Source organism: Blennius ocellaris (genome assembly GCF_963422515.1).
Source record: "Blennius ocellaris genome assembly, chromosome: 9".
In the NCBI taxonomy this organism is placed as follows: Eukaryota; Metazoa; Chordata; class Actinopteri; order Blenniiformes; family Blenniidae; genus Blennius; species Blennius ocellaris.
The window spans coordinates 13,819,336-13,942,726 of NC_137658.1; the positions used below are offsets into that span (position 1 = coordinate 13,819,336).

A 123,391-nucleotide genomic window follows, 5' to 3' on the forward strand; every position below is an offset into this window, starting at 1 on the left:
AATCACATTTTGTTTGGCAGCATCTCTCGTAGCAGCGTGACAGTCACAGAAGAATATATTAAAATGTTAAATAGTTACATGCATAATAAATAATAAAGTGCAGTCAGTAAAAGGTGAAAAGGTTCAAATGTTCCATAAATAATAGAGCACAGTCACAGGGAATCATGATTTCTGTATCAGTGTCTTCACAGCCATGGGAAAGAAGCTGTTTTTTGGTCTGTTAGCTCTCATGACTCTGACTCTGCCAGAGGGGAGGCTGGTGAATACAGAGTGTCCTGGGTGGGCGGGGTCATCCCAGAGCTCTGTGGCCTGTTGGAAAAGACGGCTACAGGAGATCTCCTCAAGGCGTGGGAGTTGGGAGATGACGATCCACTGAGCCATCTTGACAACCCAGATTTTTATTTATTTTTTTCTCATATGGAGTGCAGCTCTCATACCACACTGTACACCAATAGGTCAGGACAAGCATTGCCACACCTTTGAATCCTCCAGAAGATTTTGGTACCTTTTCATCGGTATATATGCTATTAATATACATAATGTTGTGGATGTAGGTGAAACATACTGCCCGTAGAAGATGTTACACATGTGTACAAATTGTATGGATGCTATGGAGCCACATTGTCAGACACACGCATGATTCCCATGAAATATCAAATTCTGATGTATGCAACCCCAGGGCTCTGTACTTGGCCCCATCCTCTTCGTCATTTTGACTGTGTATTATATAAACATAATATTCAATTTCACTGCTATGTGGCCGCTCTACATATCCACTAAAATTCTAGGCCCTCCATAACCTCGCTTCTCCTTACCGATACACTCTTCTTCTTCTTCTTCTTCTTCTTCTTCTTCTTCTTCTTCTTCTTCTTCTTCTTCTTCTTCTTCTTCTTCTTCTTCTTCTTCTTCTTCTTCTTCTTCTTCTTCTTCTTCTTCTTCTTCTTCTTCTTCTTTTTAAAACTTCATTAATTCTTGGAATGGGTGTATCTTCCCACAAAGTAGGTAATGATCACATGAGTGACGTGAATATGCAACACAGATGTGATTTCAAATAACTATGGCAGGACTAAAGTGGAGAGTCAGTTTTACATTATGATGATTGGATTGAACCCAACGTTCACAAAGGAATTAATAACAAGAAAAATGAAGTTCTATGAAAAGAAAAATAACTTAGATCCCCCCCCCCCCCCCCCCCCCCCCCCCCCGTAAATTACCTTTAATTACCTTCTTTTGCACAAACTGTGCTCCCCCCTGAATACGACTGCTATATTCACCTGGCACCCTTCACTGCTGCACAACCCCAAAAACCACCGTAAGTTGCTCTGTTTACACATTGTTCACATTCAAGAAGCTGCTACTGTATTTTAGGTTTCATCGTCACTGGAGAAGTCTGAGAACATTAGTTGTCATTATTTTATTTTTTTCTGGTTAAGGTTAATGGAGGGCAACAATCTCATCATCTGTTTCTTTATATTAAGAGCTTTGATGTTTTATGGATGTGATGATAAAGTTGGTTACATTTTTTTTATTTTATCTGGGTTTTTTTTTAGTACAAATAGGTGTTGTTATATACTCCGATTTGTTATATTATTTAGCTGTTGGGGAGTTTTGCTGTTATTTGTTTTATTTTACATTTTTGCAAAAACTTTAATCAACCATTACTTGGTACTTTTCCCTTTTTGGATTTTCATTTTGAGCGCATCACTCATTATGTCTGTAAATGTATGTGGGTAGTTGTGTGTCTAATATATCCCTCTTATTTCCAGATCACAACAGAGAAAATAGCATTTAACAATGTTTCATGATTTACTTTTATGCAGTGTCCAAACAAGGCAGCATGAGCTGGAGCTAAGATAGCACAGTTTTCCCTTGGATGGATTTAAGTACGATGGTTGTTAGACTGATTTTCATTTGAAAATGTGTTTTGCCACAGGTGGTTTTTATTTTTTAGTCTCTTGGCTTTTGGCTTGATATTTTGACAGAAGAAATCGTTTATGCGTTCCAACATTATTGTGGAAGTAATCAAAGCTAAATGAGAATGAATAGGAGTGTTTGCATGGCCATCAGCTGTAGAAAACCTTGTCAAGCCATCCAGGAACCGGTGGAGCTAGTGTGTCATCTGTGAGGAATCATTTATTTATGCACAGTTTCTATTTTCTCATACTTGTTATTGCACTCTGGGTCAGTTCTGTGTTGACAATAATAACAAAACAGTAATTCAGTTGCTTACTCTACGTGTGTGTGTGTGTGTGTGTGTGTGTGTGTGTGTGTGTGTGTGTGTGTGTGTGTGTGTGTGTGTGTGTGTGTGTGTGTGTGTGTGTGTGTGTGTGTGTGTGTGTGTGTGTGTGTGTGTGTGTGTGTGTGTGTGTGTGTGTGTGTATGTTTGCGCGTGTTGGCTCCTGATGTGCTCCTGCTGTCAGATCAGCAGAAGTCGGTCAAAGATTAATTGACGGCACCTGTGATGGGAAGACGACACGCTGCGTTCTTGTTCTGTGCGGCAACATGACAAGGAAATGAAAGAGCGACGCCTGATTTGAAACAGGAAATATTAACATAAATTTAGCAGAGGAGCAGCTGCACTGAGTTATACTGGGGGGAACAAAAGAAAAGCTGGAAAAGCTGGAAAAGCATGTATTAGACAAAGTGTGAAATAAAATGGATGGATGATAGGAGGGGACGAAACAGGATTCTCATTCCATGTGGTCAACCTGTGATTTTGTACGATGACAAGCCCGTGTTGCTGTGCTATAAAGTCATTACTGTGATAATGACCTCTAATTTGCCTCATCCTGTTGGCTTCTCCCATCCCTCTTGGATCAGGATTACAGATTGCAATAGAAAAACAGCTCAGCTGCAGTTATCTCCGTTGAATGAGTTTTGTTGGCCGCTCAACAATATTCTCAAAGACCGTCCATGTGGGCTGACCTGAAAAGTCAGCGTCACAGTGTGAACTCGTGCATGCTTTCCTCTCCCTCGTGGCATTTTGCTTCAGTTCATCATTGCATCTGTTTAAGTCGGCGCCGCAGAGAGAATATCAAGACGTCATTCTCATTTCAATTAGTAGAACAAACACAGTGAGATGCACAAACGGTGACAGCAGATGCCATCTCAGTATGAGAATGCATGTTGAGGGATGATCAAACATCTGGCCACTCAGCTGGTTTTACCATCTTGATGTGATCCCCTAAATGAAATCCATACCCAGAGGAAATAACGCTCAGAAAACAGAAAGTGACTTTCGCACTGCTCACCAGTCAATAGGGTGCACAGCCTTAATCGTGTTAAAAAAAACCCAGCCACAAAGTACTGTCAGTTTCACACTTTGTTGCCAGTGTTAACCTCTGCTCACCCTTCGCACAGCAAAGTGGACTGCCTGGTCGTGTGACTATGTCCTGTCAATAGCTGGATTTTAATATGTATTACAAACATTGATCTTGCATCACAGTGAAAAACTGAGCAGTATTTGAGGGAAAACGAGTTTCCTGGAAAAGCTGACATCCCTGATTGAAACCCTTGTATATGTATTGATATTCTCGGTTGCTATCTGCAGCCATGAATACTATTTAATCAAAGTCTCATTTACAGTATTGCCGTGTAATAGTCTGCTCATGCACTAACCATCTGCGCACCATATTAAAATGATTATGTGAAAATAAATTCTGTAAAAGTGGGAATGCATAAACTTGAACTAGATTACTGTGATGGCCAGTTGTGGGTTATTTATTGACTGTCAGGTACAAATAAATTGCCTGCAAGTATATAAATCTAGTTATAATAAAATACCCTTATTGAATGTGTGACCTCCTTACCTTCCTCAAGGCTCAATATGTAATTTAATCTCAATTAAATTCATAAGATCCTCAAATATCATTCCTCTTAACATCATTGCACAACATACGTCACATAACGTGGCATCACAAAAACATTTATAAAGCGGTACAGCTGCACATATTTCCAAACAGAAATATAAAATCACATTTCCTATGTTAAAAAAAGTGTTTTTATTTTGTCACATTACTGAGAAAGACAATGATATTGGTATGAGCACACACTCACACACATACACACACACTTGTCAATAGTTTTTCAATACAAATGACTCAAAGAGAAATCCAGAAAACCCTTCTGGCATCGCACAGCAGTTTAATTCCGCCAATAGCAAGCCAAAAGCCAACATTCACAAATCTGATGTGAGCTGTTAATGTGCACTAATTTTACCAAATTAGAATTAAAGTGCAGTCCAAGTTATACCACATTCTTTGTGAAAGGATATTGTTTCAGTTAAAGTTTGAACCAAAGTTGACTCCCTGCCTTTTACACACGCCTCCCAAAACCCTTCAAAAACCTTCCCGGACTTCGATCACAAAATCTGCTCTTAAATAAACAGAACACTATAGATTTGATTTTGCACTGGTTCATGTACCTCATCTGCAGGGAAGCAAACAAACCTTTTGCTTTTTAATGTCCCGAACCACCTGTTAATGCACATAATCACACAGTATAGCCTCAGAGGATATACGGTAGTTCTGTTAGAATTTTCTTCTTTTTTTTTAACTTAAGTAAAAGCGCCTTGTTCATCATATACAATTCATCAATCATATAATTCCCCAGCTTGGTGATGGCTGTACACAGTTTAATTATCTTTAAGGCTCGATGATGTTTGTGCTGAGTAGCTCTCGTTATCACAGACGGGCAGCTCTTCACTTCTACTCAACCCGTTGAGTTGAATGTTCAGCAAACTCTGACGGGGAGAATAACAAGTTATGAAGGAAGACATCCAACAGTGCGTGTATGTCTGCAGGCCAGCCTTATATGAAATTCTTGCCAATTTTATGTGCACGTGTTTATCAGATTGTGTGTGTCAACGCTCAGATAGATTTGAAACTATTTATCCTCAAAGGCAAGTGGCGGCTCATTATACAGTTAGTGAGTCCTTGATGGCAACCAGACATGTAATCCAGACAGAGCAGACCAAAGAACTTGACAGAAATAGAGTCTGAAAGGCTGAAAGAGACAGAAATTATGGCTCATGAATGCTCTACATATGCAGGCAAACAGATATATGTCTGCAAATGGTCTAAACATTGCTGCTGTCATACTTCTATCTGTAATGTTGATTGGCTATAGTGCAACAACTGAGGGCCATTTTAATGAGCTAGATATGGAGCCAACATTTCGTATTCTTGGTCTTTCCCATGAAAGCCTCACAAATAGCTGTTTAATGTACTAATATATTACAGGGAAAACTATTCTGCTGTCCTTAAAACTCTACCAAGAATTATGATGCATGTTCCTCATATGTATGTTGAACTGTATGACTTCCATTATATTTTGGATCAATATTTCCAGTACATTGGCCCTGAAGATAACTTTAATTGAGCGATATAGCAAATTTTGACACAATTGAATTGCTATTGTTTGTTCTATATTTACTCTTGTTTTGAAAGTTGTGATACTGGATAACAGAGATACTTACAAAGTGTACACAAAGTTCCAACAGTGGGAAGCAACTTGATGTGCCATTTTCACGTCATAAACAGTGTTACACTACCTCCTCTGAACCTGCATTTGCTTATATGGTGCAATTCTGATCAGTGTGTCTGTGTTTAATCTGATTACTTAAGGCCCCCCAAAAAAACCACAGCTAGGGACAACAGAAGAGGAAGTAACACTAAAGTTGTTAGTGTGAAGAAATCACAGTTGGAGGCAGCTTTCAAACAACTGTGATCTGTGAGGCTGTTCAAAAGCCGGCTGGTACTGCAACATTTGGTCCCCCTTCCCATGCGTCCAGTAGACATAGAGAAAATATAAATGTGCAACTGACGAGACAAGAAGGGATAACAAGGTACAGCTGACAACAAGGTTAGATACAGAGAACAACAATACACCTGAGGAGGGAAACGATGGAGCAAATACACAACATACAAGACACAAGAACCAAATGATGGTTTGATATAAACAGAGAGATGAGGCAAAAAACATGTCAACGCAATAGAAAAAAAAAACGACAATGATAAAATTGGTGCTATGAATAAAAATGCTTAGTTGTTAAAACACTGAAGAAGCAAATGACATGGCAACACATAAAATGCTTGGGAACGTCAGACTTTGAGAAACACGCTGTGAAAACAAACCATGAATGCAGAACTAACACACACGTTAGACTGCGTTTGGGTCTGTGCTCGTGTTCGTACATTTTGTTTCCAGCAGAGGGTCTCTGTAGGTTTTCAATCTTCAGCGGAATCCATTTGCATGATTTCCTGGTGTGTTTTCCAACTGTTGTTCCATCGCAAATGGTGCTTCACTGCGGCAGTAAAACACCGGAAGAGAGAAACACTTCCTTGTCATATGACTAAACTCTGACCGGAAAGAGAAAATAACATATGCATGCTCGACGATTTACACAGTGAATTATACCAGTCACGCCATAAACATCAATCCAATAACATTCAAAAAAATTCAAGAACAGATTTTCACCCTTCAGAATGGAAAAACAATACATACTGTTGTTTTTCTTCACGCCGAACTCAGTGTATATAATTTATATGAACTCATGTTAGCACTCGATTCTTTGATATATTACCAAACAATGCCTCGGGGTAGTAAATATTATATGGCAGTCTTTTCTTTCTTTATATTGAAAGAATTAAATTATCTGTTCTTTCACGCAACAGCTGAAAATTTGATTAGTAAATTCAATTCAGATGGTGGATTTTGGGTCAGTCCCTACACTGAGACGCGGCCGATCCAGAGGCAGCTGCATTCACATGTGCAAAGGGGCCTCAACCGGAGTTGAATTAATCTGATTAGAAGATATAGGATGAGAGCAGCTGGGTGGCAACAGTGGCTCAGTGTTTTAACACCTCAAAGCAAGAAGAGTCTGGATTCATACCTGCTGTCTGCCTCTCTCTGGGCGCTCCAGATTCCTCCCACGGTTCAAAGACACACATGTTAGGCCAACTGGCTCCACTTTAAGTAGCTTGTAGGTGTGAGTGTGTGTGTGCATGGCTGTCAGTCTGTCTGGAGGCCCGGCTCCTGTTCTCTGTGGGCCTCGGGGATAAGCAGGTATGATAGATTATCAAGGGGTTAAATAGCAGGTAAGTCTCAAACCAATCAATTCAAATGTGTCTTTCCTCCTTTGCATAAATGTCGCATTCCATGGATTATGTAAAAATATAATATATGTCCAAAGCCAATGATTCACGTAGAATACTTTGTCAGTTTGATCAATGACTTAATTACTCTCATTATATATTTATTTTATTGAATAATTTCCTATTTAATTCTATTACTGTCCAATTTGTAATGTATTTCATGCATCTTTTGACACATTCATCTTCATTTGAATGAATTGAGTGTAGTACCTGCCCTCTGTGGCCAATTTCACACTTCACTGCAAGATATTGCAAAAAAAAAAAAAAAAACCCCACTGCAAAAAAAGAATACATTCAATGCTTCTGGAAGATTGCAATAAAATGCATGTAATTTGTGCAACATCTTATTTTTCTATTTTTTATTACCACGTTGGGCAGGAAAATCCCCAACTCTCCTCATGAGCCTGTGAATCCAAAACTACAAAAAAGTTTACAGGCACATTCTAACTTTTTTTTTTTTTTCAAGGATTGCTTCAATCCAGTTTCCATCTGGTCTTTGTGTTAGAGCAAAAATGTACTTCCACCACGCTGTAATTGTTTCCAGATAAGTTGAACAGAGCAATAAAAAAAGAGGCCTACTGTGGATCACATTTTTAAAATGCTGGCAAAAATAAATCAGTTTGATAACCAAATATCTTCATACCCAATGTGCATTTTTGGTGCATAGCTCTCAGGTTCTTCAGTTTTCTTGCACTACATTTTTGTTTTCCCACACTTCAGAATTAGCCAGCTTCACTTTAGCTTATGACTGTGATTTCGACTTGGCATCAGATGGCCTTTAATTATCGCACAATTAAAGCGAATATTAAAAAAATAAACAAAATAGTGCTATTCATCTGTGTAAAGTGATAAAGTGTTCACAACACTATTAGATGTATATAGCTTGTACTTGCCAGAAACATCCACATATTTTATGTTGTTATTTCTGCTATAATTTTAATGCAGTAGCAGGAAAAAAGTTAATTAGTCTGTTAAACTCAAACTTTTTCTCAAGGGAACATCATGAACCGATGATGGATAAAACACATTCCAAGACATTTGATTTCAGTTAACCTGAATTTGTTGTGAGATGCCTCCTACTTGGACAAATGAGGGAGAAACACATTAAAACATATGTAGTATTACAGTATTAAAGTTGCTGTGAAGTCTATTAAAGGTCACCTATGAAACTAAAACAAATCCAACAAAAGTCCAAAGCAGTCTAAAAGAGTATAGACAACCTGTAAAAAAGCAGAATTTTAGCAACCAATAACGAAGCAACCATTTTAAATGTGATGAAGCTATTGATGTAATAACAAAATGATATCATTGAGACAGAGTGATGCATAAGTATGTATCCTGTATGTTTCTATGGCAGACACGGCACTGTTGCAAGCAGAGTTGCAACATGAGCAGGGTGTCCATTGAGCCTGAAAGGGATTGATCTAGATTAGGATTATGGTCCTGATTACTTGAATCTCTAATGACATGCTGAACGAGCTTCAGTCCAACATAAGCTGTTATATTTTCTGTCAAATGCACATAAAGAAGATGTGTATTACAGTTGCCCATGCACATTTATTTTACCTTGAAATGCAGGTGAACCTGAGATATCTGAAATAAGAATGCCTTGCAGCCCCATTCAGTGTAACGTCTCTGGGACAATAATTTTGACATGTATAGATGATATTCAACCTTGAACAAAGGTTACAGATATTTTAAAACAACTGGATTGGGAGAAGCTTCTGCTGTTCAATACTTCATAATGTTACAACCAAAACAGTCTTTTTTTTTTTTTTTTTTTTAAATCATACAGCACATTTTGGTCACTTCAACAGCCTCAAAGGACTTTGCCCAATCCATCACATTCACACATGAATAGTGGCCGCTGCCACACAAAGAGCTATCCCCCCCATTATTAAGAAGTCAGGGTTCACTGTTTTCCCAAGGACACTTTTACTGACATTTTCTCAGAACACATTATGTGGATTTAATTTGGTCTGTCACTGTGATCCAGTTTTAATGATTGCAGGGAATAAAAGAATGGCATGATAGGAATGGTAGATGGTGGCGTCTTAGTTCATTAGCAAACAAGAAATGTCAGTCCTCGGCATGTGTGGGTGATTGCTGGAGTCCAACAGATGGACGGTGTGTTCCAACAGAGTGATTAATTAGTGACAGATCTTTGTGCTTGTGTCATTTCATTCAATTATTTGGATTATTCAAGCTGCCAAAAGGACGGGTAAAAAAAAAATGCTCATTTTCATTAATACTATCTATGACACGTAAAGAAAACAGCACAGCTGGTGTTTTCTATCTATCCTTGTGTCACAGTAACGCCATCTTGAATACTTCCATCGTGTTGCTTCAGCAGGGAGAAACCTCAGACACCGTGGCTATTTTTACAAGTTGGATATCGTCCAAATTTACAGTGTGAAACAAAGCCAGAGATACTGTACTATATCACATGGCTTTCTCACTTGGCCTGGCACAGGTCAAAAGTTGACTGTTTTCTCCAGTTAATGAGTGCAACGAAGGTTTGGACGTGGGGAAGAATAGGCAGGGAGCAGTTTGAGGATGGAGCTGCTTCCTTAAGCGGCAAAAGGAAATAAACTTGCCAGCAGTCTGTTTATTTGAACAATTATTCATTGTGGACGCCAGAAAAGCAAAAGACTAATTCCATGGGTGAGCCTGACTTTTTCCAGTTGTCTCTGTGTTGTACATCTTGTAGGTTGGGAGGACTCTTACGAGAGTGATAATGTCTGCTAATGAAAAGATGCAAATGGAGGCTCACATAAGAAATCTATTTGCATGATATATTCTATATCATGCAAATGAGAAAGATGAAGAAAAGCAGTGGGAATGTGGAAGAAGGCTGCCTTTAACTTTGCTCTGGCAAAAGGAGAAAATGGCGTGCATCCATATTTCAGTTCTATGAATACTAATTCACATCAAAATTCACATGGATAGTGAATATTGTTTTCAGCCTCAACCTTTTATGGAGACAGCTTTTCCATTCAGATTGTTGGGGAAACAAAATTGTTGCTGTTAATTTATTCATATGTCTATTTACTTTCATAACTCAAGTACCAGCAAAAGCTCAGAGTAAAAGAAGTTCAAGTATTCAACTTGAGGGATAAAAGAGGATTAGGATTGAGTTCCTTTATATTAATAGTCAAGTCAAGAATGTGTTGAGATCTTAATGTGTCATCAACCAAAACCACTTTAGGGAATAACACATTATAGAGCAGCATTGGTACTGTAAAGCAACATATTTTATTTGAAAGAAATGCATGTTTAAAAAAAAAAAAAATGTTTTTAACTTGAGAGTGTATTCATGAACAACCGTTCACTTTTACTTCCTGAACCTACATTTCTGGTCTTTCTATGCTCTCAAATTCTTACTGAAGCAATACAAGCTGATAAATATACGTGTGATCAACTTCTAAACATAATGGTTGAATGCAAAACACATTGTGCTTTGAAATACAATTAGTAGTGTTTCATATAAAGTACTGTCAAGTTATTGCCTGTATTTGTCTATGGAGAAAATAATGTAGTTTCTAAAGGATGATACACACTTAATCTCGATCTGTGTCATTGCTAAAGATTAAGCTGCTGTATCCACGGTAACAGATTATTACACTAACAAGTTACACAGTGTGTGAACACATGGCTGAGGAGAGCGCTCTTCTCCCATTTGGAAGGCTGCAGGTGTGCTTTTCTTTCAAAAGTTTATTTAAAAAAATATAATTCTATCTACTTAAGTGACAAATACTTGTGCCAACACTGCTAATGTCTATTATATGTTAATAATGTTACAAATACTGCCGCTTCCTTGTGCTTGTTACTTTTGTTCATGAAAACAGTTGGTGTTGCTGTCACTCTGTCCTGCTCCTGCTTGAGTGTTAGACCGTTCTTCTTAACATTTTAAACCTCCTGTTTAATGGAGCAGTGCTAACTCAGACTTCCTGACAGCAACATGAAAGATGTGCAACGATAAGCAGAATCTTCTCAGAAACAGTAGGTGTCTTCAAAAGCAGCGGCGTATTTTATGTTTAATGACTTTGTTCGTAGAGCAGGCCGGACCAGGCAAACATGACTCCTCAGTTCTGCAGCCTTTCACAGAGAATAGGTCTGAGGTAGGGGTATTCATATGATTGCAATATGCCCCCTCACTACTAGTTACGCCGAAGGCCCCTCAGGAAACATTTTATCAACTGGACCATAATCAAGTCTGCACACTGTGCTGAATTTATTTTTGTTGTTGATTATTTCCAGATAATGATGCTGTAGTATAATTTATTTTATGATTATAATTATGCACTCAGTCGTTGCCACTTTTCTGTTGATTTTCTTTAACATCCACTTTGTTTAACATGCCTCTTTCCATGAAACAATAAAGTAAGAGACAATAGAGATGACATCATTAAAACACACTTTTATTTAGTTAATTGTTATGTGATTATAGTGATGACATCTACAATCCCAAAATGTTTTCTTTTGCTTGAAAAATAGAAGTGATTTCAGTATTTAACCAAAAATGACAAGCCTACTTGTTTTAAGACAAAGCATGTGTGGTGTGAGATAACAAATTGCTGCCCCTGTATAAGATTGGCAACCGTGCCATGTTTATAGTTTCAAAAGCAGTTGTTCAATGTGGAATGTGAAGTAAATTGTATTTGCCCAGTGACAGACTTGCAACCTGTCCAATGTGTATCCTTCCTTCCCACTTTGTCGGCTGAGATCAGCTTCAGCACCCCTCAACCCTGAGTTTGATAAAAGCATGGAGAAGATGGATGGGTGGGCCGGTCTACTAGTGAAGTAGCTTTTAATCACTTTGCAAGGGAAAGATTTAATCCCACCCTGGGATAATAAATAATTAAATGGCAGATGGGGTATAAACACCCCCCCACACACACACACACACACACACCTCGTTGGATGGCACCCTATGCGTGGCCAATGAAAACAGTCGAGAAAAGGTTCAACCACAATCAAGTCCTCAACACCGACATTACAATTGTTTCCAAAACTTAATTGGTGAAAAGGTCTCAGCGGTTTAAGGAAGACGGTAATAAAATCCGCAAAAGGGTAGCAATGCATGACCTTTCTTCTTTTACAGTGGAACTCCAGTAGTAATTCTCTTCATCCTTGCTGTGCTTAATTTACATTTAACCTTATGGCATGATTCCTGTCGTCCAAGAGGACACTCCAGTAACCCAATAGGTCATTTGATATTTCCCAGCAGTCAGCCTTTAACCTGCTGTTGCTCTGTGAACGCCCAGATCAATAAGACAGACAAAAAAAAAGTGACTCCCACGAGACGGACCATTTCTCTGGCAAACAGTCGAAGGATGACTCTGTCCTCTGTCAGTGTATGCTGTGGTGTACACTCTACCTTGGCAGGGATCTTATTTTCACTAGCATCAGTCTCCCATGCAGGGAAGTGGTTCCTAATTTATCTCTCCTCCTTGGAAAAGTCAAAATGATTGAATGAAACTGAACCGTCATACATTCACAAGGTCTCCAACATTGCAATTCGTTCGGCATGCACACTAAAGCGAAGACAATATCCTGTAATATACAGACTTTGTTACATTGATCAGACCCCCATGAGGACATTTTTATTTATCTTTCGGATATGCTCGGCTCTTTCTGGAAGGCGCAGGTCAAACCTTGTTGAATAGTACATTAAAGTGTTTTTACAACCTCTTCCTCCGTCTGAACTTTATCAGAGCCAAACCGGGTGAACAATGACTTGTATACGCAGTCGGTAGCTGCTTAGTCCATACATGGTCTGGCCCATTCAAAATATACAAAATAGTTTTGTCTTGGTGTTTCTATTTATCTGAACCAAATGTAATACTGGCTTGGACACTTTCCACTTGCAACAGCACTCTATGGAAGTGCATGGAATTTTCATGGAAGTGCAAAGAGTGTTGAACTTCTGGTCTTTCATGGCCGTACACCCAGTTGTTGTTGGGTGGAACTCGACCACAGATCCCCGGGGGCCTTTACCACAGAACCAATTAGTGGTCTGTGCTTTGGATTAATCCCAAGGGGAATGTCTTCGTTCCATTGAATTAAGTAGGGGCATAATTGACCTGGACAATAATTCTTGGAATCTGACATAGATTGAAAGGATTAAATGTGACAGAACAGTCTGAGAATTTTTTTTCTTCTCCATGATCGCAGCTATGCAGAAAATCAGTGTCCATTTTTAAATTACTTCCTTTGGAGTCCTCAGGAAAATATAAATACGGGGATCAATTTAAATCAGATAGGTATAGTATCAACTGTCTCCTTTCATTTGTATTATTTGCAATGAATTACATATAATAGCAGTCAAGCAATTTGTCATTCAGAGAACAAGTGAATATGAGAATTTAGGCTCTCTCATTTCCTCCTATATTCATGAAATCTTTTCCCAGAGGAACAATGGCTCCAGGTATTGTTCCTCGCAGATTACAGGGAAAATGTAGTGGAAGGAGGTGGGAGAGGCTGCTCAGGTCATCGGGTCAACATCACAACTTTCTATGAAGAACAAAAAAAAAAGTTGGGAGCCGGGCGAGGAGGGGAGATAGATTTATTGCGACAGTGTTTGACTAAACAGAGCAAAGTGTAAGATCTGAGTGTTGACAGTATCTGAGACAGTAAAAAGAAAAAAAAAAAGGTTATCCAAATGTGAAAACAGCAATGCCTGGGATGGACAGGATACAGGAAGACAGATGTCACAGACTGAGGAAACTGGTAATGATTAATTGAACGTACAGACTTGCACTTTCCAAAACAGGACGCTGGACAGAAATTATACATTTGAATAGCTCTTGCCAAATACATTTCTGAAAAAGAAGAGTAAATCAAACTGAAAAGGAGCATGTGTAGTAGCTGAGATGTATGCCAAGAGCACAAAATACAGGAGCTTATGGCTTGAAGCCAACACTCCCGGACAACACTGAATGTATTCATCATATGAAACACAATGAAGTATATGTTTGGATCAAAATGCTATGTTTTTAAATGGTGTTTTATGAAAAATACAAACACATGCCAAATTCCCTTCAGATGGCAACAACAGGACAACAAAGACAGCATTCAAGGTCTGTGGAGTTGAATATGCCCACAGTGCTACTGTAAGCGCCGTAAGATGCTGATAACCTCCTGATGACATACTGATTTATCAGCAGTGAAGCTGAAAATGCTGGGTTTGTCCCGTATGTTGTATAAGAGATGAGACCAAGAAGTTCTCTTAAAATCACGAGTACATGCAATTGAGTCATTCGTGTTCTCAGATTAGTTCATGACATTAGATAAAAATTTTTACTGATTGATGCTAGAGGGGAGGTTAGAAAATATTTAGAATAGAAAAGCTCTGAGCAGTATATTCCCTATTTCAGAGCAATACAGCGTTGAATGCGGCTTTTGAGCTTACTTGGACACAAGTGGCAATTTCAGCAAAAGAGGATGGGTCAAAAGGTGACCATGAATATTTATGTTCACAGAAACCTGCCAATACAATAGACGTTGTCATTGAACAATGTGCTAAACAACATGAAAGGTCACTGAAATCAATAGAAATCCTCCTGTAAGTATCATAAATACTTATAACACATTTTGTAGTAATCTCTCCGATAGGTTAAAATTGTACCCACAGTCATGGAGAGGTGGTATTCGACTTTGGCTGTCAGACGATATTACCAGCAAAGAATTTCATGGAGAGAAATCTATAACATCTGTATCAATATCGAGTTGTGAGATCATATGGATTTACTGGTTGGATTTGTTCTTGTGTCACAAGTCATATGGACTTTGTAAGAGCTCATTGTAGTGAACATGGAAGAGCCTGTGGCGTCTGCATTCGTTGAAGATCAGTGCTCTGGAAACTATCATCCCTTCCCTCAGTGAGCTTAGCATAGATCTTCACACACAAGTACTCCTGCAAGCACCCACAGAGGACCGAAATCCACCGGCCTGAAGGGCCTGTTTATAATCCATTGGTCATCATAATGAATGTGTTATTCAGAAAGCCTGATTTGACCTGCCTCTGGGCTTTATTCCACTGAAACAGCCATGACGTGGAGTTAAAATAAGAAAACGACAACAGAATGATTACACAATGAGGGTATGGATGAAAATGTGCTCATCCTCTGATGCATCAAAGTCTGAAAGAACATTGATAGGTTTTCTGCAACAGCATGAATGTAACATGGACTAAAAGTAACTCGTTTTAAACAAATGATAAACAACATATCTACAATATATGCATTTGGCTTTTACTGACTTGTGCAAATGGTGAAATATGCATTTTTATAGCAGGTTATCTTTAAATTGAGAAGGAGAATATCTCATTTTGTGTGGGTTGCCTTTATTTGTGTAGAGTTTGCACTTTGCCCATGTGCATGTGTGTTTTCTACAGGTACTGCTGTCTACATTCATGCATTATGAGGTTAATCAGTGACTCTAAATGACCAAATGTGATTGTGAGTGCGTGACTCTGTTGTCACCATGTATTTGGCCTGAGATGGGCTCCTGACGTGGTCAGGCTACACCCTGCCTTCACCCATAGATCAGCCCTATGACTCTTTGTTGGATGAAGCTGTACAGATGATGAGCGGATGGACACGCATAATGCAAAGCATTTAGACGGGAGAAGTCCTCATGACAAGCAGGGGCAGAGGCAGAAACCACAGAAACACAAACATCGCACAATGGTTTATTTGTTTCTGTTTTTTCTGCCTTTGTCACCCTTTAGTGAATCAATCTTTGTTCTTCCTCAGAGCTTTAGCTCATTTATCACTGATTAAGTGGATTGTGTGCAACAGGTTGGACTATAATTCATAGAAATACACAAACTTTGATGACCGTAAAAGCATAAAACAAGCAAGCCCTTTTTAATGTATTTTATCATGCAGCTTGTAGAGCAATTGTGCTGAATTCTCCCTGTTTGAGTTATTTAACTATAATACACCATCACATCCTCCTTTCTTGTGCAGCAACTCTTCCTTTATGTATTGAAACCTGCACACACATTTCTCATGAGTGAAATTGAAAGTATCTACAATGATTCAGGCACTCTTGTTTTCAGTGTCCACTCTGCACACTTTTTATCATTTTTATGTAAAGCAAGTAAAACTTTATCACGCCTACCCTCCAAGGTTTTGTCAGGACAAAAACGAAGTGATAAGAGTCAAACCTCACTATGAATTATAGTTCACACACCATGGCTGGTTTAACTTGTCAGCTGGATAAATTCAGAATACAACCTTACCAGAAAAAAAGTCACCTGTTTGTAATGTGATCCAGAGTAACAGGTAGGAGCTGTAAATAGTTCCTTCTCCCGGCCTGAACTGGACGAGTTGGTGGATTTTTTTGAGTTCACTTATAATGCAATAAACTGTAATTGAGCAGAATTGTATAACGATAAAAAAGTAGAACTGAATGAGAAGGCTTTCCTTTGCAGCGTCTCTGCAGCCTTGCAGCACTGACTGCAGGGACAATGTGTTCAAACTCTGGAGAGCTCTCAGCACCCTTCGCAGACGGGCCGTCTGATTGGCTGTGGACCGGCCGTGATGTCATCACTGCTTCTATAAGGGCTCTGACAAATAGCCTGGGAGACACATTAGGAGAAACACAGCTCAACTGAAGGGCTGAGTGAATGAGACACACAGAGATCCAGGGAAACACAAAGTAGAGAAAAGGACATGTGATACTCAATACTTTGTGGGGATTATCTCAACACTGAATTTTTTTTTTTTAAACTTTGTATGGGAGGCAGGAAAAAAGAGGACTACCTGTTGGAGGTTTGTACTTTTATTCTTTGAAATACGACTGGCTTGTAGCTGTAATGCGTGTTGCAGTCTATTGAATGTAATTGATTAGTTCTGTGAGGTTGTTGATATGAATGTTTTAGTTTTCCTTTTTGGCATTGCATGTTTTAACTGCATTTGTTTTCTTCAAAATACTTTAAAAAAATAGAAGACAGTTTCTCTCTTTAAGTTTAGTTAAACATTTTTGTTTGTGTGTTCTTTTCAGATGGGAAGTACAACCCCCCCTACGTTCCTCAATGTGAGTGCAGAGATAATCAACTCGTCATCCCACCCTTCTAAGAATGAGGAGGGCTACAGCGAGGTGACAATGATCCTGCTGGGCATGATCATGTCCTTGCTGGTCCTCTGCATCGTGTTTGGAAACATCCTGGTCATAATGGCGATTGCTCGATTTCAGCGTCTCCAAAACGTCACCAACTGCTTCATCACATCCCTGGCCTGTGCCGACCTGGTCATGGGTCTCATTGTGGTTCCCTTTGGTGCCTGTTACATTATCTTCAAGACGTGGCACTTTGGTAGCTTCTGGTGTGAGTTCTGGACAGCGACGGATGTCCTCTGTGTGACGGCAAGTATTGAGACACTGTGTGTCATAGCCATCGACCGTTATTTGGCCATCACCTCTCCGTTTCGTTACCAGTCCATGCTGACCAAGTGCAAAGCTCGCATTGTCGTGGTACTAGTGTGGGTGATTGCTGCCTTAATATCGTTCCTGCCCATCCACATGAAGTGGTGGATATCTGACGATAAAGAAGCTAAAGAGTGCATCGAGAACAGTAACTGCTGCGAGTTTTACACCAACATGGCCTATGCCATCACCTCCTCTATCATCTCCTTCTACATCCCCTTGATTATTATGGTTTTTGTCTATAGCCGTGTTTTCCAAGAGGCCAAGCGTCAACTGAAGAAGATCGACCAAAGCGTTGGACGTTTCCACAATAGCGAAAACAGTAACTTAAAAACTCTGGAAGCCAACAACGGGCGTGGCCAAAAAAAGGCAAAGTTTTGCTTACGGGAGCACAAAGCTCTCAAGACATTGGGTATCATCATGGGCATCTTCACTCTGTCCTGGCTCCCTTTCTTCCTGCTCAATGTCGTGGTGGCTATATGGAAGGTGGAGGGAATCGACCTCACCTTCAGGATACTCAACTGGATAGGTTATGCAAATTCTGCCTTCAACCCGCTCATTTACTGCCGAAGTCCTGAATTCAGGTATGCCTTCAAGGAAATCCTCTGCATGAAGAGGAACCGTCTCAGCAACTCAGGACCGGTGAATGGATACATCTACAGCAGGCACAGCTGGCAGAGTGAGCAGCAGGGGAGGAGTAAAGGCAGCACAGAAGACAGCGATGCCAATGAGGGCTGTCCGGGGAAGGGGGCCGGAGTCTGTGCTGTTGAGGACAGAGCAGTGGACCCGAATGGGAACTGCCGAAAAAGCCTGTCGACCGCCACGACTGCCCTGTAAACTTGGAGCTAGGAGATCAAGATGTGTTTACGTTTCTTTCATAAACTCTTTTTTTCCAATTGACTGATGAAGGTAAGGCCAGTTAAAGTCACTGGCAACAGTCTCTGGAGACTGCTTTAAAGAACCTTTAATATGCTCAACAGGGGAAAGTACTTTTTCCTCTTCAAACACAGTGGCTAAAACACTCCAGACAGTATGCTTTTACTTTTGTTAGATTTGATCACAGTGGTTTTATATCTACCTCATTATATGTTTTCAACATCTGTATCTTACATGACTGTCTTTCACATTAACTGTGAGCAGAGTAAAACTAGGGCAGCATCTCAGATGTATATTTAGTCAACCAACTAGTCTGTGGATTATATGATCATCTAGTGTCCACTGCATTTGTGGGCATGTTGTTCATCTCCTGATTTTTGGAGAAAGAGCCCACTTTTCTATTACCATAACATTTTAATTTTTAAATTTCAAAAGTAAATGTTGGAGGTTGTTAGTTCCATTTTACAGTGCCAATTTTTCATGAATAGTTAGATATTTCCATCGGTGAAGGTGCAGGGAGGGGAGCAGTGGGATACATTTTTGGTGCTTCATTTGAAATAATGCATTCCAAATCAATCAAGATTATAGTCTGACATTTTCTAATTTGTGTTTCCTTGATTGTCTGGGGCTGATGACAAGCAACAGGTGTGACAAAACCTGCCCTTTTCTTTTACTTTCTCACACACGCACTGCTCAGCAATGTGGTGGGGGTGGTGGGGCCCACCCCTCCTGACTCAAACATTTTACAGGTCTTAGAATTTCTGTTGCAAGCAGATTGCTGCAGAGATGCGAACGTTCACAGTAATCATCATTTGTGGTGCAGGCTGAGAAATGCTCAGTGCCATCCTCATGTGTGGAAACTTGCATTTCTGTGTACAAATTGAATTTTTCTATCTTTTTGCTGTTTTTTTCTTGTTCTTTTTTCTTTTTAAAACTCTAAAATCTGTTAAAATATTTCATTTATTGTTGACCTTTACAACTGTGATTATACATATATATATATATATTTTTTTTTTTAAGTCTGGTGCAGCCCAAACCAATTATATTCTGCTGAACCACTGATTCTAGGACGTTCTACAGTTGTTAAACAAGTGTAACGAAACCTATTAGTCCTTTGTATTTGTGCCTACTATGGGACACTTGCTCCTTTTGTTGCACAAGCCCTGTTTGTTTATTAAATGTTGTGGTTGCTGTGTTTCAGCATGTACAGTGTTTACTGAAACCCGAGAAGCTGTTTCCTTAGTCATGGCACCAGGGTACAAACCACACAAAATAATAATAAACAGTGCATCAAAATAGCCAAGTGATAACAAAGTTCCAGGACCCAGACGTGCTGGTGGTGGCGGCGACGCTGGTCAATAAACAGAGATAAGGAAAACAGCCCATAGTTCTGGATGGTGCATTGTCACAACTCTCTGACATTTCCCAGAGTTTCATCTGTGTACAACATGGATGTCTGTGTCTCAGCAGGCAAAACCTGTCCCAGCACTTCCAGCTGTTTCATTCCATCTCACTCAGATGGTTCTTGATGTGCAGCCTTGAGCGGAGGAAACACTCCAACCAGCTGGGCCCAGCCCGCAATATAAATACACCCAAGCTGTTAATGGGAAAATCTGATGATAACACCATGACAGCAATTACTATAATCTAAATCTTTCAACTTGTAGGGTGTGTGTGATGAGAGCCAGACAACCTGAAACACACCCCTCTTTCATTTTTTTTTTTTTTTTACAAATGCAAACATTAATTGAAGATGCATGCTGCGCATGCAGGACTCTGCTTGGTGAATTGCTCCAGTTTTCCTACACTAGTGTAGAGCGCGATAGGAACCGAATGTGGTGAGAGATGTGACCTCTTGCTCTCCCCCGTCAGCTTGGCAGGTTGGCTCTGATCAAAGTGACAGCACGCTAAATGTAGCTCCTGGAGACCGGAAGAGTGGTGGTGGGGGGTGTTGGGGATCAGAGATCCGCTGTCAGTCTAAATCGGTGTGAGTGACCTGTGTTTTGGTGCATGTTGCACTGCCTTTGCGTGGAAGGGAGGTCAGCTGACATCATCTAAACTGTGAACTTTGTTCCCTCAGAGGAATCTCCACGTACTGCGTGGCTCCGTTCAGTTGTCACAGACCTTAGGAATAGACGCAAATATGGTGTCATCATACGTCACAGTGTGCCATGTGAAAAACAAGCTTTCCACTATGTTGTTTTTGTTATGTTTTTCTTTTTTTTTAAGGACTTACAGCAAAGTAAATGCAGGGGTTGAATGTCATAATATTTTCCAGTATTTTATTTTCTTCATTTCATCATTTTCACTGTACAGTACATGCAAAGCACAAAACAGATCAAGTTTTTGATATGTTGTATTTATTCACTCACAATTACCTGAAGCATTGGCACTTAATGTATGAGCCTGTTGGTTAAAAAAACAAAACAAAAAAAAAGAAACAAAAAACAATGCCTGTCTTTAAAACGTGTTGTTTTTCAAAGCACTGTGCAAGTGATTGTTTGCATGTTTACTTTGTATGTGTGGTGATGTGTTGGTGGACTTTTGTGCCATTTCCTTTTCAAAGTGATCGGTTTTTAGCCCGGGTGGAGAAGGTTGTGAACTGTACGTACACACTGCTCCCTCCTGGCAGTGGCTTATCCTTGCACCTCGGCTGTCTCGAGGAATTATTGGGGGTTACTGTTTTATCGATACGGCTGTATAATGAGGAATGCAGCTCATGCTTTCACCTCCCGAATGCTGGAGGACACATCACTGTTATGTGAAATGGGTCTTGAATGATTAGCCGAAACACTATGACATTCCACGCACAGCTTATGGATTGAAACCATACACGGTGCTTACTGATGCATTCAATGAACATTCAGTTCTCGCACATAGTGCAGCCGCTGATTTTACTCGATTTATCCATGGGTGTGGTTACACTCACGCAGCTACAACAAAACTTAAAGGGTTCTAAAGTGCGGGGCCGGAGTCTCTTGGGGGCCATCAGACAGCGAAGGTCTTTCCATGTTTTTGTAAAGAAATCATAATGTGAAATAATTGAAGGCAAGATCTGTTAATTATTTCATTGGTTAACTCATTGCAAGTCTACTGAATAGCCATTGTAACTTGTGGCTGAAGATCTGAAGGGGAACCTCCCACACTTTAAAAACCCCAGCCTCCCAAGATTATTAACTTCGTGGTGTGCTTATAATGACACGTGTAAAAGGATACATTGCACGTTGTGGATGGATGCATTTTTAACACAATCGAAGCGTCGGTGGACTCATCCTAACACTGTGCTCACTGATTCACTAGCGCTGAATGAATTTCGCCTGAATGAACTTATGATTCGAATATGGTCATTTGCTAACTTAAAGGTAGCACTGTACGGCACTTTTGTGAAACATTGGTAGATATTTTAAAAAGCATTTAGTTCACAAGCTCGCAACACTTTTGCCTCTTCATCTGTGTCAAATCTGAGAAACAAATGTGAGCTAATGTGAATTTTCTAGGAAATTCAAATTTTGCTTCATAACATAGCCTGTCATATGTGAACTTTTCCTTTTTTTTCGTGACCTGAGTGAAAAATAAAAAAATCACTCAGAATAAATGTTTACTAAATGTTCACATGCTATTTTCGCACAAGTTATTGAAGGTAATGAAGCCTGTTGCAAAATGTGGTGTTTTGTGGTATTTATTTAATAAATGGAAAAAAAGAAAGTGTACTTGATGTAAGATTTACATTGGAATAAATTATGTAAGTGTCACATGTAATGCTCTCATTGATGTCTTCTTTGTGGTGAAAGTAAGGAATAGAGTCAAACTCCTCAACTCAAAGAAACTGGAGAATACTGCAAGTTGTCATCGGATAATCTGATGAACAAGGGGGAGATCAGAATACTCAGAAAATGGTTCAACTCCCCTTTTAAACACTATATGTCTGAGTAATGCTTTGTAGATTAGACAGAGCCCCCAATTCTTCTCCAGGCATCCCAAAAGGGGAGGACAGTCGAGATATAAGCCATAAAAATGTCTTGGCATGTGGCCAGTGTAAAGCGTTTGTGTTTATCAATCAAAACAATGTCTTCAGCTTTTGAATGAAGTTTATTAACATTGACGGTTGTCACACAAATTCAGATGCATGGAAAAAGCAGTGTGAAACCAATGTTGGGTTTACACATTTAGTGCAAAAGATGCACTGTGGAACTATTGTTAGTGTGATTTACATGTTACACATATTATCATTCTGCACTGAGGAGGCACTATTGCTAATTTTGATTTTGTGACTCCCTGGTGAGCCTTTTTAAGCTGTCTTACCTCCTACAGTACAAGCCCAGAGAGAACTTCATGCAGCATTAGCTTCTGAGTCTGTAGGTTGCAACCTCTGTCCACACAGGACATATTACGGGGTATTTCCCTGCTGCGTGGGTGGTCTTGGATTACATATGAGTAGAGGCTAACCTTTGGAAGTCTGCTTCTGAGGTGGAATAATCCAACAAAAACACCCTGTCGACTGCATAGGGAAAATAACAAAAAAAAAATTTCATAAAAATATGATTTGTCTCACAATATTTTTAAGGTGCTGATTTTATTACAAGTTAATAATAATGTCGAGACAGTCATGACAAGGTGCAGTCTTCTTCAATACTGCTTTATCCAGCTCAATGTCACAGGATCGTGGACAAAGGGTGAAGGCAGAGAACACAATGGACAAGTTGATTGTACAAATGCAGGGAAGTCCCACACTCATATTAACATAGATGTGCAATTTAGGGCAACCATTTAGCATCAAATGCTGGTTTTTACACTGTAGAAGAAAAGCTAAGTACATGCAAACACCCTGAAGCCCAACATATTTCTACTGGGGGCTCCCCGGGCGATATCTGCGTTCTCCAATCTGCCTCTGAGAAGCCACCAGACATGTTTCAGATGCTTCAGCACACCTGCTGCAAATGGATGAGTCTCCAGGCCATCTGAACCGTGTCTGGCTGCTGGCTTCTCAGAGGCAGCGTTGGGAAGCGGTGTACTATGTGAAAACACAATGTTCAGGAACATAAACACTGCAGTGTGAGTAAAACTATGAACAGAGTTACATTTCAAAGAAAAATGAGTCTAATCAATCTAAAACATTTTCCCTCATAGCTGAAATACTGCACTGAAAAAAACAAAACACAAAACACAAAGAGGTTTCTCATGAACCTCTCCAGGGGGCTGACTTGCTCAGTGTTTCCGCATGATGTCATGTACAGAAGAATCAAATACATATTAGAGACTCATTTATATGATGATTATTCTATTATAAGAGAGATGGTATCACAGCTGGATCTGTGACTAATAATCTATGAAGCAATTCATTTCTTCGAGGGGGCCACAATAACGACTACTGTGGAAGATCAAGTAATAAATTGTACTAAGTTCAGCTAAATATGAAAATATCTCTTCATCAAAGGGATGTATTTATATAGTTATGGTGAGCTGCTGCTTCTGGCTGCTCCACATCACTACTGTTCTTCCATTTATTTTCTGTTTTCACTGATAATGGTGATTTCCATTGTAAGTTTTCAACACAGTGTAAATGTCCAAAGTTACACCTACGAGCAGTGGAAAAAAACCAAGTGGTCACATTGAAAATGAAAGTGTAGCAGTTGCTTCACTTAGAAGTATCCCTTAGAAGTTTAGATGATTTCAAGGAAAATTCTGAGAGATTTTCATAATCCTCACATAATCTGCTCAGAAATTTCATGTTTAACACATCTATTAAATCATATTCTTCCTGACATCATCAACTTATTGATTTACATTTAGCAGGGATGTAAATAAATGAATTAGTGATTCAACAGTTACTTCAACCGATAAAAGATTAAAATGCAATGGCGGTTTTTCCTGTGCTTTATGTACAACCAACCAATAAGGACGTATCTGCCATGCTGCTCTAATTTTATCTAGAAAAACTGGTTTGTGTTGAATAGGAGTCGAAGGCTGATTTGTCTCAGGGGCTCATTGTGATTTTGAAATGTGACACTGTTCAAACTGTGCACTGACAAAGGAACCAATTAAAGAGGAGGCCAGAGCACAGCAATTACGCAATTAAACAAAGCCCAAACTCTGAGTTACTTTGACCACTGGTCCTTTCCAGATCTGCACAAACACCATTGGCTGTCCACCAACACATTCTTGTCTCTATTCTGTAAAAAAGTGTGGTTGCTCTGGCATCTTCAGCCTCAACGGACCCACTTTTGCGCCATTATTCCGTAATCCTTTAAAGCTCAAGTTTTCTCCCTGCAACCTCAGTTGAAGTCAGCTCCAATGCCCCGTGTCTTTGACGGCTTTAGACGTGCACCGAGGCCAACCCACCAAGATGCCTGCAGACATAAAACTCTGGGATCAGCCAGAGTTTCTTTCATTCCTCAAAGAAAAGCTGCAGGAAACCATGACATTTCTTTCCACATATTAACACCTTTCATGTTGTCTCAAGCACAGCAAAAAGCAAAAATGAGGGAAAACTGTTGTGTTTGTTATGCTGATTACAGCAGTGACATAACGTATGCAATTTGCTGCTTATGTGACTGAAACATTGGCTCAGATGGATCAATATGTTCCCTGGCAATGGAGATTACCGTGACCAAGGCACCACAAGGTCTGCCGCCCCATCACTCCCAAGAGTCTTACGAGCATGTGTCCGTGTGTGTACGTGCATTTACGTGCCCATCTCAGATCTTTTTTTTTTTTTTTCTGCTGACAAACTAACTTCACCTGACCTGAGGTTATTCAAGCAAATGATCTCTTTTCGATGCCAAAGTAAATGCAATGAAAGAAGTCTTTAAAACTTTACTACTCAAGCTTGAAAATGTGTTCACTCCAACCACAAACTGAGTGCATCCTTCCTGTTGGTGCACATATTCATGATTAAATCAAAGCAACTTGCACCATTTTGTTCTTCCTGACTCGACTGGATTCACTTCACCTTGCTCTGCTCAAAATTTTGATTTGTATTTTCAGTGATCCGTACAGTTATGCAATGAAGTCAGGAAGTCCCATGTAAATAATATGTGGACAATGAAAAATTTCATCTGGATTCTAATTGGGCCCGTACAATAAATACAAAAAAATACAATAAATGATGAACTTAACAATTTACACACGCTTTTACAAATGTTGCCTATAATCTGTACCATGTCTCCTTGGTTATTGGAATGGACTGGCTTTAATTTAAGGAGAGATGTCTTTGTTATTCTAAGGGAGTCTTTATTTTTGCCATGTGTCTTGCCTGTTTCGTTTATTCAAAATTGTAAAAATGATCACAAAAGGCCCATTTTGTATTTCCTCCTTGAATGCATGTCATTTATTATTGGCACTGTTTCAGAAAGGAGCAAATGTGTGGGTAAAACGCCAGCCTCATGCATGGGATACTGTTATTTTCTCATGAGCCTATGTGGGCTCAAAATACAGTGGAGGGGAATAAGTTTGACCGTTTATGTTCTTATCTTGAATCTTGAAGTTGATTACTGCTGACATCCATGTTTCCAGACTCCCATATTAAAACAAAAGAGACTTTTTTCACTGCAAACTTTAATGCTCAAATAAATAGATCTGTATTCATGTAGCATCTGCTATAGGTCACTTGGCAAATAATAACACATCCATAAGGCAGAAGTGACATTATTGATCCCAGTGGAGGATATTGGGGTCAGGGGTTAATAACATAATGAATGATGCCTCTGGAGCACATCCGAATGGATGTGAAGGGACAGCAGGACATTATCCGTTGTTTCCTCTCACTGGAAAGTGGAACAGAAAGATTCATCCCAGCCATGAGCCAATATGTTTACTGCTCTCCATTCAGAGTCAGAAATGATTGGTTTGATAAAACTCATACCCAAATCAACTCAAAAATGTGTAACGTAAAGAATATCTTTGATTTCTGTTGTAAAACTGAAAAAGTAGATTGTTTTCCTCTCCCTCTCTCACCATTTATTATTCCCTTTAATTGTTGCTATTATGTTTTATATTTATTTTTGCCATCCTCAGTAAATACTAGATCACACACATATTTCGGGTTTCAACCTTGACTGTTTAATGTCTTGGATATTCCTTCATGTCTGTAACTTTCCTTTCATATCAGCTGCAATGACCAAACAGTAAGGATAACACACAGACGCTGGCAGTGCACTTGTGAATAGTGTGTATGTCTGAGCAGATCCTTCCAGAACAGACAAGTTCCAGTTGTTTGTGGTCTCCATGATGAATAATGTGCTCTGGCTATAGATTAAAGGAAGTCCAGACAGTTTTCCTAACCAAGTGTATGGGTGGTCACATAATAACTTAACTGCTCGCGGTCAGCAGTGGCTGGTGCACAACCCAGTTTCAAGTGAATTACACTCACATAAGAAAAAAACCACATTTATCACTGTTTTCTGGGACTAAAGACACTTTATCAGCAGAAAATGGGTCTGTTTTTTTTTCTTTTTTGATTTACACGATTTAGCACAAAACAAACAGAAACTTTCTTAAGGTTGCTAAACACCCATAACAGAGATGTTATGGGTGTTAAACATACAGCCTGCGGACACAAAACTGATGACACTGCAAAGTGTCAAGATCAATTTAATAAAAGTATCTGGGGATTCTAAGTTAATCACTAGGGATCGCACCGAGCGACAAGCATGACACGACATAGAGGCACAATGTGAGAGATCAGTAACAGAATGAAAGTTAGCAACCTTTTTGCACGCAATAGAAATAAATCTTTATTGTTACTATGCAGTCAAGCGTTTGTACTATACTACATTGAAATTCATCCAGCACATGCAATTGTCAACAATGAGCACATACAGTTCACCTAACATATCAAATATGTCAAATATGCCATATATATCAAATAAGCAATTGTCAAAAATAAACATTGTCGAAGCAACATTGCCATAAAAACCACATTCTGAATTTTATATATATATATATGTCAAATATGTCAAATATATATATATATGTATAACTTATATTGATTGGTGTGTTAGGCTAAATTAAAGCTTATGTCACTCTTGACACAAACACATATGTTAATACCATATGTGTAAAATAACATGATCTGGTAATTCAAGGTGCATGCAGCCAGCTGCGGCTAATAGTATGGGAAAGTATTTGTCTTATTTTTTATTGAGAAGCAATTCTTCATTTATTTTGGGTATGTATGACTCTTCCAATGCTTTTTTTTCTGAAAATATGGCCATCGCTGAGTTGGAAATTCCAGAATGTAGTTGTACATCTTCACACTGAAAGAAAAGAAAATATCGAAATGTTTTTGTTATCTGAAGGATATTATGCGCCACTGTACTGTTTCAGCCCACATGAGAATTGGGACGTTATGTTCGAGAATACTGAAACGGGCCACGTTCCCAAAAGGAACCTGCAAAACAGTGTTGGGATGGCAAAAAAGATAAATGCATACATTCACAGGTAAAGATAAACAGAATACAGGCTGTTAGCAGATGCAAGTGCACCCAAAAAAGTTACGATTTTTTAGTTTTTAAACAAATTAATCACAGAAAGTCTGCACAGTTGTAACTTATGGACCTTTCGCCACTTTATTCACGTCTGGGAAATTGTTGTTACTCCTTTTATGGCTCTACATGGGTGCAAACTGAGCAGCCATTACAATGGCAACATATAATAAGTGTCTTCTTCAGTGCACAAGCATAAAATTAAACATGCTGTGTCTGAATATATTGTTGTTCCTACCTCACTGTGAAAGATTATTGCACAAGTTAAATAAAAATGAAGCCATTTGAAGTGAGTCATTGCGGAGACTTTATGTTTTCACAGGTGTTGTGTCGCAAGTCTAATATTTACAGTACAAGCGGATGCGGTGAGAGGCGGATTTGCAAAACTGGATCCACGTGTAAAATCAGTTTGACATTCCCAACTTATAGCTAACTTGAGCAAACCCTGAAATCTAAAGCATGAAGCAGGATAGATGATTAGCCTGAACAAGATCAGCAACCATGTGAACAAGCTCGAGCCCTCAATTCGAGAAAATTTCCATAATTCATTGAAACAGCATTTTAACAACAACAGCAATAAGACCTTAAATTGTTGATTCTGGAAAATAAAGTCCTACGAAATACTTACAAAAAATTAGGTGATTAATGTAAGAAACAAAACCAAAAAATTAAAAGAAAAAAAAAAACCTCACTATTTTGTTTCATATGAATGCAAGCAATTACTTTTTGTTTTGTCCCCTCTTTTCTTGCTGCTGTTTGTGTCGGACACATTGAGATAATCTCAATACGGTTGCAGTGGGCAATAACGGCAATTATAATGTGTCTGAACACTGAATGCTTTTCCCCTTCTTTCTTCATGGTCTATCATCACACCAAGTAACAGTCATAATTGGTCTCACAATAATCAATTTGACTCTGAGTCAATTCGAGTGTATTGTATTCTTCATAGCAACCAATTGCCTTTGTAAAATGCCCCTCTGGCTTTCTTTGTGAAGTCAAAGCAGTGCCTTATGCAACGCTGCAGTACAGTTCTGCAGGTACGTTGCACAGTGAGGTGCCATTTGAGCCGCAGGGAGTAACTTCTGAGGAATGCATTTATCAAGCAGCAGTCTCACTGCTGCAAAGCAATCAGAAATCCCAGTAAAATGGAAAACTAACATTAGCCACACACCTCTTTATTATCACATGTCAGAGGAAGGCTCTACTGCAGTGTTTATTATACATATGAGCACAGCGTGTTGGAATTAAGGCGATCACTCACTGGTAAATGGGTGTAAATGGATCTCATCCCCAAAGACTTAATCTCCTGAAGTAGCTGCAAAATGTACTGGTTCTAAATCATATAAAATGGGAGGAGGGCGAGGGACTCACATTTTTGTGGAGTCTTAACATGAGTGGGAAGTCCCGGGCTTGACCCGTCGCAGTCGGACTTGTTAGGCCTTGTCACAGTCCATCTTTAAAGGCTAGAGCTTCATCCCTTTGACACTCTGGCAACCTCCCACAAGCATTTCCTGACATGCTGGTGTGCGAAAAAGAGGTTTGTCAAGTTGGATGCCTAATATGGTACTGCAAATACAGATAAGCAAGGCTAACAGGGGTGGCTACACATGTATGTTTCTGTGGCACTATGGGCTCATGGTCAACGTCCAATGGTAAAGATGTATTCAGCCGTGGAGCTCGAGTCGACATGCGCGTGGCTTGAGAAATTGAAGCTATGAATTGTCTGTGAAGGACATTCCTGGCTAATACTGACTGTCGCAAAGGCGAATCATCTTGAGCCATATCAGCAAGTAAATAGATGCATGGATTTTGATTGGCGTGCAACAATATAAACATACAAATCCAATAAGGCCCTGCATTTCAGTATATGACTTTTATTGTTTGTAGATAAGACTACCATACACTCACAAAGTAATAGTATGGGACTAAAAACATGATTGACCCACTTTGAGTTGCACTCAATGTTAAGAAAAAACAACAGACTCTGTTCAAAGAAGGAACTTGAAAATCCTGAAAAACAATAAAGCCTCCCAGACATTTACAACTTCAGAACTGGGTCACGCCCACAGAGAGAAGACAGTCCCTGTCAACATAAACCCCTTTAGATGAAAATCACTAAAGCCAGAGTGAAACCAGAGGAAAGGTCATACAGCCCGCACTTTCATCGACCTAACTGAGGCTGCAAGACGCATAAAGACAGCATGGAAAGTTTCATTTGCTGTGAGGTCATCTTTTCTGGAGTAGCCAACCCCACACAGTAACTTCACTTCAAATAATAGAGGGTACATGCTCTCCAATCACCTGTGATGGGACAGACTGGAATACAGTAGCCTCACGTATGTGTGTGTGGTTTCAGTGTGCACGTGTACTTATGTGTGGTGGATGTCATCAACCCATTATGTGTAACTTCAGGAACAGACAGAGATGCCGTAAAGAAGGACTTCTCATTATAGATATTTACAGCCGCTGCAATCCCAAACATGTTACTTGAGATAAACTGACAAATCAGCTATGTAGAGTAAGAAGTGAGTCTTCTGACATGTGCTTCATAAGCAGCCATGTGTCACCTTATCTACCTTCACCTGATTCATTACAATATTGTTGCTTTTGAGGAGTCCAGTTACATCCACATTATTCTGTTTTTGAAACCACAGTTTTTGAAAGCTATCAATGGTTTGTTTTTTTAATCAGATTTAACGCAGATGCAGATGTAGATGTTTACCACATGAAACAGCAAGATTGTTATCTCGGGACTTTATGTCACTCATGCATCTGTTTGTTCTTGTTTTTTTCACCTGGCTGATTATTGAAAGGTAAAACACCATCTTAGTCTGTTTTCTTTAGGGTTTTTTTTTTAATGCGGTTTGGTCTTTCCAGTGGTTAACCATGTGTCAAACTCATTTTGGTTGAGGGGTCACATATAACACTTTCTTTCTTTCTTTCTTTCTTTCTTTCTTTCTTTCTTTCTTTCTTTCTTTCTTTCTTTCTTTCTTTCTTTCTTTCTTTCTTTCTTTCTTTCTTTCTTTCTTTCTTTCTTTCTTTCTTTCTTTCTTTCACATACAATCTGATTCTACCCAACTGGGCTGTTTCATTAACATTGTGCAGGGAGCAACGGGTATGGAAAAGCTAGGATTGAATTCAATATTTTATAAGAAAATCCTGAATAAGTCGCTTAATTTTTAAAAGAAATATGAGGTGGGAACTTTAATCTGAATATCAACCAAACATTATCATATCTTTACTGTGTTTCATTCAGTAATTTAAAACACCAAATACTTACAATACCTTTAAGCCATCACTGTTCCCGAGCACCACAGACGGATAGAATGAATACATACAAAGGGGATGGGGATATTGCTGCATCAGTGGATGCGAGACTACGAACAAACAATCTCTCCAGTATAATACATATGATCTAAGGAGCCTTGGACAGGAAAAACACTAAGTTCACTTTAGTTGGAAGTTATTTTCTGTGTTAAAAAAAAATACAATTGTTTAAACAAAGAACAATCTTGCTTGATCAACATAATTTATGCCCTTTTGTACCTTTTTGTAAGTATATCATGTAAAGCATTTTGATAAGTGCATGGGCTAAAATAAACCGTCTGATGGGTCACGAGTCATATGTTTACCACCCCTGATGTAAACAGTCGTTTTGTTAATTAAAACGTGATTTTAAGAGCTTTTTTTTTTAGAGTGGAAATTATCTCAAACTCTATTTTCTGAGAGAGTGAAATGTTGTTTTTGGCTCTGGACGGTAGCCATTGGAGGGGCAGTTTCTGTAGACTTCTGGTCCCATGCTCAGATAAATGCTGAGGGTTGTGTCAGTACGGGTGCCCGGTGTTAAACACGAAAGTTGGGTTAACTGTTTACCAACAGTGAAGTCATTTTAAATCGTACTCCTCTCGGATGAAGACAATTCAGGAGAGAGGAAGGCAGAATGAAGCGACGGAGAGGTAGATATTTTGTGTATTACAGAACATGATGGAGCTGCCAGGCAGAATGAAACGAGGGAAAAACCAGATGATTCACAGATGTGGTGAAGGAGGACATGGTTGGTTGATAACAGTCTGGGAGGCAGAGGATAAGGTGACATGGAGGCAGACAATCCACTTTAATGACCCCCTGAAAAGAGCAGCCAAAAGACAGCAGGGTTTGTTTTGTTTTGTTTCGTTTGAAAGGAACATGGTGGTCCAGACTAAAACAAGCCTCTTGCATCATTGTTAACACTTGTTATTTATTTGTTTAGCTGCTCATCTTCTGCATTCAGAAACATAGACGCCATAATGAGCTTCAGATGGAGACAGTCACACAGATTCTTTGGACGCATTAATGAGACATAATCGAGTTAGTGGAAAAGTGGGGGAAAAGCTTTATAATATCAGTAACAATGTTGCTGTTTTGTTTTTACTTTTTTCACATTGCATGCGAGACGACACCAATGAATAGCATTTTTGCTCTTTGACGTGGGTTGAAATGGTCCAAAAATATCCACAGGCTTGGCCTTATTTTCCGCAGTGCTTCAAAAAGCTATATATTCATTTGTCGTGTCTTTATCGCTGGATCACTTAGATTGGTGGACAAGCAGAGATGTCTGTACCACCTGTTCTCCCTCTGCACCCAAATATATTTCTGCTGCCAGTCAGCGGCAAGGCTGTGAACACTGGACCATCATCGATTTCAAACCTGAGGGGTGTTAACCTTCTCTTGTATTTTTACCTCGAGCTGGATCTCCTTTATTTGATTTACCTCCTTGTCTGGCCACTTGTAATCAATACAACCCTAAAACAAATTGACATTATCCAGCCAATCATCCTCATAATGGTTTATATTATATTCCACCATTGCATTTATTACAAAGGAAGCAAGCCTCGTGTGAGTGGAGGGGTTTGGAAGAGGATTAGTATAATATAGTGACTTTGAACTCTTTTCCAGGCTGATTTTCCACGTCATTGTTTACATGCAGACTTAAAATAATCTGTTACTCAAACAGCTTGAAGTCCAACAGTGACACCAGACACTCAATCAACATGTTTCCACAAATGTGTGCCTGTTTACTTGTATATTGAAGATTTTTGACAATAATTTGTGTGTTGTTTTTTTTTTTGCCATTGCTGAACCCATCTAAACATCTCAGACATACATCAGTGACAATCTTTGCCCACCTCAGAATATACCTACAGTTTTATTTACATTTTTTCTGGAAACCAGCAAATTAGACACATATGTTTACAACTAGGAAACTCAAATAGTCTCCAGGCTATAGAGATTGGTTACGCTTTTGTAGTTTTCCCTTCAAAAAAAAATCCATCCATTTATCCTCTATAGGGTTTATCCAATCCAGGTTAACAGGTAACAGGTCACATAATTCGATTTACAGGGTCGTTTTAGCTAAACTATGTCCCTTTAAATGGACTAGCCATTGCTTATCTATCATGAAATTATTTTAAACAGTTCACACACTAGTTTTTATGGTGGCTGCAGAGGTTTACAAGTGGTTTGTAAGCTGTCGTCTTTTAGTTGGATAGTGTCATCGAAAACGAAATGCCAACGACATCCTTTTATGCCTCAAGAAAACTGTAACATACAGTTTTTATGCAATGTACTCTTCATACAGAAACATATTTACTGGAGAAAAAGCTTTTCACCTAAAGTAAATGCTACAGGCAGTTTAAGCTTCAATGATTATTAAAGCTATAGAATTGAATTTATCTCTAATATCCAAATTTGTGTTTTGTCTGTTGTTTTTGTCAGCATGCTTCTGCATTTTCAGTACAAGAGTTTAATCGAGCTTTGGTGTAAACTTGTTAAGTATATAAGTCCCTTGAGATCATTTGAGAATAACTTTGGGAGTAGCTACTTAAAAAGGAAGAACAATTCAGTGCTTGTTTTGGCACAACAGGACGTGGAGGGGAACTCGAGCCAGTGGGTGCAGCGAGCCTCACGACATTATTCAGCACTCACATTGCACATGCAAACCATCTTTTCCTTGACTTTTTCTGCAACTAATAGTTGACATTTTTTGTCTCTGTTTATCCTTGTTAGAACTCTTTATTTTGCCGTACTGTGCCAAACTGTTGGTTAGTCAAACACACAATTTCATCACTCATTCCTTGTTAAATGATCCCAATTTATATATATATATATATATATCTTTTTTAAATTGACCTATTTCGTAGTGGCATGGGAATGCCTTACTGAGGAGCTGTGAACACTTTAAAGTTATTATGATGAGGAAAATATAATATTATCAGAATCCTGACTTGTAAGATCCTAGAAATGACCACAAAGCCTAAATATGAAATCAGCAGAGTAAGATGTAATGCTGAAAGACAAATTGAGTCCCCTAATACCAGTGACAGTGTATATCTGATAGAAAAAGATGTTACAATATTTGCCTGCCTATACTTGCAATAAACAAACACACTTTATCTTAAATATTAAAATACAACAAAATAACACATTTTATTTACTTCTTCATTCAGGGATAATATCCAAATCACTCCTGTAAAGGGTTGGAGGTGTTTGTTCCCCTTTTTGTGTGTGCTTTCTGGAATGAATGTGTGGTCTTTCTCCCTGGGCTGAAGTGAATAGATGGAGTCAATGTCCTGCTGTCCTTGGAGCTGGACCCATGTCTCTGGTCCCGTCTCCCTCTGGACCTGAAACAATGTACACACATAGTGCAGAATGCAAAACTTACTCTATTTCCAGTATGATTATCTCAAAACCTCTTTCACTCATTCACAATCCCAAAAAATAGCTATCATTGGTCATAGAAAAAGGAAGGAAACACAGTCCAGTCATTGTTAAATACACTGGCATGCATCTTCAGCACAAGTGTAGTTCAGTGCAAGCGATCCCCATCATATACTGCATACTTTAACAACCAAATAAATGTCTGCATACACATATGTAATTGGACTAGAACAATGTTGAATTTCATTGTTTCACTGATATTCAACATATGAATAAACTCTATGAACCTCAACATTACTCTTTGACTAATAAAGCAAGAAATATTGACATTGTCAAATTGATACTCATTTATTGAACAGGAAGAACCACATGCAGGCTTTTTGAAATGAAACCTTATGTTGATCCTACTCATTTTAAATGCATGTTTCAGCTCTGAGGCAGGCACTCATGGTCCTGGAGGGCCACATTCCTGCATGCTTTCAATGACTACCAGCCCTGAAACACCTGAATGTGATGAATGTGTCGTCACGAAGCTCTGCAGAAAGCCTGATAACAAGCCGCTCATTACGGTCAGGTGCATTGAAGCAGAGCACCTCTATACCATGCAGGACTGCAGCCCTCGAGGAGTACCTGCTGCTTCTTCACGCGCTTCCACATCTTTGTTTTGTCTTTGTCCCCAGTTGCTTTCCTTTTCAAAGTTCATTTTTGACTCTGTTTTAAAGATTTAAAAGTGATCGTGGACTATTTTCCCTCAGCATTCTTGCAACAAATCACCGGCCCCTCTAATTGCTCCATTCTTTTCCACTGTAATCACTGATTCTGCTGGCCTGGAATTGTACTTAAGTATGTCCTCGTATACACTGCGAGAGAGCCTTAATGAAAATGTTCCACCTCCAAATCCACAAGCAAGAGACAGAAGAGGAAATTTCACACCACACCAAGTGGCACCAAACCTATCGTTGGCTTCTCCTTCTTTTTTTTTTAAAGTACAGGTATGATTCTTCTCAAATCTCAAATCTAATAATTCTAAGAAACAGACAAATATCGTCATTTAACTCAATATTGCCCCAAAACAGGCTTCACTAATGAATGGCATAAACTTATAAAAAATAAATATTTTCTGATATTACAGCTGTTGTAATCAGCTTTTTCTCTGCTCCTTTTCACTGTACGTCACTGTACAACAACCTCAATACCACGTTCCTTTGATGTAAAACCAAAATCTAAACGACACTGACCTCGTGTGGTCATTTGAAGACATGAACATGAACAAATGGTGTGCATAACAAAAATGTATAATTTAAAGACATTTACAAATGCCATCCAATGGTTTCCAGACAAAACAAGTTAACATTTTAATTGGTACTAAATTCCAAAAGTTTCAATTTCTTTCAGTTCATAAAATAAAGTTTAAACATACTATGGAAGCTTGGAGTAGTAATACAAAGAAGTAAAACAAATACAATGACTGTGGACAGACTCCATGAAATGTTTGAGTTGGGGACAGCTTTTGGTAATAAATACAAAATGACCCACAGAAAACATTTCCATAGAGCACACGTTGTGTTGCTCTCTGTTCTCAATCTTGTCGTTTATGACAAATGGAATTCTGCACTGAAACTAAAAGCTGGTGCTCTGCTGCCATCTGCTGTTCGGCTCGGAGTCTCAGCGTTTGTCTGCTCATATATTTTCTGTGTGTGTCATTTTATGACATTGCAAATAAGCTTATCCCATAAGCTGGATGGGATCCCTGGGGGTCAAGCTTTGGTGTGTGGGTTGTGTGTTCTGGCTAACAGACACTCAAGTACATTTGATCCCCCTGAATGAGCAAACAATGTGTTCAGGGTGAAACTGGGTCATTTGTTGAGCCACAGAACTTGATTTTCTAGAACTGAACTCTCGACGGGACACCAGTGTACAAGAAAACACACCAAAAAATCAGTTACCTCTCAAAGATCATTCTATTTATTATTGCTCCCCGACACAACCTCAGGATCTGTTTGGAAAGGCTGAGCTCTCAACATGCTCTAAACTATGAACACATTAATGAATAGATTTAAAGCAATATTATAGAATGAAATAAAAATGTTCAAAAGGTAGAAATGAAAGTTTAATGTTCCAACACCTATTACCCCGTTTCATTATTTTACTTAAATCGTTTTCACACATATCTTTACAGCTAACAGCTAATATTTATCCTTGTTTGCATCATTTAATTAAGAAAATATATTACAACCATAAATCCTTTACAATGAAAAATTGTTAAATTACTGTGGCAACCCATTCCAACTCTCTTTTAGGTGTACGAACACAGGAGAGAATGGTGTCAAATAAATTACAGATAGATTTTAGTATTATGGCACTGAAGTGTAATTATAATGTGCTATCTTCTATTTTAATTCAATGTAATTTGATTTAACATTCAGAGAATTGTTGTGCCACAGATGCGCTCTATCTTTCCCAAATGCAGATAGAATAATCAACACTCAGCAAAACAAAATAGTATTATTTTTAATGTTTGACTCATATCTACCAGAGATACAAAACTGTAGAAACATATGACAAGCACAGTGCACAGTCACACAATATATTACACAAAGGCACATGCTTCAGACTGACTCATTCTCTGTCGTATTTACACTATTGACATCTTGTTTCGTGCAATGGGTGCCGCGTGGCTGGAACGTTTAAATCACTTTTCTGGATAAGAGACACAACCAAGATGAAGGAAACGTCGGGGAGATTCATAAAGTGCCACCGAGAGATGAGTCACTGTTATCAGCGTTACCGCTATGTCTGCTCAGTGTCACATACTTGTTCAGTTGGATCTCTATCTGTCTCTTTCTCATGGATGTTTTGTTCACACTGACCCTCAGAGTCGGTGTCTCTTGCCTCTGTGATGTTCTTTGAGTCATTTGCAGGTATTTGACTTCGCATGCTGCCAGTATCAAAGGCTGAGTCTTTCCCATCTGTTGGGTTCTGGTATGTTTGTGATGTTTCAGTGGAGCAGCTGCAGTCTGAGATGTGCTCCTTTGCCGTATCAAAGGACTCCGTTAATATACTCTCACTGTATGACCGACTGGCAATCATTTCTGACTCAGAGCCAGGAACGTCACCAAAAGGGCCATCTGTATCAGGGAGATAGTGATTGTGATCTTCTTTGAGATCAGTGCTTGAGTGTCTGCGCTCTGAGTCCAGATGGGTTGCACTTGTTCTTGAAGCTGAATCATCTTCAAACTCCACATGTTTAGATATTGCATCAAAATTGTCATTTCTCTTTATCAAACTTTCTGAAACTCCCACGTCGGCATCCAAGTTCCTCTCCCCCTTTTGGCCCGGCTCTCTGTCTGCATCATCAGTGTTTTTCTCTCCAACGGCGGCGCTTTCCACTCCGGCCAAAACTCTCTTCAGACTCTGAGCCCTGTCTATGTAAACTTGGCACAGCTGAGCATCGGGCATGTGGTTTCCATGGATCTCCGCCAATTTCATGTACACCACATAGAGAGCCTCGGGGTGAGCTTGGTCCTCAAGTGCTGCAGCCAGAGCCAACTGGAAGTAACCCACTGCATCGTAAGCATCCTGCACAAGGAACAAGGGTCAAAGCTGGTCATCAACATCAAATTCGACAAAAATGTTACCAGTTTCATTTTCATAATTAGCTGTTCAAAAAACTCTTGATTTTTTGGCGGGATCTGATGTCAGAATATATGTTTGGACTTTCCAAGCGGTTAAAAAAAAACTTGGACTCTGGACCTAAAGTGATGAGGTTTATTTGATTTGGGAAATTGTAATTAATGTGTCTGTTTTTCAGTGTCCCAAAAACATGTGACAAACTTTTCTACATTTTGGAGGTTGTATTTCTTCAGGTAAAGTAAGGCAACTTCATTTGTATGGCACATTTCAGCAACAAGGCAATTCAAAACAGTAGCAAACCGGATGTTTTAGAATATGAGAAGAGTTCTGGAGTTATCCTGCAATTGTGTGTTAGTTTGGTTCAAATATTTGGCACATAAATCATCACATTCACACCTACTGGCAATTTAGAGCTTGTGATTACCATAACGCATGTTTTTGGACTGTGTGAGTGTCCCAAGAAAATTTGTGAACAGAAATAGGTTAGAAAAAACATGTTCAAAATGTTAGAAGAGGGTTCGGTGTATCACTCTTGTTCATTTGAACACTGTCACTGTCTCTCATATACCTTGAGTTCATGCAGGGTAATGTTTCCCAGTCTGCAGTACAGCTTAGTGTAGTAGTGTGCCTCAGCTGGCTGCTGCAGGATGGGTGGACACAGTGAAAGGGACTTCAGGTAGTAGTTTTCTGCCATCTCGTACTGCTGCAAGCTGTAGTACACCGTCGCCAGCCGGTGGTAGGCGGTCCTCTCGTTCACACGCACACCTGTGGGTAAAAAAAAAAAAAAACGTGCATATGTAAGTAGAAACACAACATCCACTTTTAACACTTTGAAGTCAGTTATATTGCAGATTGCAAAACATGAGACTATTAACTTTTGCTCCATTCTGCCTTGTACCTGTTTTGCTGGCGATCTGAACAGCCAGGGTTGCGTACTGTAGAGCCTCCTCCTGCTCTCTGTGGTTCATCAGCAGCTCACTCAGCTTACTTAACAAACGGTACTCTGAATCTATGTCCTTGATGCTCCGTGCAAATGGCAAACTGCCATCCTGAAAAAAGTCAGCACTTTGAGATCAGTTGTGACAAGGACTTAAAAAAAAAAAAAGAAAATATTTTTTATTTAATTTATTCTAATTTAATTTAATTTAATTTAATTGGACTTAATTTGTCCACCTGCAATAAGCCTTAATGCTTAAATCTTTGAATTGACTTCATTTAAGATGTTCCTACCCTGTAGAAAGGCAAAGAAGCCATCCGGTTGCGGTGGCCTTTAAAGTAGACGTCTCCTGCCTCCTCGTAGATGCTCATCGCAAAGTGAGGGTCGTTCATCCTCAGGGCTGTTTTCACCGCTGCCTGTCAGTCACATCATATAAAAAAAAAAATCCTATAATTAGTGAAAAACAGACTGTAAAAAAACGTCCAGAGGTTTGTTTTTCTTTAAGTGTCGGATAATGAGCCCATCTTCACAGAGCTTGAAACACATTACAGCAACATTATTTATAATAGTGTGTTTCAAATTAAATTATATTATTGCTATTGATGGGAACTTCATTATTAGGTGATAGATCACTTAATATATGAATACCACATACATTACAATGACAGAGCGAAGAATAGTTTAATGAAAATAGAACATGTTGTGACTTGGATAAAGTTATTTTCCATCATACAACTGTTGAATCAATCTTTCGCCCTCACCTGCAGGTACATGTCGGCCAGCTCGTCCTCCTGGATGAGGTGATAGATGCGTCCCACCTGCAGCCACGTTTCCGACTCTTCCTCCCGTTTGCCCAGGTCGATGGAAATCCTCAGGCTCTGCTTGGTGTAGTCGAGAGACTTCCGAGAGGATCTGTCCAGTTCATTCAAAATATGAAATAGTGATCAAATAAATAACAGAATACAGAGGAAGAGAGAGTTATAGATGGGGAAAGAATCTGAGTAGTGAAAGTCAAATAGAAAAGGTCACCTCTCTGTGTTGAGAGAGAGGTAAAGGCTGCTGAGAATTTCCAGATATTCTCCCTCCAGTCGTTTGTCTTTCAGTCCTCTGGACACAGACACACAGTGCTCGTAGTAGACTATACTCTGGCCGTAGAGCAGCATGTCGGTGTATAGACGACTCAGCACTTTCGCCACCACCATCTGACCTATCAAAAATTAAATACACAGAGTGAATGCAGCATAAAATCACTGGTCTGTTTACAAGGGTAAATTAATGATTGTAGTTATGGTTTACACCCTCTGTCATCTAAGGTCAGCTGAGATAGGCCCAGCCCATTTGACTGTAACTTGGAAACAAACAGGAATAGAAGTCAGATGGATCGATGCACTGATGAATAACAGATTGAATTGATAATATTATATATGAAATACATGAAGATGTGCTGGGTCCTAGCATAGGAAGGAAATTAACTTTAATGTAGCATTGCATTGTGACAATAATGAATGCCAAATCAGTTTAAAAAAAAAAAGTGTTTTCACTACATAGATTCGCCAGCAGAGGTCACTTTAATCCATCCATCCTTACAACAAACTTTTATACCTCTGTGTCCAATGTAGGGATTCAAACAAGGAAAACTCTTACTATGAGGCAAGAGTGTTAACCTCTACACCTCCATACATGCCCAGAAGTCATGTTTCAGTTATAAAAGTCTTAATTTCACAATAAAAACTGAAAATAAACATGTTGTTTTGAAAGCCTCAGAAACAGGCTTTGCAATGTGCTGGTACTAATGTAATAACATCTTATTAAACCGGTTTCTGTGTGTCACAAGGCATCTTTTGTGTATCTTTATCGGTACATAGTACCGTAATTAAAGCTTAAAGAGATTCCTTACTCAGATTTCGTTCTCACTTGTGGTTTAAATGTAAACATTTTGAATGCTTTTAACTTACTGTGCAAGTTTTTGGCGTGTAATGCAATTAGTAGCCCCATCTCATAACATGCCCTGCTGTCTTGACTCCTTCCCCTGTCTCTGTAGCTTCGCCCAAGCCAGAGGCAGGTTTGTACATGCTCCTCATCAGTTGGACTCTCGCAGAGCTCCCCAAAAAGGTAGAGGGATCTGGCGAAGATAACAAAGGTCCTATTCATACAAGTTCTTCTTGGTAATTTGTCAGATCGTTCCTGCAGGAAGTATTTTATGAGATGACAGAGATCTGACCTGAACAGGAAGCGTTCTGCAATCCAGGATGCACCTACATCTAATGCCAGACATCCCAGGTTGGCCAGTGCCAGGGCTTGATTCCTCTGATTTCCACTCTCTCTGGAGATTGCCAGAGCAGAGTGAAAATGCCAGCCTGCCTCTTGCACATGACCCTGATGCCTCAGACACAGAGCCAAGAGATTATGGATGACACCTCGCTGAGTGGGACTGTCTGTTCCCTACAGAGAGATGCACACGTGCACATATTATACCTGACAGTTATTTGGAGAAAAGCAAAACTGTTAAATATCATTGCTGATTTTGATTTCCTGATTGCTCTACCTGTAGTGATGTGAGCAGTGGCTGTAGGACACTCCGTGCCTTCTCAGCATGACCTGACAACACCAACAGCCACCCAAGAAGAACAGAGGCCTCAAAGCCCTCCTCCTCGTTTATGTGACCCCCTGTCTCAACGGCCAGCTGAGCACAGCGCACCGCTTCATCAAGTGCGCCATACTGCTGGTAAACTGAGGCTAAGCCCAAGCACAAGTCCCTCTGGGTCTTTATGTCCTCCCCCTGCTCAGCTATTGCTAGGGTCTGCTGCAAATAAACCACGATCTGAGCAGGCAGCAAGGAGGTGCCTTCCTTCCAGCACGGATTCAGTCGCACAGAGTTCTTGATAAATAACTCAATCCTCTGGAAGGCGTTGTGCAGGGAGTGGTCCTGTCTTGAGTCCAGACTCAGAGAGGCCAGAGCTAAGTAAGGCATGTGTTTACGATGATAGAGCCAACTCAAAAGCCAGTTGAGGTCCAAAGGGGCTATCGGTCGGCACTCAGCAGCAGAAAGAGTTCTTGAGAGAAATTGGAGTCGCTCCACAAAGGGAAGAGCGTCATCAGTCTTCTTGAGGAGCAGGAAGAGGCTGGAGGTGAGGTAGCAGACGCGAGCCTCCAGATGTTTGTCCACCATCACCACTGCTCTCCTCAGCAGCAGCTGCAGCAGCTCCACTTCATCCGTGGACGTGAAGACGTGACAGGGGAGACAAAGGAGCAGGGCGCTGGCCTTCTCCAGGGTCTGGGGCAGTTTATCCATCATGCGCTGCTTCAGGTAGATGGCAGTGAGGTTTGTGTAGAGAGCGATGAGGAGTGGTGTGTCAGAGAAACTGTCGACACGAACACTCAGAGCTTCCTCATAGTATACACGTGCCTGAGGAGAAATTTACATGTCAGTGTTAGTGATCTGATATGAGCCTGCATCAGAAGTTAGATATACAAAGGACGTCTGCATTTATTGAATGTATTTAGCGTTCATTGTCAAGCCCATGGACATTTTCAAAGCAGTAACTATAAAAAAAAGGATGAAACACGCTTTAGGAGGACGACCAGAAGATTATCGAAATGATACAGCTCTTCTTCTTTCTCAGTTGAATTGTCTTCAGGGAGGAATAAATGGTAAATGGTGATTTGGATTTCCTTAAACAGCATTTTACTGCTTCACAGTCTCAACACGCTTTACTTCATTCACCAACTTGCACACTTAGGAAAGCCACTTGCACTACGTGAGCAAAGGCGGTTTTGCAGGATCCTCACACAGCATTGGAAGCAACTTCAACAATTTCACACATGGACAGAATAAGCCACAGCTGATCTATTATAGCCTAATGTATTAAATCATACACAGAGAACACAGGTGCTAAATATAAATCGCCTACCTGGGACAACTTTAGCTTCCTCGCGCACAGTCTTCCTAGGAGAAAGCACGCCCTCCGATGAGCCCAGTGCATGCCCAGTCTCTTTGCGCACTCCCTGACACTCTCGAGGTGTCCAGACAACTCGTCTTCAGTCTTACCACCAAAAGTCGCCCACAGAAAGGAATACTGCAAGTCATATAAGTGCAGGAAATCCTCCTGGAGAAAACAACAAACAGTTTTTTAGGTCAGCAAAATTGACCTGGAGCATAAATGTCTCGCTTGAGGATTAAACATTTTGTAGTGCCAACAGAGTAACTTGATTTCTGATGTGGTGTTTGATGAGGTTTATTTAAAGGTATATCAGGTGACTGTGGCTTTAAATTATATAATGACAAGGGTTTTTTTTTCCTTCTTTTTGATGAACTGGCTTTTCTGTTTAGTTATTTATCTTTTAATCTCAAAAAACAGTACAACCATGGACTGTAAAATCCACAGAAATGTGATTATCTGTAGACTCTGGTTACATTGCACACACATTAGTCCTTTGACACATAATCCAATAGAACAAAAGAGCAAACAACATCAATTGATATCTAAAAAAAGGCTGATTGGGCCTTTGGCATGGCATTATTCAGAATGTCTACAGACATCTAGAATCATCTAGAAAACATCTTGTGAGGCAGCCTGAATCACAATAAAAAATACTTGGTACATCCCCATGTGGAAGTTGTTTTTGTAATCCATGCCGGCAAACTTAGACAGAGAAGTGAAGCAAACTATACAGAAACACAATAAATATTCATAGACTTGTGCAGGTATACAAATGAACATGTAGGTACAATGTTACAGAGAGTCGGAGGCAGTTGAGACAAGACATACAACCAAATCATGGTCTGGACTTCTATTGACATCAAGAGTTAGTTGAATGTCCATCACAAAAAAAATCGATTTCCTCAGCAAATTTAACCTTGACTGGTAACTGCTTGCTGCAAACTTAAAAAAATTGAATTATTCTAAGAACTGCAGCAGTGGTAATGGGAGTGGCACTCTTTGCTTGGGAGTATCCTTGGTGGTTTTTAGAACTAATGATGAGCCTTTCTTTGTGGAGATTGCATGTTCCCCATGTGCATGAATGGGTTTTCCCCAGCTAGTAAAATTCTATATCTCGAGTCAGATGTCAGGCAAATTATGCATATCCCGGATTTAAAACAATTCTTTTTGGGTCTGATAATGCTTGTCTGTTTATCACCTATGATGCACTGTGACCTGTCCAATTGTTTCATTATTGAAATTTTAACAACAATTCTCAAAAACGATGAAAATCTTTTTTATTCTGGTCCCACACACCCCTACACCCCTCACTACATCCTCTGAATGTCAAAAATGAATGTCTCATTCCTGTCAGCAAACCACTTTTTGCTCAATAGAAAAGAAAACAAATTTTGTTAGATTTTAAAAGCGAGTTGAAGTCAATTTTGGAAACGTCATCTTGTGACTTTTTGCACAGAGATTATGATAATTTAGTTACAACTATGTATAATTTAAATGTAATAAACACAGATTGATGTAGGCCCAAAGACAAGACAGAAGGAAAGAAAACTGGAGTACAATTTGGTCATGCAATGAATAATGACTTAATAAAGTGGAACTTTTTTGACCTGGAATTGTTGATGGTTGAGCAGGATAAGAGTCGGGTCACTGAGCTCAGATTCCTCCCCTTCCCAGCTGTTTTCTTCCAAGAAGAGAGGTGGATCTTCCTGGAACTCATCCAGCTCTCTGAATGTGTCATCCAGGGCGAACGACAGGCGCTCCCCCTCTTGTGGCAGAAGATTTTGAGAGTGATAGATGGACAGGCGAGGGGAGGAATGAGAGAAAGACGTGCGAGGGGAGGACTGGTAGGGGGGCGTCCCCGCACTTCTTTCCGATATGGCGCTCTGGCGAACTTTATGATCTGTGAAGCAAAGAAGCGATAATATGTCAAAACGTATTTATTAAGCTGCATTAAGTGCATTAGCAGTAGATTTCCTTAAAGCATCCCAGACGTTACCATGTTTTGGTCGATTCCTGATGTACATGAAGTCTGTCTCATCCAGCCTGTCTGGAAACACAGGAGCTAAATCAATTTAGGCATCAATTTTCCAGTTAGGGTTAGAGATGGAAAGTATTTTTCCAGAATGAATTACAAGCAGAGTTGCTCTTTAGAAAACAAGCACGAGCAGCGTGTGCAGTTTTTCTCGAATGGACAAAAACTGCAAAGAAATCTGTGTCTTTACCCAGCCTGTAGACACTGCTGATGTCAGATGAGAAGAGTCGTTCCAGCAGGCTGCTGTCGCTGAGCTCAGAGCTACAGGGGTTGACCTGAGCCAGACTGGCCTTCTCCTCCTCAGTCAGAAAAACCAATTGTCCATCTCTATGTGAGGAAAACAAATGCAGCATTATCAAATCAGCCATCTTCTCCACCTCATCATCCAACCCACCCCGTGTAGACCGCAGACACACTACATCAGTTTTCATCAGAAATTCAGTCCAAACCATAAACGATGGTTAAATCAAGTTAATTTAGTCTACATCAGTTACTTTAAAGTGAAAGGAAAAAAACTAAACAAAACTGTGACTTCAAACCACCACACATATTAGGTAATCCAGTGAGAGGAAATTCTTACAGAGGTTTGGTATTTAGAGGCTGGACGTGGGCCTTGTGTACGAAGCCAATGTGTCCCGTGGAAGAGTGTTTTCCTATGAAAACAGCCAGGCTTCGGAGCAGCAGACATTGAATCTCCACAATGTCACCTTGGCTCAGCTGGAGCTCGTCTCTCCCCACTGGACTGTAGTCAACCACTGCTACACATGAACCTGTCACTGTGCACGGCAAATTTAAGAAAGTAATCAAGAGTGTCAAGCGAAACACATTGATCAACAAGTAAATAAAACAATATCATCAAATTATACTTAGGAAGAGATTCAATATGAATACATTGTGTTGTTTTATTCTTCTCTGGTTTCTTTGTGTCTGTACTGGCTCCGTCCTCATGCTGTGTCTTGTTTTCTCTACACTTGTTTGTATGTACTTATGTGTACAAACTGTCAGTTCATTCTTGGCTGTTCCAAAAATAAATCAAGTTCCAGTTACTCTCTGCATCTTTTTACTATTTTGAAGTCATGGCAATGTTGTTTATAGTCACAAGGAAGATTTCTAACTGGTGAATAGCAAAGGTCATTGATATAACTTTGAAATCCCTTTCAGTATCATCCAAATCAAATTTTCACAGGTCTTTGAATATCAGCTGTACTTCTGGCTTGGATCTTTCTCTGGATTCACAACCTAAAGGGTTCATTTCTATTTTCCAGCAGCACTGTACATGTTTAATGCCAGTGTCCAATAAAGACAGGAAATATTGTATTTGTTTGTGTCTGGTGCTCATTGTGTATGTGTATTTGAGCCAATGCAGCCTGAACAACTCGTGCATCAAATGTGCAATATGCCGTGCACGTCAACACATGGCATTGTAAGCTTTACCGATATAATGCTCAAACGGTTCCTTTTCTGTTGGCGAGCATCCAGCGTAGCCTGGATACTTCCTCAGGAACCACCTGACCAAACAGGAAGTAGAATTCAACACTTTGTCAACTACTGTGCAACAGCATACGAGTGCTTCTCCATTCATTCAGAGAATGTCTCATTTGTACTGCAGGTCACAGCTTACAATCAGGGAAGTGCGAACTGGAGTGGATCATTTGAGGAACACGCAGTGACTCACTGATAGAAGGGGTAGGGCAGTGGCTGCATGGCATTGACTGGCACCAGCCCGTGGTTTCCAGTGGAGATCATGGTGCCCTCCCACATGTTGTCCTGCCCGGTTTCTTTCACCATCAGCAAGTCATTCTTTCTGAATGGCAGCTGCTCTTCGTCATCCTCATCCTGCTCACGTGTGAATAGCGCCTTGGCAAAGAAGGACCCTACAAGTAAAAATGTCGGAACATTTACAAACAACATAAATCCAGGCTAAAAACATACTTTGACTCTGCTTTCTGTTTTGATAAAAGTTTATGCACTTAGATCAGCAAAACGTGCTGCAGCTACCACACCCCTGTACGGTCTCTGGATGTTTTATATCCTTGCCCATTAAGTTAATGTAATTCTCATCACTATTTGCCAGCACTGCAGTCCTATTATACATTTCTATTAAGCTTTTTGCCTAAGGGAAATGCTCAGGAGGAAGTGAGGATGTCTGTGTGGAGCACACAGGAGGGAATCAATACACCGTCAAGGAGGAACATAGGTACAATGATTTCCCTATAGCGGAACAGTTTTAATCCAAATATGATCTGAAGGGATTCTGGCATCTTATTCAACCACCTTTGCAAAAACGTAAAAAAAAAAAAAAAATTAAATAAAAGACTTTTACTGACTCATGTAGTTGACTGAAATTAATTTTCACTGAAGCTTCTTAATTGAACATAAGTTAACTTTTTTTTTTTACATTTTTGTTTGATGTTAAATAAGGAAATGTTAATTGAGGTCGATTTAAAAAGGATTAAAAAAGTATTGGGATCAAATGGCAGCTGCAGTCAGTTCACATATAATTAATGTCAACCTAACATAAGCAAGGTAACATTTTTGTTCAACTGCTTTTCAAACGTGTGTGTGTGTGTGTGTGTGTGTGTGTGTGTGTGTGTGTGTGTGTGTGTGTGTGTGTGTGTGTGTGTGTGTGTGTGTGTGTGCGTGCGTGCGTGCGTGCGTGCGTGCGTGCGTGCGTGTGTGTGTGTGTGTGTGTGTGTGTGCATGCGTGCATGTGTGTGTATGCGTGTGCGTGCGTGCGTGCATGTATGTATATATGTATGTATGTATTTTTTGACAAAGAGCAGATTTTTATTTTCTGTCTGGATTTCTTTTTCATTTGATAAGTTCAAACATTAAAAGTAAAACTCTCCCATTGAGCTCACACACTGCACATACTTTAGTTTCATGTTGGGTGAGTGTCTTCCTGTTACTTACCCTCCTGGATTAAGAGCTCCAGGTAGAGGGTAGCCAGTTGCTCCTCATTCACTGTTACATTGATCTCCAAGTCACTGAGCAGCTCTGGATCGAGCCAGATCGACTGGTCACATAAGAAGTTCTCCAAGCAACGGGCCACGTAGCCTGAAATTGAGCACAGAAAATAAGATACTGCCTGATGGACTCCTTTTATACAGGACATTTCTACTGCCTTGTTATTCTCATACACTAAAACCAATGGCTATGCAAGGTGTGTAACCTCCATGAGGAGAAATGTAATGTTTAATGTGATTCATCATGACATCAGGTCAGAACCACCAATCATTGGCTCACGAGATGACCTGCTCTCGTCACGTGATGTGTTTAAGTTAGCTTCTCCAGAGTGATGCAAGTACATCAAATACCACAACTGAGCATTAAACCAGAAGCGTTGTTCTGATACTCAAAATTTTAAATTAAAGTAATTTTATGAATGACGGCTTATAAACAGCATATGGCTCATACAAAAAGACCTCAGAAAGCCTACCTAATGCTAAGTAAGTGGAAAACTTCCATATTTCCTCCACAGTCTTGAAAGTTAGTACAAAGCTGTCCTTCTCAGCATGGACATAAACCAGACGTGCAGACAAGTCCTGCGAAAACAAAGTCTCATGTTACAGTGGCAGAACATTCTGACGACTCTATTGAGGACACGGGCAGTTCACAAAACACATTATTGGTCATTATCATGTTTACTGCATGTTAAGTGCAGTAAATGTCTTCACATTTCAGGCCTGGCTGTTGCTCACTTTAAAGAGCTGAATGACATCCTGGCTGTTGCTCTCCACCACTCGCAGTCGAGTGCGCAGGGCTTCCTGGAGGGCCCGGTCAGGACTTGCACTGGAGTGCCGTCGCCCAGTAAACGACAGCACGATTTCTATATAAAAAAAAAAAAAAGAGAGACAAGAAGCATGCTCCCAGAGACCTATTATGAGAGGAAACCTAAAACATCAACATCAAACAGCAAGAATAATATAAAAAATAGGTGGATTTTATATTACTTGTAGTCTCCTGGTAACAATGGGAAAGCTGAGGGGAAAAATAAATCGAAGACAGCAATAAAATTATTTTGGATTTCTGATTTATTTTTTTTTCTCTACAAGCAAATGAGGCAAAACTTTCGAGAGTTTATTAAAGATGCACTGCAAGAGCTCATATATCAGGGAGATGCTTTGTGCGCACAGTGAGAGTCCCTGGAGGAATAACAAAGCTATTAGGCATCTTACTGGACTCAGTGTGGCCCTTTAAATGCATTATAGAGGGAAAACCTGGGGGGGAATCTGATGGATGGAGCTAAACTGCTGAGTGAGTAAAATATTAGTAGACACGGGAATGTGCCTCATCAATATGCATAGATATATGCATGGAATGCCTCTGTGAATTGAACAGTTCAGCTGAGAGAAAACGCTAGTTTTCCGGTAGACAGGCACAAGTCAAGCAGTCAAATGTACCTGAAGAGAATTTCTCCCCAAGAGACACAGTGCTGCCTTTAAGAAGTGCCTCTTTCTTCTTCCAGTAGCTGTCAGGCTCCACCCCGCCTTCACCTGATTCTACCGGCGGACCATCCTCTTCTTCACCTGCACACCACATGGGAAGCTCATTCAGATTTTGTTGCTTTGGGGAGAAAATTCAACCTACTGTTTTGTTTTGTTTTTTTAAGTTGGCATCAGGATTGAAAACATTACGTTGTATTTGGAATACTTTTGTGGTTGAGACAGGTGTGCAGCCTGTGGAAACTATTTCCTCAAAGTGGTCAAAATAGGGCACAATCAGAAAGTCCCTCATTGCAAAGGGATTAAAAAAGGAAATGTTACCAGATGACACAAGATAACAATCACTGCTTGCTTTTCAGAAAACAATGCTTGTGTTTAGTCTTTAGACAGGTTCTACTGAAAAAGTAGGGCAGTAGTTTTAAAACGTTTCATCATGAGACACCAAATGTGCTTTGACTGTCCTCATGTTTTTTTTTTAAACTGACTACTCGGTATTTCATCAATAAAACTGAAAACTGGTGAAGCAGGACAATCAGAGGTTGGAGTTCAGGCTGTTCTATGTTTGTACATTTTCCCTGGTGTGTGTACATTAGTTTTCCCCCAGTTAGTTCTCTTTTCTTCCTCCAGTTCAAAAACAATGTGTTTGGTTGTGTGTGTGTCCTTCTGTGTCCCGTGATGGACCAGCAACCTGTCCAGGGGCATAGTCAGCTGCGATCGGCTTCCAGTGCCCCACAAGTGGAATGACATGGTGTTAAAGATAGATGAACTGAAATGTTGGTTCCAACTGATTTGCAAATCATAAAAATGCACTGACACTGCCCGTGAAGCTTCTTAGTCATCTCGCTCATGTTATATTCAAGTGTATCCTGTAAGCAACTGGGTTGAAGTTAGGAAAGTTTTCCAACTCTTATCTGAAATACTTAATCAAATCCTGACACAAGACAACATTAAAGCACTCAGCAGTGTCACTTTGGTTATGACAATAATTTTTCTTAAATGTTACAAGAAACAGGTTTCTGACAGATACAGTATTATACACATCATAATAGCCAGCAGTATTTTTATTTTTACTTTCGGTAACACGCTGGTGACAGGCTTCCTCCAGTTTGTTCCATTGTACAGAGAGGATATCCCCAAACACTTCCTCAGTTTGTGACCACTCTACGCTGCTTCTTCTGACATGAGTTTAGACCAGAAATTAATCAAACACTTTATAACGATTTGAGTTTTGATTTACAGAGACGCCAACAACATGTGACAATTCCTTTCAATTCAGCAGCCGTACCTTGAGTCATGATGTCATTTCCTGAGAAGTGTTCATTAGTTCCCCCAAGGGTGTATGGAGGTTCCCTCCAAAGAGCATCCAGCTCTGCAGGAGAGATGTCTGTGAATGCAAAGGAAAAATGCAAAAATAAAACAGTACTACAACACTGAACTTGAACAGACTCCACTTCCTCTGTGGTTTTAACCCATTAAGATCATCAAATACATCAGCAAGTCTTCTTGAGACAAATGAAATTTGATTACCCATTTTCAATTAGATGGAGCAATAGAGGCAGAAACTGCCTTGGAACAATTGAGATCACATTGCATCGAGATGATGAAAACTCCAACGCAAAGTTTGCAAGGTGGCACTTAATGGGTTATTGATTAATAATCAAATACTTATAATAGTAATAATAATAATATGGCTTCAAATATCAACCAGTGCATCTTAAATGAATAGTCCCATACATTGGCTCCCACACAATACAAAAGACATGAAGCTACAGCCAGCAGTCACTATACTTATTCCAAAGATCAAATATATCAACTTTTATAACTTTTACAATATTAACAATATCAACTTGTTAACGCTTGTAAAACTTGTCTTCATATTCCACAGGAAGGAGTCAAATGAGGAAACCAGCAGAAGTTTTTTATGAGCTACACGGAGTTGTTTATTCTATTCCTGCATGTTTTTGGAGTTGTCACTGCCAAAACACACCTCAGTGTAGTCAATGAGTTCCTATCACGCTTCACATAAGACGATGAGCTATTCATCCACATCACATGAGTTTCCATAAGCAGGATAGAATTATGCGAGGACCAAATCTGAGAGCTATTTCTTAAACAGGAAGCAGTTACCAGGTAACCTCCAGAATCTCCAGGAAATCATTTTATCTAGGCCTATATTTTATGATAATTGCTCTACAAACTAAACAGAAATAATTAGTTATAGGTCAAAGGAGCTTTCTGTATATAACCGAGAGTTTTCCAGGCAACACAAGCTCACTGTCTCCTGCCTGTAGCTTCACTTCCCAGATATGTGAGCGAGAAAACCTCAAAACAGTCGACTATTCTTTTAAAGAAAACACGTTATGGGACACGGAGGGTGTTAACATTAAGGAACACTAGAGTGGAGCTGTTGGTTAGTGTGAGGGATCTTTGAGGGGATACAATGACATTGAGCACGCACGCACGCACGCATGCACGCATGCACACACACACACACACACACACACACACACACACACACACACACACACACACACACACACACACACACACACACACACACACACACACACACACACACACACACACACACACACACACACACACACACACACACACAGCTGCACTGACATCAGAAAAAAATATTTAGGCTCCACTCACAGCTGGCCTGATTCTGACTCTTCAGTGCACATTTTCATGTCAGTACAGTAACACCACTGGACACAAGTTTAAAAAAAAAAAAAAAAAAGGTAAACAAAATACGGAGAACTTTGATGGGAATCGCCACTCTCTACATTTTCAACATACTTTGTCAGTAGAAGAAAAACAACACAGCATTATTATGATGAGATGAAGCATTCAAAAACAAGACAGGGACACAATACGCAACATGACATTATGCCAAAGAGGACAACAGCCTATTCTTTTCAACCCACAACACAGAGCTCAGTTAGCACCAGCGGGACTGCTCGAGTCAACGGGAGCACAGTCATGCGGCTACAGTGCAGGAACACATCATGCCCTTTTTACCTTCGTGGCTAACTGTGTTACCCATGGGCCATATAGAACTACGCTCCTGTCTATCTGAACGTGGCAGCCCGTCTCATGACGGACTGGGACCGACCTGTGAAGGAGGAGAGGCAGACTTTGATGAGCGGTCCACAACAGGCAGAGTTGAGGAGCGGTCTGCAGCAACAAGACGCCATCTGGCCCAGGAGCCGGCAGCTCCCAGGGATCAATGCCATCCCATCAGTTTCCCCACAGTCTCTTGAACAGCAATTCACTCTCTTCCTCCCTGCTGGACCAGCCCAATTTCCCTTCCTATTTCTGTAGTCCCTTTCCGGCGTTGCTCTCGGTGTCCTTCTACCAGTTATTGTTTACTGTCCCGTCCCGCCGCATGTCTTATCTCTTCTTTTGCTCTGTCTTGGTCTGCGTCTCTTTGCAATATTTCTGTCTCTTGCTGTCTCCATCTTCCCCCTCCCACCAGTCTCTCCCTCGCTCTCTATCTCTCCTCAGTAGCTGCCCAGTTTGTGAATGCACAAAGCACTCTCTGCAATTGGTATGAGTCTGCGTGGGGTGGGGGCCTCAGCGAGACTTTCTCCTCCGTTGAACGTGTGTGTGTGTGTGTGTGTGTGCGTCCAGGTCAGCGAAAAATATGCACAGAATGTGTGTCACAGACAATATGTGTGTGTCTTTTGTTTGCGTTAGTGGGATAATGTATTGCTGATCCACTGAAAGGCAATGCCACCCAGGGACAAGCTCCAAGGTCATAGCAGAGGCAGGGTGAGAGCTGGCTGGTGGCACTGATTGAGGATCACTTTATCGCCAACAGAGAATTTAACACAACTCTGCCCACCCCATCAGATGAGTAACAGATATGACACAAGCACAGAGGGAGAGTCTTATCCTACACAATGAGGTCACTGTGAAGAAATGGACTGATGCTGGTAATGGTGATTGGTTGGTGAGGAAATAGATAAAAGTTATGACTGCTTTCAGCTCAGACGTGTCTCCTCTTAAAATCTGCCGCCATGACAAGGTGCAAATCATTGACCTCACGCCACCTTTTACCACCTGACAAGGACTGAGCCTGTCATGCAGCAATGGATCCACTCAGACTTGTTATGTTGTTTACAGCCTGTGGACTGGAAGCTATAGTGTGATCTACCATTATTGTTTCAGTACTGTGTTCACTCAGGCAATAGTAATTATTCCAGGTGATACTGAAGTCATGGAGTTGTGTTTCAGTGCTAGATGCAAATGTGGGAGTTCAGGTGGGGCGGAGAGACCAGACCTGATGGGGACAGGGCCGGATCCTTATTCAATAATAATCTGTGTTTACATGGCCTTTTTTTGTCAATCTGACTGAACTCTTTCAATTAAGATATCAGATTAATCAATGTATATAAACACTTAATAAAGTGATCAGATTGATGTGTGGATCAGTGAATGAATCCCATGATGGTCTGCACTGTGATGTTAGCTAAGTATTTTCTCTTTCTTGACTTCAGGCATGTAGGCTTTTTACAATGTGTCATTTTATCAGCTGATGTCAATAAACCAGCTGATAAAAGGGCACGTCATCCACAACCACCATATGACACTTCTGATCAAAACCAGAGAATCCATTGAATCCCATCAAAGGTACACTATTTTGAAAAGGCTTACTTGCCTGAAGAGAAGAAACAGAAAATAATTATAAACAAACTAAAGGCATGATGAAAATAATTGAATTGATGTTGGCTGTTTGTGACATGAGCACATGATTCCTCATCCAGCTTTAGCAGGAAGTCCACCAGTACTCAAGATGGATTGTCATCTGGACTAATTGAGTTTGTTGTGTTTCCTTCAGAACTGTAACAGCAAAGAGGCATTCTCCGTGTTCAGGCCCTGATCAGGAAGAGACGATTATACATTTCAGAGCATCATCGTCTGATGAATCTACACATATGTGCGAAGTCTCATGTGGTGACATTAGAAAACAGACAAACATAATGTGGATAATTTCAACCCAAGGAGCAGGATGTGACCGGGAATGAGTGTTTAAATTGAATCAGTAATAAGGATCACATAACCCACCCCTCGTTCCTAATGAAATTTCTCTCTGAATTGACTTTATCAGATCAGTCTTCCGATATACAGCATTTTCATTTCCATCATGTCTCCATGTAAACACAGCCATAGGCTTTACAGCGTTTAAACATGTGTTTGGTAGCTACTTATGCCTGCTAGTGCCGATTAAGCTTTTATGAGCTCTCGTGATAATTTTAGTCAATGGAACAAAACAATTAAAAAGCTGTATTTGTTTTTGTTTTGAGTTATTTGTATAAAATTTTCAAATGACAATTTCACTTATATTCAAGGCAATAAGCAAGTCATACTATCATTTCTAGAATATGCATATAGTTAAAATATATTTCAATTGAAGGTGTGAGGTGCTTGGAAAAAAGGTTAGGGACCAGCCATTTGCCACCAGCATCGCTTTGAATTGCCATAATATTACTGTTCTATATATAGAAAATAACACATTTTTGTCAATGAAAGTATAAAAACACAACATATTGTGCTTTTGGGTATCTGTACTTATCTGTACTTTTCACATTACCATTTGTCTGTTTGTGCAGTATGTAAGTACAGACACTCCAGTGTGGTCACCAACCAGCAAACAAAACTCCTCCAACACAATGCCTTATTTTGTTGTCAGTTGAAGGTTGTAGAAACAAGCAAACACTGGTATCATAACAGCTTAGGAGCAAGACAGTATTTTTCACAATATTTTAGGGCCTTACAGACCTCTGTGGGAAATGTGTGGGTGCTAATGCTGAGTTGTGATAGCCAATCATTGGGTGCTACGGAGTGTCGAGTGGATTTGTCCATGAGACAGACGCTGACTGCAACCAAAACACAAGAGGAGGATGTGAACCAAAATAATCGATTTCTGGATGGATTTGTGGAAATTGCTCTGAGTGGCAAAACAATGAGTTATGTAGTGCTACTGTTTAGCTTCCATTTCAATTGCTAATCAACCAGCTGCAATGCATTAATGTCAAATGGCTGAAGAGATGGAAAATACAGATCAGTATCATTTGTACTGTAAAGAGGTACTACTGGTAAGTCTTTATACAAACTTCATGGGAATACTCCAGATTGAACTTCTAAGATATCAATTATGCTTCATGACTTTTGTTTTCTTGTTATGAAATATCACAACATAATAACCAGTAAGGTTGTTTATCTTAATCCTTAATCCCAAATTTAGATTTTTTTTTTTTAAAGTAGCCTCAAGATACTTGAATAATACACAAACTTCACTCAAAAATACTTTATAGTTGGGATATATTCAAAGTATGCCTATCCCACATGGATAGACGATTCCATTTTATAACATCATATAACAACATATAACATCTCTCTATGACCAAAGACATACGCTTTTTACAAGGCACTCAACATGCTTCAATATGACAAAAATATTCTCTTTTTGGTGGTACAAAATGTATTTCAAAACTGTTGGAATGGTAACCAAAAATATGTCTTGTGGATATAAAATGAACAAGCAAATAATACCTCAATTTTTAAGTCCTACTGGACAAAATAAAGAATAAACAAGGCATGTATGGCAAATGTTCTTTAGTTCCACCAGAAAGCAGCCATTGTATCCGCAGATTTGAATCCATGCTGCCAAGCGTGCAAGTCTGAGAGAAAAAACTGACTGTTCTGTGCCAAGTGCCAGTCATTTTAAATACATTCTTAATAAGTCATAGCAAACAATGAAAATTGTAAAATTTCAACTAAAAAAACACATGCAAACGGATGTTTATTGAATACTTCATATTTATTAACTTAAAAGAAATATGAGAGGAAGTGGAACGTGCTGTTTGATCAGTTAGGAAAACCATGAAAGCTGAGGGATTATGTGACACTTGAGCCTGGAAATTCAAAGTTCCAGCTGCAAGTCTGAATCAGGCGGCAAAAGCATAGAACAGTGTATTTTTAGTATCATCCACTGGATCCTACAATATATCTAAATGTTGGTAAATGGTCATATCAGTTCAATATTTTTTAACACCCGGGTGTTGTTGTGTTTGATCAATTTGGTAATGTAGACATCTGATGCTCTACTTCTGTCAGCTGCCCTTGCACATAATCACAGATAAATGAGAACACAGAGTTTGTTCCTCTTCATGTGCTTTGATTATTGTTAAGTTTTCTCCCAAATAGGGGACTTTGATATACTTCTCTGTGACCAGTGTCTCCATCTTGTTTATGTGGTGGCTGAATGCCCACGATTGAGACCGTGCATGTGTATCTTGTGAGGCGGAAAGCCGTAAACAGGTCAAAGGCGTGTCGGGGCAGATCCTGATAGTCTTTAGCTGCTCTCCTGCTTGTTTCTCATAGTGAAACATATGTGCAGTCACATGCACAGACATTTGTTATCATCAAACACTGCACAAAGGCTCAACAGTTAATACCACTGACAACCACTTTAAAGCATACGCAGACTGCCGCTAACACAATGCATTCCTCTGTTTATTGAAACTATATACGGTATGCCAAAATGTCCCCTGTAATCAACTATGGTTTCCTGGCAACTGGCTGTGAAAATTAAACCCTTCCTATGAGGAATGACTAAGTAAATTGTTTTAGGAGATTTGCGCAATCGACAGTGCAAATAACAGATCGGTTATTTGCACCAAGATCAGTTGGTTTCACAGCTTAACCCTAACCCTAACCCTTAGCACTGCGGAAATCAACCAATGCTTGCGCGATTGGCCAATATGTGCGTGATCGGCCAATCCGTGTGCTAACCTAACCCCAACCCTGCGTGATTGACCAACACCTGTGTGATTGCCAACGTGTGCAACAATCTAACCCTCACCCTCAACCTCACCCTTTGCGCTGCGCAAACGACCAATGATTGCGAAATCAGACAATATGTGCACCCATCACCCATAAGAACCGGACAACACCTTGTGCCACAGCAACAGCACAGCAGTTAATGTGATTATAGAGCTATCAAGCCGGCAACACAGAACATTTCACCTGTAATCACAGGAGTTGTAGTGTAATGACCACATACCAAAAGTGACCTTTATATACTCAACACAGTTTAAAACCACAGCAAAGCCTCGGACTGCAATTGTGACACTCAGCGGCCCATGACAATAACAGTCACCCTAATGAGAAACATATGGTGTCAGCACTGGCTGGCTCTATGCAAATGCGTAACAAGCATGGGGTTGTTCGAGGCATTTGTTTCTGAACTTATGTGTGTTTTGAAAAACACGGGCCTGTAGATTTTTAATATGTGGAGGAAGCATTAGCAGGGAGTAACATGAGACAGAGGCTACGGTCTCTAAGTTTAGACTATCCCCCTGTCAGCTCACTCACATGCCTGTGTGTCTGAGATCGAGCTCCCTGCAGGGAGATTCCCTCACTGTTGTACAGCCGCATCTGTAACTCTGAAACAAACATCATGGCAGTGAACAGCGGCAATCTTATCACATTCACGTTTATCTCCGTGTGTTAGTAGACCAGTAATAGAGACATTAGGAACGTTCAGACTGCAGATTAGTAAACGATTAACGCTTATGATAGCTTTACAGATTTACAGATTTACTCAGTATTGAACACAGTGGATTGACAGTGATTTTATGATTGTGTGTCTGAGTAAATAGTAGTGTTTGTTAAACAGAAAGTTTATGACAGTTTGCCTTTAAAAGCTTCATAAAGCATTCAAAGCCAGGGAGAAAAAGGCAATCCATACCTCTGTGCTGTTTCCAGGTCTCCCCTTTCGATTCATTCCTCATGTGCGTGGCAGAACGGGTGTCTATCCATGTATCTTCTTGCATGTGCGGTTTCACCGTTCAACTGGGGAGCCACCTCTTGCGACAGCTGCTAAAACTGCTGTCACTCTCCGCTGTCAAGAACGCAGGAGTGGAAAAAGAGAAATCTAGTGCGCACGTCAGCTGCTGCGTGAAGCGTTTGAGTGTGAGTGTGTGTGCCTGAAGCCTCAGAGGCTATACCCAAGACAGCATGTCACTGACAGAGGAAGGTTTGCTGTAACTCCTCCCATCTCAACTCTTTAGTTCAGTGGCACAGCCTCCTCGTTTCCTCTCTCTCTTTTTTGGAGTCACACACACCTCTCCTCTCTTCAAAAACTGCAAACATAGGCTATTAAGAGGCCTGAACAAAAACGTCATGGTTACATTTTAATCAGCTTTTCAAAGCCACACAGCCTTGGCAATCAAGAGATGCCTTTTCGTAAAAGCTCTATGAGAACTACCAAGCCAGTCTGTGTGTTTCCTGATTTTTGTATCACCAGTCGCGCCAACTGGGCTTGACGAACCTGCAGTGATGACAACAGCTGTAAGACACCAACAATCACCTGGTGATCACCACCGTCGAGGGCATACCTGAGAAATTGCCCTTCCTCATTCCTGAGCTGTAACGCCTTTATACAGTCCTGCTGGCTGAGCCACATACAAATCTGTCTGCATTCCACAAAATGCTCTGTGATCCCTGGAAATGTGAAGTATTCACCCCTGTGTGCTGCATGAAAATGCATACAACGAGCTATAACAGCAGCAACCTTGTGTCATCACTTTCTGGGTCACTTCCACCTGTGGGAAGGTTCAGTTTTCTGGCCCCACTGGCCAGCAGTACTTTGCTTTATAAATGTCTTTTTTTTTTTTGCTAAGTTAAATATAAACTATGGAGCATGTTTTGTATCCTCAGTACACCATAACAAAGTCACCCTGAACACAGAATATCGGCCCTGAACTGCATATGTGATCATGCAATTTGCTCTGCCTGGTTGCAGGACACAGACCATTTCCTCTGCTCTGTTTGCAAAAGTGTGTGTGTGTCTTAGACTGACAGGGAATGTGGGTGTGCTAAACAGCAACACATTAGAAATAGACAGGAATAGTCAGATTGCACTGCAGCACCACAGGGCTGGATGGTACATTTGGTGTGTGAGTGAACTTTACCCTGGATGGACAAAGGGCAAGGATTGGTAGCCTTAGTGGAGAATGTAGTACACAGCTGATCAGTGTGACTGATAGTGGACGCATGGCCTCAGCGTGGTTGACAAACAAAAGACACATTACCTCTATTAGAAAAAAAACATGAGTAAGTAGAAACAATGCAGCCATACATGAGGATGCAGGAGAATTAGGATCATGTCTCGGTCATGTGTTCAGCAACTCATATAAAGCTCTGCTGACAGCGGCAGAGTTACTTCGCTCGACACACCACGAGCAATGTCAACCATATGGCTTGTTCCAATGAGAAAACACATGAGGGGATGTTTGCCTCTCGTGTCGATCAGGGGACAGCGGTGCCTTGGCGGACAGTGACAATACGGCGCTGACCTGACAGCCTCCTGCACTGCTGCCTTCAGTGCACAGGAAGGCCAGCTTCCTGTTTTTCTGCCCCATCAGTTTGGAGGACAAAAGCACAATCGCAGGATTGACACAAGGGCACAATCCGCACCCGGCACATGTCGCGTCCTCACAGTTTTCACCTACATACCGCCACACATACACGCCTCTGTGTATGACGGCTAATTTGAGTAAATCATTATCCATGAAGGCAGTCATGAGAAGTTGAACAGCACACGTACAACCTCAGGGGAATCTAGGACACTGTGAGCACTCAGACTTAATAGCGGAGGCATATTGTTTTAGGTCACAGTTTGTTTTATAAGTGAGGGATGAGCACCCCTTACTTCTTCTACCATGCTGTTTTCTCTTTCATAAAGTAGTAATTTATGCTTGGTTTGCTAATGTTGTTTTTTCTAGAAGATATTGATGGTTATTGAATTGCAAATTAATGGTTAATTGACGGTTATTAATAGTTAAACTTGACCTCTTCTGTGTCTTTGTGTATATCAGAGAGAGAGAGAGAGAGAGAGAGAGAGAGAGCGAGAGCGAGAGAGAGAGAGAGAGAGAGAGAGAGAGAGAGCAAGAGAGATGGCGCCTCTCACATCCCCTCATTGTCCAGCTCTACAACCAGAGTTTCCTCCGGACACAGACAGACAGGGCATTTCATTACGCTCATATAAACAAAACACACATTCAACTCAAGACACACAAAGTACAATAAACATTTCATCCATTTTAGATGTATGTGCATTTTAATCTATCAATCAAAATTCTGATTGTAGCCTAGGTAATTAACTTCGTAGATTAAGTTGCATCTCATCTGTAGAGGTTTAGATCAGTTAATAGAAATATGATTAGAGGCCAAAATGTCATGTTAAACTTTTTGTAAATATTGTTTTTAATCCACCAACAAGTCTTATCAGTTTTCTCTGTCGTGTGGTTGTATTTTCCCAGCCCTAATAGTTTATATTTCACTGTGTACAAATCGATGTTTCACCATTAGATGGAGATCTTCCCACATGGATGCATTGAATTAAACACTGAGCCATGGAATGTATTTGAGCTGTAGTGTGTGGCTTAACTTCACTGGACAGTGAAGGCACATTTAACCTGTTTTCTATAGCAGTGGCTTTCGTGGCTTAACAAATAATCCAATTAAACTAATTTGCTTACGTCGATTATCCAGAAGAGGGCGGTGTCACAACAGTTTTAGCAACAAGCCCAACCGAGCACTGCAAAATCAACCAAGTCTTCTAATAAAGCCTTGCTGGACTCATTACATCGATATGTCTCGTGTTACATTTACATACCCTGGATAGGAGGTGGGTGTTGATTTACACTCTTCTGCCAAGTCCCCCACACCCCCAAGAAAATACAAATGCGGAAGATTTCTATTTTTACTTGTGATCACCTGGAGTTAAAACTGTATGATGACTGAGGACTTTAGAAGAAGCATCACTTCTTGTGGTGTGATGCTGGCTTCAGTGTCCCCAAAGCCTTCACAGCAGCTCAGAGTGACGTCGCCCACCTAACAGGAGCAACCAAGTTACCCATAAAATCACACAGCAATACAGGAAAGAGTGATGCTTTATTTTCAAAATAAATAAAAAATAGATAGTACTGTGCCACCTTACGTTTTATTTCATTGTTTTATGTCATTGAATTTTTCATAACAAGGCAGTCATTATTGTGTCTGCCTCTCCACCTTAAATATCTGCTTTATCTCACCACCTCGATCCCCATCAGGCAAAAAGGGAAATTACACCTGACTTCATAGGGTGTTAACTTGCAACTCATATTATAGGACTTGAGTAGGATATTAAAACCTGATTTATTTTATAGGATATAATACTGAGGTCAAACAACAAAATGGCGAATATTCATCATTGTGATTCAAATTGAACTGAATGAAAATATGGAATATGCAACTTTGTACATGCTGATTCAATGGTTAAAGTTACATTTTGGGTTGTTTTTTCCCCCTTCTTTGGCTTCACATGAAATGAAAGTTGTAAACTAGAACATGCTGAAAGAAAAAAAAACCTGCTATGATATGGGGATATTATAAAGGAAGAGCATTGTTCAGAAAAAAGACTGAACAACAATCGTCTTGGATTAGTAGAGGTTACACGTGTGCTGGCGATGACAAAACAAATGTTTTAAACAAAATAAATCACAGCTTTTACTCATTTTACTGATATCAACAGATAGATTGTGCCCAAGTAGGCAGTATGTAGGCATTTATGTAAAACTGACATCCCATTTTCAAGTCAAGGTGTTGCACTGGACATCAAAACAGGCTGTAATTATCAAACAGCCACAGCTATCACAACTATGCTCATATTCATATTCTCCCTCAACGTAACATATAAAGATAGATATATACATATTGCAGACTTTTGCTATTCTATTTAGATTTTTTTTATTTATCTCAATCCCCTTTATTCCTACTTCCATAATAGAATTTAGCTCTATAATGTGTTCCATCTTCTCTCTTTGTCCAGCTTTGGGTTGCTGAGCTTCGGAGGTGATCCCAGTTGACAATAGGTGAAAGCAGGATGGACTGACTCTGACATACTTACACCAAGAACAAACATCGGGGGCCCAATTAGCCTCAAATGCACGGTTTTGGTATTGAAAACTTGCGTACGGATCAGAAGAATATGCAAGCTCCACATAGAAAGGCCTGACACATATAATGTTCTCTTCACATGGCAAGATTTCAAACCATTACACCCTTCTTATGTTTTATTGATTCTTTGCATGTTGAGTAGGTTATAATCAAACGTCTGTAATCATAAATGTATGCTTGTTTTCTGCCAATATATAAAAACCGACTCGTGTACAAATTTGGGAACACCTGAAATCCAGCCTGCACCAATCAATTAAGATGAGGATACGTTTTTTGTTTTTGTTTTTGTTTTCTTTTTTTGTCGCTCTTCAGTTTTATTCTGAAAGCAAGCCCCGGAATGTGTCGCGGGTGCGGCGCTTGGAGCGCGTCAGAGGCGCACGCTGAAAGCGCACAGTGGCAAGGCTGGGGCGCGCGTCAGAGGCGCACGCTGTAGGCGCACGGTGGCACGGCAGGGGAGCGCGGCGGAGCTGGAATCAGCCCGGAGCGATTATGTGAAGGTGGAATCCGAGTGAGCAGCGTTATATTGTCACTGGCCTGTCTTACCCTGACTGTACGCAGCGAGGAAGAGCAGCCCCAGTCTGGATTTTAAATCTAATTACGGGAATTATCCACGCGTCTGTGTATTTACCCTCATTGATGTGCCTGTGTCCACCTTCTCGTTACTTGGCTGGAAGCAGTGTTGCTGAGAGCGAGGAGGGAGCATCGTTTGCGTTTGTTGGATATTTCATTTTTTTTTAATCACTCAAATTTCGGAGAAGTAAACTGGTCAGTGAAGATCCCCCTTCGCGCTTGATGGGATTATTTTTCAACGAAGACGCTTTGTTTTGGATGAGAACACGTTGGGCATCATGAGTTCCAGTGGTAAGTCCTTTCTTGCGCGCTTTATCGCTCCACAAGCGCAAGGACAAACAAAACAGAGTAAAAAGGCGAGTGCTTTCAGAACTAATAGACTTTAAATCAGTATTTTTTTTTTTTGCATTAAGAAAATAAAGAAAATATTCAATATTTCAAAATGAAAGAATCTAAATTTTCCCTCATGCATGTTATCCAGGTAAATAAAACATGACTGATGTGAGAACCTCTGTTAATGTGTGCCAATCCTTTATAATAGACTTCTTGAAGCATGTCCACAGAGGATATAGAGCTAAATATATCAAGAGGTCAAAGTGCCAATTGCACTGAGTTCACACACGGAGGTGCATTTTTAAGATTCTCCATCCACATACAACAGCTGTGGTACCTCATAATACTCCTTCACCCTTTCACTCTTTCATCCCCCTCTCTTCCTTCTTCCTCAACCCATTTATGCTTACTTTCCACAGTTGTTGCCTGCAGGTGAGAGTCCCCCTGTTCTCACACTTTCATGGTAAGACCAGGGAGCTCATGACTTGGAGGATTCCGACCTGTCCGCTCACTGGTCTCCTGCTCTTTTGTGATGCAGCACATGAAAAACAAATCTGACAGCCCGAGGGCTCCTGTCATGCTCGCCCTGGAAGCGCCCTGGGACGGCCATGATGCTAAGCTGACCTTGTATCAGCTGACTGTGACCCTGATCCTCTCTCAGCTGAATCAGGGCTTTCCCTGTGTGGCTGCAGGGTCAGCCATGTGAGCGTGTGCACTCAGTTGCATGCCTCTCCCCCTGCTTTGTTGTGTTTACAAGTTATCACCGGTTGATTCAGATCAGACTGTGTAGATCTCAAGGTTAACTCTTAGAGACAATTTGCTCCCTGTCCCCAGCTGTCACTGGGGCCAGTTGGAGTTGATGTGCACCAGGTGCTCTGAGAAGTGATGGTGTCAGGCGCTTCCTGTCCGCCCTCCGGTATAATGGCATCGTTCATAATCTGGCCTGTCATTGTGTGGCTGTACATTATTCATCCTGCTCTCCCAACTCTTTGGTACTCAGCCTCCGCCTTACTGCTGCAAGTAGTGCTGTGGTTTCCCCGAGAAGACGACTGTAATTCTTTTGTTTCGCTTTGAAATGCTTCTTTTCTCAGCTGACACAGAGAGGGGAGGAGTGCACGCAGCCAACGTGTGCAGTGTTGTCACAATGTTTTTTTTTTGGGTTTTAAAAGCATGTGCACAACCTGAACAACCTGTCAACGTGTGGTATGTGGCGTGTGTGTGTGTGTGTGTGTGTGTGTGTGTGTGTGTGTGTGTGTGTGTGTGTGTGTGTGTGTGTGTGTGTGTGTGTGTGTGTGTGTGTGTGACTGACTATGCATGTCTTCATTTAACTGAGTGTGGGTGTGTGCGTGCCTGTGTGTGTCAGCTCTGTCACAGCTGGTAGATGGTGATGTGACATGTGTCCGTGCTCTCGCTTGAGGCGTAGAAACTCAGCAGGTGTCTGAGCTGAGGAAAGAACATCTTCCATCCTCTCCCCTTTCCTGCATTCTGTACGACCCCCCTCTCCCCTCATGCCCCCCTTCCAGTCTCTCAAGGTTTGGACATGAATGGGCCTGTTAGCCTGTGCTGTGTGCACGGTTTTCCGCTGCAGTGGGTGTGAGTGCCCAGAGGCCATCGACACACATGAAGTAATTACACACAGCTCTGACTGTCTGTCTTCATCTTCCATCCCTTCTATCTCTCATGGTCACCGGCTTTAGTGTGTGGCTGCGGGCCGACTCTTATTTTCTGCCTGGCTGGCACACTGTGGGTACAGCAGGTCAGTGTTGGATGAAAAGAGCCTTTGTTTTAAATACATAGGCAGAAGAAAACAATAAAATAATATCTAATAATTAGAACGATAGATTCCTGCATGCCCATACAGCATGGGATGTCTACAGTTTGTCGGTTTCTGGGGAGTGATAAAACACATGTTGATCAATACACTGATCATTGAGCTCAGGGACCTGGGGGAGAGTCTGCAGAGTCATACATCACAGGCTGCACACTGACACTACTCACCTTCTCCCCTCCTCTACTTTCTCTGCACAATTCTCAGGTATCAGACAAGACATATTTGAAAGGCATGGACCAAATTATCACAGCGTAATATTTCCAATTGACTGCCCTGGCTTTTTAAAGGTTGCGGTGCATCAGCTACAATTTTATGAAAAATATTTGAGGAATGATATCAGTACAGATGATATTAAGATATTTCATCTGTTCTGTTTGTTTGTAAAGGTCTGACAAAAATATTTATGGTTTTTCAACAATAGATCTTCAAAGGTGTTGAAAAGCAGTTTCTTCACATATTCCATGAAGAGCCACTCTTCTGAGTGGCTGGTTTCCACTATCTGTGTCGTTTTAGTTGGTTTTCAGCTTGAGTGTAAATTGGGATTTTGTATTATCTTCATCAATGCACAACACCTGCATCTTGAAGCTGAGAGAATTGGAGAAAATGCTTCAGTCTCGAGCCAAAAGTAAAAAAAAAAAAAAAACATTGGAGGAAAAAAAAATTCAAATCACAATTTCCATCCGCCCATCTCTGATACAACTTTATCCAACTCTGAGCCAAATCCAGATGACACAGGGTGCATTGTCACAAGGCAATGACAGAGGAAGCTTAAGAGTCACCAATGAATTAGCTTCACCTGTATTTTTTTGTGGAATCTGGGTGAAAAAAAAAAACAAGAGCACCCAGAGAAAAAGCATGGAAACGCCAACACAGAAAAGGTTCGAGGCCAAACCATGAGGCGAGCAAGCCTTTATTATCTTTATTACCTGTCATTACACCCCAGCACAGCTTAATTCATAGATTGACTTTAAAGGGATACATTTCCTGGACTTAATCATTCATTTAGAAACGACGACCGTTCAACATAACATTTTATGACACGTCCATTCGGTAACTCAATTTATTGAGTTGACCTGTTTGTGGTGGTGTCAACTATCACAGGTGGAGCGTGAGGCAGACTTTGCCCACACTGATGTCATCAAAATTTGGAACACAAGAAAACTGGGGGGATTTTATATATGACTCCTTCCCCTTTGCCTCATCTGCTGAACTGTCCAAACCGGAGCCAAACACCATTTATCCCTCCTTAGTTTAATAACACAAAGAACATGAGTGGGAGACAAAGATGTACATATGCAAACGCATATGCTGGAATGGGCCGATGAATATTCATAATTAGCAGTTGTGTAAGACTGAAATACGGTTACAGGCCAGAATAAAGTTAAGCACATGTTTCTGTTGTCGGATTTAGTTGACTACATCATACGCTTCACTGACGATAAAGCCACTGTATCATTCAGGCAGAATGGAAACAATGGTTTGTTTTGTTTTCAACTCTTCAGATAAGCAATAGGGTTTCTTTTAGTTTTCTTTAGACAAATACAATTATGAGTCTACTGCTTCAGCTCAGAGCATCGCTGTGTCCTTGAGGATGTTGCCTCAGTGACCTTGGCTTCTGGTGCAGAATTGAGTGATCATTCAGACTGTCAGCAGCAGTCTGACCCTTCTCCCTCTCTGTAGAGTGACAGCATGTTGGCGATACTACTGGACGCCATCATCGCTGTGATGGACTCCCGAGGCCCAAGGTCCTGACAGAGATACAGGGACATAAAGAGAAGGGATAGAGTGACCAGATTACTGGCTACATTAGCCCAGAGGGAGAAAAGACATTGATGTAGCTTTAAGCAATAATATAAGCTGATTATAAGAAACAGTTGCATAAAGTCAACATTAAACATGTGAGAAGTAATGACTCACCTGTTGTGTCTGTGAACAGTGTAGCTGAAGTTTGTCTTCTTGTGCATTAATTCTAGAAGTCACAGGTAATATTTTCTGATGGATTGGACGTTTCTCCTCAGAGATCTGTTGGTAAACTGAGTAGAAACACTGTGGTGTCACACTTTTGTGTCATATTTTTTCTAAAATGTGCAAATAACAAAACCCTCAGGTGTGATCACATGACTTTAGATTGTTGACATTAATAAACAAAACATTTAGGACATTTAATTTCTGCCAAATAAGCATCTTAAATAATGCAATCAAGTTAGTTTGTTTAATGTATTGCTTTGAAATGTGTCCTCACATCTGAACTGAATAAAATATGATAGCTGATGATAATAGCCATGTTGGAAAATTCTACACAAGACTTTGAAAAACTTACAAAGCATCACATCTTTTCCTTTAATAATTCATGTTAACTTCATAAGATCTTTGCTTTTCTTTGATCCTGCCCCTTTTCCTCTCATCACCAACAATCTCCAAACACCCTTTGTGACTGAGCTCCTAGTGCATTCTTCCTCAAGGCTGTCAGGTCAGCGGCAGAAATAGCAGCATGCTCTGGGTCCTTCGGGGACGCTGTCAGCCTCTCTGACCGCGGCCGTGTTGTTATCATGTGTCTGCCCGAGGCTGGATCCTCCCGGGGGTTCTCTCTGCTGATTTGGGGTTGGTGGATTACACCTGTAGTCTCATCAATGCAAGAGTGACTCGACATCTCAACACAGGAAAAGGTTGGAAGGCTGTCGGAAAGCTTCGTAATGGGTTTTGGACGGGGTGGCAGTAGGAGAGTGAACACACTGACTCAATTAGATTGTGTTGCATAATGCTTCACCTCCTGAGCTGATTGGGTACCTGCACACTTTGCTTTCTCAGCATTTTCTGGCATGTACATTCAACCGGTTTATTAACCGCATTATGTATCAACCCCCCCCCCCCCCACACACACACACACACACACACGAAATGCCCGCTATCTGCATATAATTTCCATTCATAGTTATAATCTGCAATTCCCCACCTTGCTCAGATTTTCTATATTCTCTTTTTTTGTACAGGTTTCCCTGTCTGGGCTATGAAAACATGTTTTATGGTACCAGAGGTTTATTTTGGCCCAGTTTCAGAAGGTCAGCGTTGTAAATGAATGCCCTGTGTCTTTTCAATAGGTCCTGGCACAGACCTGCATGTAATACCATTAGGTTCCATTATCTTTCACTCACACCTGATGAATCTGTGCTGCTCATTTGGTTTTACATTAATAAAAAACACTTCTAAGGGTGTGTCATTATATGAACCAATGATTGGGCACTTATCTGGCGGAGCAGTTGTTCCCAGTGGTGCTGCCAGCATTGTAAGGCACACAATGAAGTGACACAGACTGAAGTGTGGGAGATGGGGAGTGGGGGGGGGGAATAATCAGGCTTGCATATTTCGAGCTCCCACTCTCGTATCCCCGACAGGAAAATAAACATCTAGTCACATGCATGCTTTCTTTCCTATACCCATGAATTCATGACCACGCACACTCACACACACCCAATGTGGATTTTAGAGTGGGTAAAGATTGCTCATGCTTGGAGATACACAGGGTTGTTAAAACTTTTTAGGTGATGCAAGTCCTCAAGGATTCAACTAGTGAAATAGAATCAGAAGCTCTGTCACGCCAGCCCATAACCTGCTGCTGCTGTGACGAAAACAGCAAAGTCCCTCAGTCAGCTGTTCAGGTTCCTCTGCCATCATACTCCTTCCAGTAAATGTCGGACTACTTGTGCTGTTTAACGAAGATAGAGTTAAATAGGAGACTGAAATATAAGCTATTCAGATAGTCTTAGTGTGGGAACTCTAGATGATGTATTTAAGTCTCTGCATGTGAATCCATGAGAATCTGTTTCTATCCCGGAGGAGATGGACCTTTAAAGAGTCTCGAATTGCACAAGAAGTTAAGACACATTCCTCACTCCTTCAAGATGCAATTAATGTATAATTTTTAACTTTAATCTCAAGATGACATTCTTTTCCCAGTACTTGTTAAGACTTGATGCAAGAACTAGCTTTTTTCTGAATCTGTGAGATAGCTGTCTGACTCGGAGTCTGACATGCAAGCTAATGTGTATAATAAGGTAAGCGGATCCATCTGCTTTCTTAACTTGCGCAGCTGTGTGTGTATATACTGTATATACTGTATGTGTGTGCACGTGTGTGTGTCATCCTGCATGGCTGTCTGAAAAACCGAGACAGTGGGAGAGAAAGCCTGGAGCTTACCCAGCTTACATAGGTGTCAGACCTCACAGTTTCAGAATAAGCGTTGAAAGAGCTTCACAGTGATCTTATTGTGTGAAGTGCGCCGACAAGTACAGTCTGAAGAGTAGTCAATCCACAGTCTGGTGACGGATTGATACGGGCAGACTTTTTAATGTGCTAAAGCAGCTTTTTAAACCTTAAAGAAAGTCCTGACAAAGTTATTTCTATATGTCAGCTATATTATATTGTATTGTGTTTAGTTGAATCAGATGCATTTTGTCACATACGGGCTGAACAGTGGCATGAATTCCTATCTCACATCAAGAATATGGGGGTGGGGGGTGGGGGCTTGTCAACCAATTACTGTATATTTGTGATTTAAGCTCTGCTGGTGATAAGGGTGACAGGCTTTTGCATTTAAAGAACCAACACTTTCAGATCACACTGACCGGAACTCTTACCATTTTTTACAAGGTGTCTTAAGGTCTTTCTGAAAGCTTTTTCTATTTTCTTTGCAACTTGTGTGTAAAGCCCAAGATGGGCTCGTGTTGAACATTCTTGATTTACAATAAAATTATTCCTATTCATTATTGACAGTTCTCTCTAAGTTTGCATGGGGTTTCTACTGGCACTCTTCCCACTTCCAAAGAACAAGTGTTTGAGGTGAATTGGTGATCGCAGCATTAACTGCAGGTGTAAGTGTGTGATTGTTTGTCTCTCTGTGTTTGCCTTGAGATGGATAGATGGAGGTATGGAGGGATGGATGGAGGTATGGATGGAGGGAAGGATGGACAGATGTATGAGTGGTTATTAGTTGTATTTGACTTCTTTTCTTTCTTATTTTTTTCTGTAAGAATGTTAAAACAAAATGCTAAATATTTGAATGCATAACATTTTCACAACATTCATGTGTTTCAATGTAAATTAACTTTGTATTTGACATAATCCGTGTATTTATGCATTCAGTGTCACTGTCAGACCTACAACTATACTGTCAGATATACAAATATTCATTAGACTGGGTTGGTTAAAATAGTGCAGAGCTCAGGTATTTAAAATCTTTGGCTGTCACACATATGCTTAAAATGCAGCCAAGTCTAAACCTTACTGTATTAGGATTAGGTGCAGACCACCCATTTGATAAAACAATGGGTAAATTATGCCTTAAAGTTAAAATATAGATATTTGAATGAATTTTAAATGTATTTTTTTGTCCTCGGCAGCTTATCACCAAGGCTCAACAGGCAGTGAACGAAGCTCGGGAACAATCCGATGCCAACGATGTCGAGAAGTATGCAAAGGAGAGGTTGTCCGAGTACAAGAGACCCACTTCCACGTCAAGTGCTTCACGTGCACCGGTAAGAAACAAACACCTGATGCATAACAATGCTACACAGCGAGCGTTCGAGCAGGAAAAACAAAACAAAAACAGCTGTAATGATGGAGCAGCAGGTGTTGTTTCACACAATCCGCTTGGCTTGTATGATAAATGTTAATGTTAAAGGATTTCCCGTGGTGGCGAAGAAGCATGACATCTATCTTGGTCACATCCTTACTTCCCTGTGCACACACACTCACACACACACACACACACACACACTCACACACCCCTGCACATACATCCATCTCCCAGTGAACATGCTGAGTGCTACTATTAGCCCACGGTGGGGATTGGAACGGATCAGAGGTGCCTTGCAGGGGACTTAGCCTCCTGCTAAGGTAGCTTGTTATTGCACTGGAAACTTGGAGGGGATTTCACTTTGGTTCTACACTGGAGTCTAATGAGACTGACTTAACTAGCTTTACAGTACTACGCGTGGGCTCAAGTGACCTAGAGTATTGAGGTGACATAATCACACAACCTGTTCGTGTAGATATACAGTATTGTACAATACTTTATACTGTTATATGATGTGTTTAAAGACGTAGAAAAACTTTGCTTTTTGATTTAATTGTCCACATGTTGTTGTAGACGGTGTATGCAAATGTTCACATAAATAACGTACTTTGCAAAGATAAGGGGTAAACATTTCCTTGATTTCTTTGACTTGTGCTTCAAAGTGTTTGCAGAGTTTAAGGCACATCTGATAGGGGCTTGTGACAATCACCTGTCTGTGCATGTGGAAATGAGAAATCATAAAGCCAGATAATGTGATGTGTGATGCTGCTGTGCGGCTCGGAGCATTTGCGCTCAGAATTATGTTAATAGTTCTTACCATGAAATCCAAGTCAGTTGGTCATGAGCTGTTCAGTCACTTTTAGTGGGATGTTCGCCTCAATATGGTGATACTGCAAAATCTTACTGAGTGAAATAACTGTTAAATAGAAGTTAGGCTTGCATAAAATGAGGCAAATATGTGATTAAATTATTTGATATTGCAATTCTAATAATACATTTGTGATAATTGTATACATTAGATACATGCTGATACCCTCCTTGCTAAAATCCAGCTGACACTCTATGTGATTGGTGTAAACCCTTGACTGATCATCATTGAGACCATCTGACAGTTGAAATGTTTAATGTTCATGGCCACTGAACAGTCAGTGCATGATCAACACTATGTATATATTTGCCTGTACAGAGGTCAAACCAACATTTCAACTTAAAACTAGACACTCGAGCCATGTGAGCTGTGCGATCTGTTGTACCATCAATAGGTAAAAAAAAAAAAAAAAGATTCTCACATGGGCATTTCTACACTGCTTGAGTGACGGAGCTGTGCGAGTTTTGTATATTTCTCCCTGAGCCACGCTGCACTGCCCTTACAGCACCCAGACGCACAACAGGAGATAAACTCACTGAAAGCGAACCATTGGAGAGTTGTTGCTACGTGCTCCCTATGTGTGACTGGTACACACATGAAAACACATGCCGCTCGCGCACACATGCACAGACCTGCTCGTGCATTCGAGCGCGCGCATCCATACATGCGCGCACGCTCACTGTGGTTGTGAGGGGTTGCTGTGGCAACGGTGTAAAGGGGCACCCAGGCCCTGGTTGGTGGATATTCTCAGCATCTCTATGGTGCTATTAACCAATCGGAAGGCTCGACTCTGTGCCCCAGAGAAAAAGGGGGGAGCACGCGCGCGAGCAGAAAAGAGACGAAGCGGGGGGATGGGGTGCCGATTGTGTCGCCTAAACATTACATCATCACTGTAGTACCAGTGAGATTCTCGCTCTCTCCTCTTCTTTTGCCTTCTCCCCCACAGCAGCGGCGCAGTAATGGAAAGCTGTCATTGATTGCATCACGTTAGTTCACCTATTCAACGACCCTCTGTGCTCATGTTCCACAGACTTCTCTTCCCGTGAGGCAGCACAACACTATTGTGTGGTCAAACTTGGCCACATCCCTGCCCCATCATGTGCTGTCCTGTATGGGCTTCTGCAGATCCAGCAGTTTTCTAAAGCTCTTTGTTGTTCAGTGTTTGAGCCCCCCTCACACATAAACACACTCCATGTTCTTTCGAACTCCAGAAGCTTTTTTTTTTCTCAGTTTGAGATTTTGGCTTCCGGAAACTGTTCCCAGGTTAGACTTAGGAAATTTCTCTCACAGAATCTCAAATATTTCTCTCCCATTTCCTTACTGCCTTTTCGATGATCTTCTTTCCCCATGTTCCCTTGCTTTCTTTTCCTTTCCCTCTCTTTCTTTTCCTGATGACAGTCACTCAAGCATGAAATCAATTTCTCATCTTGGGACAGGATGACATTGGCATGCGGGGAGTGCGATTTGGTGGCTAATGGCGAAACTGTATTATACCATTGCTTCGCAGTGACAATCTGCTGCCAGCAGCCAATTGCTTTATCTATCACATGTGTTTATGGAGTCAGTGATTGGCTTGTGTTTCAACATTTGATTTAGTTCTTTGCTGAGCGTTTTTATGTCAGATGCAGCTCATCCATCAAAGTTATCAGCCTTCACCAGTGATATTATATCTGCGTCTTACAAACCTGTGATAAAAAAATCTTAGTTATCATCCCCTTTCCTTTTTTTATGATATCCCCCTTTTCTCTCTATATCCCAGTCTGTTTTTTTTCTCCCCTAAAGGGCTGACTTTACCCAAATGGAGAAATGCTTGGAGTGACTTTTAGCCACAATCTTGTGGCATGTAAAAATACATATAGCCACCACATCCATCATTTCACCCTCCTATCTTTGCCCACAGTTTATAAAGCCACATTACCTTCTGGATGCCACATTATCATAATTCCCCACTCATGAATTAGTCAGAGGAGGAACGGATCACTAATCATGTGCATTTAACCTCTCATTTGAACCTATTATATGAGAGCTGATTGTGACATGAAGGAGCAGTCGTGCTATCAGCTCAAGAAAGAAGTCTAGAAAATGCTGAAGACAGATAGACTGATGCATCAGCTCCAGACAAAGAGAAGACAAACAGCATCTATATTTTTACATTGTGTGGCTCCCATGGTATCTGTCAGCGTAGCAGTAAGCTGTGGTGGTTCTGCTCGATGTGGAGTTGTATTACTAGACAATATGCCGATTTTTGCATACTGGCCCAATGACATAGTGACCACATTTATTCAGCCACCGAAGCACAATTGGTCCTCTTCATTTTCCAACAAAAACAGCAGAGCCTGTGAGTGGCACGATCGCAGAGCTCACTCGCACATGAATTGCATGCAAAGGCAAAATATTTGTGGGTTTTCCCATGCTGCCAACTCATATGACACAAAGAACCAAGACGCTGAGCAGAGGAACAGAAAGACACAAACACACTGATATTTGCACAAAAACTGAAAATAGAGTCATCTTAATGAGAACAGGAGATTTACAGACAGTTCAGATGAATACTTGACTGTTCTCCTAATGCTCTGCTATTAGTCTCACTGGGGTTATTATAGAATTGCAGCATGTTTGGTTGTTTCTCTGCAGACTTGTCTCAGTCAGCCCAGCCTCCCCTTGGATGCCATTAGCCTCCATCACTCAACCTCAGGGTTAATAACATCAACCTACTCTTCTGTACCGTAGCGCTGTGTTGGCGAGAGAGAGACTGTGTTACAGGGGAAAGTCTCTGAGAAATACAAGAACCAACAACAAATGCATGGGAATAAAGATAAAATGAAATAAAAGGTTATGAGGAGAAACAGAGTGAGAGAAATGGGCAGGAAAAAAAATGTAGAGGGTTACAAAGAAGGGGAGCTTTCTGTAGCTATAGCAACCACTGGTAGGCTAGTCCAATCACCACGCCGGTACATGGTTGCTAGGGAGAGATTTCGACGGAGGGAGAAGGGAGCATGGCAGGAAGCAGCGTTTTTCCCTGACAACTCTTCTGGATTCGGAATGGATGACAGGGATTATTCCTCTGCATGTTTCTTCCAAACATCAGTGTCCTGGGGGGGTCTTCTCACAGTGTGGTCGTGTCTCTTGTCTTTTCGAGTGCGTGTGTGTGTGTGTGTGTGTGTGCGTGCGTGCGTGCGTGCGTGCGTGCGTGCATGCTTGTCACCTCCCTAGGAGGGAGCAAGTCTGTTGGCTCAAAGTGATGTCTGTGCATGTTATACAAACACACACACACACACACACACACACACACACACACACACACACACACACACACACACACACACACACACACACACACGCACACACACACCACACACACACACACACACACACACACACACACACACACACACACACACACACACACACACGCAAATACACTAAAGCACTGCATCGTTCTCACAGGAAATACAGCATTTTTATGGATTACAAAACCTCATCTCGAGGAGAGCATTGTGTGTGCATGCGCGTGTGTCACTGATCTCATTCACGCCTATTTTCCCCTCAGCTGAGTCTCTTATCAGCCCTCAGAGGGTTAAAAGCTGAAGGTTTAAGCAGCAGGGTTGGTCTGCTGGTATGAAGGGACTCCATTGGGCAACCATCTGTCTTCATCAACTCCTGAAGCCAAATATGAGGGGAATCCTGTCACTCATGCATGATTTCTCCCTGCTCTTGCCTTCGGCTGCCTGCCCTCCCTGTCCTCTTGTCCATTTTACTGACAACATCTCCTTCTGCTTTTTGTCACGGTTTTCTTCAGCCAAGCCTGTAGGATGGCTTTAGGGATGGCAGCATTGGTCAAGCACTTTGCCCTATTTGCTTGATTTCATTATTTTGTACAGACATACGGTGATCATTCTGAAAACCAGCCTAAGATTGGGTAGTTTTCCTTTTTTGCAGCTGCAAAATCCCTGACTTTTTAAGACTCTAGATCTCGGAAGGGAGTGTTGAGGTGTCTCAAGCAACGACGTTAGCAGTTCCTTTATATCCTGGAAGTTGTGATGTGGGGCTTATTGGACCATTTGCATCAATCGTTCACCAAATTCCCCTCCTTTTTTTTTTCTTTTTTTTTTTTTTACACTTTTTGATAAATGGGTGCAACTGCAGGCCAGAAATACGTCACACAAGCTGCAATTTCAGAGATGCTCTGATGCAGTTTTCAAGCCATCACAATTTGGTCTTTGCCAATCTTGGATCAAATCCTTTCTTTTGTGTTTGTAAGACATCAGCTTTGAGGACAAAATGTTTACTTACTGGCTGAGATAATAAGTAGCTTTTTTATTTTACTGTTGGTGGTCATAATGTTATGGCTTGTCAATGTGAATGGCATGCAGTGAATGAACCACACAGACTTTGTTGTATTTTGTTGATTCCTTTAATCTTTTTTTCACATTTTAGTTTCTTCTGACTTTTGCTGTCCCTTTTCTCTGTTAAAACCTTATTTCATCGAGAAACACCCTTATCAGCTCATATTAAGAAAACCAAAACCAAAACCAAAACTTAAACTGTAATTTCTTTTCATCGCTCCCATGGACACGCATTACTAAATTGCAAAAATGACAATCACGTCTGAAGATCATAATGTTTGAATAGTCTCTGCAAGTCTGTTAGCTGGCTTAAAGCTTCAAGCACAGCGCCTCACAGAGCGCCTAGTGTGGCAACAGACTTTTGTTTCACCCCTCTTCCTGTCTGTCCGTCTGACTGCTTCGTCTCCGACCCAACGATTTTGGCACAACTTGAGAAAACACATTATTTACTCTTGAAGTGTTTCCCGCTGTCAGAGAGGCTCAGATCCGGGGAGCAGGGAGAGGCGAGAGCAACCCCGTGTCAGTAGCACAGATGTGAGGGTGAATAGGTGAGCACTTATGATCTGAGTTGCTAGTACCGTATTACATATGTAACTCTTTGCTCACCTGTCTGAGTCTGCCCAGGACATGGAAAAAACATGTTTTAAATTAGCATAGCCTTGACAGTAGCACTAAAACAATTAGTCTCTGCAGTGGGGGGAGTTTGATATATTGCACAAAGCGTGTTCATTTACTTAATAGCACATGATGAGGACCTAACAGTCGCATAATGAGCCGAGAGACAAGGCAAAGTGAGAAGGACTGTAGAGGGGTTGAAGAGAGAACAGAGACGCGGTGAAATAAAGGCGAGGTTGCATTGAGACGCAACTCTCGTGGCGAGAAGAGAGGGTGCAAATTGAGATAAAGTGGAGAGCTTGTGCTCAGAGCCACAAAGATTTGGAAGGAGTCTTGAAACGGAACGACAGAGAAAGAGAAGCGGGTGGGTGAGAGGGGAGGCGGGGTAGATGGGACTACTTTGGGGTTCCGGTCCGGGCCGGCCGAATTTTAATTGCGTCTGTTGGCTAGAGATAAATACCCAATCAAGCAGACCCCCTGTGGATGCCTAATCAGTGCAGTTCTAATGACCACAGCTGCAGACATCTGCCTACATGCTAACCTCTAATCACTAGACTTATGATCTCTCGATGCTAACTTTCTGCACTGCCAAGAAATCCCAATGTGGAGCAGGGAATCAGCATCTTCTGCTTTCCCTCATTAGAGTGTCATTCAGGGTAAGAACATGAAATGAGCAAGCAGATGAAATGAAGTCTTTGATGTAGTTTAGTTCTGCAAAGAAGACGATATTTGATTTAGGCAGATCATTTTTGATGAATCTCACTGTGTCGTGCACCTATTTTATTTTTTTTAATTTTTTTTGACAATAACAAAAATATTGAGGAAACTGTACACTTTCCCATGACAAGCGACAGTATGAATCCCAAAAGGCCACTAATAGGACAGTAAAATGGTTCGGGCTGGTTGTACTGTGCTGTTGTTTTTATGGGTGGGTGTCCACACCATGTGGTGCTGGTTGCGTGGTTGTAACTGAACCATTTATCTTGGTGCCAAGCTGAGCCTCAATGCTAAACTCCACCCTCAGCGCTGGCAGCTAATTTGTGGAGGGACAAGCTTAAAATGCCTGCGTGATGGTTACAGCTGAATTACAAGAACTCCAAGAGTAAACGGACCATCTTACAAATTAAATGGCGGAGGCCCTTCTAGGGATGCTAGAAGCTTTTTCAAAGATCCATCCACCCATCTTCTGTAGCAGCTTTTATCAGACTAGAGTCGCACACATGGTAGAGTCACCACAAAACCTCCCAAACATGTGTTTGGATTGTGGAATCACATCACCAAATGAACCTTTTAGTTGTGAGTGTTGGTTGAGTTGCAGCAAATGCAGATATTCACACTGAGTTTTTGTTAAGATTTAAGATTTACAGCTGTCAGCCTGACCACAGCAGCTATGAATGTGACACCAGCATCACCTCATCACTCAGGCTGGGACCTGGCTGTCTCTATGGCAACCAGGGAAGGTTTACATCTCCTATGGCAACTGAGGAGGGAGGACGGACTTTACAGTGTGTCCAGCCAATCGTCCGGTTGGGAAAACAACAACAATGTGATTAGCCAACAAGTGAAATCTCCGTCCAGCATGTCCAATCCGTTCTGAACAGATCCAGACAGACAACTGGGATATGGTCATGCGCTGCTATGCTAATGTGGAGTTGTGAATTAGACTAATTGAGAAGATCCCAGTCATTTAAGATGGGCAAGATCAAAAAGAAAAATCATTTTTGGAAAGAGAGGCATATTGTGAAAATTAGACCATTTTTATTGAGAAGATGAGAAGATTTTTCTCTTTAAAAAGGATATCCATAAGCACATTTTTTCTTGGTGACTAAATGTGGCAATATATACCCTCCTCTTTCCATTTTCCATGAAGGGAATTAGAAGCCTGTGATTTGGGTTTCTGGTAAGAGCCTGTCTGGTCCAAAATGTGGCGGGGACACTTTTTGAAGCTGGGTGCCATTGTTCAGTGGTTCTGGAAATGTGGTTGCGGCATACACACATGTAATTTTATGAACAGGCTACTTTAAAATCTTCCTCGTGCATCCCCTTCTCCCCCTCCTCCTCCTCCAGCCACCTTCCTCCGATGCCAGTGACCTGTCACCATGATAAAGATCCATGATCATGTCTCACTGTACACACTGTCCCATTTCATCAGCCCACCTCTGCATACATGCCCTGCCATCTCATCGGGGATGGATTTATGTGCTTCCATCCTCCTGAGGGAGCTGAGATTGTTTTGTTTTTAAGTGAGGGCCCATTGATCTTTTATTACACCATTAAGTCAATACGCTCTACTCATAAACAGCTTGAGATTAAATGAGCCCCTTTGAAGGGTTTATGTGCGTGTGCGTGTGTGTGTGTGTGTGTGTGTGTGTGTGTGTGTGTGTGTGTGTGTGTGTGTGTGTGTGTGTGTGTGTGTGTGTGTGTGTGTGTGTGTGTGTGTGTGTGTGTGCGTGTGTGAACTCTCAGCCTGCCAGCAAACGCAGGGAAGTGGGTGGTGATGGGGAGCAAAGTAAAGCCTGAAGCAACAACTCCAGTCTCTGTAGCACGTGGGCAGTATGTAACCAATTATTAACACCAAGTTCATGGTATCAAACTTTGTTTCCACTGTAGGAACAAGTTTCTTTCTATTTTTAGTTGTATTTACAGTGGCACAATCTACTCTCATAAAGCAGCAGTGTTGTGTATTTTTTAATCAGCACTGTCAGCTGAACCTGATACCCCATGATTATCTGGTTTTCCCCTGAAAGCTTATATTTGTACTTTTTCATCTTGTGATAAGAATCAGCAGCTTCACATCACTGTAGACATTTGTATTTGTGATTTAGACAGAAGTGCCATTGAGGAGTATAATAAAATAGTTGTGTACTTCAGAGGTACAAGAAGTTCAAATAAATACTTCCTTGAGTGTGTTGTGTGTGTGTGTGTGTGTGTGTGTGTGTGTGTGTGTGTGTGTGTGTGTGTGTGTGTGTGTGTGTGTGTGTGTGTGTGTGTGTGTGTGTGTGTGTGTGTGTGTGTGTGTGTATATGTATATATATACATACATACATATATTTATATACATCCCAGATCTGTAATTAAGTCCACACTATCCCAACAACAGAATACTTCTACCTTCTGTATTCTTAAATGTGGCCTTTTCTACTTGTTTCAATGTCAATGCATGATGACTCAATCTCAGAATTGTAACAACAAACATAGGGAGAGTCAAGTGGTAGAGTGAAAACAATAACAGACACTTTAATGGACTTCCTGTGTTTCATAGTGAAATAGATCGATTTGAAAAGTTAAAGGTGATCAAAGTGATCAAGGCAACTTATATGATCATAGAGAATGAGTTAAGTCAGTACTTTTAATGTTTAGCTATACAAATTTGACTTGACAGAACACAGTGACCTCCAGATTTGGTCAAAATGACATGTAAACTTTGTACAGGTTGCTTGGATTCCTCAAATGATTATTTCACAGTTTTAAGTTAATTCAACTCCAACCAAAACCGTCCTTGTAAAGTAAATGGTAAAAGCAGAAGAAAGCTACTTTTTCTGTCTTCGTGAAATCAACTTAAATGTATTTAGTCACCCTGAATTATATATGAGAAAATAGCTTTAAAAGCTTTGTAAACAATGTGTGAGTGTATTTCCGATACAAACGATTGAAGGTTTAGGAGATTGTTTTTCATATTTAAGTGACAGTTTTCTTATGCAATCATCCAGAGTTTCACACACCCACTAGTTCAGACATAGTTAGCAGTTCTTGCAGAAGGGAGACATGTTAAGCTGCATATGTAAATCTTTGGCTGAAGAATTAAGAGGTAACCCTCAGTTAGAGTCATCAGACATTTGACCTTTTTTCTCTTGAAGCAAAAATGACCAAATGTCACATAAAAGTATAGGTCCAAATTTTCTTTTTCACAGATGATATTGTTGTCATTTTTATTTCTTGTGTGCTCTATAATGTGGGCAAGCATTTTCGTAAATTTTACCTTAATCCACCAGGAAGTCTCATAGAGATCAATAAACCATTTGCTCGTGAGACATCATAAGCTGTAATTACATTGTGGTCATATTAATAATAACATATTGCGAAGAGTGGGATTTGTAAAATCCTGAGCTGGTTGGTCAATACATATATCATTACGAGTTGAGCAGCTTCAGGATGTCTGCAGTTACAAGATAATTGTAGCTGCACAATAATTACAGTCCCAGTGTCACATCAGGGGAATAATCACTGGGTCAAGGCTGTAATGCTCAAATAGAGGGTGAAGTTCAACAGTAGTGAAGGTTTACTCTCCGTAGATGTTGGTTTCTCATATTTACCATAAAACAAACTGTGAAAAGAGATTATTAAGGGGAAATGTGGTGACCTTGAGCCCTGCCTTACAGTTAGCAGAGAGAGACGAGCCACCACAATGACTATTATTCCATGACACCCAGAATATCCTCTCACTTGGATAGCAATGAGACATAGCACATATTTTCTGCTCATCGTACACATTTATACACACACACACACACACACACACACACACACACACACACACACACACACACACACACACACACTGATCAAGTCATTTCCTCCGTCCCCCACAGCAGTACGTAACGAGTCAGCAGTTGATGTTCTGGTGATTCTGGGAACTTACAGTTTGTCGTTTTGTCTCCTTCTTCGCGTTGTTGAGCCCAAAATGACTTTCCCACTGATTATATCATTATATTCCCATCACAGCAAATTGTCTCACCACTGTCTGGAACTGAATGACTTCCCAAGCAGTCAAGTGTGAACACAAACATGCACACAGCATATGCAAGCACACGTCGCACACACCAGCAACATGCAGGAGGCTGAGATTGGGGGGGGGGGGGGGGGAAACAAAGCCATAAGATCTGTGCAGATTTAAAAAAAAAAAAAAAGAAAGAGAAAGATACATACAGTAAAATGTAAAAAAGTATGTTGTTTTAGAGTGGTTTCAGTGACCCATTCTCACCCTGACACACCTGCTCTCTCCACAGTGTGTAACTGTGACTTGGCGCGATCTGGCTTCTTCCAGAAGAAGGGCGAGTACATCTGTACGGCGGACTATCAGCGCCTGTACGGCACACGCTGCGACCGCTGTGACAGCTTCATCACAGGAGAGGTGGTCTCTGCTCTGGGACGCACGTACCATCCCAAGTGCTTTGTCTGCAGTGTCTGCAGGTATGAAACACACACATCATCCTCCAGATAAATGTTGATGTTATCCCATACATTTCCCATAACAAACTTGGCAAATTGGAGAATTCAGATAAATGTAATAGAAATATGTGATGCATTCAAAACATTTGATAATTTATCATTGAAAAAAAATCTAGGCTCCATGTTTAAATTCATTCTCAAATTTCTCTTGTATTATGTGAATACATGAATAATGATGTAGATAATAATGAAGATTCCAGCTTCCTAATATATTTCAGAACATGTTTTGTTGAACGAGGTGATGTTTAAGTTCTTAGCATTAGCTCTTCTAAGGGTTCTTGCATGATAGGTTCATTATTTTCAACTGTGAAAGAATGAAATTAGTCTTATTCCTGGGTATACGTGCAGAAACATAAGAGTGTTGGTGTGTTAATCTAATTTCCCACTTTAAGAAAGCTGTCACTGTCTGATCAAACAATTCGAGTTATACTGTTTACATGATCGCACAGATATTCTGATAACTCCTGATTTTTAGTGTGCATGTAAACAGGCTCAATAAGTAGTTCCTTTCTGATCAATCTGCATGTTTCTTAAAATATTTCGAATGTCTGGATACTAAGACAATGTATAATTAGTCATAATCTTTGAGGTTATCGCAGTTCTTCCATTAAATCTTCTTTGATGGAAGGTGGAAATGTCTTGAAAAGACTGTTATACAATAATTCTAACCATTATTAGCACAATATATTACATCTCAAGCAAGTTTGCGAGGATGCCCCCAAACAGTCAAAGCACATGTTTTGTATATGGCTGTTGAATTCATCATCAGTAAAAAGCCTCACTTGTGTTGTGTATGTAAATGATTACAACTGTTTTATTTTTGTAATTTGCTTTGTAAATGAGGCTGACTGTATAATCGACACTGAAAAGATCTGCCCCCCAGTCGTCTAGTCAGTCAAAATCATTGGGAAAATTATTTGTTCAATGACTTAAAGGGTCCCTGAAATAATTCTATTAAAATACACCAGTATTTAGCATTATTTTTCCCCCTTTCGAATGATATATGACACACCAATGACAATCACACCACTATCTTGCTCTTGAGCGCCGAACGTCTAAAAATGCCTTTAAATCTCCCGCCCTGTGAATCTGACCTAGTTTTCCCAACTTGCCGTAGTTTTGCGCTGTGACGTATGAGGAGTTATTTACTTCCGCCCACAACAGCTGATCGTAGTGTCTTGTTTACATGTGCTCTGCATTATCGCGTTATTTAGCAGTTTTTTAGAGTCATGCCTAAGCGTTGTGTTGCGGCTGGGTGTTCCCAAATGCCCAGTCCGTCTGTAAGTGTCCATAAATTCCCAAAAGATGAAACTTTGAGGAGATTATGGACAAAACAAGTGCAGCGCACTCGCTCCAACTGGACACCAACAGAGGCCTCCTATCTCTGCAGTCAACATTTCACGGATGACTGTTACGAAACAGCACCCGCAATCCGAGAGTCACTTGGTTTTGATGTGAAGAGGAAACGTATCCTGAAACCTGGTTCTGTCCCCACCATTTTTAAACGGCTTTTTAACGGATTTTTAAACCCAACCTTCAGTAAGTCTTTTTAAAACCTGCTAAAACTTAAGACAAATAGACCAATAAACTTTGCAAAACACCCACTCTGACACAAGGGTAAATACCCGGTCACACACAATATGTGCACACGGGTAAATACCCGGTCACGCACAATATGTGCACACGGGTAAATACCCGGTCACGCACAATATGTGCACACGGGTAAATACCCGGTCACGCACAATATGTGCACACGGGTAAATACCCGGTCACGCACAATATGTGCACACGGGTAAATACCCGGTCACGCACAATATGTGCACACGGGTAAATACCCGGTCACGCACAATATGTGCACACGGGTAAATACCCGGTCACGCACAATATGTGCACACGGGTAAATACCCGGTCACGCACAATATGTGCACACGGGTAAATACCCGGTCACACACAATATGTACTCACGGCTCAAACATGTATTGAACGCCTTGATTTTCTTCTAATTCTTCCTCCGATGATTCCTCTCCTTCATCTTCGTCCAAAACCAACGATACGTCACTTAAATCTTCGCTAACATCACTCCTAGGTGCTTCTGTATCGCCAAACCCCTCCATTCTTCAATCAGCTGATGTTGTTTTGGCTGGGACATATAACCCCTCGTACGTCATATCCGGTCTAGCTCAGGCGGCTCACATTTATGGCCCGCAAATATACCGTCGTCTGCTGCATCATGTAAAGTCAATTAAAAGGGTCGGAATTCTGACTTTTATCTGGGAATGTTATATACCTTTCGAAAGCATATTTATTCTTCTTTCTAAAGATGAAATCTGAAAAACATTTCAGTTACCCTTTAAAATATTGGATTACCACAACCTCCACTGTTGTAATCATTTTAAAATGACTGTTTGGCAGCATTTCATTTGTGAACAACTTGAAACTGCCAGAAAGTTCCAGATATGCACGTCATTGTCATTGAGGACGAGCAGCGCACATTGAGTTTGCTGTTGTACTGATTGTACAATAAATGTGTTTGTCCTGTGCACATCAGATGACTTCTGTGTCTGTTCTGTGAGGCTTCGTTATTATAATTGACAGGCGAATAGCATGATATAAGAGAGCACAGAGAACAGGGGGATAGTTTGTGGAGGCAATGAATGAGAAATATGTGAGTCACTGTTTTCTGCCTCATGACCGTGAAATACTGTGTAATATGACAAATCACATCTTTCAAAGTGAGATACAGCAAGGTAACTTTTTTTTTTTTAAAGTGTGGGTAATAATTGTTCTGAGTAAGCTTATGATTCAGTATCAGGGAGGCATGTGTGATTGCAGTATGTCGGTTTGCTTAGTCGAGACACGATTCTAATCGAGGAGCCGACCTGCGGTGTTTCACGCTGTTAGATTTAGTAAAAGTAGGCCAGCTCTCCTCTGACCTCCATCAGCACTCATACTAAGCTCCTCCAGAATCAACAGTCGGCATCACTGTTCGGCTCCTTCCCTCGTTTTACATCTCTGCTTCACTCGTGCTTTCTTTTCTATGTTCAATTGCTTCCCTTAATGTACAACTGCGCTGTTAGTTGAGCAAAAAATAGGATTTTTATGTATATCCCTGCAGGAGAGGGATGTTTGCCTGTTGAGGGATATTTGCTTGACATTGGCTGATAACCATGTGGTCATGCCCAGCAGCTGAGGAGCGGGAAAAAAAGGGGGGGGAAATGAACTGATACCAACTGGCCAGCGACAGTCAGTGGAGCAGTCCTGGCAGTGACAGGGATGTGTGAGTGTGTGTGTGTGTGTGTGTGTGTGTGTGTGTGTGTGTGTGTGTGTGTGTGTGTGTGTGTGTGTGTGTGTGTGTGTGTGTGTGTGTGTGTGTGTGTGTGTGTGTGTGTGTGTGTGTGTGTGTGTGTGTGTGTGTGTGTGTCGTCAGTGTGTGTGTGTGTGTGTGTGTGTCGTCAGTGCATGTGGACTCAACTGGAAGAGACAGCGAGAAGCCGAAGGGTGAATCTCTCCGTTCGTGCTCCGTCTGCCCCTTGTCACATTGCTCTCTGTTCTTTCGTGTATCACTTTTTTCTTCTTTCATCTTCGCTCCGGTGTTTCTTCCTAACAATCCCTCCTTATTTCTCTTTCTCCTCCTCATTGTTCTCATTATTCTCCACATCATTCTGATGTTCCACATCATCCTTCATCGTCTTCCTTCTTGCTTTTGTCATAAGCTTAATTTCTAATGAAGGTGGCTTGCAGGCTCTTTCTTTTTGAAGAAAAACGTGGTGATGATCAAAGCTAGAGGACATATCACTGAAGCCAGAAATAGCCTTTTAGTCCTGTGGCCAGTTTCTGGGGGGAAAAAAGAAAACATGCATTAAATATGTAAACAGAGTAAATATTTAAAATGCTGAGAAAGGCTGACAAGGCAAGAGTGTCTTGAGGGAATGAGAGCAACACACAGGTACAGACAAGGTCAAACAAAGACGGAGACACAATTCTGCACCATCACAGCCTTTCTGATACTTAAGTTGGACACTGCAACAGCTCAGACTCTTTAACAGGAAAATGAATCAGTCTGGTTTACATGGGTAAAAAATATAAAGACACAAAACAGGCTCCAGGCTTCAAAACCAAACTACTTTAGACTTGTCTAGCTTTTTGCTCAATGCAGCAAGTCAGGTAAGTTGAAATTAAATAAAAGTAAAGAAACACCTGTTTTCGGCTGCAGAATAGGTCAAAAGAAATAAAGGCTGAATGGCTTAAGAGAATGGCTTCGGTACGATCTTTATCAGGAACTTTGCTGAATCATTTCTGTTCTGAATGTCTCCTCTATTTATTTTTCCTTTTCTGTTTCTGATAAGAAGTTTGAACTTTGAGAAAACCTCGAGTAACAGTTTTGAAGACCTGCTCAAAGACCTACTTTTATCAACCTGATTTTTTACTGATTCAGTTTAACTTGTTTTGTTTTACTCATCTGTTTTATTTTATTGTCTTTTCATTACCCCGGCATCTAACAACTGTTCGTTTAGTGCAATGGGCAGTCATGGATGGAAATGGGAAGAGGAGGTACTTGTGGAGTCCAAAACTTTGACAAAAATGTAAATTATTTTTTATGAAAATATTCATGTCAAATCTAGCTTGTATGGATGAAATACATTGGCTCCAATCACTATTGGGAGGTGCTTTTTCCCCCAAGCATTTTTCCAGCATGCCTTCTTTCTCGTAATGTTTAGTTTTTTAGAGAAGAAGCAAAGATATAAAAAAGAGCAAGTAGAGGATCAACTGTCTATGTGGTATATGTTATTAAAAAAAAAAAAAAAAACACTCGTACATGTAACTGTAACAGTAACTGAAAAATGTGAGAATTTCAAAAGTAATCGAAACTTGAGTGAAAAAGAATCATTTTGCTATTGGTAAAATAGGTGTCTTTCATTGGTTTTGAGACCTGAAGAGTCATTAGCTGTGAGTTAATGAGGGAAAAGGGAATGAAAACAGGATTGTACTTCAGTGAATTTGTTAATATGACTATCCATAGTAGTAGTAATAGTAGTAGTACATCGCATGCTCTTCCACTCGTCCACTCAGCAGCGGCAGTAAAATCTTCCTTGCTCCTTGGAATTGGACTTACTATGGCTCACAACCTCTACAGCTGCAAATATAGCACTTGATTCATTTCTACCTCAGTAAGCGAGTACACGGATGTACCGCGCTCATGTGTGCTGACTCTGAGCTCTGCCGGAGACTCAAGCCTCCCTCTGGGTCTCGGCTCCGGCTCCCGGCTTCGGCGGGGGAGTAAAGGGATTACTGCTGTCTATGTCTTTTAAACAGCCTTCCCTAAGCCGTTTAGCTCCCCATTCATTCCTGCATCCTCTCCAGTCATAAAGGAATCAATCTGTCTCCTGGAAAGGGAGTGGAAAGAGAGTCAAAACAGTGCGTCGTGATATGGTGAATTTGATTTTATTGGCATGTGTATTGCTATGATCTTCTCTGCCTGTCCACACTCGTGTGTATTCACAGTCTCTCTTTGTTATATGGTCTTAAAGCAATGTATCTGATAGTGACCTGGTGGCCCCGGTTGAGCAGGCAGCTGGCTTTGCTCGATGGCGAGACAGAGAGAAATAGGCGGTTAAGATCAGTATGCACCCCACACAGTTACCCCTAATAAGTTTGCACTCTCACTGAGAGTGCCCGTTATCCTTTCAGAGGCCTGTGGCAGCGTCACATTAGTGCCTCTTTAATCACAGAGGAGCCAGGTGTGCTGCGACAACCAGCATCCTATTAACCCGTCATCACAACTGTTTGCAAATGTGTTTTCAGGGTTGGAAGAGGCTGTCAGACTGCATTCAGCTTGTGTCAGCAGAATTATTAGTCTGTCTATCACCCCTATCATGTTCCTGCCAACACCCATTTGTTTTGCCCATGTGTGTAGTCCACTTGAATGTAAACACACCAAATCACTGCAGCAATGTTATCTCCAATTGTACTCCGGTTTTCTGATCTGATTCTCTTTTTTTTTTTTTTGCATTTCTTCCAGTAAACCCTTCCCAATTGGAGACAGGGTGACGTTCAGTGGGAAGGACTGCGTGTGCCAGCAGTGCTCCCACACACTTGTCAAGTCAAATGAACCGATCAAGATCCACGGGCCGAGCCGTAAGTCCAGCATTCGCCTCACGCTGTCTGCTCTGTTTAGGGCCAGCGGGTTCCGCAGTGTGCTGAGTCTAATTCAACGTGTCCATGAAGTCCCATTAGCTCATTTAGCTAATCAAGAGTCTGTCAAATCAGTGGTTCAACCTGTTGTGTTGATATGCCAGCTGAGAGTTATGCAACAGGAACAGACACATCATTCATTCATTACTGTCATAGCTCGCAGCATGGAGGAGAATAAAGAGTTTATGCATTCACTTTTGTTTACCGACATATAAAATGTGATGATTAATAGATGTACGTGTGGAGGAAGAGGACATAGTTCCACTTTTTTGCACAAGGACAGGATATGACAAAATTATAAAATGAATGAGCGTGGCATACAGACAAGGCTGATGCTCACTGGCTGTGTAGCAGTAACAGATGGCAGAGAGGCACGGAATAAGTGTTTTGTCCAGATTGCACCATTCAGGAGAGTCAAATCCAAGCGACTCCCCAGGTACATGCCCATCAACTCTGTGTCTTATCGGGACATTGTGGGACAAAGAGCACCGACACTCAACATAATGCACTAAATCATGTGAACTGATATTTACCGATCTAAATGTATATTTAGTCTGCAAAAGTGGGGTTCTAGTGGAAATAAGTGAAGAAAACACAGGGTTGAAGTAACGTGGTTAACGTGATAATTAATTTTCCCCAGCATTAGTTTTATGACAAAACCTTCTCAGTGAGAAATTAGTGCTGACTGTGCATTTTGTGCTTCTTAAGTATTTTAATTAAAAAGTCTACTTAAATGAAACTGTCATTTTCAGTATGAGTAATTATTACAGTGTTCTTGGGTATGTAACATGTTGAAGTACAAAACTGAGTTGTTATGTAATTATGTTATTTGCATGAGAATTTCGTTCCTAAAATATTTGTCTGCCCCTAAATTGAAGTTATTAAAACTATTGCATCAGATCGTTTACTCACAGCAGAAGCATGATAAGTTGTATACTTCAGTTGAAACTATTTTTTCTTTCTTTTGACCTCTTGCAGATTGGTTTTAGTATGTGAAAAGAAATCCATTCTTTTTTCCTCACCTTCCTCATATAAAATTGAGATTTGCTATTGTAATATCAAAAAATAATAGTAATTACCAAACATAAACTTAATGTGCTCAGGCACAAAGTGCGACAATGTGTGAATATATATATTTAAAAGGATAATTTGGACTGTGTGGTTGTATTTCTCATATTTTCTGTGGCACTGTTGCCATCAAACTGAATCTACATCTAATTCATAATAACAACAATTGCTTGTGACAATGACCAAAACACTTGCTGTGACAACAAAATTCTAAAAGGTATTTAACCGTTCCAAAATCTTTTTTATTAAAGGATAAGCATTCCCCACAGAGTTCATCCAGAACTTAAATATCTTCTGATCTTCAATCCAATGCGCTTACTTCTAAAGTCGTCGTTCATATTTTTGCATTTATTTATTCTCACATTTTTAAATGAGTAAAAGGCACAGGTGCCTCAAAAGGATGAGTTGTGTTTGTATCAGCAAGCCTCTGCACTGATTGAAAGACAAGTAAATATTAACAAGCAATGAACAAACACTGGAAAGATATTTAAATAGCTTTTCCATTCCCTCCTGGAAAATCCTAATTTACGTTGAATCTTCTTCAATCACATCTTCATTTTTTACTGTTGTCTCGTTCATAAAATATTAAATCCAATTCCCAAACAGACTGGTCAACCACAAGTCAGTCAGGTATGGTTGATTATCTGCTTTATGTCGTTTTCCGTTACTAAGCGAAGACAATAAAACTGAGGCTTCATAGCAACGTTTTTACCATGAGGATGGTAGGATTTTACCACACCAACTCTACCTGATTTTAAATGGCAATTCATTTTTGTACTCTCATCTAAACAAAAGAAAGTGGTCAGGTTATGTATGTTCAATTGCAAAAAAATGTTTTGCTGTTTCACAAAATTGAAAAATGACTTAATTTCTCTGTGAGTATATATTTGTACATACCCATTTTGAATTGTGCTTATACCAATGCAAATTTATACATTTTGCCAGAAACTCTGACTCATGGTTCAGACAACTTACCTCATGTAGTGGGATAAATAGAAATTGAATAATGACTAAGTAAAAAGCAAAAAACAAAAATCAGCTGCACCAACAGTCTGAGCCCTTCTACACTCAGCACTATTGCCACCAAATGACAGTTTGGATTTATTTGCACTGCAGTAACCCGGCTCAATACACTGCAGTTTTTCACAGTGAAACACATTTAGTCTCCGCTGACAAGTCGGGGTGTAGTGGTCCCTGGTGACCTGCGCTCTTCTCTCAGGGGCAGTGGACCGGGTCAGAAAAGGTTAAGCTAAGCTAAACATCTTCCAAATAGAAACAAATGCAGCACTGACCTTTTTTTTTTCCTTTTTGACATTCCGCAGCCATGCATCTTTTGGTATCCATCATCTATTTTCCCCAGTCAGTGGTGGTTGATAATGCCTGCTGGTGGGTTGTTTTGCTTTTTGTAAAATATGCTTGTATACAGTTTGAGTGTCGGTGGGTAAAGAAGCAGGTACTTAACATCGCAGGGGAGATTGTATGCGACTGTTTTAGCCTTGGGCCTTTTCAGTGATTTCTTCTTCAACCACGCAAATATACAGCATATCACATTAGTGCAGCACTTAAGAGTGTCTAAAGATGCACAATCTCACCGAGAGCGCCATTTACTTTTTACATCTCTTTTTTTTTACATTTACATCCCTCCATTTTTCTGCCTCTTCACATTTGATTATCCTCCTTTCTCCTTCATGCCATCTCCCTCTCCAGACTGTGCTGGGTGTGGAGCCGAGATCAAGCAGGGTCAGTCTCTCCTGGCGTTGGAGAAACAGTGGCACGTCAGCTGCTTCAGATGTCGGACCTGCAACATGGTCCTCACAGGAGAGTACATCAGCAAGTAAGTGTGTGCAAAGGCACCTGTGAGTCAATTGGTAGAGTCCTCCAACCTCAGTGTTGGTTGTTTGATCCCGCATCTCATCCTTTTCATCTATCAAAGTGTTGCTTGCAAGACATCAAACCTAAAGTTGCGCATGGAAGAGTGTGACAGATCATGTAAATGCATTTGGCCCTTCTCAAGCTTTAGAATTTTCTATGCAAGTCCATATAGTGATCACTGATGTTCGAATTTTGGTCATTTTAAATGTAGAAATAGGTTTATGGTGGATAGCTAAATTATTGCCTTATGGTCCATTCTTACTTTTAGGTTGTGACAGTCCATTTGAAAGAAACAAATCAAAGGGAAACTACATTTTAACAAAACTAACCACAGGAAGCACATGAACCAAAAAAATACGTACAAAATGATGTTTTCAATGCTACTTTATATCCCGTTTTCACTCCAGGTTGTATGTTTTCCATGTTGCAGGGATGGCGTGCCGTACTGTGAGGCAGATTACCACGCCCAGTACGGGGTGAAATGTGAGACCTGCAGTAGATACATCAGTGGAAGAGTTCTGGAGGTGAGAATGGGATGCAACCCTGGATGCTACCAGCAGCACTGTAGAAATCTAATGTTCAACTCGTCTGTGGTAACTGAGCGCGTTCGACATTATCTGAACTGAGCAGTCGCGTTTTATCCTCAGTTCTGTTTAAAGCCATCCATGCTTTAGGGAGGAAGCAACTTAAGATCGAGGGGCGATAGCAAATCTTGGTCAATAAAGCAAAACAAATTATACTGAGTATTGAGTGGTGATCTGATCTACATATTGATCATGTCCACTTTGCGCGTTCCATTTGAAACTGAGCATAACACTGACCGACCTGTACCAACAAAAGGCATATTTTTAGGCTGTGGAAGGAAAGTAAAGCAAAAAGCAAAAAGCAAAAACCTCACACACTCACAGGGAGAACATGCAAACTCCACACAGAAAGGCTGCTCAAACCAGAGATTGAACAACCACTCCTCAAGTGTGCAACCCCTTTATAGAGACCACCCCAAAGCCCAAAATCAAATAAAGGATGTTCTTGGTGTGAGGCGGGAGTGCTAGGCGCTACACTCCTGTGCAGCCAGTAATAAAGTGCAGATGCTAATTAAATGTTTTGGAATACTCTCCTGAGGGTGTTTCTCATCTGTTGGGACCAATGGACCTACATAAGAAGAAATAGTTTCTCTCTCTCCCTCTCTCCTTCTCTCTCTCTCACACACACATGCACACACGTGTCCTTGTTGTCGCTGTGCTCCTTTGCCTGTCAGGATGGCTGGTGTAAAGTGCTTTGTTCCTGACTGTCAGCCTCTCTGAGCTATTTATAGGCATGAGGACATGTCAGCGTTCATCTCCTTCTTTTTTGTCGCTCTCGCTCTCTAAACATGCGTGTGTTCACGCCAGCATGCTGCTTCCTCTATTTTGACAACGTTCGGTCGCATAATGATGCATGGGTTTGCCGTATTGCACGTAACTAATGACGAGCACAATGAATAATAAAATTGTGGAAATAGAGCATTCAATTATGATGAAATCTGATAAAAAAAAGTGTTTTAAAGGTATGATTAAAAAGATGTGTTTTCAGTTATGACATCTAACATGGAGCCACTTATGACTGCACACAAGTATTTTGTAATGTACACAAATCTAATGGATTGATTGATTAATTGATTGATTGACTGATTGATTGATTGGTTGGTTAGTTGGTTGGTTCAGTCAGTCTTCAAAGCTAAAACTGGTTTGTTTTAACATTATTTTAGCTTTGTTACAATAATCGAGCAATCCGCCAGTGCCATTATTCATTTTATTGTTATTTTGTGTTGCATGCAGCGTTATAGTAGAGTGAACATCTGGTGAGATGACGATGGACAGATGAACAACTGTTTTCAGATTTTTCTGTGACACTTTTGTAAAATGATTTGTGTGTTTTTTTTTTAAACAGATTGAAAAACATAGTTCATGTGTTCATGATTTTAGAATTTATTGTTCTATAAAATGACCTCAGATTTATCTAAGATGAGGTACAGAATATTTGAAAGTCAGATCTGAATGTTATTGACGCATGCACTGAGAGTAGAGTCAAAAAAAAAAAAAGAAGTATAACTGAGAACTGGGCAGGACCACTGTTGTCAGTCTTCTGATTTAAGACTCCAGAGGGTTTAGTGCTGAGTCAGAGGTATAAAGTCCTTTAAGGTCAAGAAAACTTTGGAGCTCCATCTTGGCACTGGTACAAAGGCCAGTAAGTCATTTTAAACACAAATGTTAAAAAAGTAGTTTCAAACTAGCACCAAGACTAATGTTTCTGTCCCAGTGTTTGTGTTAATCATTAGGTTTTCATCCTCAGAGCCGCTCTTCCATCCAACTTTCCAGAGCCTAAGGTTGTTAGTTTAATGAGGAGCTTTAGAGGAAATGGAGAAAGGGAGAAATAAAGACGGGAAGTGGAAGACAGAGGATCATAAAACCTTCCTTTCTCAAGTTTCCCCTCCACGTCTCCGTTCAGCAATAAATTTAGCAGCCCGTTAATGCCGCCTGAGAAAGAAGGAGCCTGAATGGAAATGGCAACAGCAGTTGCTGAACTGATACCGTACAACCACAGACGGTAAGCACTCTGCCACTCGGAGAGCAAGAGCCGGAAATGCTGCATCCTCTCCTGGCTTTCGTTTCATAGTAACCTGAGCAGCTGGGGAGTATTGGTATTGGTTAAAGATGCAGCTCAGCTACAATTAGGAGTCATGCTGTGCATCAGCAGCTCTTCCAGAGAGCTCGGTCGTCAGAGACTACCAATTTCCTTCAGATCACATCAAAAAAAGCATGTGTTTAATGGAGAGCAGCGCAAAATTACACAATACCCCAATACACACAGTGAAACATGCACACATGGTGTGTTCGTCTGACACAGTTCAATTCTCCTTGTCAGAAGTGCTTCTATAAATAGAAATTCTCTAATGGTGTGTCAGGGAAGACAGAGGTGACAGGACGGGTCGGCACCTTCTTGCCACCAGCCGCGCAGAGACTCGTGTAAAAAAAAACAAAAAAACTACAGTACTATCAACTGCATCATTTTACATGTTCACTTCATCTTTGCCATGTGCTTGCATGTGTTCCCTCGGGATGCCCGCACTGTGTGTCCTTCACTTACATGACCACGCTCACACACCTTTCTCCATGGTCCTGAGCAATTCTGAGCTCTAACGATTGCTCTATCGTTAGGGCAATCTTTGCTCTAACGATTGCATATGGAGCAATTGGTGGTGGCAAGCCAGTGGTCACTGTATGCTAATGAAAGAGCCATGGGCTATCTCATGATTTCCTAATAGCTTTTGAAGCTTTTGGTTGTCAAGCGATACACAATAATAATAATAATTTTTTAAAAAGCAAAAACATATGGAGACAATAACCTGTACATGGTCGTTGTGCTGTTTGTCAATTAGGCCTTAATCTGTGACTTATGACATCCATTCATGTTCAGTCCCACCTCCTCTTTTTCAGGCGGGGGGGAAGCACTACCATCCGGCCTGCGCTCGGTGCGCTCGCTGCAACATGACGTTCAAAGAGGGGGAGGAGATGTATCTGACAGGTGAAACCCTGCAAAGATGAACCATTCTGCGAAGACGCTGTGGATGAATGCATGGCATGCAGGAACACCTACAACTACCTCGTCTTTCCTCTTTCTTGTACTCATCAGGGTGTGAGGTGTGGCACCCATTATGCAAGCAGGCGGCGAGGGCGGAACGGCGACTCAGGGTGAGCCGGAGTTTGACATGAAAATACTTTGATTGAATTTATAAAAATGCCATTTTCTCACTATGCATCTTTTCCCTCTTTGCTTTCCTGTGTGTCACTGTACATCACAGCACAGACGCCTGTCAGAGGCCTCTATCTCTCCACCTGGCTCCTCCATAGGCTCTCCCAGCAGAGTTATATGTGTGAGTAACAAATAAAGTTGTGACTGTTTCTTTTCTTTTTTTTCTTTTTTTGACACTTTTGGATGCTCCTGCACCTGAGCTTACCCTGAGAGCCCATTTATTAGACCAGAAACACAAGTACTACTCACATAGCTTAAATAGCACCACTACCAGAGGCTGCTCACTCCCTTGGCCTGTTCACACGTCTGTATGTGAAGCTTTGGTGTCGTCAATACTGCATCATGGATTTCAATTTTATTTTCCTATGTCGGCCACTGCTCTGAAGATATATTGTGAAAAAAAGCAATACATCCCAAGAACATGGTTGGCTTTGTTTTGATTTAATATGTATATAAATCAAACATTTAAATCCTCTTTCAACCAGGGAATACTTATAAATGAAACAGATTTAACATGTTATTGACATTTTGTATTCAGGGCTTTTTAGGAAAAAAATGAAGTAAGTAAGTAAGAAGAACTTTTGGGGAAAATGACCTGGACAGAAATTAGACTTTTTTTTTTACCAAGGTAATATGTTTAATGCAAAAAAAAAAAAACAGCTTAAAGATCTCACAGTAGCTGTGAGCTATGGTGGAGAGAATGTTCTGGTATGTGTTTGCTTCATTGCCTCATAGTTTGAGATGTAAATCTAAAAATTCAAGTTTGAAATCTAACGTCAAAGAGAGATTAAAACTAATGCAAGGACGTCGCAATTGGATCTTTTAATGGTATAATAACTCAAATAAGGAACGGAAATCTTCTCCAGAATGGCTCAAAATAGGAAATTGGACAAATTTTAATCTTGATTTTCTTTTTTTTTCATGAGCAAGAAATCCTTGCAACTGGCAAACGTTTACTTTGGTGATTAAGGACACCTTTTTTTTTCCAGAATCAGTGCTGCTTGATAGAGGACTAAATGTTTGCTAGTAAATAAGAAGAAAGCCAACAGTTTACTCTCATTCTCTCTCTCTCTACACTTTAATTTAAACAGTGCCGTTACAAATGTATTTGTATTAAAGTTCAGTTGTATCTGACACTCTCAGAAAAGTTTAAACTGAATTCTACATTATGCTGTATGTTAAATTGGTGGCGAAATAATCAGAAACTGTAATATCGAACTGCAACACCACTACAAATCACAAGCTTATAAATATACATGTAGTGAAGCTGAAACTTTTCCAATGGTTTGAAGCAAAAGTTAATATTATATATAGAATATTATATAACATCACATTGGATTATGCAAGTGTTTGTAATAAAGTGACTTGTGGTTGCATAAAGAGAGAGCAAGAGAGAGAAAGAGAGACGGGGTGGGGGTGGCGGTGGGGGGTCCTAAATCTGTAAAGACTGTGTACACTGCGGAGTTGGACCAGTCCCATGTCAGTAGGAGACTTGCTGCTTGGCAGTCTGCTGAGTGTTGCTGCATGACGGCAGCATTAGCATGTCTGCATGCACACAGGAGTCACCAGTCACTGTTCAGCCAAGCCCTGCCTTGTCCTCCTCTCATAATCAATGACCTTTCTGTTTAAGGTGATGGATGAGGGAGAAATGCAGTGTAAGCACGCTTATCGCCCATGCTGTCTCCACCCATGCTCTCCCTCTCCTTTGCCTGCCTCGCTGTCTTTGCTTACCCTGCTCTCCAACTCACATGTGCTGAACACCTGAAGGTCAGCAGCTTAGCGTGCATGTGTGCGTCTGCACTTGTGCTCGCCTCATCACCTTGTTAGTCTTCTCATTGCTGCATGGTCTGCTCACAGTCACTGGTGAACCTTCCATCCAACTTGTGGTCGGTGTGGTTGACGTCTTGCTGCTGTTGTATCTGTCTTTGGTGCGTGTATGTGTGTCCTCTCTCCAGGCCAGAGTGGAGAATGACATCCTAGATTATAAGGACCTTGCTGCCCTGCCAAAGGTCAAAGCCATACATGAGGTCCAACAACCAGACCTCATATGCTCCTCATACCAGCCGTACCTCAGATACACCTCTGATGACAGGCTAGACACTTACAGCTATGGGGAGGTACTGCTGCCACACACTCCAGGCCAAACGCAACTCTGCTCATCACTGGTCTTGTTCTGTTTTTATCCGACAGTAACATGAGGCATCTAATGCTAATTCTATCTCTGTCATGACGTTTTATCATGTCTTTGATAGGGATTCACAATATCAGGTGCAGAATGTACAATTTGAAAAGTGTTCATTAGTATTGTGACAATATAGTTCATAATAAACAATGTTAATGTCTCTGTGTATTGAGATTTGTTCTCCCAAGTAGTAGTGCCCTTTATAAGTTGAACAAATACATTTTTTGTGGAGTTTATTGCACTTCTTTATGACTTAATGTTGATAAATTTAACTTGTCTTCCATAAAATATAATTTATCACAGCTCAGTTATGTTTTTGTGATACATATATTGTGCTTGTTGGTGTTACAATAATGCTAAATTAAGAATACATTGTGCATCCTTACTGTATTATGTACCTTTATTATTGTTTCACAGTGTAGAGTGAACCAAAAACATTGAACATTTTGTATCTGAAATATTACTAAAGTGCATATTAAGGAATATTTTCCTTGTATTTTCTTCCATCTCGGTCTTTGGAAATATGTTGTCAACTGTTCAAATTAACTGTTCATCTTTGTTGAAATCTTTTAAAATGTGAGATTGATGATCCTGAAGTGTTTACTGCCAATCCACATGGATTTCTGGTAAATGTCTCATTCCAGATGTGTCTTACTTACAGGAGTACTCAAGCATTTTAAAAATGTTGCTGTCATGCCAAGATTCAGATGTGAAAAATTATACCACTCACATATCTGTCATTTCAGTATGAAGGCAGAGCCAACAGAGGATTACATTAGTTTTGCCTAAAGGCTAGAAACAGAGAAATAGCCAGCTGGCTTGTGTGCAAATCCTAAATATAAACACATTAGGAGCAAGTACCAAGAGATAACACCCTGTACAACCAAAAGAATTACATGTTTTTACATCGTAAACTGATAAGATACAAGCATATGAAACTGTAATTTGGTGGATTTCAGTGGAGAGCGATAATGATGTGCAGGTCGAAGATAGTGAAGAAATATTTTCTTTTCTTGTTTTCTTGAGAGCCTCTAAATTTTAAGTCCGTAACCTCCTCAACTCCCCTTGTAATACCACTTTAGATCACACGATGGTGTATTGCACATTTGATATCCACATTGTAAGACATGATCTATAAGGCATTGACTTTCCAATACTTATTTACTCCCTGACTCTAAATGTTAACTTTTCTGTCTCCACTGATCCTACAGTCACTTGGGACACTCTCTCCATATTCTCAGGTAAGTGTTTTTTGTTTTTTTTACCAGAAAGGGACGCAAAACAAGTTCAGACAAGTAACTCAGCCTAATGTCTTTCTTGCTTCTTCTTTCAGCCAGATCTTCTTTGTCTTTGCAGGACTATGACAGCCTGGATACGAAGCAGAGGCGGTGCTCCAGTCCAGGTTATATTGACTCGCCTACGTTCAGTCGCCAAGGCATGTCACCCATCATGCCTCGCTCTCCGCAGCACTACGTCTACCCCGGTAAGTAATATGATTAATTTCACTTCACTGCTTATGAGTCCACTGTTTAGTGGTTAGGCACTGTTTAACAAAGACTGAAACCAAAAGTGTGATGAATTAATATGTTCCTCTAATGCCAATACTCTTGTAAATAATGTATGAGCATCCTGCATCCCGCATCCTGTTTCCTGCATCGTGGAACAAAAACAGCTCCATTGTTGTTTCCAGTGAAGAAAAACTATATAATTATCTTACAAAATTCCCCTATACATTAATCCTGAATTAACAAATTCAGCACAGAAACATGAAAGATGCATGCTTGGTAAGTGTTTTACCATCAGTGTGGCAGCTTGGCCAGTTTTGTTTAGTATCATATCTGAAAACAGTTGGTTGATCTTTTTATGAAAGGAGCAATATCCACTGCATACAACCAGTGGGAATGCCTGGATACCAATAGACCTATTCAGGATGTCATCTTGAAATACCTCTAAAAACAGTTTCAAGCAGAAAATTGATCCGAGGAAGTGTTTGTGGCAGTATGTGATGTTCTTACGTAGTAATATTTGATTCAGAGACGTGAATCAATCAATCCATTATTAGGTATTTTCCAGAGTATCATTTCTTCTTTAATGATGTTTCATTTCTACTGTTATATTACATTGAATAACCTGTAATGTAGCAGTACATATGGTATATAGATCTACCCCCCCCCCCCCCCCCCCCCCCCCCCCAGGGTAAAATGTCAGCCAAAACATTTTTCTCATTTACTGTAGTTCCTCATTCGGCTGTCATTTCATATAACACTTACACATGTGCAGTGACATTGTAATTACTGTCATAAAAGCTGATTCCACTGTTGACACGTCTGTCACCTTTGTCATTGCACACGTGGAAAAGTTACTTGATGCCACCTTGAGGGTTTTTTTTAAAAACTTGCGAGCTCTTTCATCTGCATGTGTTGAGGTCTTGGTCACGCTTATGTTTCCTTTGCTGTGATTGGCTGTGGCTGGCTGCAGGCTCTGAAAGTGGCAGGAGCTCACCCTCTTACGGCCAAGAAGGGAGGTCAAGCACACCCACCACAAACCAGCCCCCCAAACATTTTCATGTGCCAGGTAGGACTCCTCATCTCCTCATCGCACCGTTTACATGCAGGGGTTTTTTTTTTCCCTTCAAATGGAAGATTTCGTCAACAATGATCCACTAAAGCATTCATAAAGGTCAATTAAGCTCATGGGGATCAAAGTGTCAAAGTTGTATTTTACATACAACATGAAATTTCTCTCCTTCCATGCTGCATTTTCACCTTCTTTTACTTTCCCTAATGAGCATGCCTCCTCCTATTGTTCCTCACATCCCACCATCCCTCCGTTCATATCCTCTCTTCCTTTACGTCTCCATGTTTCACCTCTTCATCTCCTCTTTCTCTCCTCAGCCACAGGGGACCCCAACATCTACAGGAAGCCTCCCATCTATAGGAGAACGGGTACAGTGCAGTTAGCCTCGCCTTAGCCTGCCTGTCCTCCTGTCACAGTGTAGTCATGCTGTGTTTGGTACTTGATTTAGGTGTTTCGACTGACCTATTGACGTTTCGCAACCTCTCATGATTTAGCATTGATTATTATTGATGTTCCAGCTGGTATTGAAGCCTCAACAAGCAAAAGCAGATAAATGCAAAGAAGCTAGAAAAAAAGGTAGGCAGGAAATGGAGTTTGACTTGCGCCATTCAACGTCAGGATTGAGGGGGGTGGTGGGGGGTGCAACCCATTTACGGCATTAGTGCGAGTCGCTGAATGTATTAAAGCTGCGTTTTCGTGTGCATGCCACAAGCATTTGCATATGCCTGCTTCAACATACAGTTCCCGACAGGTTCTTGTTGGCAAATAGGACTGAAAAAGGCCATGAATGAAGTGAAGGCTGCTCAGGTGTGACGGTGTTGAGTGCATGGGACTCTGAGGACTCACAATTCACCAGAATAAAATAGAACACAACGGTGGAACAAAGCACAGTGGAACCCTGTATCATAACAGGAGTTTATATTAGCTGTGCAGTTTTATTTCATTTCTCAGTCTCATTCAGTAGCCACTACATAATGTAAACATTTTTTTCCCTATCCTGTCGCTGTTGACAGGATTTAATATGGCTTTATGATTGCCCGTGATTCATCAGTGCATGAGACGTTTGTAACACGAGCTTCAGAGTGGCCGTTATTTTGAAGAACTGCCAGTTATTGAAAGTTCAATTTATCTGGCAAAAGGGGGGATGCACTCGTTGCACATTTATTGACGATTAAATGTGCAACGATTATATTGACGATTATATAGCCATAAATCCCACCATTTTGAGAAACGGGACCCAAACGCACGACCAAACAGCAGAAGCAGAATCACACTTTTTTTTTTTTTATAGACCAAGGACCGCAGGGTTCACTACTCCAGGAATCAGCCCAACAAAGCAAAACTGGATAATCCATGATGAAGTCAGTAAAATTGAAGGTCAAAATGAGATCAAGACAAAGTAGGACAAGGTAATTACTAAGAAAAAGGCTGCAGAAAAACTGTGAGAGAAAAACAGGCAACAAAAAGAAAAAAAACTGAAGAAGGTCCATATAAACACACAGTGAGGACTGAGAAAACGTAACTGAGAAAACAAGGGTGAGGGCGAGTTAGTACAATGGAGGACATGGGGGTGGAGTCAGACACACCATTGAAATGAGAGGAGCACTACACAATAATAAACATGGCAAGGCATGAAACTAAACACATCTAAATCAAACAAAATCACAATAATCCAGAGCAGCTCAGATATAAATATAGTCATAAATGGGTTGAAGGTAAAATTATTTAGTTAATGTGAATCACTATAACTTTGATTCATACCCATAAGGAGACAAAACAACATTCACCTCAAAGACATTTATTTGATGCAATGCTGTCTGAATACCAACGTCAGGCGTTTTTGTTTTTTACTCAACACGCCCCAGCCCATTTAGTATGAGCAGTAAAAATGTTCACCACAAGATGGTGCATTGAGTCACATTAAGAGGCCACAGTGGCTGAAGCTGGTCGTTCTTACAAATTGGGGTGATGTGTGTGATAAGCACACTCACTGGATCCAACCTGGACCACAGTAACTAACAACCAAGGGAAAGATCCAATGAACCAAAGATGGAAAAGCTGAGTGAAGGAAAGATTGATGCCAAAGTGTCTCAGCACTGCCACCTGATGTACAACAAAGTCAAAGTTTAGAAATTCACATCGGAAGCCCTTTTAAGGAGACATCACTCCAAGGACAAGATGGTAACTGGAGGTGAAAAGAGGTGAAGATGTGAAAAAGGAAAGACTATTATCTAATTGTGTATATTTATGTTGATAATACCATAGTGATAAAACCATAGTTAACACATTATACTAGTTTTGTATTATTTATTTTTTTCTTTTTCCTTTTTAGTCATTAGACTAAAAAGCACTTCAGCCATCTGGACAGTTTGCTTGAGCTTGAACACGTCACATTGCTCTTCCGAAGGCTTTCCAGCTGAGAGTCACAAGACACAAGATGTCTGGACTGAGGACAGCTTATCTTTGTTTGTGCCCTGTGCATGCTCCTCTGTACTGTATGTGTGGATAAGTCAGTGAACAGTGTGTCAATGTGTTTATGGACACTTTCGCCCTTTCTGTGTTTGTCAGCAGTCAAATTAGTACATCACTGGCCATGGGTTCTTAGTTATGGAGAACTACGACATAGAGGTGACGACATGTTAGACGTACTGATTCTTCTTGTACTTCTGTCTACCATAAAAGCCATTGATTATTCCCCCCTCTCATTTTAGTACCTCATTCAAAGGAACGACTGCAGCATGAGAAGTCAAGTTGCTTTGAGCACCAATGGCTGGTTATGTACTAATTGGTTAACAAGTTGCTATCGATATGGAAGAAACCCCGTATCAAAGCTCCCTGTTTGTCACCTTACCGTATTGGTAGCAAAGCAGTCACATTCTCATATCTCCCTGTGGGACACTCCAGTAATGTTTCCCTTTTTTTTCACCTCTTTTTTACTGCATCCAATCACTTTTATTCACTTCCCTACACCTCCTGCTCCACTTTACGGTGACCTTACCACTGTAAGTATTTCCCTACTCTCGCTGTTTCACTCACATCTGTGTTTGTGCGTGTGTATTCGTCATCCCTTGTCAGTGATGCGAAAGCAAAGTTAATCTGATAGAAGTTTAAACGTGTGTCAACTATGCGAGTTTGTGTGTTCAGTGTTTAGCCGGGTTGAAAGTGAGCATCCCAAAGATGAGCACGTCTGCCGTTGACTGTCATGCTTCATGTATAAAGGAATTCAATGGATCATGGATTAGTGCCGGCATGACTAATGGCTAACTGAGTGGAGAGCAATCTATGCGACATTACACTGCATGTCACCCCCATTGACGTCCATTGACTGTGCTTCAGTGCTGAGTGGCATCAATAATGCTGCTTCGCCACTCGTGAGATGACTATGTGTCTCAGACTGAGCAGTAACTGGACTCACTTTACTGCAAGTTATTTTCCTGCTGTTGGCTGGAGCATCGATCTCCCCCTCTGAACCTGTAGTGTTAATGTGCTGTGCCGTTACTTCTATGTTATATTTAATATTGTGCTTCTCTTAAAACAATGCAGCATAAAGTTCTCAAGCAGCGATTTGTCACAATAGGAAATCTACCCCGATTTGCCATAACATTATGTTGGTCCCCATATGCAACAAATTGATATAATGTGAATTCGGACACTTTTCTATCAGAATTAGCATTAACTTCTGCAGGAGGTTGAGCTCCAGTGGTTTGTCTGTTGGATTGGACCACTTGGCTCAGCCTTTGCCCCAATGTGCTTGAGTACTGAGCCTTGGTTGTCCATGACCGTGTCATCTGTTAATAGTTCTGACCACTGCAGACCAGTAACACAACACAAGAGTTTTGGAGATGACCCAGTTGTTGTTTGCTAAAATCATAAGACTCCAATTACTTTACTCTCATAAAGATTTGTTATGGCTTAGTATTACATTGCCCCTTATATGTTATGTCATATTTCTCGCACCTGTTTTAAAAAAAATTTTTTTATAAAGGTTCAGTGCTCCTAGCTGTTAAAATGTTTCATAGAAAAGATTTCAGTGTTCTCATAAATTTGGCCCAAATTCAATACTTTCTATGAAAATAATTCAGTTTTTTTTAATTGAATAACTTGTGTTGCATTGGAATAATCTGATTCATCTACTGCAGTGATGTTTTGCATTTTAATGCCTTTCACTTGTGATATCCAACAGCTTAAACCTTGTCACAATTTCTAAATTTCTATGATTGTTTTTTTTATTCTGTATGAATGTCTTTTTATTCTTCATCTTTATTAATATGATTGCATATCATCGTCTGGCCATTAACAAGATCTTTTCAGTTGGTACAATTCTGAGACTGAACAAACTAAATAGACAAGATGTCATTATTATTAATCTATTGTATATTTATTTCATTATTAAAACTATTTCAAGTGCTTTTACAAGAAAAGTGGTTCAGTATAACCAACAGCACATAAGGTAGCCCAATTTCAAAACTGATATAACAAAATATTGAATTTTATGAAAAAAAACAAAAGGAAAAGTCCTAATAAAAGCTGTGAACAAAATAATTTTGCAACTTGATCTTCTGTGCAGATGCACAGTTTCCTTCAGATTTTTTTGTGAACACCAAATGACCAACCCTAAACCAAGGACACCTGACCCACCTGAGGATTGAAGTCTGGGCTCAAACGGGGTCACTAAAGTGAACACGTCAAACAGTCAACTTCAAATATCAAACAGTCAACTTCAAATATGATAAACAAACTTCCGATAAAACCAGAAGAGCTGCTGTAATCAGTCATGATTGGAAATGTGAGAGATTATTTATAATTAACTCTGCAAATAAATGAAGGTCGTTGCTTTTTAAATTGAGGTGAGTGTGTTGAGGGATTGTCTGTCAGTTGATGCGTTCAGTTTTTCTCTTCTCTCTTAACTTCCTGCTTTTTTCTTTTTCTCCACAGACAATCATGTGGGAGCAGCTACCAAAAGCAGGACCAGCGAGGACATCCTCCGGTCGTCCAGACTCTCCACCTACTCTCCAGAGCCATACAGCCAGTCAGAGTCTGATTACTACCCCTACACCAGCTCCCCCAGGGGTAGGACGCACGGCCGTCTCGCTTGTTTAACATCGAGCTGCTTGCTTTGTTTACTTCTTGTTGTTTCCTCTTACTGAACCAAGCGCAGACTGGAGTGCAGTTCATTTTGTAACAGTGTTGTCATATTTATTCAGTCGCTCACTCCTGTTGCCCTGCTCCACGCTGCGCTCTATATTTATACGAGGGGATCTCTTTTATCCTTTTACTCTCACAGCCTATCGCATGCCAAGGAGACGCTTCTCGACTGGAGGAGATGAAGAGGGTTGGAGTCAGAGTCTTCAAAGAGTAAGAGCTTCATTATTCGCCATGTCCCTTTCTTCGACATCACATTGAACCCCCCCCCCCATCTCCATCCTTAAAAACACTAATAAATAATGCACTTTTTTTATGATGTGGTACCTAAACTATCTCCTTTTGCTGTATTTGCTTCTGTCCCCATCTTTACTGGGCGAATTGAATCTACTGTTTCCCTCGCTGTCTTGCCTTTCAGATTGGGAGTGGCATCGGGAGGATGATCTTAAAGGAGGAGATGAAAGCCAGATCGGGTTCCTATGACAACGACCCCTGGGGCAGTGCGAGGAATTCTCGAAGTGGGAGCAAGGAGACGCTGAACACCACGGGCCATGGCTCCATGGCGTACAACAACACCATCAACGGCTGTAAGGCTCACATTTCTGCAAGTTGGTGAAGGCCTGCGCTGTATTCCTGCGTGTCCGTCCCTCTCATGTGTTGCCACGGGGGCTTTTTATGAGCCGCAATATCGGCCGTCACTGGGGGTTCGAGGTGAGGGCCACGAGGTTGCGGACGCGGGTCGCAGATGGTCATGGCTGCTTCAGGCTGGCAGCTTTATTGAGATGGAGAGATGATGAGTGAGGAAGAGCAGCTGCTGAACCTGTGGTAGGCCAGCAGACACAGCAGCAGCAGATGTGGCCTGCCATTGTTGTGCGGATATCTGATCACTCAGCAGTCTCTGAACATTTCAAACTAGTGGGAACACAGTGCTCCACCAGGTGTGCAGAAATGCCAGAGTTTCTTTTTCTTTTTTTTTTCTGCTTGTAAAGACCAAGCGCCACTGATCGCGCACCCCTCTGGGACTGTTAGTTTAGCCTCTGACATGACATGCTGACACCAGCTCGTCCTCATCTCCCACTGAACTCATCCCTTTCTCTGTCTCCATATTTTCCCCCTCATCTTTTATGATCTCCCTCGTCACCTGGCGCGCTTAGTGCCGCACACGCTTCCCACTCTCCGTAAAACTACTTCGCTAAATCTCTATCTCGCCATCCATCTCTTCGCGTCTGTCTATCCGGCTCTCCCTCCCTCACAGCTGGTGTGCCATATCCTGTTTTATTTATGAGCAGTAAGATCGCTCATTAAAGCTGTTTCTCAAATGGGAGGGGGCAGGAGTGAACGGGACTCGGCTGGCTGTGGTTGAGAGGCAACAAAGGCTTGTAACCGCACAAGCTGTGTTGCACGATTAGATGGTGAAGCGTGCAGCGTGTGTGTGTGTGTGTGTGTGTGTGTGTGTGTGTGTCTTTTTTCCTTTCCTTTCTTCTCTGAGTCCTGCGTGGCCTGTTTCTGCCTCATTGCCCCTTTGATGTTTTGTGTAACCGGGCCTTGATGAGTACACAACTTGCTCCTTTTCAGTGTATTTGTCAAAACCTTTAACCAGACAAATCGCCACAGCAATGCCCCCCTGAGTGTGGAGAAATACTTTCAAAACATGTTGCGGGAGATAACATGTCATGTATGTGCTTTTGTCTTTCACAGCACCCCGATCTCAGTACAGTGCCGACAGTGGTGAGTTTACACTTGCCATGTAAAAGGATCACTATAGACCAATATACTGTAAGAGTTGTGGTTGTTTATTTTAGTAATATCGGAATTTAAGCAAGGTTGTTCAGTGTAAGCTTTTTTAACTTATAAACATTGTATTTGCAGAGGAGTCAGTCAGTCAATGACCCTACCTCAATGAAGCCCCTCATTGTCATGTGCACATCTGGAGTTATATCAGTCCTTTAGTTTGTCTTGAGCGCCATCTCCTGGCACTGATCCGTCACTGAAATAAGGATTTAAAAGTGCCAGACTGCATGAATAGCAACTGGAATATTGACCTGGGTAACATTTAGTAACAATTTTTTTTGTTTTGTTTTGGGGTTTTTTTTTTCTTCTAGATTTTGTATGTAAATCAGCATCACTACCTGGATATGGACGGAATGGAATCCAGCGGGTGAGACTACAGTGACCATGACACACTCATTAATCATTATATTTTTGCATCATATTTCAAAAGATAAATGTGTGTTTCCACTTTTCAGTAATGTCTTTTTCTTTTCTGTACCTGCAGCCTCAGAGTGCTGATTGCTACCAGTACCAGTATGACAGTGGCAGTGAGATCAACTGGGGAAATCGAGGTGATTTTAATATGAACTTAAAACACTGACCAATTATCATCCCAAAGCAATTAATTCAGTTTTCTTTTTCCCCATTGTACTGACTCAATTGTCTTTCTCTTTTCCGGCAGCGGAATACACGGTAATGTTTTTACTTTTCCTACATCCAAATGATTCATTACATGTGAATGAGACTATATGTTGAATAATCCGTGTGGTTTGTAACCTAATGTTTGAAATGTAGTAAATGTTCCTTTTATGCAGATTCATCCGTATGAATCACTCATTGTAACCACCAGGGGGCGCAACAGGCTCCCCAAAGATGTCGACAGAGCCAGACTGGAAGTAAGTTCCATTAATATCATTAAGTACAGTGGATCCTTCTAAAGCCCTCAGATGGACTCAAATCTACTTACTTCAACTCTTTTTTTTTTTTTTTTTTTTGGGGGGGGGGGGGATAAAATTCCAGCTCAACAGTATAGACCAAAAAAGTTCAAAATGTTTTGTGTGGTAAAATTTTAAATGCAGTAATGTTTCAGGAAATCAAATGAATTGGGAAGAAAATTTACACATTTTCACATTGCATCTTTGCAGTAGTTGTGATCAATGAACATCTTTAAAATATAAGAAAATAATGTTATTGATAATTTACATGAAATTCTTTTTCCTGCAGCATACACAGACACATCCGCATAGACACCATCACACATTATTCAAATATCATATTCAATATTTATAATTGATTTGACTGAAGTCCTTGATAAGGTGTAAACGACATGACGCATCAAGCTGAAGATGTTTTAGGTGTTATTGGCGCTTGATAAAAACATGATAACATCATTGTCTCTTTGCCCCCGTGTTTATAGCGCCACCTCTCCCCAGAGGAATTTGTCCAGGTGTTCGGTATGACTGTGGAAGACTTCGACCGGCTGGCCCTGTGGAAGAGGAATGAGCTGAAGAAACAGGCCCGACTGTTTTAATCACATGCGGACACGAGTCGATTACTGCCATATCGCGAGCCGTAAGACTGCAGGAGGAGATAGGACGATGAGAGGACTTCTACTCAGTTACACTGCCATGCCTGAGAACCTGTTCTAGATCTCCTCACATGACAAACCAAATTCTGGTCACACCAGAGTGGACTTCTGGGATGCTGCAGGAAAAGCCACAGAGACATGCTCTGATGGCTGTGTGCTGGAGTGGAGTGAAAGCAATAGAGACTGTCATACAGACGTGGTGTGCTTTTCCTGAACAAGAAGGATAGCGGAGGACATGACTGTGACTTTTAAGGCCACATGAGAGTGTCTGTGACCAGAGCTGCAGTACTAAAACATATTGAGGAGTAATTTTGGCTTTGCCTTATTTGTTATGCTCTCTTAAGTTGTGACTGTGCAGCACCAGCAATTTGAATGGGTAGAATGTAGATACAGTATATCGTGTTTTTTTTTTTTTTTTGACACTTTATCAGTGTGAGTGATACAATGAGAGGGATGAGTGCACGCATACGACATCACTTCACTTTGGTTTAAGGATGCATTTTGTTTACCTGCTCCCCCTTTCACACAAAACAATGTCACCTCTAGTTTACATTGATTGAAATAGCAAGAAAATCTGAGGTAGACAAAAGCTTTGTTTTGCAATTGTATGCGTGACCTGCATTGGTTTGTGTGGAAATTAAAAAAAAAAAAACCAAAGTGAAAATACTCAACTTAGCATATCACTTCCATACAGCTCTGGATACATACAGTAGGTAAAGGTCACCAATCAAGGCAGTTGTGCAGCTGTGCAGCTGTACGGTAACCTCAAAGAATGTGCAATCCAGTCGATTTAAGAGATAGAAGAAAATGACCATTGTGTCCTCCAGTTCTGTATTTTCTACACATTGCAATAGAAAGATGACTAAATATTGAGTATGAGGGTTTTAGTCATCCGATAATTTGCATTCACTATTATTTATAGTCTTTTTAGAATAATAACCTAATAATTTTGTAGCTACAGAGATTATATTCACTCACAAAAAAAAAAACATTCTGCAAGGTATTTAACACATTGACAAAGATCCAGGGTTGTTGAAGACTTTACTTCGTTTGAATACTGTTTTTTTTGATTTTGTCACTAAAATAAACTTCAAATCAGAACCAGTGTCTTCTTTTATTTGTGCACTTACTTGTTCATATATAATTTTGTGTGATTCGAAGCAAGTTCCAAAGTGCTGATCTTTGTGGGATTTGCATGTTCTCCCTGTGCCTGCATGGTTGATTTCATTGCACATGTCTTAATGCATGTTTGTTGAGTGATTTGCTATTGCCTGCAGGTGGGAATATGTGGGGTATTTCCCTGAGCGAACCCCGCTTTGATGTCTATTCATACTTTACAGCACCTGCAGTCTGTGAGAAACTTTTTCTCTCATCGGTCATACAAACATCGACTAGATTCACATGCTGCTATATACTTTTTCAGAAAGACTTATTTCTGGTCATTTCTAACCGGTATTTTTAGTTGTGACTCAATCTAAATATAAAAATCGGTATTTATTCAAAGACTCTTTAAAAAAATGTTTTTATTAGAAGTGAATCAAATCTAAATGCAATTAAATCAAATTACATGAGATTTCATTGCAGGATATTCACTCTGTGGGTTTAATCCCCCCCCTAGTATGGAAAGGAATGGAATGGAATGGCAATTGTTAGATATCAATTTTTAGAGGAAATTGCTTAATTTCATTATTTCAGTTGAAGGGGATTATTTTATATACAGACCAGAGGGGGAATAACACTCAGCACATTGTACTCTTTAAATCAGTGTTGATCGGCCACTTTTGATTTTGGTCTGCTATCAGATTTACAATAATATCACCCCATGTTAGACATCACAAATTGTGGTGTCAGCTTGGTATAACAACTAAAGAAAAAGGGTAATTGCTTTTTCACTCCTGACAAAATTGCAAAAGACTCCCTCACTAATTACCTTGGGCCCTAAGGGCCAATGTCAACACAGACAAACATCAGCTATGTTACAGCTTTGAACAAAAGTGTCAATGGCGACAGACAAAAGTATGGTTTATTGTCTTTTTACAAGTATTTATAAAAAAATTTAAAAAAACTTTGCAAAGGCTCTTTAACAAATACACATGAAACATTCATGAAAGATCATTTTAGAGCACATGGCATTTTTTCAGGCCAAGCTGCTGTTATTAGTTAAATGTTGAATTTATAGTTTTGACATTAAAAATGTGTATTTGACTTTCAGGAACAATACAGTGATTCATTTGATAAATCCTAGAAAACATGTGAATTTCAAAGAGACAGTCACACCTTAAGGTATTTCATACCCATTAATTGCATTCAACATCACAGTAGCCTATTTTATTGCTTTTAGTTTGTTCTTTTTAGATTTATGGTGTCACTTTTACCGAAAACATTGATTGAAAGTAGTAATAATTATTAACACTGTCATGATACAGCAGGAAGGACCTGTTTGAGTTTGAGTCTGGGCAGAGCCTTGTTTTCTTTGGTTTTCTCCCACAGTCCAAAAACATATGTTTGAAGTTAACCAGTAACTATAAATCGCCCATGATGTGAATTGGACTGTGTGTGTGGTTCTCACTGTGTGGCTGTCCCATGATGGATTGGTAGCCTGTCTGGTAACCTGTCTGTCATCTGACGATCCATCCATTTATCTATCTTTATCCCTAATGATGTGATGCAATAGTGTAGCTTTGAAGTAACAAATGCTTCAATTAGTTTTCCAATCTCACTTTGAACCAACATATACCTAATTGTGGAGACATTATGCAGAAATAAACTAGTCTTGCAGATTAATCTGGGAATCAAAGGATGAGTCTTGGTAAAATAACTCCCAGGTTCCTCACAGAGATATTGGAAGTTACGCCATCCACTGTTTAGATCATTTGTCCCACAGATATTTTTGGGCCAAATTCAATAACTTCAATTTGTCTCGAGCAGAAAATCCAGGCTTAGGTATTTCATAAATAACAATTACAATTCATATATTTGAGCAAATATGACACAATCTCAGGCCCTGTGTCTACCTGTGCTGTGTTCTGATTTTGCTGACACTAGGACCCAGCAGAGGTGCAGCCTGTCTGCAGCTCCCAGCCTGTGTATCTGTACTACATCCAGTGTGAGTGAGTGTCTGTGTCTGTGTTATCAGGAGCGCCTTCACATGCTCCCTCACTCACTCACTCATTCACTCATGGGCTTCCAATAAACTTCATCTCTCACATGGACAGCACAATGAACACAGCCGGAAAATGTAAGTTCAGGCTCCTTTTGTTTATACTAACATATAACAGCAAAACAGATTCACAGCTTGATTTAATCTCTTCCTCTTCGGTGTTATGAGTAGACGTTTGTTCAAAGTGTTAGCTGTTTTGTTTTTGTTTTGTTTTATACACACGCTGAGTCTGTCCTTCATTTCACACTTCTGACTGCAGGATCATTGGCTTCTGTCCTGAACTAAACCAGTGAGTTACTGCTGCACATGAACATGCTGAGCTTCCATGCACTTGTCACCTTGCTCTTTTTGTAAATGCACCAGAAATCAGCAGGAGACAACCGCAGCTATATGCTTTGGACATCCACTTCACCCCTCATGTTTCACATGAAAAGATGACACAATGGTCGTGGACTTTAAGAACATAAATACTGTTGCTTTTAGTCTGCCTCAGCTGCTTACAGAGCCTGAAAACCCAAGGCTGGGTCCAGAGTGTGATTGTTGTTGTAGAAAGTAAAGCTCACTCATCCCGAGTCAAGTCAAATATCTGGCTGTGGAGATTAGATATTTACAGACTGGGCTGTCCTGCTAATCATTGTTTGATATTGGATCCCACCAGCAGGGATTTCTTCATAGAGATCCCTGGAGATATGTGGTGCTTTTGTGTCGAAATAGCTACAAATAGAGTTTCCAAGCCTGTGTTTTTTCTTCAGGGAGTGGTGCATTGGCCCCCTGCATGGTTACATTTTTTCAGTGTACAGCTAAAAACATCTATGCTGTCCCCCATCTGTGCTCAAGCAGAACAATTAACAAGCTGAGACAATGCATTTTATAGTCATTTTAAGTTTGTTTGATTTACTTCACTAAAAGACTGGGGTGCATTTTAAAGAGTTGCTGCCAGCAGGTAAACATATATGTGATGGTGATTATGATGTTCAACTTGATATGCATATTAACTGGACTGAGTGATTACAGTCAAGAAGAAATCATATGTATAAACATAAAACACTTCACTCATGAAATCAGGAATGATGTCCGGATCAATGCAGCGTCAACACACGTTTGACGTGAATACAAAATGGAACAGGAAGGAAGTCTGTGCCCTTGTCCAGGTTTGGAGGAATCCTCATTTGTCAGTCAGTCCTGACTCTCTTTGTCTTTATCTCTCAGATATACAAACACACAAGAACAAAGCTTGACTGACTGGACTGTGTTTGGTTAAACACTGCTAAAGTCAACACAGGGGGATACCTGGGGATTGCCAGTCTGTTTGTTGAAAAGTCTAAAGTTAGTTTTGTGTATGTCGTGTAATGTGTGTGTGTGTGTGTGTGTGTGTGTGTGTGTGTGTGTGTGTGTGTGTGTGTGTGTGTGTGTGTGTGTGTGTGTGTGTGTGTGTGTGTGTGTGTGTGTGTGTGTATATATATATATATATATATATATATATATATATAAAATCATGGAATATCCTCAGAAGAGTTGAGTCTTTAGCTGCTGAGAAGTTTAAACTGCAATGAATCCCTGAGAAGCTGTGGTGGTCTCTATAGTCAGTGTTTGCTGTTTATTTTTGAGTCCACTACAGGGATATTGTGGAGGCTATGTGGAAAAATAGTACATTGCAATAGCCTCAATCATACACACTGGCCATTTAGTTGTTTAAAACCGGATTACAATAAATACCAGCCAAGTCTATTGTGTAAGTTGCATTGAATTGCTGAGGTGAAGAGACACACATATAACTTTTCGTGGCTGCTTCTGTTTTTTTAGGGGTCAGGTTGAAAAAAAAAGTTTGTGAAAACAATGTTGATAAATCACCAAGACCTTTTGAACTCAACTTTACAGAGGTTTTTATCAAAAGCAACGTGATTTGAGACTTCATTGTCTTGTGGTGCTGTGAGTTCATGAATTCATTTAAAATTGCTAGTTATCTTCTCACTTACTTGATTCATCAGTTATATTTACAATTTCAGCTGTTTTTTAGGGGGTCTAGCTATTGATCCACTTTTGTCACCAGCGAGTCACCAACATTGCCTTTGAGTTGGTTGACAATCATTTCAAAGCTTTGAAAGCAGCAGACGACTGTGGTTAATGGAAACACTGACAATGTGCCAGATTAAATAACATTATGAGATAATGAAAGATAATGAAAGATATAAAAGCCCATGAGACCTGGGTGAGGTTGGTAGTTGCTCATTGCCAGTTTCTTTGTTGCAAATTTGTTCACATTACACAAGTTGATTGTCACAGCTGATTAATTTTCTTCTGCATTACCTCAATACCTGATTCCTCTCACTCAGGTTTTGTTTTCCTTTCATTTTCCAACTGTTACGTGGCCTATTATGAGTTCAGATCAAAAACATGCTGAGACTGATGGCAGGCAGGCAGGAGCTTGAATGGTTGGGCTCTCTTAATGTGCACGATACAAGCCAGATGGAGCGGCAATCTAATAGAAGTTTACTTTCCATAGCGGCTTCAGTGTGCACGGTGAGGAGGGGAGCATCGGGTGGGTGTGAGAGGGGAGAGGCCGTCCCCACAGAGGTGAATTGCTGCAGTGGGATTGTCGCTGATTTAAAGTCGATGTGATGAATTGTAGCTATTGTTAGGACATAACAATGATCTGCTGTGAATTCGCATGAGTACAAGTCAGCTGCATGCATGTACTCTATCCTATTTCATCCATGCTTTTACATTAACGTGATGCACTGGATGTGGTTGTGCTTCTTTCATCACACAGTGCTGACTCTTTGTGTGAAGGCACAATAAACACTTGAGGTGCAGCTCAATAAATTCAGGACTTCACTGATTTGGGGTCAGCGTGGCAAGAGAGCACTATTAAAATACTGCATTCTGACATCATGCCTTCGAGGAAGTTGTGACATTAATCTCGTTATATATTCAGTGATCTGCATCCGTATGTAAGAAAGCTTTACAATATCTCATGGCGCCATAAAGAACCTCTCAAGAAGCCTGAATCCTCTGAAAAAGCTATTTAGTCACACAGATTCACATCTTGTTTCCAACGATATCGTCGAGTAGTTCTACGAGGATAACATGGATTTAGTTTTCAGTTTCAGTTACAGTTCTACTATCATTTGTGTATAGCAGCTTTTTCTGACAGTGACCAAGCTGCCTGTCATTCCACACTAAGTCCATGTGCATTATAACAACCTCAATGATCCTCTGCAGCAATGAGATCAATGATGCAAAGACAGACTTTCCATGCAAATATTCTTTCAAGAAAGTTAATTTTATTTGCTTTATCAAGTTTCATCAGAAACATGTAACCATAAAGGGATTGTACACATACAGATATGTGCAGACAGGAAGGTTAGAATAATGCATCTAGTGTGATGTATATGTATGAAGTGTCATGCATGAGCTGTAAATCATGGATGATTGGAGGCCACCCCTATAAGAAGTGGAATTCCCCTCTTTAACCATAGTGAGAAAAAGGGACGAGTGTGATTCATGTGACTGAGATTTGTGCATGCGCACATGTGCATTATGTATAAGCGGTGGTCGTCCTCTGCACAGCTATTTATGTAGAGTTACCATGGAGATGCACATCACAACTCTGCAGCGGGGGACTGTGGGGCTGCATGTGACGCTGTGCAGACTCAGGTATTAGGAGTCCTCAAAGCTTTATTGTAGAACTTACCTCACCAGTTCAGTTTTTTTGTATTTTACTTGACAGAAGTCATAATTTAGCCGGAATCATAATAATATGCATGGAGTAAAATTTTAATTCTTAGGCCTGAGGCGTAAATCCATGTGTGCAGTTCATACAGTGCAATGTACAGATGGCAGAGATAACATGTGCCTGGTGTACTCTTATGTGAACTTGAATAGAATTTCTCTAAAATTGTGTTTGGTAATATGTATGATTATACATTAAACATAATAATGTCTGAATATGTCGACAAGTGCTCAAACCAAGCGTCAGTAGATTTATTATTTAGATTAAGAAAGCATGAAAAAAAGAATAACGTGAACATTCATGTTCTTAAAAACACATGAAACTGTTGTTGCTGGAGTTAAATTTATGCATGTAGGGTAAAATGGGAATGCTGTGGGCAAAAAATAATAATTGGCTGCTTTAAAGTTATTATCTTCATTGATATGACCCACGAGATTTGTGGTAGGTGTTTGTATCAAACTCTGGTCTTATTTGATTAGTATGTTTAGTGGTCACTCGTGCCACCTTCCACAGCCGCTTAATCTGCAAAGTATCTTACTTCTGACGTGTGTTCGGCTAAATTAAATCCGCTTTTCTTGTGAAAAACCAATGTATTCTCAAATCTGTTGGAAAAACAAAGATTTTAATTAGTTTTTGCTTGTTTGTTTTTGCAGTCAAGACTGTTAAGTTCTTCGGTCAATAAAAGGCTGCTGATTGTCCTAATTTTTCCTAATTTAATAGCTAATTAATTCAGAGTGTATGGCTCATGCTATACATGCGACAAGAAAGAACATTTTCCTCAGAACTTCATTGCTGAAACAGAACAACATACATTTTTTGTGGTTAGTGAATAGTTTCATAGAACAACTATACAAAATTAATGTTGGCATCCATAACATCCAAGTCTTCTGGTGTTGATCGAATGTTTTTAAGTCGTTCCTATAGTTATTTTCTGAAAACTTGTGTTAGAACTGTTCTTTTACACTTGCCTTCTGGGCTGTGGTGCAACAAATCATCCCCTTGACCGACACATTTTTCTTCCTTTGGCCTCCCTTGCACGCCCAGGAGGGACAGGCCCCATGCTTAGAAAACCACTGCTATACATTAGACTTATAACAAGCCTGTCACTATGCCTATGAATGGCTCTCAGGCTCATACCATCAACTATAATTATATAGATATGATCAAAAAAGCCATTACAATTCCTCATTCTCGAGATGATGTGCTTAACTTAACACAGCAGCCTTGAATATGTCTGTCCATATAACCAGCTTTGTGCCTTCAGCTTTAACAGTTAGCAACAGATGCTGTTAAACAGCTCTTTGCAAACACCCCCAAAATTTGATGAAAATAGCAAATAAGCACGTATTTGACAAGGTAACAAGACAAGACAAGATCACTGTCACTGATTGGCCCAGGGCTTACATCAAGATAATTCTTGTTTTTGAGATGGCTTGATTTATTTCTCTATGCATTTTTTTGCCCACTCAGCATTTCTGAACAGCTTTATGTTGTTATATGTAAGACCTATCACACAGTTTGGGCTTCCTGAACTCTGGAGCTCATTGCTTTCGAAAAGTTAGTAATGTTTAGATGATGATACTCGAGCAATTAATCCACAAGCCAGTTTATTAACAGACGTATTTTGCAGTCATGTGGCCATTAATTTAAGGAATGTTTAATCTTTACATATGGATTAGAAGCACATATTGTGTTGTGTGAAGACTCGCAAAGCTTAATTGTAGTGCCAAACTTTGAGATTCTCATTCGTACAGACTTAATAACTCTGTTACTCGTGCACTACTGCCATATGTCTGACACAATTGTTGGATTCAGACAACAGAAACAAGAGATGGAATATCTCCGCGTTTTCTGGTGAGGAGCTGAAAACCGCGCTTCGGTCAAAATCTGATTAACATGTAAAATCCCAAATGGAGACAAAGCAGCCTCTTTTTCCTGCTGCGTGCATGTGTGACCCTGATTCTGCGAGTGTGTGTTTGCAGGCATGTCTGTTCTGTGTATATTACCCTTGTCCGCGCAATATCTCCACGCAGCGCTTCCACTTGCAAAATAGTATCTCTCTCAGTATGTGAATACTTTTCTGTGAGGGAGACATAGCATTGTGGTGATCTCATAGGACTCAGGGCAGATATGGGATCTGAATAATACTGACTGCACTGAAGGGCCTTTGTCTGGCAGCCGGCTGAGTCAAGCCCTCTGTGCCATCCCGGGCCTGAATAAATGAGAGAACGACATGAAAAATGAGAGCAAAGGGAAGGAGGTTTTCTGCAGACAGCCTGCACTGCATCTCTGGGCCTTTGACCTTTGACCTTGCTCCATATTGTGATACACAAGCAGCAGCTGTTACCACCTGGTCAGTGCGATTACACCTTTACCCATACATTTGTCCTTTTCCTCTCTTTTTTTCTTTTGCTTTTCAACCTTTGCTCGGAACTTCAGACCATCCCACAACCCAATGGGGAAACCCAGGGAAAATCCCCTCGCTTTGATCAGTTTAGTAGTGAGAGTCAGAGGTAGAAGGAGTAAGGCAGTGAAATATAACTACTGTAATTCTATAACAGTACTGGAATACAAGCAACAGTAATGGCGACTCCCTCAAAAACTACCAAGTGTTTGTTGACATATGACATTGACATGTTTTGTCAAGAAAAAAATGCTACTTTTTGAATACAAAACAAAAGTTGAAAGGTTCTTGCATATCATAGGGTCTTACGACACAGTAGGTTGGACTTGACAGGGACGTGAAGATAACAGGAGGTGAGAATATTCTTAAGAAATGGTGAAATTATTACTTTACCAAAATGAAAAAACAAAGTAACAAAACAATGCTAGATTTTTCTCATGTCCTTTTTATTGCAGTGATTTCTGACCATTTGGCCCTGGAGTCCCACCGTTAGGAAAAGCTGGAGACCCCCTTATAACCACTGATTTCCATTACAGTGATGCAAAGTGTTTTTGGACACACCCACATTTCAAACTAACAAAGCAGGATCCTTTAACATTAAAACAATGAGCAGTCTTTTCAGGTCTGCCTCAGAATCTAGAAAGTGACTATTTATGGTTTTCTCAATAGATTTTGACAAACTCAAAGTGGGCCAAGCAGAGCCCCCACTTTCTTCTCTGTGGCTATGAGGCCGAGCAGGATTACTATTGCAACAACACATCATCAGTAGGGTAAAACTAACCTGTCTCACGACGGTCTGTTGCACACAGGGGCTCCAGTCCCAGGTTTGGGAATCACTGACTTGTTGCCTTTTGTTCCATCATCTCAAACACGATAAAACCATTTCAGAGACACACATCTGTCAGGTTTGGCACATTTATGGCTGCTATCGCCGTCGTAAACCACCCTCAACAGTGCAAAAACAGTCATGTCATATGTGAGCTGTAAAAACCAAGCAGCCATGCTTCCCTCTCGCCTAACCTGTAGCAGTGGCCTCGACCCTGTCAGATAACCGCTCCCGTTATCGCTGGAGCTTTCAGGATATCTCTTGAAGCCCGTGCTTAACTCTCTGTGTACACACACGGATGTCTGAACTTCAAAAGCTTCAGTGCTTCACGGCTCAAAAGCCGGTTAATGCTGAAACAGGTGAGCGCCAGTACGCCAACCCATAATTCTTCCACGCTGTTACTATAGAGACGCCCCAGAGAGGCCTAATGACTTTGCGGAGGTTTCTCTCTCTGGGACATGCTCATTAGAGTGTCCTCATTAGAAGGAGTGGGGCTGCTTGTTGGAGACACTGACTGCAGGATACCCCACCCAATAAAATGATGCACGAAAATATTTACAAAAATGTGCTGAATTTAATCCAAACTCCATTCTAGATTTACACTTTGATGAAACATAGAAAAGTAGAGTTGTGCAGGCTTGCTGCATATAACACATAGCAATTTAGTGTGTTTATGTTTGGCCAGTTCCCAACTGCAGTGTGTTTTTCTGTATTTTCTTGTACACATTTAAGTATCATGGAGGCTGAGATCCTAACTGGGTTTTATGATCACCTGAAGCATCTTCCCAAGTGTAATAAAAACAGTGGGGTGCACATGTTCTTCCCCTTTCCCCTTAATTTGTATATGTTTACAACTTCTCCAAACCAAATAAGCTTTTCCACATGCTCCCCTCACCTGCTGCTCCATAGTCTGCAGTGGGTATTCACACTTTAATGTATTCTTCTTGAAAATGTCCACCCAGGTGATAAATATCATGTCAAAGCCATGGGAAAGGAATTCTCACTCTCTAGGGCTCAACCTGCTGTTGCTAAATCTGGGTCCATAATAATGGCATATTCACTTGTGTCCTCTCTTTTCAAATACAGCTATAGAATCAAATGCATTCAATCCTATCTCGCGTTGGATCTAGGCACTGTGGTGAGAATGGGGGTCAGCAGAGACAGTGCAGACCGAGCAGGAGAGGGTCAGCTGACCGGAGGAGGAAACAGAAGGCCGGAGGTGATATGTGATGTCACCAGCAGAGCGAGGAAGTCCATCTCTGTGTGGGGCATTCGGGGGCAGTCCTATACTGCTGGTCAGCCTATTAACTTAATGTAGGACAGGAAACGCGTTTTGTTGGCGGTGTGCGGCGTGAGATTAAAATCAGACTCATAGGGTCTGTGGGAGTTAACTTATCAGGGTTATCACAGCTGTTAAATATACAGTGATTTTCTGCCATATTTTATGAGGAGCCTACATACAGCTGGCCTTTGGTTTAGTTTATGGCAGTTTACTGATGAGCTCAGATAGTCTTTTCCTCTCAGAGATAAAACTTCCTTGACATTTAGATTATTAGCTAAATTTAATTTAATGGGCTCTCCGTGTGTCGTAAGATAGGCAACGCTCCAACAATAATAACAAAATCACAATATTTTTTTTTCCCTCTTCTCGTAGGCAGAGCCAATACAAATATAGGAACTCAAGAGAATCTCACCTCATTCTGTGAGCGCATAACTTCTGTGCCATGTATTTGTACAATTCACTTAAATTGCATTGATTTTAAAGTTTATTCCAGCTGGGTTTAGCATCCTAATGTTTAAATTAAGGCTTAAAGAATGAAATCTCATTGTGATTCACATGCAAATTTTATATCATGCTGAATATCACTGATAAGTGAGACAACTTTTTTCCTATCATTGGCTCATCAATGCATTTCAATCAACTAACTTTTTTAATTTCAGGTATAGTTAATGAGTCATCAGATACAATCACACAGTGCAGCTCACCGAAAACAAGTCACTTTTCCATTTAGTACCTGGTGAAGTAAATCCTGGATTTTTTTTAAAGTAATAGCAACTGTGTTCAAGTACTAATCATCAATAACTTGTCCAACAGAGCTCATTTTGCTAAATGTCACAGTAATACGAGTGATTCATTGTTGTATAAAAGTGTTTTTGTTGTTGTTGTTTTTTTAATGTGTCTGTTTCTTCACTTCCAGTGATGTAAAGCAGGAGCAAACAACTTTTGTATCACTGCCTGAGTCATCATACTGATTCGTATCTTCTTGAAAGTGAACCAATGCTGTTTCTGTTTCCCTGTACTGGGCTCTTAAGATACCACTGTGTGAATGTCCAGACACGTTTTCAGCCGGTGAGGGGATCGGAGAGGAGAGCAGTCACTCCTGGGAAATGCCTGGAATCCGAGGAGTAGAGTGGGAGGGGATCTCATCATGATGGGGCACGGGCTGGTGAGAAAAGGCATTGTTGGCAGGAATCTTAATACAATTAAAACCCTCTCAAGCACATTTGGCTGTCTGGTTTACCTCACCTTTGTTAGCAGAGCATGTAATCCAAGCATAATCTTTCGTGCTGCACACAGAGGGTGTGACGAACCCCGGTTTTTGAAGGGAGAGAGAGAAAGATGTTTTCTCATCTCTGCTGACTTTGTGGTACGGTTCAGCTATTTTCCTAAATATTCAAAATACTGCAAGTCCCGGCTTTGATGAGTGAGAAGACATAAAGACGACACTCCAACGGTGATGTCTCATAACAGAAAACCAGGCGCTTTATGCTTCTTCATTGATAAGAAAAGTGCTACTTTCCTTTTATCTCTCAAAAGCAACCGGGTCGTATTGTTCAGCTGGCAAAGGCAGACATCCACACAATCTTTCTGGACACCTCCACATCTTCAACCTGCACTTTCATGTCAGATGACGTTGGAGAAGTGGTCTATCCAACATGTCCAAGGACAATAAGGAAGGGGGGACTTCCAAGAAAAATCCTGCCTGCCCTCATCAGATACTGATCTCTCATGGAGTCACAGATGCAGCTGTTTTCTGATATGAACAAGGCAAGCTTCAGTCATTTCAAATATACTTTGATTTGATAACTTTTAAATATACAAAAGCACAACATATATTGTAGCCAGTAGTGGTGTAAATCTTACAGCTTACTGTGTTTTCTTTTCCCTCCTCCGGCACCAGCAGCCCAGCGTCACACCTTCACTGGGAAGGTCAGAGTTCACATTTGGTCACACAGTGAGGGGGCAGTTTGTTGGTTCCTAACATGAGCCTGAAAGGGTGGGTCTGTGGCATTTGTTGCATCTAGAGATAACTTTGGAAAAACTGGGAAACACGTATGCCTGAGGGCTTCTGTGTCATTACATTTCAACAGGATTTCCTGTCTGCATCATCAGGCCAAACTATTTCTCTCTTTCCTCACAAATATTCTTCGCTCTCTTCCTCTGTCCATGCAGTATCGCTCATTTGAGTTTTCATTTACTGTCTGATATCCTTCCTGTTTTATAATTTTTTATCTTGATATACTAGTTGGTATATGTCTGTGGTGCTAGTGGTGCTAATTCTCTTTCACACAGAAAGTGAAATCTTAGTATTAGTATTCTTAATCTGCCCATCCACATGGTGGCAACATGGAGAGCAAACCAGCACAGATATCCTGTACCCTGTACCTTCCTTCAGCTGACCCATGTTGACCTGAGAACCTTGTATTAGACCCAAAAGATGTATTTCCTCCAGTGGGCCCTGAGTTGACCTCTGAGCTTTGACTCAATCGGTTGTATCTGGTGCATCTTCACCAGGAGGTGACCCGGGGGCTAATCACATGTCTGAGCCACCTCAACTGGCTGCTGTACTGTGAAGAAGTGGCGGCTCCTGGATGTCTGAACTCCAGCATTACCCTGCTGGACTTTGTTGATGGCGGCTACCAACCAACTTTTTAGGGCAATCTGGCCAACAGGCACTTAAACATTAAAGCTATTTCCAAGGAAACACAGGCTCTTGTCTTCTAGAAACACACAATATACAAGTTATGATTGAATACAGCAGGCTGATAGAAAGTTAGAATTATCCTTTAATATCTTTCACGGAGACACAATTTTATTTTCATACTAAAACTGGTTGATTGTGGCTTTATGATGGGTTTGTGTTCACGTCACCAGTTAAATAAAGCACATATACTAACTGTGTAGTTCTGCCACATTGATTCAGTATATAGTAGTTTATTTAAAAAGGCATACATGAGGATTAGAGTTTGGTTTAGATGCTGAATATTCCTCCTCCCTCACTGTCTCCGTTCCAATCCTCTGTCCTCGCTCACCAGCTAAGAAAGTGGTATTGACTTTCTCATGTGACTCTCAGAAAGAAATTGATGAAGTGTCTTTCCCTGATTATGTTTATTTTAATAAAGTGTATTTATTGTTTTGGATCAATAGGGGATCACTGCCAGAACAAATGCAATCCTGTGATGTCACGGTGCCTGTTGTGCAGTCTCGTGCACCAGACGACTTCCAAGTAAAAATCTGGACTTGGAGGAAGTGGTGTGTTATGTCTGTCTTTTTGCATTGCTGTGCTGTGCATGCATGGCTGTGTATTGGACTACATGTGCTCGGGGGTTGTTTGTGCAGTTGGATTGAAGGCAGCGTGCTCCATCGTGTTGGGGCAAATGAGTCTGCCTCGGGGCAACAAGTCATCAACATTTGGTCTCAACTTGCCTGGCTGCACCCCACATCGTTTATCAAATCCTGTCACTCTTACACTATATTTTTCATCTGCAACAGCGACTTCACTTGGAACCTTAAAGTGGGAGCACAATAATCTTGGCCGTGGTGTGTCAATGGGTTCATTAGTATCTTCTGGATGGGAGACACTGGGCACAGCTTGGTAGCTGTTAAATAATGTTAAGAATGTGGACTAATTAATAATGTGAATTAGCTATTAACCTGTGTGTCTGTTGGATTTCACTCCAGTGTAATCTTGAGGATCGTATGGCACCTGGGAAGGGCTTACTGTGTACACACACACACACACCCACACACCCACACACACACACACACACACACACACACACACACACACAC

The 123,391-nt window shown here is 40.7% G+C and overlaps 3 protein-coding genes across 6 annotated transcripts; 2 read left to right on the forward strand and 1 right to left on the reverse strand.

Annotated features, from left to right (window-relative positions):
• Nucleotides 1-17,168: 17,168 nt before the first annotated feature.
• On the forward strand, nt 17,169-18,425 carry adrb2a (adrenoceptor beta 2, surface a; the record flags this gene model as incomplete). Its single annotated transcript, XM_080502612.1, has 1 exon — nt 17,169-18,425. The coding sequence occupies one exon, from the start codon at nt 17,169-17,171 to the stop codon at nt 18,423-18,425; it is 1,257 nt and encodes a 418-aa protein (XP_080358738.1).
• Nucleotides 18,426-36,643: 18,218 nt separating this feature from the next.
• sh3tc2 (SH3 domain and tetratricopeptide repeats 2) lies at nt 36,644-58,604 on the reverse strand. 3 transcript variants are annotated; one of them, XM_080502067.1, is made up of 24 exons: nt 58,395-58,604; nt 58,019-58,089; nt 52,658-52,751; nt 50,916-50,999; nt 49,589-49,714; nt 48,887-49,014; nt 48,625-48,730; nt 48,099-48,242; nt 46,861-47,059; nt 46,620-46,693; nt 45,766-45,961; nt 45,376-45,512; nt 45,150-45,200; nt 44,761-45,053; nt 43,124-43,318; nt 41,758-42,618; nt 41,434-41,654; nt 41,168-41,334; nt 40,242-40,419; nt 39,974-40,124; nt 39,506-39,628; nt 39,174-39,324; nt 38,844-39,040; nt 36,644-38,221 (listed from the first exon to the last, which is right to left on the reverse strand). In XM_080502067.1, the coding sequence occupies exons 3-24, from the start codon at nt 52,680-52,682 to the stop codon at nt 37,433-37,435; spliced, it is 4,596 nt and encodes a 1,531-aa protein (XP_080358193.1). In that variant the 5' UTR covers nt 52,683-52,751; nt 58,019-58,089; nt 58,395-58,604; the 3' UTR covers nt 36,644-37,432. The 3 variants fall into 3 exon arrangements, with proteins under 3 accessions (XP_080358193.1, XP_080358191.1, XP_080358192.1); XM_080502065.1 differs by having other exon boundaries at nt 50,916-51,014; XM_080502066.1 differs by lacking the exon at nt 58,019-58,089 and having other exon boundaries at nt 50,916-51,014.
• Nucleotides 58,605-63,253: 4,649 nt separating this feature from the next.
• Nucleotides 63,254-109,216, forward strand: ablim3 (actin binding LIM protein family, member 3). Of its 2 annotated transcripts, XM_080502226.1 has the most exons (22): nt 63,254-63,508; nt 70,778-70,912; nt 81,789-81,972; nt 88,031-88,146; nt 90,979-91,105; nt 91,574-91,667; nt 94,620-94,707; nt 94,816-94,874; nt 94,985-95,056; nt 96,891-97,052; nt 98,329-98,358; nt 98,474-98,600; nt 99,596-99,691; nt 104,630-104,764; nt 104,979-105,049; nt 105,255-105,423; nt 106,535-106,564; nt 106,939-106,994; nt 107,112-107,178; nt 107,289-107,299; nt 107,422-107,502; nt 108,024-109,216. In XM_080502226.1, exons 1-22 carry the CDS (start codon nt 63,496-63,498, stop codon nt 108,135-108,137), a joined length of 2,037 nt encoding a protein of 678 aa, XP_080358352.1. In that variant the 5' UTR covers nt 63,254-63,495; the 3' UTR covers nt 108,138-109,216. The 2 variants fall into 2 exon arrangements, with proteins under 2 accessions (XP_080358352.1, XP_080358353.1); XM_080502227.1 differs by lacking the exon at nt 96,891-97,052.
• Nucleotides 109,217-123,391: the final 14,175 nt, after the last annotated feature.

Bases quoted from the DNA above. Each gene is read 5' to 3' on its own strand.
- sh3tc2 (XM_080502066.1), bottom strand. From the start codon at position 52,682: ATGGGTAACACAGTTAGCCACGAAG. The intron at 46,694-46,860 runs GTGAGTCACTGC...CTGTTTGGTCAG, and splicing joins CTGCCCTACCCCTTCTATCA to GTGGTTCCTGAGGAAGTATC. The intron at 38,222-38,843 runs GTATATGAGAGA...TTCCTTGTGCAG, and splicing joins TTACCCTGCATGAACTCAAG to GATGCTTACGATGCAGTGGG.
- ablim3 (XM_080502226.1), top strand. The intron at 70,913-81,788 runs GTAAGAAACAAA...CTCTCTCCACAG, and splicing joins CAAGTGCTTCACGTGCACCG to TGTGTAACTGTGACTTGGCG. The intron at 81,973-88,030 runs GTATGAAACACA...CATTTCTTCCAG, and splicing joins TTTGTCTGCAGTGTCTGCAG to TAAACCCTTCCCAATTGGAG.